Source organism: Salvelinus fontinalis, chromosome 1 (assembly GCF_029448725.1).
Source record: "Salvelinus fontinalis isolate EN_2023a chromosome 1, ASM2944872v1, whole genome shotgun sequence".
NCBI classification, from domain to species: Eukaryota; Metazoa; Chordata; class Actinopteri; order Salmoniformes; family Salmonidae; genus Salvelinus; species Salvelinus fontinalis.
The window spans coordinates 35269731-35413909 of record NC_074665.1 but is presented as its reverse complement, the minus strand read 5'-3'; the positions used below and the strand labels follow the sequence as shown (position 1 = coordinate 35413909).

The window sequence follows — 144179 nt, the reverse complement described above, 5'->3', positions numbered from 1 at the left end:
AGCACACTCAACAAGATCACCACCAACAGATGTCTCTATTCATAGAGTTGGATTTTGACATGATGGTCTTCCCAGTAGACTATATGCATCAGGCTTGTTTGAGTGTCACAAAGAAGTTGATTCTGACTTGGATGCATGGAAAGAGGGAAACAAGAATGTCTAGGGGTCATATTGCAAATGTCAATGCCTGCATGTTGGAGCTGAAACCGGCAGTGCCCAACATCTTTTCTCGTAAGCCTAGGAGTCCAGATGAAATCGAAAGATGGAAAGCCACTGAATTTCGCCAATTCAAGCTTGTACTTAAGGGCATCCTAAGACCAGATCTACACTACCGTTCAAAAGTTAAGGATCATTTAGAAATGTCCTTGTTTTTGAAAGAAAAGCAAATTTTTTGTCCTTTCAAATAACATCAAACTGATCAGATATACAGTGTAGACATTGTTAATGTTGTAAATTACTATTGTAGCTGGAAACGGCTGATCTTTTATGGAATATCTACATAGGCTTACAGATGCCCATTATGCCACCCACAAAACACCAGTCTCAACGTCAACAGTGAAGAGGCGACTCCGGATGCGGGCCTTCTAGGCAGAGCTGCAAAGAAAAAGCCATATCTCAGACTGGCCAATAAAAATAAAAGATTAAGATGGGCAAAAGAACACAGACACTGGACAGAGGAACTCTGCCTAGAAGGACAGCATCCCGGAGTTGCCTCTTCACTGTTGACGTTGATACTTGTGTTTTGTGAGTACTGTTTAATGAAGCTGCCAGTTGAGGACTTTTGAGGTGTCTGTTTCTCAAACTAGACACACTAATGTATTTGTCCTCTTGCTCAGTTATGCACCACTACTCTTTCTACTCTGGTTAGAGCCAGTTTGCGCTGTTCTGTGAAGGGAGTAGTACACAGCGTTGTACCAGATCTTCAGGTTCTTGGCAATTTCTCACATGGAATAGCCTTCATTTCTCAGAACAAGAATAGACTGACGAGTTTCAGAAGAAAGTTATTTATTTCTGGCCCTTTTGAGCCTGTAATTGAACCCACAATTGCTGATGCTTCAGATACTCAACTATTCTAAAGAATGCAAGTTTTATTGCTTCTTTTAATCAGAACAACAGTTTTCAGCTGTGCTAACATAATTGCAAAAGGGTTTTCTAATGATCAATTAGCCTTTTAAAATTATAAACTTGGATTAGCTAACACAACGTGCCTTTGGAACACAAGAGTGATGGTTGCTGATAATGGACCTCTGTACGCCTATATAGAAATTCCATAACAAATCAGCCGTTTCCAGCTACAATAGTCATTTACAACATTAACCATGTCTACACAATTTGTTTTATAAATTTGATGTTATTTTAATGGACTATATATTTTTTGCTTTTCTTTCAGAAACAAGGACATTTCAAAGTGACCCAACTTTTGAATGGTAGTGTATATAAATAATTGTTTGACCTTCTCAGTGGCTATGTGTATACTTGTCTGCCCAAACCTCATTGAGCAGCACTATAACTATGCAAAAGAATCGCTAGCCTATATTGTCAAGAAGTCCAGGAAGCTGTTCGGCCCAGAATTTGTTGTTTACAATGTGCATAGCATGCTCCACATTGCAGATGATGCAAAGCAATTTCGTGGACTGGACAACTGTTCTGGCTTTCCGTTTGAAAACTACAATCAGAAATGAAAGAAGATGGTCAGCTCTGGACACCATCCCTTGGCCCAGATTGTCAAACTTCTGTCTGAGACTGTCGCTGTGGTTAAAAGACCTGTGTTTGCCAAGGAACAACAAAGTGTGAAATGCAGGCGGACTGACAATGTGTTCCAGACAGGGAACAAATTCTGCGAGGAAGTGTCACAGGGCGGTGGGTTCCTCTGCAGGGTGTACCATGACCGTGAGTCATTATTTTCTGAGCCCTGTGACTCAAGATTGGAGTGTACCATGGTAGGACAGGGAATACCCCAATAAGAGTACCTCCACTGTCAAGCCTAAACAAACCAGCTGTAATAGTCAATGAGTGTGAGGACTAAATCAAATCAAACTTTATTTGTCACATGCACCTAATACAACAAGTGTAGACTTTACTGTGAAACGCTTACTTACAAACCCTTAACCAACAGGGCAGTTCAAGAAGACTATGCTATATTTCTGAGAATTCTTCACAAGATTTAACAAGTTGTGAGTGTAATACTGAAATAAAAATTGTATGATGTCTTCAGAGTAGTCTAATCAACAGAGTTCTCTGATGTGTCACTCAACCGCTCAATTAATAAAGGCAGATGCCAGTGTATGCAGTGGTGGAGTTCCACAATGAAACTCCAGTCACGGTGGCAGCAGTGGTAAAGTCATGGATTGTGACCACTAAGAAGGTATTAACTTCTTTAGAAGCTGTGAAATAGAACCATAACATTAAACTAATTCATACTTGGTATGTACTGTACTGTTAATGCCCGTGGATGACAATCAAGTATATTTTCCTTTCAGGGATTCCTGTGCTACTGGCCATCAACAGACTGCAGCAAAAGCTGATGAGCGGTGGCCTAAATATAGCATCCGTGTCATCCCTCCCACAACAACTGGTAAAAGTGTACCACCAATGTAGTTTGTCCATAATCAACCAAAAGTCACTGTCACTGTTACATTTCTGTTCTCCCAAATGTAATCATACTTGTCCAAATTTCTCAGATGACTACTACAAAGCACGCCGCTTTGCAAAAAAAAGCAGGAAAAAAAACTCTAATGTGGAAAGCACTAGCGAAATGGAGGCACAACCACACACCATCTCAGCTTGTTACCAGACTGGTTGTTCTGATGACAGCAGCAGTAAGTTGATTATACACTGAGTATATTAACATATGTGTAGATCCGATGCTTATGACATGTTTTCTGTATAGATGAGTTCTTTATGGAATCCTGCTTTCCAGAGAAAAATGTACATTTACCTTTACCACCCAGGTATCAGGACACAAATAAAGGTGTCTTATATGGGAAAAATTATTTATGATTTCACAACTAACAGAATTTTGGCCCAATGCAATGCCAAATAAATCATGCTTCTTATGATTTGTAATTACCCAAAGATATCCCGCAAAAGGAAAGGCCTCAAGTGTCCAGCGCACCACAAACTGTGTCATGCAGTGAGTATTGAGAGGAACCAACATTTTGGACAGTTGCATACACTATATGGAAAAAGTATGTGGACAGGTGTTTCTGCCACACCCATTGCTAAAAGGTGTATACAATCCAGCTAAGCCTTTAGTTCCAGTGAAGGGTCATCTTAATGCTATAGGATACAAAGACATTTTAGACAATTGGATGCTTACAACTTTGTGGAAACAGTTTTGGGGAAGGCAATTTCCTGTTCCAGCATGACTGTGCACCACAGACGAGTGGCGGCTGTTATAGCCTGAAAGGGGGGGAAACTCCATATTAACGCCCATGGTTTTGGAATGGGATGTCCAACAAGCTCATATAAGTGTGATGTCAGGTGTCCACATACTCATGGCCATATAGTGTATATAGAATATCATCAAATTAAGCTGACACATTCATTTCAAATCTGAGGTGAAGTACAGATCTAAAATGTGTGTCACTGTCCATTTATCTTTGGTTTGACAGTACTTGCATATTGAATTCACATACCTGAGTTATCTAATCTTCTACAACTTCCTAGATATAGGCCTACCAGCCAAAAAACAACAACTGGCGGAGTAGCGCTACCTGCAGCATCCAGTAAGAATTTTGCATATCTGTTACAGTACATAGTCAACCTCCCTTAGAAGTGCCCAACTGTATCCACACATTTTCCCCTCAACCAAGACCGTTGTATTTTTCTGAAATGTCACAATGCACTGTTAAGAAGGAATGAATTGCTTTTCTCTAAATCTCCTATTGTCATGAGAATTTTTATCCCAATGGTTGAACTCAACTATCTCTATAGCTTTGACCAATTCCCAGAAGTTTGTAAGACCCTGGTTAATGAAGAATTAGACAAAGCCCCCAGTCTGCAATAGGTTAGTTCTTTATTCAGAGAACGTTCTGAAGTCAAGAATGTAAACAGTCATTTTATAACCCCCACCCCCACATACACACACACACACACACACACACACACACACACACACACACACAGTTATCACTTTTCTACCAGCCTTGGCAGTTTCTCGCTGTTCCTCTCCACCCTAGATTAGAGGCCTTGGAAGGGCCCTCTCTCCTGTTGTCAGCTTTTTCAGAGCCATAACCAGGTCATGTGTAGTCTACCAGCCTCTGTTTTCTCAACCATACATTTCTCCCTCTTAACTTGTCCCACACATACATTATTGGATTATAGTCTTAATTCTAATACATTTCACACCGTTAAATACGTTTCAGGGTGGAATTCTTTAGTCATTACTTTAAACATATAAATTCCCTTATCACCTATCCATCCTCAAAGGTCTCCAACAAAAGGAATCTGCATCCACAAGTGCTGTTCAGTCTCAGGAGATAATTGCGATGATGTTAGTACTGTACATGTTCATCTGTGATTAAACAGTGCTTTGGTCAAAATAGCAACTCCCCTTTAATCCTTTCTGCTAAAACAGCTTGTCTAGGACCCAATTATTATTTTTATACCCCTTTTTCATGGTATCCAATTGCTAGTTACATTTTTGTCTCATCGTTGCAATACCGTACGGACTCGGGAGAGGCGAAGGTCGAGAGCCACGTGTCCTCCAAAACACAACTCAACCAGGCCGCACTGCTTCTTGACACAATGCCCGCTTAACCCGGAAGCCAGCCGCACCAATGTGTTGGAGGAAACACCGTACATCTGGCTACCGTGTCAGCGTGCACTGCGCCCGGCCCGCCACAGGAGTCGCAAGTGCGCAATGGGACAAGGACATCCCTGCCGGCCAAACCCTCCCCTAACTCGGACGACGCTGGGCCAATTGTGCGCCGCCACATGGGTCTCCCGGTCATGGCTGGCTGTGACAGAGCCTGGACTCTAACCCAGAATCTCTAGTGGCACAGCTAGCACTGCAGTGCCTTAGACCACTGCGCCACTCGGGAGGCCTCTCTAGGACCCAATTATGTGTCTCTGTTCTAATCAATGACGTTGTCTTGTTAAACCTTCCAGACAAAGGTACTGATGAAGCTAGACATTATAATTGAGAAGCAGCAAGAGCAACTGAAGCTCCTTAATGCTACAAGGCCATCGACCACAGCTGAGGACCTCGACATTCTGCCATCGCCGTTAGACTCTGTAGCTGACCTGAAGCTACTGTGTAAGCGGATCTCAACAGAGGAGAATTTTTACAAACAAATGGTAAGTTCTCAATGCAAGTACTTCTTCAACACAAAAAGATAAACAACGGCCGATAAAGTATTATAGGGCTATTACTGTAGGTCACATCTTTTTCATTGTTTCTGTCAGACATAACCAGTAGTCAAATTCTCAATTCCTCTACTAGACATCCTATCTCAGTATGTATGGGTCCAACACAGTGGGAAAGACTGATGAGGATGATAGGGCATATTGGGACCAACAGACTGTCGTCCCAGTTCAGTATGAAAGTGAGAAAAAAGTTGGCATTCGAAGACCTGCCTCTTAAGTCATGATACCCTAGTACCGGATACCGGATACCCTAGTAGAACCTTTATTATTTACAGCTCAGAAGACAACCATCATCTATTTACCCAGACTCCATTGGCCTCCTTGTCCTAGATCTACAGTATAATACCATATTGTGCTGCTTTACTACTAATTAAACTGAATTATGATGTGTTTCAATCTCATTCAGAGGTCTGCAGCAGATGCCACAAAGAGACCATTCACTGAGTGTGAGACCGAAATCGGTGAATCCCTGAAGCATGCGCCATTTAAGGAGGGGGGCAACAAATACAGATCAAAGGTAGGACAGGTGGAGTTCCACATCTGATATTTTGTGTTCATTAACAGTACCACAAGTGTTTTACTTACATGAAAATGTTGTTCTTCATTGTAGTTTCTCTGAATAATTAATTTGTATGATCCGTCGCCAGAGAAGAAGAGAGTCGCAGATAAACAGAAAGAGCTCTGTGTTCCCAAATGGTGTGAGAGAGCACAAGCTGACTGTACCCCCCAAATAAATGTTTCTAGTCCAATGAGGAGTTTTAACACTGTTCCTTTGTTTCAGACCACAGCACCTGAAATAATGGAGAGAGACGGAAGCCCAAGAGACGGAAGCCCAAGAGACGAAAGCCCAAGAGACGAAAGCCCAAGAGACGAAAGCCCAAGAGACGGAAGCCCAAGAGACGGAAGCCCAAGAGACGGAAGCCCAAGAGACGGAAGCCCAAGAGACGGAAGCCCAAGAGAAGGAAGCCCAAGAGACAGAAGGAGCACAAGCACGGAGGCGACCCTCATGCTTTTTGACTAAAGAGGACATTTTGTAACTACAGTGATTTTATTAAGTGTGTCCAGTGGTAAAAAAAAAGGGAAATACTATGGAAATAGTAATGTATTAGTTGCTAATCCAATTATAGTTAATCAAGAGTTAGTAATTAACAGTTTTATATTGTATTTCCTTGTTAAATGTTATCGATAATAGTCCCCTTTTCAGTGTAAATTGTTAGCAATCCAATGATAGTTAATCAAGAGTTATAAAACTGTTAATTACTATTGTATTTCCTTGTTAAAAAAATTGATATTGTAATGACCTGACTAGATCATAAAGGAACAATTGTCCAGACAGGGTTGAGTTTACGAATTGACGGTTTATTAACCCAACTTTATACAGGCTACTGTTTGGCCGTAGCCCACACCAAATAAATGAAAGATACCCCACAAGCCAACCGTGACCTTCTCTTGTGAAGCCCAGACGTGAGAGAACAATGGCTAAACCTGGTCTTAACTTCCAATGCTCCATCCCCCTGCCCAACCCCCCACCACGCCACTCCGCCAACCACCAGGATGCCCGGCATCAGAACATTCCAGGCATCCCCGTGATTGGCAGATAGCAGGTTGATTGGCATGTCGGACCCTGCGAACACTGGTAAGTACAACACAACCCACTAATAGCCTACCACATAACACACCGCTGTCTGTGTGGGTCGCTACAATATATAGTTGAAATTTCCTATCTTTATTAGTTGAATCCACCGTTGCATATAACACCTATTATCAACGTTTGTTAAACATTGGCGAACGTTGATCGAAGTTTTGAAGCCCAACCAACGTTGTAAAATACACCTATTACCAACGTCAGGGATGCAAACTGGGGAGGGCCCATAAAGGTTTTAACTAATTAAACAACAAACAATATGATCTACATGATCAGTTTCTGTGGGTAAAATCAAAAGTGGTTAATGTGACCCTAACACGGAACCCAAACCGGCTGCGATCGTGCATACATTTATTTTGTCCCCCTACACCAAACGCGATCACGACACGCAGGTTAAAATATCAAAAACTCTGCACCAATGACATTAATTTGGGGACAGGTCGAAAAGCATTACATGTATGGTAATTTACCTAGTTAGCTTGCACTTGCTAGCTAATTTGTCCTATTTACCTAGCTTGCTATTGCTAGCTAATTTGTCCTGGGATATAAACATTGAGTTGTTATTTTACCTGAAATGCACAAGGTCCTCTACTCCGACAATTAATCCATACATAAAATGGCCAACCGAATCGTATCTAGTCATCTCTCCTCCTTCCAGGCTTTTTCATCTTTGAACTTATATGGTGATCGCATCTACATTTTCATAGTATTACCACGACAACCGGCAAAACAGTTCATCTTTCAATCACCCACGCGGGTATAACCAATAAGGAGATGGCACGTGGATACCTGCTTCTATAAACCAATGAGGAGATGGGAGAGGCAGGATTTTCAACGCGATCTGCGTCAGAAATAGAAAGGAGTTTTATTTTAGCCCTTGGCATCGCAGACGCTTGTTGGCGCAATAATAGAATAACATGGATTTCGAAATTTATTTTGCAACACTTGCGCACGCGACATATCCGGTGGCGGTTATATCGTTAAGGACCTTGAGCGTGGCTGAGGTGCACCCATGACTAGCTCTGAAACCAGATTACATTTATGTAACACTTGTCAATATTTATTTTCAATAAGCTTGAGTGAGTGATACTATTGTACCTGATAGCGAGGTTACTTCTGTTCTATGTCTATTAATATATCTTATAATTGACAATAGCACACATGGATTACTTAAACCTTAATTGACTATTCCTTTGTTTCCTCACAACGGAACAGTCTTCAGATCCAAAAAACTATAGGCCACATCTACAACACACACCCATATTTTTTTAAAGAATGGTACTAATGACACCTACTGTAGGCCAATCCAACCATACAGAAGTCTGTGACTTACTGCCACCGACAAGTGGATGACGGATCAAACACCACGTATACTCCCTCTCTGGCCTCTAGGTCATCAGGCGGCTGATTATCCAGCACACCTGTCACCATTGTCTCGCGCGCCAGTGCCTCATGACACTCACCTGGACTCCATCACCTCCTTGATTATCTTCCCTATATCTGTCACTCCCCTTGGTTCTTTCCACAGGTGTTATTGACTCTGTTTTCATGTTGGGGCATTGTTTGTGGTTATTGTTTGATCAGCATCAGGGATTTTTTTAAATTTTAAATTAGTGTGTGTGTTATTTTTATTTGTCCGAGTAAATGAAGTCGGGTCCGGGAACCACTACAGGCTCTCATGCGTCAACCAGATCGGCAGGCTCCCTTGGCTCGTCGGGCTTTCATGCCTCGCCAGGCTCCCCTGCCTCAGTTGGTCTGTTAGGTTCCTGTGCCCCAGCTGACTCGACAGGTTTCCGCACCTCAGCTGGTGTGACCGATCCGCTCCTGATCCCCGGGTTTGTCCCCTTTGACTTTGTCCTGCAGCTGGAGCCGTGCTTCAGGGAGGGGGTACTGTCCCGTATACTCCCTCTCCGGCCTCTAGGTCATCAGGCTGCTGATTATCCCACACACCTGTCACCATTGTCTCGCGCCTCATGACACTCACCTGGACTCCATCACCTCCTTGATTTTCTTCCCTATATCGGTCCCTCCCCTTGGTTCTTTCCGCAGGTGTTATTGATTCTGTTTTCATGTCAGTGCGTTGTTTGTTACGTGCTTATTGTTACATTTATTAAATCACTCTCTCAGAACTTGCTTCCCGACTCTCAGCGCACATCGCTACAATATGCCCATTTGGCTAACCCTATGAATAATATTTTTTTTAAATGTATGCAAAGTTCAGCTAAAGTAAAAAATTACTTGGATAGCTGTAGGATACACAGGTTTAACGGTAATGGCTTCAGTCGTAAGAACTTTTGTGGATTTTTCTACACAACGTTTTTGATGTCGGTACTATTGGATTGTTAAAGCATTAAATCCAAAAAGTCACCCAGAGGAATTTGATTAGTAGCTCTAGACAATTAGGGTTTGACAAAATCAAAGCTGATAAATATATAAACTTAAGCCTTGGCCTGCATGTCATGATTCATCTAATTCAAAAGTTTATAACCTTGTTGACAGGTAAGGTTATCTTCACCATGCTCCTGTGGTGTCTCCTCAAGCAAGCGATGAAATTGTGCATTTATTCGATCTCTCATTTTGCTTATACATCTTTGGACTTGATCAGGCATCATTAGTTGTCAGTTAAAATGTGGATAATTGCGTGAAACTATGGACCACTCTTAGGAAAATTGCACTTCCGGTACTAAGGTTGTCTAATACTGAGTTTTAAAAATGATAGAGATATACAAAAACATGAAAAGAGATATTAAAGACTAACGTAAGTGGTTTTCAGTAAGTCTTTCATGGGTTAGGACGACACATTGCTGTGTTTGGATGTAACTTAGTAAGAGCAACTAGTCTTGAGGTAAAAACTAAATAAACGTTTAGTATTCACTGTGTAAGGCAACCTCTAACAACACATGTTATATTACATAATACAGCTTCACATTTTCACAACAGTTAATGTAACTAATCAAAATAGTTATTAATTTGTCCACTAGATGTCAGTCTGACTTGACTGTAGAATACACGGACAGTGAAATAATAAAAAGCTTCAGTTACGTAGATAATATAGACAGCATTAGACAGCTATTCATGAAAGTGATTTTCAATGACCGTCATACAATGTTAGCTTAATGAATGGGTGTACTTTATACTAGATCGTAACAGTAAAGTAAGCAGTGAAGTCCTAACTAATTTTCTGTGCTGAGCATAGACTGAATTAAAACATAAAAAAAGTTATGGAATATGAAAACAACGTTGACATTTTCAATATGCATTTTGTATGCATTAGCAAGAGGCAAAGTAAATCTTACATGCGCAACAGTTATTGAACATTTGAGGACCCAAGGAAAGATATGATTTGAATGTCCATTTCTAGGCCTGCTCTGGAGCCTCTGGAGGAAATTAATTTGCTCAACAAGTAGTTGCATGTGAGCATTGTCCAAAACAAACTGGTTTTGAGGTAAAGTCTCTCTCTCTGGCCAGGCTACAACAGACTCTTCTGCTGTAGAACAGTCTCTTGCCCCGGAAGCACCGCCATCTCCTGTCCCGGAAGCACCGCCGTCTCCTGTCCCGGAAGCTCCTGTTGGTGTTAATGAACAATCTACCAACAATGTACAACTTCTCACCAAATTGTTCATTAACAATCTACCAACCTTCAACTTCTGAGGGTCTGGCAGCAAACAGGTCATGCATTGCAGTGTTTGGTAGTCTTTGCTGTGCAAGGCAACCCCTAACAAAAATTTGCAGAGGGGACTGCTTAAACCATGATGGTTCCACTGGTTGCAGAATTCTGTTAAGTCTCTATTGATTCTCGGTAGGCACACGTAATGCAGAGCCCAGAGGTGCATTTCATTGTCCACATCCACAATGCCCTCGCACTCAAAGAAATTGAACAGGCCATGGTACACATTGGTCATACCAAACCACAGGTCACCCCATAGTCTCTCAATCCGCTGATTGTGCATGCTTCTGCCTCTCCCAGAGCCTCTGAAAATGTTCATGAACAAGCAGACAGTGTTGTTTTCTCCTCCATGGTCCATCCTAACTCTGGAGGGAATGCCATATGTAGAGACAGCATTCATGAAGCAATCCATTACAATAATGCTGTGATTGTTGCTGGAAGCATGGAGAAACACAATGAGGCGGATGTACCCATCAATGCCACCATGTATAACTATCCTCCACCTAAATCAGAATATACAGCACTGGTTGATAAAAAAGCTGAAGACACATTAAATATACAAACATCACCATCCTCCTTTATGCTGCAAAAGGTTCCTGCGGTACATAACAAAGCAGCAGACCAAATATTAAATTAACATCCAAAATGTGGAACAATGTTAATGAACTATCTACCGCGGATCACAACTATAAGTACTTCTGTTAGCCCTCTAAAGGCTACAACAACGGTTTGTGCAAGACTTTCCTGCAGCGGAAGATGTGTGATTACAATATCTACTTCAATTGGAGAAATAACCATGTTTATCTTGATGAGTCAAGAGGACAGACTCTCCTGTTGTTCACACTTAGGCACAAATACTTTTCTCCAACTGTTTTTACCTCCGTATGTCCTCAATATGAGCATGTTTGTTAATTTCATGATGCAGATATATCAATCACAGAAGTAGCAGAACCGCAAAACAATTATTATCCACAAGTGACATATGGTATCAAGGAACATGGCTTGCTAAACTGAACTGTTAGTTGTTGATGAACAAGTTGAGATGTTACAATGTACAACTTCTCACCAGTGATATAGATAATTGTGCCTTTCTCAAATATACATCTAGCTAATCAGTTTGTGGTTTCCATCAAGGTGCCATAACGAGTTTGGTCCAGCAACACGGTATGACCTTCTATGCAGCTTCTGCGACATGGCTCTGAGGGCAGCCGCCCTTGGGTTAACACGAAGCATGCAGTCCCTCACTGCATCTTTGCACCCGGATTCCCATTGTCCTAAATTGTCCTCGAACAGCCTCCGGTCCAAGTTTGTCGTTCCCAGCCACCAAGTCCTTTAATCTTTTCTGACATGTCAGAATATAACGGTGCATGTGACAGATTGAAGTGTCTGGATAAAAAAGAGTAACAATGGCCAGGGATGAGGTAATGTATATCATCATGGTATTTTAAAGTCCTGTCTTGATTGTAGTCATTCTAAATTGTTTGATTGGTAAGAAACTGGAAACCATGCATCTAAAGTCTTTGTAGTTTATTTTATTTAACTACTATTTATTTAATAATTATTAAACCAGGTAGGCTAGTTGAGAACAAGTTATCATTTGCAACTGCGACCTGGCCAAGATAAAGCAAAGGAGTTCAACACACAACAACACAGAGTTACACATGGAATAAACAAAAATACAATCGATAACACAGTAGACAAATATATATACAGCATGTGCAAATGAGGTAGGATAAGAGAGGTAAGGCAATAAATAGGCCATGGTGGTGAAGTAATTACAATAAAGCAATTAAACAGTGGAATGGTAAGATGTGCAGAAGATGAATGTGCAAGTAGAGATACTGGGGTGCAAAGGAGCAAGATAAATAAATACAGTATGGGGATGAGGTAGTTGGATGGGCTATTTACAGAGGGGCTGGATGGGCTATTTTGTAAATGACATCGCCGAGGATCGGTAGGATGGTCAGTTTTACGAGGGTATGTTTGGCAGCATGAGTGAAGGATGCTTTGTTGCGAAATAGGAAGCCGATTCTAGATTTAATTTTGGATTGGAGATGTTTAAGCTGAGTCTGGAAGGAGAGTTTACAGTCTAACCAGACACCTAGGTATTTGAAGTCGTCCACACATTCTAAGTCAGAACCGTCCAGAGTAGTGATGCTGGACGGGTGGGCAGGTGCGGGCAGCGATCGGTTGAAGAGCATGCATTTAGTTTTACTTGCATTTAAGAGCAGTTGGAGGCCACGGAAGGAGAGGTGTATGGCATTGAAGCTCGTCTGGAGGTTAGTTACCTCTGGTCCAAAGAAGGGCCAGAGGTATACAGAATGGTGTCGTCTGCGTAGAGGTGGATCAAAGAATCACCAGCAGCGAGAGCGACATCATTGATGTATACAGAGAAGAGAGTCAGCCTGAGAATTGAGCCCTGTGGCACCCCCATAGACTGCCAGCGGTTTGGACAACAGGCCCTCCGATTTGACATAATGAACTCTATTGGAGAGGTAGTTGGTGAACCAGGCGAGGCAATCATTTGAGAAACCAAGGCTGTTGAGTCTGCCAATAAGAATGTTGTGATTGACAGAGTCAAAAGCCTTAGCCAGGTCGATGGATAAGGCTGCACAGTAATGTCTCATCGATGGCGGTTTTGATATCGTTTAGGACCTTGAGCGTGGCTGAGGTGCACCCATGACCAGCTCTGAAACCAGATTGCATAGCGTAGAAGGTACGGTGAGATTCGAAATGATCGGTAATCTGTTTGTTAACTTGGCTTTCAAAGACCTTAGAAAGGCAGGGTAGAATAGATATAGGTCTGTAGCAGTTTGGGTCGAGAGCATCTCCCCCTTTGAAGAGGGGGATGACCGCGGCAGCTTTCCGGCTGTTGACCGGTGTAGGGGTAGCCAGGTGGAAAGCATGGCCAGCCGTAGAAAAATGCTTATTGAAATTTTCAGGTGCAAATTTCTGCTTGAAAAAGCTAGCCTTAGCTTTCCTAACTGCCTGTGCATATTTGTTCCTAACTTCCCTGAAAAGTTGCATATCACGGGGGCTGTTCGATGCTAATGCAGAACGCCACAGGATGTTTTTGTGCTGGTCAAGGGCAGTCAGGTCTGGAGAGAACCAAGGGCTATATCTGTTCCTGGTTCAATTTTTTTTTGAATGGGGCATGCTTAATTAAGATGGCGAGGAAGGCACTTTTAAAGAATAATCAGGCATCCTCTACTGACGGGATGAGGTCAATATCCTTCCAGGATACCCGGGCCAGGTTGATTAGAAAGGCCTGCTCGCTGAAGTGTTTTAGGGAGCCTTTGACAGTGATGAGGGGTGGTTGTTTGGCCATCATGACCATCGTTATGTTTGGAGGAAAAAGGGGGAGGCTTGCAAGCCAAAGAACACCATCCCAACCGTGAAGCATGGGGGTGGCAGCATCATGTTGTGGGGGTGCTTTGCTGCAGGAGGGACTGGTGCACTTCGCAGAATAGATGGCACGATGAGGCAGGAAAATTATGTGGATATATTGAAGCAACATCTCAAGACATCAGTCAGGAAATTAAAGCTTCGTCTCAAATGGGTCTTCCAAATGGACATTGACCCCAAGCATACTTCCAAAGTTGTGGCAAAATGGCTTACGGACAACAAAGTCAAGGTATTGGAGTGGCCATCAAATCCCTGACCTCAATTCTATAGAACATTTGTGGGCAGAACTGAAAAGCATGTGCGATTTAAGGAGGCCTACAAACCTGACTCCGTTACACTAGCTCTGTCAGGAGGAATGGGACCAAATTCACCCAACTTATTATGGGAAGCTTGTGGAAGGCTACCCAAAATGTTTGACCCAAGTTAAACAAACAATTTAAAGGCAACGTTACCAAATACTAATTGAGGGTATGTGAATGTTTGACCCAGTGGGAATGTGATGAAAGGAATTAAAGCTGAAATAAATAATTTTCTGCTATTATTCTGACATTTCACATTCTTAAAATAAAGTGGTGATCCAAACTGACCTAAGACAGGGAATTCTTACTAGGATTAAATGTCAGGAATTGTGAAAATTGAGTTTAATTGCATTTAGCTAAGTTGTATGTAACTTTCGACTTCAACTGTACACAGTAAATGTATTTTTGTAACAATGTGTTACATCTAAACAGAATTCACATTTGCATGTCCATTTTTACATATAAAGTCACAGAATTTTCCACAAAATAATATCCATGCAATAAAAAAATAAAAAAACCTGCAACAATGAAAAAACCTGTGGTAGTTCTGTAAAAAGAACAAATTGTACCTCCTCACAGTACGTAACACTACAAGTTCCCATCTCCTTGGTGGACATCCTTTCGCTCTTGTTGGTCTGGCCAGAGATTTTCGACAACATCACATCTGATGTTTTCCCTTGCGATGCACCGTGGCACAACCATCCCCTGCAATAATTGCATGTGATGTCCTCACAAGCAGCATTCATGGCATCTAACAGAGACCTCTGTTCTTGTACCTGATAGTCTTTTATTATTATTTATTTTTTTAAATTGTGCCCCCTTTTCTCCCCAATTTCGTGGTATCCAAGTGTTAGTAATTACTATCTTGTCTCATCGCTACAACTCCCGTACGGGCTCGGGAGAGACATTTTACATTTACATTTACATTTTAGTCATTTAGCAGACGAGACGAAGGTCGAAAGCCATGCATCCTCCGAAACACAACCCAACTAAGCCGCACTGCTTCTTAACACAGCGCGCCTCCAACCCGGAAGCCAGCCGCACCAATGTGTCAGAGGAAACACCGTGCATCTGGCTACCTTGGTTAACGCGCACTGCGCCCGGCCCGCCACAGGAGTCACTGGTGCGCGATGAGACAAGGATATCCCTACCGGCCAAACCCTCCCTAACCCGGACGATGCTAGGCCAATTGTGCTTCGCCCCACGGACCTCCCGGTCGCGGCCGGCTGCGACAGAGCCTGGGCACAAACCCAGAGTCTCTGGTGGCACAGCTAGCGCTGCGATGCAGTGCCCTAGACCACTGCGCCACCCGGGAGGCCTGTACCTGATAGTCATATACTTTCCACCTCCATGCTGAAAAACACTTTTCTTTTGGATTCAGGAATGGGAAGTGTGGTGGATGAACTCCATTGTTATCTTTTCACGTGCAGCAAACTATTCCCTAACAATGTTGGTTCGGTGGAAGCTGACATTATCCCACACACAATTTACATAATTTGGCAAATCTGGTCTAACTTAACCTCTTTCGTATTCTGGTATTAGTTCTCTGTAAAGTGCATTTAGGAAGGCCAAGAGAAGTTGGGTGTTATAGGGCCCAATGTGTGGAAAATGTGTGCTCACCATTCTCAGAAATGGCACCACACATTGTAGTACTGCCCACACGTTGGCCTGGTGTGCCCATTTTAGTACGGTATCCAATGAGATTGCAGCCACGTCTCCTGCCTTTGGCCATAATGAACCCAGCCTCGTCCACAAAAACAAGAATGTGGGTCATTTCATGTCCTTCCAGCTCCATTATTCTCTATATAGTAACACAGCAACAAAATATAGAGTTAGTTTTACATAGCCTATTCTGGAATCAGACAGTTAGCAAAGTAGAAATGCTTTCTGTTGTTATGGGTATCTACAACTTCAAGAAGTATATACAGGCATCATTGAGGTACAGTAAAACTTCCTGTACAATATACCATGTGCACACCAATGGTTTACCTGGACATACTGGTACCGCAGCTCCTTCAATCGGTCACTATTCCTCTCAAATGGCACCTTGTAGAGTTGTTTCATAGTCATTTGATTTTTTTTCCAAACTCTCTCTTGTGGAAAGGCTGACAATTGATATTTGCATTTATGTTTGCACTTTGGATCTTTCTTAGCCTGATGGAATTGTTGGGAATGATCATGTTGCAAATTTTGAATACTGCTGCTCTGCCACCAGCATGAGGTCGTTGTGCAGTCCTATATATGACATGTAGAGTTCACAATTAGATAATGTTGCAGATAGTATATTGTATTCAAATTGTGCAGTATTACTGTATATTCCTCACGTGGTTTTCAGACTTGTATGTACCTTTACAATAGTTGCTGTATTGTTGTGAATTAAATGCTGTAACAAAAGTAAAGAACGAGTACATATTTGTCTGTTTTCACTACAGAATGTTTGCACAATTGATGACACTGTGGACCTGTTTACATTAGGCTGTACTCGCCGACCAGCCTCTTCCATTGTAAGACCATGGCTTATGATATGGTCCACAATTGTGGCTCTGATTTCATCAGCGACTCTTATTCTTTGCCTCTTCCTCTTCCTCTATTATGTCTTCCCCTAACACCACTACCACGCATTCTTTTTTCTTTTTTTTTCTGGGGGGGTGGATCAGCTTAATATTGCGGAAAGAATGTTGCTTCCAATGTAATTGTCTGCATCATTTCCAATCCCCCATATTTTTTTGGGTAAATATATATATCCATTCACGTATGCATACATATACACACATATACATACACATACCTACATAGACATACATACTTTTTTAAAAGAGTATACCTTTATTATTATTCCCCGCAAACCCTACCACCGATCCCCCAATTGGAGTAAACTGATAAACATTTCTGTTTTTACCTTCAATTTATACATCTTATACACATTTTACAGACACAGTCTACTTTATAATAGTTCTCTCTTGTTTGTTCTTAGTCCTTCCTCTATTTCTGTTGTCCATCCAGTTTGATTTCCACTTGTAACTGTGCTATTTCACAATAGCTCCGCACCTATACACATTTCACAGATCCCGTATGCCCTACATTGTTTATCTTGTTATTAGTCCCACCCTTCAGCTCCACTCAACCTTTCCCATCTATCTTCCAACATCATCCATTTCGGATTTTTATTTGCCATATATTTTTCAACTGTGCTGTGATGCTTCACAAAAGATTTGAATCTTCCTATTCTCATAGCTTCCACGGATTGTAAATTAAAAATAAACATTTTTGCTAAAATAATTATTATATTATTGATTGATTGACTATGGCTTTTCAAATCCCCCAGTATTGCTATCTGTAGCGTTAGTTCTACGCAAATGTTGCAATTCTTCAACCATTCCTGGACCTGTGACCAAAAACGAGCTACATGCGGACAATACCAAAATAAATGGTCTAATGACTCTGCCTCCTCACAGCAGAATCTACAGAGCTGGGAAGATTGTATCCCCCATATATATAACATTCTATTAGTTGCAAGAATTTTGTACAATAATTTAAATTGAAAAATTCGAAGTTTTGAATCCGGCGTTGTTTTGCGTATCAATTCATAAACCATGTGCCATGGAATGGGTACATCGAAAATCTCTTCCCAACTATTTTGCAATTTATATGGCGCAGCTGTACGTTTTTTGGTCCTTAAATGAAATTGGTATATGTTTTTATTTATCACACTTTTCTTTAACCATTTATGTTCTTTAATATAAGGCCGACATACAAGTTCCTTACTTTTATCCCCTTCCACCTGCCTCTTCCATTTTTGTGGTAAAGCTGCAATTAATTGGTTGTAATTTTGGGTAGAGCAGACATTTCCATATGTCTGTGTTAGCTGCATGTGTGACATTACTCCACCAGTCCTATTTATGATATCATTCACAAAAATTATACCTTTTTTAAACATTTCTTCGATAAATACAGTTTTTTTTAATCAATTACTACATTTGAATTTAACCACTAGATTTGTTGAACTATTTGTTCCGTCCTTTCAGGTGGATTAAACTGAAATCGCAACCAACTTTCTAAGGCTTGTTTAAAAAATAAAGATATTTTGGAGATTATTTCCTTTTCAAGCAACCGAAAGTGAGCAGGTGTAATCTGAATAAAGGGAAAAAGGCCCTTCTTGAACATAGGATGAGACATTCGTACCAATCTACTAGAGAACCAGTTTGGATTTAAGTATAACTTTTGTATGACTGATGCCTTTAGTGAGAGGTCTAATGCTTTAATATTTAATCATTTCTGCCCTCCGAATTCATATTCGTTATATAAATAGGCCCTTTTAATTTTATCTGGCTTGCCGTTCCAAATAAAATTGAATATTTTTTGTTCATATAATTTAAAAAGCAAGTCACTAGGTGTAGGCAAAACCATAAGCAAATAGGTAAACTGTGATATGATTAAAGAGTTAATCAGGGTGATTTTCCCACAAATAGACAGGTATTTTCCTTTCCATGGTAGCAAGATCTTATCTATTTTTGCTAACTTTCTATAAAAATTTATTGGAGTGAGATCATTTCTTTCTTTTGGGATTTGTATACCGAGTATGTCCACATCACCGTCAGACCATTTAATTGGTAAACTACATGGCAATGTAAAATGTGTATTTTTTAGTGATCCAATACGTAATATGGTACATTTATCATAATTTGGTTTTAATCCAGAGAGAATAGCAAATGTATCTAGATCCTCTAAGAGGCCGTGGAGAGATTCTAGTTGCGGTTTTAAAAGAAAACATGAATCATCAGCGTACAATGACACCTTAGTTTTTAGGCCCTGGATTTCTAATCCCTTAATATTAATGTTTGATCTAATTTTAACAGCTAACATTTCGATGGCAATAATAAATAGATATGCCGATAGTGGACAACCTTGTTTTACTCCTCTAGATAGTTTAAAACTTTCTGAGATGTAGCCATTATTTACTATTTTACACCTAGGGTTACTATACATAATTTTTACCCATTTTATAAGAGATTCCCCAAAATTGAAATATTCTAGGCATTTATATATAAACTCCAGTCGTACTTTATCAAAAGCCTTTTCAAAATCAGCTATGAAAACCAGGCCTGGTGTCCCCGATATTTCATAGTGTTCTATTGTTTCCAGTACTTGCCTTATATTATCTCCAATGTATCGTCCATGTAAAAAACCTGTCTGATTAGGATGAATAATATCTGACAAAACTTTTTATATTCTATGCGCCAAGCATTTTGCTAGGATTTTTGCATCACAACACTGAAGTGTAAGAGGTCTCCAATTTTTTAAATGGACTGGATCTTTATATATACCACTTGGGTCCTGTTTCAGTAATAATGATATCACACCTTCTTGTTGCGTGTCTGATAATCTATCATTTATATAGGAGTGGTTAAAACAAGCTAATAATGGTCCTTTGAGTATATCAAAAAAATGTTTGTATACTTCCACTGGTATGCCATCCAGTCCTAGGGTTTTCCCATCCTTAAAGGCCCCAATTGCATCAAGTAGTTCCTCCTCTGTAATTAGGCCTTCACATGAGTCTTTCTGTACAGATGTTAATTTTACATTATTATTAGGGAAAAAATCCATACAATTAGTTTCAGTTAGTGGAGATGGAGGAGCCTGAAACGAAAATATATTCTTAAAGTACTTTACTTCCTCTTTCAAAATATCATTTGGTGAATCATGCGTGACTCCATCATTTGTAACAAGTTTTAATACGTTTTTTTTGGTAGCATTTCTATATTGAAGATTGAAAAAGAATTTGGTGCATTTTTCCCCATATTCCATCCAGTTCGCTTTATTTTTGTAATATATTACACTGGATCTTTCTTGAATAAGTTCCTCCATTTCTTTTTGTTTTTCCTCTAACTTATTCTGTGCCTCTATGGTACCGTATTTATTGTTATCTAACTGTACTGTTAGTCCTTCAATTTCCTTTGTTAATATGGACTCTTTTGATCGAAATTGCTTTTGTTTTATAGATGAGTACTGAATTGCATGGCCTCTAAAGGCACACTTAAAAGTGTCCCATACACTATGGGGATCTGCTGTACCTATGTTATGTCTAAAAAAGTCAGTTATAAATTCTTCTGTCCTAGTTCTAAACAATTTGTCATCTAGTAGGCTTTGATTCAATTTCCAATATCCTCGCCCACGTGGAAATTCTGTAAGAGTAATATATATGCCAATTATGTGATGGTCCGACCGCATTCTGTCCCCTATCAAACACTTTTTAACTTTTGGTGCCAGAGAGAATGATATAAGAAAGTAGTCAAGGCGACTAGCTTGATTAAGCCTTCGCCATGTATATCTCACTAGGTCAGGGTATTTAAGTCTCCATATATCCACTAATTCCAATATATCCATGACATTCCTGATTTCCTTAAGTGCCTGAGGGTGATAGTTTGTAGTGTGATTTCCTTTCCGGTCCATGGAGGTATTTAAGACCGTATTAAAATCTCCCACTATAATAATAGAGTCTAGTGTTGTCACGCCCTGGCCTTAGTATTCTTTGTTTTCTTTATTATTTTAGTTAGGTCAGGGTGTGACATGGGGAATGTTTGTGTTTTGTTGGTTTTGGGTGTTTTTATGGTAAAGGGGTTGTTGGGTATGGTATATGGGTTTGTGTGGAGTACATGTGTCTAGTGTTGTCTATGTATGTTTAGTTGTCTAGGAGAGTCTATGGTTACCTGAATGAGTTCCCAATTAGAGACAGCTGATTTCGGTTGTCTCTGATTGGGAGCCTTATTTAGGGTAGCCATAGGCTCTCATTGGTTGTGAGTAGTTGTCTATGTGATACGTTTGTAGCCAGTGTGTGCACATCGTTGTTTAGCTTCACGATCGTTTTGTTTAGTGTTTAAGTGTTTTTTGTTTCGTTTGCCTTCTTCACCAATAAAAGGAGATGGCTTATTTTCCTAAAGCTGCGTTTTGGTCCGTCAATCCACCACACGATCGTGACAGAACTACTCACCATTATAGGACCAAGCGGCATGGAAAGCGGCAACAGGACCTACCTACACAGGATTCGTGGACATGGGAGGAGATACTGGATGGTAAGGGGCCGTGGGCTCAACCGGGAGAATATCGCCTTCCTCGTGAAGAGCTGGAGGCAGCTAAAGCCGAGAGGAGGCGATATGAGGAGGCAGCACGGAGACAAGGCTGGAAGCCCGTGAGTACAACCCAAAAATTTCTTGGGGGGGGCCTTAAAGGGAGTGTGGCGAAGTCAGGTAGGAAACCTGCGCCTACTCCCTGTACTTACCGTGGAGAGCGAGAGTACGGGCAGACACCGTGTTACGCAGTAGAGCACACGGTGTCTCCTGTACGCGTGCATAGCCCGGTTCGGTACATTTCAGCTCCACGTATCGGCCGGGCTAGACTGAGCGTTGAGCCGTATGTCATGAAGCCGGCCCAACGCATCTGGTCACCAGTGCGTCTCCTCGGGCCGGCGTACATGGCACCAGCCTTACGCATGGTGTCCCCGGTTCGCCTACATAGGCCGGTGCGGGTTATTCCACCTCCCCGCACTGGTCAGGCGACGGGGAGCATACAACCAGGTAAGGTTGGGCAGGCTCGGCGTTCAAGGGAGCCAGTACGCCTGCGCGGTCCGGTATTTCCGGCGCCACCTCCCCGCCCCAACCCAGTACCACCAGTGCCTCCTCCACGCACTAGCTATATGGTGCGTGTCTCCAGCCCTTTACCACCAGTGCCTAAACCACGCACCAAGCCTCCTGTGTGTCCCCAGAGTCCTGTGCGTCCTGTTGCTGCTCCCCGCACTAGCCCTGAGATGCGTGTCCCCAGCCCGGTGCTACCAGTCCCGGCACCACGCACCAGGCCTACAGTGCGCCTCAGCCGGCAGGAGTCTGCCGTCTGCACAGCGATGACTGAACTGCCCGTCTGCCAAGCGCCATCTGAGCCATCCGTCTCCCCAGCGCCATCTGAGCCATCCGTCTCCCCAGCGCCATCTGAGCCATCCGTCTGCAATGAGCCTGCAAAGCCGCCCGTCTGCCATGAGCCTGCAAAGCCGCCCGTCTGCCATGAGCCCACTGAGCCGTCCGCCAGACAGGAGCCGCTAGAGCCGCCAGCCAGACAGGAGCCGCTAGAGCCGCCAGCCAGACAGGAGCCGCTAGAGCCGTCCGTCAGACAGGATTTGCCAGAGCCGCCAACCAGACAGGATTTGCCAGAGCCGCCAACCAGACAGGATCTGCCAGAGCCGCCAACCAGACAGGATCTGCCAGAGCCGCCAATCAGACAGGAGCAGCCAGATCAGTCAGCCAGCCATGAGCAGCCAGATCAGTCAGCCAGCCATGAGCAGCCAGATCAGTCAGCTAGCCATGAGCAGCCAGATCCGTCAGCTAGCCATGAGCAGCCAGATCCGTCAGCTAGCCATGAGCAGCCAGATCCGTCAGCTAGCCATGAGCAGCCAGATCCGTCAGCTAGCCATGAGCAGCCAGATCCGTCAGCCAGCCATGAGCAGCCAGATCCGTCAGCCAGCCATGAGCAGCCAGATCCGTCAGCCAGCCATGAGCAGCCAGATCCGTCAGCCAGCCATGAGCAGCCAGATCCGTCAGCTAGCCATGAGCAGCCAGATCCGTCAGCCAGCCATGGGCCGTCCCTCAGTCCGGAGCTGCAGTCCCTCAGTCCGGAGCTGCAGTCCCTCAGTCCGGAGCTGCAGTCCCTCAGTCCGGAGCTGCCATTCCTCAGTCCGGAGCTGCCATTCCTCAGTCCGGAGCTGCCATTCCTCAGTCCGGAGCTGCCATTCCTCAGTCCGGAGCTGCCATTCCTCAGTCCGGAGCTGCCATTCCTCAGTCCGGAGCTGCCATTCCTCAGTCCGGAGCTGCCATTCCTCAGTCCGGAGCTGCCATTCCTCAGTCCGGAGCTGCCATTCCTCAGTCCGGAGCTGCCATTCCTCAGTCCGGAGCTGCCATTCCTCAGTCCGGAGCTGCCATTCCTCAGTCCGGAGCTGCCCCTTACCCTGGTGCTGCCCCTTACCCTGGTGCTGCCCCTTACCCTGGTGCTGCCCCTTACCCTGGTACTGCCCCTTACCCTGGTACTGCCCCTTACCCTGGTACTGCCCCTGACCCTGGTACTGCCCCTGACCCTGGTACTGCCCCTGACCCTGGTACTGCCCCTGACCCTGGTACTGCCCCTTAGTCCGGAGCTGCCCCTTAGTCCGGAACTGCCCCTTAATGCAATGGGGTTAATGTGGAGGGGGGTCATTTGGAGGAAGCCTAGGAGGTGGTTAGGGACTGTGGTGACGTGGGGACCACAACCAGAGCCGGAGCCGCCACCGTGGATGGAAGCCCACCCAGACCCTCCCCTAGACTGTGTAATGGTGCGCCCGGAGTTCGCACCTTAAGGGGGGGGTTATGTCACGCCCTGGCCTTAGTATTCTTTGTTTTCTTTATTATTTTAGTTAGGTCAGGGTGTGACATGGGGAATGTTTGTGTTTTGTTGGTTTTGGGTGTTTTTATGGTAAAGGGGTTGTTGGGTATGGTATATGGGTTTGTGTGGAGTACATGTGTCTAGTGTTGTCTATGTATGTTTAGTTGTCTAGGAGAGTCTATGGTTACCTGAATGAGTTCCCAATTAGAGACAGCTGATTTCGGTTGTCTCTGATTGGGAGCCTTATTTAGGGTAGCCATAGGCTCTCATTGGTTGTGAGTAGTTGTCTATGTGATACGTTTGTAGCCAGTGTGTGCACATCGTTGTTTAGCTTCACGATCGTTTTCTTGTTTTGTTTAGTGTTTAAGTGTTTTTTGTTTCGTTTGCCTTCTTCACCAATAAAAGGAGATGGCTTATTTTCCTAAAGCTGCGTTTTGGTCCGTCAATCCACCACACGATCGTGACAAGTGTTGCTTGTAGAGTTGATACATTCTTATATATATTGTCAAAGAAGCTTGGATCATCATTATTCGGACCGTATAGGTTAATAAGCCATATATGTTTATTGTCCAATAACATATTTAAAATAATCCATCTACCTTGAGGATCTGTTTGGACGAGTTGCACATTTGGATCAAATTTATTATTAATTAAAACCATCACCCCTTTTGAATTTCTTTGCCCATGGGAGAAATATATTTCGCCCCCCCAGTTCTTTTTCCACAAAACTTCATCTAAAACTGTCGAATGGGTTTCCTGTAAACAGTAGATATTATAATCCTTTTAGCCAGGTAAATACTGATCGTCTTTTCTTATTATCTGCTAAGCCATTACAATTGTAACTGGCTATACTTTTTTCACCACTTACCATAATGAGACACACCTTTCAATTATTTTTATCAAAATATATGCTTGTAAACATCCTATTAAAAAGTAACATAATGATTGAGTGTCTATATAGTTGTACCATGACAATTGCATCTCCACTAAGCAAACCTCCAATTGGTCCCCACTATTCCACTCGCCAAAAGCCCCCATCTTGAGTTGGGTTGTCATCCCAATGCCCGGCAGACCACCCCCGACCCCCCGCATCGCACAGCCCCGGACCGACTGGGATCCATCCTTCGAAAAGTGCACACAGCACCATCCACCGAACCGAAGCAGATCCATTGCCAAATGCATTTCCATCGCCCTCACCTCGATTTTTATTACATATTGCTGTGAATCATCCTCTATAGTCCCTAACATCTTTTACTTCTTCCTTCGCAACAGTTGTGGGATACACACATACACCCACACATATTCAGCCCTTAACACCACACAACCATAAGCTCACCCTCTCAACAATTGCACCATCCCACGGCCCAACTCAAGATGGGTCATGATTTACAAATGTACTTGCAGTTGCAGCTGCATGAGAAGGCCTGCAAGACCGCGCAAAAAATGAGCATAAATGTAGAGATTTATTTACCATTGTCACATCCTAGATGATGGAGGTCAAATGTACACCTTCTTCCTGAAACACCCACAATACGGTCATCCATTTTGACCATGTTCCCAAGCATCTCCATGCAGTCCGATTGGTTTCGTGCCACCAGGGCCACAATAATATAGCCCCTCTCTGAATGTCCGAGTGTGACCCCCTCCCCATGGGTTACTGCAGCTAGTGTTGCCAGCACTGCCACTGCCTGGGTGGGGGCACCCCACCGGAATCCCCACCGGCTAGGTACAAGGTCGTCAAGGTTCTCATTAGCAGCTTTGAGAATTTCCTTGTTTATTATGCTCTCCCTTTAGGGGTCTTTGGCTTTGCAGGACCAACCCTGCCAAGCAGGCTCAGAATCTTGAGGGGGCACTGCTGCTCTTGGTCCCTGACCTCATTTGGCTGCATACAGACCGCTTACAGCATGCATATAAAACAGTTAGGGACTTCTCCTTAGTATCTGGGCCATTCATGTGGGTGTCTAGGGTATAGGGCCATGGACCGTACCATTAAAATAGGATAATAAATAATTAGATATAATTTATTTTAAAAATGTAGTTCCCCATGATAGGACAATAAATAAATAAGACGTATAATTCATTATAAAAGTATATCCATCATCTGAACAACATTGAAAGCCCTCTCATACCCGGCCCACAGCAATACACTGGCTCTGGGATATGCAACTATTTCATTACTCACTCACTCAACTTTCCAAACATAACAAATAAAAATAAACACACACCACACCATCCACACATACTGTGCCTTCTGTTTACTTAGTTTTTATCTTCACTATGTAGAAATAGTGCTTGTGTTCAATTAGTTATATGTGAAGATTTATAGAAAAGCTATATTTTGTATTGTATTGTTACAATCAGTAACTGGGCTTGAATTGTGTTTATTTTCCTCATCTATGAGAACTTTGTAATTTTTAAAATAACCATGGAGTAATCTTTGTGTCTCTGAACAACTGGTTATCAATATATAGTTTATCAACGACGAGAGCTACTCTTTTCGCTTTTAATCTATTTTCTTTGAAAATTGGATATAGAACTTTGCGCCGTTCTGCAATTTCTTTCGGAAACTGATCATTCATGACAATTTTGGTCCCAGCAAGTCTTTTACCCAGGCTTTTAACCATTATTTTATCTTTAAATGAAGCAAATTTGGCAACGATTGGGCGTTCGTACCTCTGCCCTCTCTGTCCGAGGCGGTGTACACGTTCAAGTTGGATCTTATCGATAACTTCGCGTGGAATCTGAAGCGTTGCAAAAAGGAACTCTCTAACTACAGATTCAGGAACCTCTCCTTCTTTCTCTTGGATACCTGTAAGTACCAAATTCTCTCTCATGGATCTAGTTTGTATGTCCAGTAAGCATTCCTTCAGAACGTTGTTCTCCTTTTTAAATTCATTCATTTCGGTTTCAATCTTATTGACTGTCCCTTTTAGCGCGTGTGTTTCCTTCTCCAAAGCCGCAGCTTTTTCATCACTCATCTCTAGGCTTGCCTTCAACTCTTTTATATCTTTACTAACTAATTCAAGTATACCCAGTTTGTCATTTATTGATTTTAACAGATCGGTTTCGACCTTTACCATTGCTGGTGGTGAGAATATTAGATCATCAGTGTCGGTTGAGGAGTCACGTTTTCGTTTTTGAATCGGTTCCCCTGTCTTACTCTCCGTCATGTTTGGGTGTTGCTTGTTTTCGTAATATTTGTCGATAAATGTCTCTAGTCTTAGGATTTGTTTTGTGTTATTATCCTGTTTGAAGGTTATCATCCACCAGATTATTTAGTGCTAATATTTTAGTCTAATTTAGCAGATATTTCGAATATTATGTTTTATCTTGAGGTGCTCTACATAACTTCGTTCAGTCCGCCATTACCTTTACGTTACCTTTACGTCCGCCGTTTACGTCCTACCTGCGCCTACGTCCTCCTGCTACCACGCATTCTTACACGTCTTCTTATTTCTCTTCCACGAGCATGTAGCTGCTGTTCAGGGTTGTGATGTTCCGCCATGTTCAAAAATGGTAGTGATTGTGCTGTGGGCAAGCTCCATATATATGCTTCCAAACTTGATTGGCTGATTGGTAAGATTGTGATTCCTATTTCATTACTATGTCACCTGGCAGGTAAATTGCCAATTTAGCATCACAAACATTCCATGTCATAGATATTTATGGAATATACATGCATGTCTGACAGATTTTGATCATTGAATGGATCATTTTGTGATGGCTCACATGATGAAAGAATGTTTAGAAGTTGTGAAGAGTATGATCATTTCACTGAGAATCAACTCATCAGTTTTGATCAGCAAGCCATGTGCATGTAGTTGTTGTGCAAATTGTAGACAATTGTACTTACTCTTTTGCACATGTGCCAAAACACGTGCAATTTGCTTAAATGAATAAGAAATTCAATTCTGGTGTGAACAAGAAACAAATTGTTCAGAAATGTGAACTTATTGTTTATGAAAAAAAATTATATTATAATTTGAGAATTGAGCCAAAGCGATTTGAGAAAAACTGTAATACTTCTTACATTTTTCAACATGATTGCAGGGTTTGCATTTGATTACATGCACTGTACCTTACTCTGCAAATGACCACACTATGGTTTGACTCAAAGCATTACCTGGTACATTGAGTCCTGGTACATGGGACGAGACATAGAACAAATCGACAAGAGGTTGCTTGCCATAAAACCCCCAGTAAATGTCACAAGACCTCCACGCTCAATACGTTCACACAAATTCTGGAAAGCCTCAGACACTTCCTCTTGTTTTACAGTCTTCCTTGCTTAAAATGAATTATACAGTCGCAGTATCTAGAGCACTTACTGCTCCTTGTACAAGGAATCTGCTGTTTCCTGATAGAGTTCCCCTTATGACATTGATGAAGCTGAAATACTCCTCAAGATATTTGTTGGTTGTTTTGAAACATTGTATGGGAAGTGTCATGTTTCTTTCAACATCTACATACTTCTACACACCACATCATCAGTAAGACATTGGGATCCTTTATGGTGTCAGTGCCTTCATATTTGAGAGCCACAATGGGAGCTTCCTGAAACTCTTCCATGGCACAGATTGTTGAGATGTCCTGCCTTTACCAACATGCACCAAGGCTTGTCACAGTTGTTTATGCCAGTAGTTCCAACCAGCAAAGTAAAAGCTTTGTAGAAAGAATGCTGAGCGACTATAAGCTAACAACAAAGTGTGCAATGAAAAATTATGTGAGAATGCCAACACCAAGGGAGGCTTCTCTCCTTTGAGAATCAGGCTTAGTGAATGACCAGCCTTGCCGATTTCATCTAGGAGCAATAGTGCATGGCAATCGCATTCATGCGAAATCTAGCACCACACTATCAAAACAGGTCAAACATACAGTTGTCACAAACGAAGGGTCAGTGGTTCTGATAAGGAGTTTTGCAGACGTTGGTCAAAGCTGTGACGTGGGGTATGTATTCAATGACCCCGTTAATACAACCAACTACACCGCAAAAGACCGAGACACATGGGCTACTGCTTCAGGAATAAAAAGAGAGTGGTTTCTCCAACAATGTGCAGTTAATAAAATGCTCAGACATCCGCAAAACCTGTGTCTACATAAAAGACAATCCAGGTCTTGAGAGCAATTTGTTATGTATTCAGCCCAACAGATGGGAGGTAGATAAGGGTTGGGAATTTGAGGGTTATGCTACATTAAAGCTAGGTTAATAGTTTGTTCTGACTGTGCAGTACCCAATAAGTTGGTGCTGGGAGGGGGGTGGGTGCTGTAGGTGGGGGGAGGAAAGGTGAAGGGGGTGGATAATGGCAGTTTTAAATGGCAGTTGTGTAAGCACAGCACAGCGAAGGGCCTCACGCTGCTGTCCACTCATCCTTTCTATAAACAGCTTTGTTACTGAGGGCATGGCCTGACACTTCAAGACTTTCAAATACAAAATGGTTGAGACTCTTCACAAAACTTGGTATAATAATGACATAGTATTTGCCTCTGGGATCGATGACCTCACCAGGATGGATCATATGGCATTTTGGCCTGCTGAAGCAATTTCCGTGAAACTCCAGCATCTATAGACCAGGATCTTATTAATACGTTCCAAAAACTAAGATCATATTAAATGTCATGGTCGCTGTGAGCCAATGAATTTGAGTGAATGCGTGGCCTGACACCTCAAGTCTTTCAAATACAAAATGGTTGAGAATTTTCACAAAACATGGTAAAACAATTATATAGGAACCCAAATGCAAAAATTCCTATGATGGTAATATAGAAGGCATATATTCTGCCGTTCATGTGTCGTCATCCATGGTTTTCAAACACTATATGCTCTATGAGGCATGCGTTGTTCATAAGGTTAGTGTCCTTTTCTGGTAATACATACTGAGTTCAAATCAGTTTTTTTTATCTGATTTGAGATTATCACAAAATTTTAATTACAATTACATAGAGGTCACAACTGAGCCCAAATGCTAAATATTAATAAGATGTCAATATAGGAAGTATATTCTGCAATTCATACATGCATGCTCTTCCATGGTTTTTGAGCCTCAGACTTGCCTGAGGCACTCATCTAGCAATACATACAGATCCATGGTGGGCCAGGTTTGAATCCTGCCACTGCTGCTTTCAGAAAGGGATCCCTTGACAGTGAGGGATTGTTGATGTTGTGCCTAAACCAAGTTTGATTTCAAATAATAAATGGCTTAAAATAAGGGTGTTATAAGAAAGCAAAAAGGGTAAAAGGAACCTAGGTCATCACTGCTTGTAGCTTTATTTATAGTTTTTTTGTTGGTTAATTTATTTGTTCATAAAAACAGTCACTCACTTCACGGTGGTGGGTTTGGGACAGGGAGTTGAAATACGCAGTGACCCAGACCCTCCACTGTCGGAGACAACACACTCCTATTCATATGTTTTGTATATGTAATTAATTTTGAGTATTTGAAAAATATATACTGTATATAATAATGTTGTTCTATAAATTGTAACGTTGTTAAAATTAATAAACAGAAATTGCTTTTCATCTCCCGAGTGGCGCAGAGGTTGAAGGCACTACATCCCAGTGCTAGAGGTGTCACTACAGACTCTGGTTCAATCCCAGGCTGTATCACAACCGGTTGTGATCGGGAGTCCCATAGGGTGGCGCACAGCGTTGTCTGGGTTAGGGGAGGGTTTGGCCGGGGTCGGCCGTCATTGTAAAATAATAATGTGTTCTTAACTTACTTGCCTAGTTAAATAAAGGATACATTTTTTATGTCATCAACCCAAGGTGTACAGTCCCTCAAAAATGTCCAGTGTGTGTGTGTGGACACAATACATGAGTCAAACATGCTTTTGAAAATAAAAAAGGATACACTGTACACCTGGCAACCGTGTCAGCATGCATTGACATTATACAGGATTATCAAAAATACTGCATGAATATGCCATGCCCTGCATGAATTCATCTAGTCCTTTAGAAGTAATCCTTGTCCTGCAGGATTGTACAGAAATAAATCCTACAGGATCTGCCTCTGCCTATTAACTTAATTTGACCTTTTCATGCACAATTTGCTTTGTCCTGCAGGAATAAATGAATCCTGCAGGATCTGCCTCTGCAGTGTTTACTGCAGGAATTTGTCTTGACCTGCAGAAATGTACCTTGTCCTGCAGGAATATAATTTAAAAAACTGCAGGACAATATAAAGTCTGGCAGAAGCATAGGAAAGCTTGACAGTTATCAACTTTGACCTGCATCTCACCTGTACAATTCCTTCACAGAGGCTCAAATTCCTGCAGAATTCCTGTGGGACATTTTTGTAGGGGTCAAATTGCATGGTCTCCCGAGTGGTGCAGTGGTCTAAGTAGCTGTGTCACTAGAGATCCTGGTTAGAGTCCAGGCTCTGTCGCAGCCGACTGCGACCGGGAGACCCATGGGGCGGCGCCCAATTGGTCCAGCATCGTCTGGGTTATAGGAGGGTTTTGCCGGCAGGGATGTTCTTGTCCCATCGTGCTCTAACGACTCCTGTGGCGGGCTGGGTGCAATCCATGCTGACCCGGTCACCAGGTGTACAGTGTTTCCTCCAACACATTGGTGCGGCTGGCTTCCGGGTTAAGCGGACATTGTGCCAAGAAGCAGTGCGGCTCGGCTGGGTTGTGTTTTGGAGGATGCACGACTCTCGACCATTGCCTCCCCTCAGTCCGTACGGGAGTTGCAGCGATGGAACAAGACTGTAACTACCAATTGGTAGTTTTTATACAAATTTTTATACAAAATTACATTTGTACATTGGCTTCCTTACCCTGCAAGCAGTCGATGGACAAGGTTAAGACAGCAATCCATGCTTTAGTTTTGTGTAGCATTTACATTTTAGTCATTTAGCAGATGCTCTTATCCAGGAGCAATTAGGGTTAAGTAACACAAAACCAATGCAAGTGGATTTCCCTGATATATTATCACCTTCCATGTCCAAATCATCCGAAAATGTTAAAAATGTATTGTATAGCGCAATAAAGTTTCACTTACATAGTTTTTTATGCTATACTGTAAATGCTAAAAAGCTGGAGACAGCGACCAGGTAAACAAAACCCAAGCATGGATTGCTGTCTTATCTTGTTCATAGACTGCTTACAGGGTCAGGAAACCAATATGTAATTTATGTGAACTATCCCTTTAAGTCCACATCCCAGGCCGTTCATTGTGGAAATACACTGATATGCAAAACCCCCAAATTAATGAAAAAGATAACCACCAAATAAGATCTGGAAAGTATATGGTGTTCATCTTTTCTTGTTGTTGTTGAGGCATAGAGCTGGCTCTACACAATCAATAGCATAGGATGTGTATTCATCTTCTGAAAAGCATGAGCTGGCGCACACCCCAAAAAGTTAGTAGAGGTGCTTACTAATGGGGAGAAAACTGTAGGCTACAAGCAATAAAGAGAGTCGCAAACTCTATATATAATCTCCTAGTAATTTCTTGGGTAAACCACCAATGTTTTGGCATCATCTTGTATTCATCTTGACAATTTATCTTAGATTTTTTTTCTGTAACGTCCTTTAACACAGTTTATATCAACCTTTGTCAGATGCTTTCAGACATCAAAAGTAGTGTAATGTCAAGAAGAGCCCACTTCACATGCCAACAATTAGAACATCATACTATATTAGAACATTAGAACATCATGCTATATGCCTCAATCTGGAAATTATTTGGTGCTCACTTTTGAATTCTGAAAACATCAGACGAGCTTTAGATTTTTAAATGTAATTTTTTTTGTTTTTTTTCAGTGGTGGGACGCAAAAGGGTCGTGGAGGTTTTTTGTTGTTGTGTGTGTAGACACAATACATGAGTCAAACATGCTTTTTTTTGTCTAAAATATTACTCATTTATGTGAATACCCAGAAATGTTAACTCTTTGAATATGTACCACTTTATACAATATTTAATTGGTTTTATTTAAATGTTTTAGTTATTTCTATAAATTAAATGCATCTAAAGTACATTTTATAAATAAGATTTAAAGCCAAAACAAGTTAAAGAACCAGAAACCAAATGTGATAGTAAATTATACAAATATTTTAGAGGCTATATAGCTGAATTCATCACAGACATGGTTTCACGAGAATCACCCTGCTGTGCCCCAACATCTCAGTAACCACCACCTACTGCTGCTCGTTGTTGCCATGGATACAGTGCCCTCTCTCTGTGGGTATGGAGGGATGGGGTGGAGAAGAGGAGAGGAAAGAAGTGACTCTGGCTGCTGCCTCTGCGTCATATTTATACCAGCAGAGAGCTAGCCGGCTCCCTTCCTCATCATCTGCGCGCTCCACTACATCTCCTCTCTCTTTTTGTCTCTTTTTCTGACAGTGTATTTCACTCTGCAGTTGACCTGGTGGATATTTTAGTGAACAGGCTCTGGTGTTTCCACAGCCACGGACAGAGGACGGGAGGAGATAAAAGGGGGGAAAAGGTAAGCATGGATGGCGTGTGTGTGTGTCGTGAGGTGCCGAGTAGACAGACAAAGAGGAGAGGTAAGCATTATTTTGTGACCTCACCTAAGATGGACTGGGACTGGGGGATTAGGCTAGCTATGCCATTGTCATTATTGTGTGTTTGTGTGTGTGTAAAAATGTTATGTTCATAATGAGTGTTTGTTTACCTCCAGAGAACAACATGTTCACAAGAGGTGAAGTGTGACCGTTCTCATTCAGGTGTGTGTGTGTGTTTGTGCAAGTACCTGACTCCTCCTGTGACATTGCTGTTGCTGCGTGCCTTCTGACAGGGAAAGATAGAGCTACACCATCTTTGTTTTCGGAAAAACTGCTTTAGAGAGTGAGCGCCAGTGCGAGAGACACTGCCTGTTTGTGCAGTCAGCGAAGTGTATATCTCTAGCCTCAACGCCTTTCTGGCGTAGAAACAAAAGCCATTTCCCCAAAGCTGGAGTGGAGACAGACATACTCAAACAGAAAAACAAACACACACACCCCTCTCTCTCTCTCTCTGTGAAATGACTCATATCTGCCTTTGTTCTCAGTTCACCATTTTAAAAGCAGAGTTCTACTTACTGTCAGCTGAGATAATTCTGTTTTGTCCTGACTGGAGAGAGAGAGGCCTTAGGGAGGGTGTTAATAGTTCCTCAGAAATGTGTCTAACAGTATGTATGACATTCAGCTCTGATGGCTCTGACATAGCACGTAATAGCATTTAGGGAATGTTGTTTCCCACTTGTTATTTTTGTTAATTGGTTGTTATGTTTCCTCAACGTATTGATCCTGACAGACGGATAACAAAGAGCTGGAGCTTGTTAAGAGAAGCCCCGCTCCGTCCGTCCGTCCGTCCGTCCGTCCGTCCGTCTGTCTGTCTGTCTGTCTGTCTTGGTTTTGATTTATTAGGATCCCATTAGCCGACGCCAATGGTGACAACTAGTCTTACTGGGGTCTGATATAACGAAAAATGAATTACAGACAAAAGATTTTACAGTTTACATACATGCAAAAACATTAAGATGTAATGTGTGTGCATCTATCAGTTACACATACATGTCAGTACATACACACAACAAGTAGGTCACATAAGGGAGACGCATTGTACCGTGAGGTATTGCTTTATTTGTTTTTTGAAACCAGGTTTGCTGTTCACTTGCGCTATATAAGATGGGAGTTCCATGCACTCATGGCTCTGTATAATACTGTACGTTTCCTTGAATTTGTTCTGGTGGCATGTCTGGTGGGGTAAGTGTGTGTCAGTGCTGAGTGTAAGTTCATTATGCAAATATAGTATACAAACATAGTGATGTGGTGGACTGTAATATTATTGAGTTAGAGAGAAGACGCTTGATGGAGAGAGGTGGAGAGGGAAAAAGAGGGGAGGGGAAAGAGAGAAGAGAGCTAGGGTGTGAGACAGCTAAGAAGGCTCATACTGGAGGGTGACGTGTGTGTGTGTGTGTGTGTGTTTCATGGGTCTCCAGTGTCCCAGCGCCCCAGGTGGGCTTTGCATTTTTAATCGATGCTGTCTGTAGTGATTAACACTGCTGTTCTAGACACAGATACAAAACAGAGGGAGGACAAGGGTGAGAGAGAGGCGGAGAGTTTTGAGGTTATTCCTATTTTCACCATTTACAAAGTTGAACAAATGAGCTTTACAAAAGGATGCTCAAATCAATGAGCTGCACATTTAGCAGTGGAGGCTGCCCAGAGGAGGAAGGGGAGAACCATCCTCCTCAGTGAAATTCATAAAGATAAAAATAGTGAAACATTGAAAAGTTTTCCTTTTTAGATAAAACTATACTAAATATATTCACATCAACAAATAATTGATTAAAACACACTGTTTTGTAATGAAGGTCTACAGTAAACTCAGCAGCACTATGTAGGGTAGCACTATGGTGTAGCCGGAGGACAGCTAGGTAAGCTTTTGGTTTTATGATTTTATTGCCACCAGGGCCCGCTGGTGTAACTGCTATCAAATCAAATCCAATTTTATTGGTCCCATTCACATGGTTAGCAGATGTTATTGCGAGTGTAGCGAAATGCTTGTGCTTCTAGTTCTGACAGTGCAGCAATATCTCATAAGTAATCTAACAATTCCACAACAACTACCTAATACAGACAAATCTAAATAAAGGAATGGAATAATATATACAAATTTGGATGAGCAATGACAGAGCGGCATAGGCAAGATGCAATAGATGGTAAAAAATACAGTATACAGTTGAAGTCGGAAGTTTACATACACCTTAGCCAAATATATTTAAACTCAGTTTTTCCACAATTCCTGACATTTAATCCGTGTAAAAATTCCCTGTCTTAGGTCAGTTTAGGATCACCACTTTACTTTAAGAATGTGAAATGTCAGAATAATAGTAAAGAGTGATTTATTTAAGCTTTTACTTATTTCATCACATTCCCAGTGGGTCAGAAGTTTACATACACTCAATTAGTATTTGGTAGCATTGCCATTAAATTGATTAACCTGGGTCAAACATTTCGGGTAGCCTTCCACAAGCTTCCCACAATAAGTTTGGTGAATTTGGGCCCATTCCTCCTGACAGAGCTGGTGTAACTGAATCAGGATTGTAGGCCTCCTTGCTCGCACACACTTTTTCAGTTCTGCCCACACATTTTCTATAGGATTGAGGTCAGGGCTTTGTGATGGTCACTCCAATACCTTGACTTTGTTGTCCTTAAGCTATTTTACCACAACTTTGGAAGTATGCTTGGGGTCATTGTCCATTTGGAAGACCCATTTGCAACCAAGCTTTAACTTCCTGACTGATGTCTTGAGATGTTTCTTCAATATATCCACAATTTTCCAACCTCATGATGCCATCTATTTTGTGAAGTGCACCAGTCCCTCCTGCAGCAAAGCACCCCCACAACATGATGCTGCCACCCCCGTGCTTCACGGTTGGGATGGTGTTCTTTGGCTTGCAAGCCTCCCCCTTTTTCCTCCAAACATAACGATGGTCGTTATGGACGAACAGTTTTATTTTTGTTTCATCAGACCAGAGAAACATTTCTTTAAAAAGTACGATCTTTGTCCCCATGTGCAGTTGCAAACCGTAGTCTGGCTTTTTTTTGGGTGGTTTTGGAGCAGTAGCTTCTTCCTTGCTGAGCGGCCTTTCAGGTTATGTTGATATAGGACTCGTTTTACTGTGGATATAGATACTTTTGTACCTGTTTCCTCCAGCATCTTCATAAGGTCATTTTGCTGTTGTTCTGGGATTGCAACTTTTTGCAAAGTATGTTCATCTTTAGGAGACAGAACGCGTCTCCTTCCTGAGCGGTATGATGTCTGCGTGGTCCCATGGGGTTTATACTTGCGTACTATTGTTTGTACAGATGAACGTGGTACCTTCAGGCATTTGGAAATTGCTCCCAAGGATGAACCAGACTTGCGGAGGTCTACAATTTTACAGTGAATTATAAGTGAAATAATCTGTCTGTAAACTATTGTTGGAAAAATGACTTGTGTCATGCACAAAGTAGGTGTCCTAACCGACTTGCAAAAACTATAGTTTGTTAACAAGACATTTGTGTAGTGGTTGAAAAACGAGTTCTAATGACTCCAACCTAAGTGTATGTAAACTTCCGACTTCAACTGTATATATATGACATGAGTAATGCAAGATATGTAAACATTAGTAAAGTTGCATTATTAAAGTGACTAGTGATCCATTTATTAAAGTGGCCAACGATTTCAAGTTTGTAGGTAGGCAGCAGCCTCTCTGTGTTAGTGATGGCTGTTTAACAGTCTAAACTGCTAAAATGCTTTCTGACTGTACACTGTACTGCATGATTGTAGCGGGTTTACTAATACGTTAGTTCTAGTAGCTATGTTGACTATGACACTGGCTAATATGGTGACAATGATGTAGGCTGTGTGTTGCGGTTAGCGGTCACATTGGCGGTTCTAGACCATTTCAACTGGGGGGGGGGGGGGGGAAAGCAATTCCGTAAACACGGGTACCCTCATAGATATCATCCTAACAAACTTGCCCTCCAAATACACCTCTGCTGTTTTCAACCAAGATCTCAGCGATCACTGCCTCATTGCCTGCATCCGTAATGGGTCAGCGGTCAAACGACCTCCACTCATCACTGTCAAACGCTCCCTGAAACACTTCAGCGAGCAGGCCTTCCTAATCGACCTGGCCGGGGTATCCTGGAAGGATATTGATCTCATCCCGTCAGTAGAGGATGCCTGGTCATTTTTTTAAAATGCCTTCCTCACCATCTTGAAAAAGCATGCCCCATTCAAGAAATTTAGAACCAGGAACAGATATAGCCCTTGGTTCTCTCCTGACCTGACTGCCCTTAACCAACAGAAAAACATCCTATGGCGTTCTGCATTAGCATCGAACAGCCCCCGTGATATGCAACTTTTCAGGGAAGCCAGAAACCAATATACACAGGCAGTTAGAACAGCCAAGGCTAGCTTTTTCAAGCAGAAATTTGCTTCCTGCAACACAAATTCAAAAAAGTTCTGGGACACCGTAAAGTCCATGGAGAATAAGAACACCTCCTCCCAGCTTCCAACCGCTCTGAAGATAGGAAACACTGTCACCACCGACAAATCCACTATAATTGAGAATTTCAATAAGCATTTTTCTACGGCTGGCCATGCTTTCCACCTGGCTACCCCTACCCCGGACAACAGCACTGCCCTCCCCTCTGCTACTCGCCCAAGCCTTCCCCATTTCTCTTTCTCCCAAATACAGTCAGCTGATGTTCTTAATGAGCTGCAAAATCTGGACCCTTACAAATCAGCCGGGCTAGATAATCTGGACCCTTTCTTTCTAAAACTATCTGCTGAAATTGTTGCCACCCCTATTACTAGCCTCTTCAACCTCTCTTTCGTGTCGTCTGAGATCCCCAAAGATTGGAAAGCAGCTGCGGTTATCCCCCTCTTCAAAGGGGGGGACACCCTTGACCCTAACTGCTACAGACCTATATCTATCCTTCCCTGCCTTTCTAAGGTCTTCGAAAGCCAAGTCAACAAACAGATTACCGACCATTTCGAATCACACCACACCTTCTCCGCTATGCAATCTGGTTTCAGAGCTGGTCATGGGTGCACCTCAGCCACGCTCAAGGTCATAAACGATATCGTAACCGCCATCGATAGGAAACAATACTGTGCAGCCGTATTCATTGACCTGGCCAAGGCTTTTGACTCTGTCAATCACCACATCCTCATTGGCAGACTCGACAGCCTTGGTTTCTCTAATGATTGCCTCGCCTGGTTCACCAACTACTTCTCTGATAGAGTTCAGTGTGTCAAATCGGAGGGTCTGTTGTCCGGGCCTCTGGCAGTCTCTATGGGGGTGCCACAGGGTTCAATTCTTGGACCGACTCTCTTCTCTGTTTACATCAATGATGTCGCTCTTGCTGCTGGTGATTCTCTGATCCACCTCTACGCAGACGACACTATTCTGTATACTTCTGGCCCTTCTTTTGACACTGTGTTAACAACCCTCCAGGCGAGCTTCAATGCCATACAACTCTCCTTCCGTGGCCTCCAACTGCTCTTAAACACAAGTAAAACCAAATGCATGCTCTTCAACCGATCGCTGCCTGCTCCTGCCCGCCTGTCCAATATCACTACTTTGGACGGCTCTGACTTAGAATATGTGGACAACTACAAATACCTAGGTGTCTGGTTAGACTGTAAACTCTCCTTCCAGACCCACATCAAACATCTCCAATCCAAAGTCAAATCTAGAATTGGCTTCCTATTCCGCAACAAAGCATCCTTTACTCATGCTGCCAAACATACCCTTGTAAAACTGACCATCCTACCAATCCTCGACTTCGGTGATGTCATTTACAAAATAGCCTCCAAAACCCTACTCAATAAATTGGATGCAGTCTATCACAGTGCCATCCGTTTTGTCACTAAAGCCCCATATACTACCCACCACTGCGACCTGTACACTCTCGTTGGCTGGCCCTCGCTTCATACTCGTCGCCAAACCCACTGGTTCCAGGTCATCTACAAGACCCTGCTAGGTAAAGTCCCCCCTTATCTCAGCTCGCTGGTCACCATAGCAGCACCTACCTGTAGCACGCGCTCCAGCAGGTATATCTCTCTAGTCACCCCCAAAACCAATTCTTCCTTTGGACGCCTCTCCTTCCAGTTCTCTGCTGCCAATGACTGGAACGAACTACAAAAATCTCTGAAACTGGAAACACTTATCTCCCTCACTAGCTTTAAGCACCAGCTGTCAGAGCAGCTCATAGATTACTGCACCTGTACATAACCCATCTACAATTTAGCCCAAACAACTACCTCTTTACCTACTGTATTTATTAATTTATTTATTTTGCTCCTTTGCACCCCATTATTTCTGTCTCTACTTTGCACTTTCTTCCAATGCAAACCAACCATTCCAGTGTTTTTTTTAGTTTTTATTTTACTTGCTGTGTTGTACTCACTTCGCCTCCATGGCCTTTTTATATTTTTATTTATTTATACATATATCTGTTTGCCTTCACCTCCCTTATCTCACCTCACTTGCTCACATTGTATATAGACTTATTTTTTTTCACTGTATTATTGACTATATGTTTGTTTTTACTCCATGTGTAACTATGTGTTGTTGTATGTGTCGAACTGCTTTGCTTTATCTTGGCCAGGTCGCAATTGTAAATGAGAACGTGTTCTCAATTTGCCTACCTGGTTAAATAAAGGTTAAATTTAAAAAAATAAAAATAAATAAATAAATAAAAAAAGCTGGGGCCAGTTGTACTGTTAGAGGGGCCAGTTACAATAGACGTTATTGTTGTTATATCGTAAAAATTTCATACTCCACATTTAGGGTGCCACAAGAGGGTCCAAAATTGTTGTCACAGGGTCACCCCCCCCCCCCCCCCCCCCCCCAGAACCGCTAGTGAGCGGTCATAATTTGAAGGTTTGTCCTGGAAATGTTTTTTTACCAGGTCACAGACAGCTAATGTGTTGTGCACTGAAGTCCACATGCGAAGGGAAAAGGTGAGAGGAGGAGAGTGAGTAGATAGTTGCGAGAAGGAATTATATATACAACAAGTGAAGTGATCATGATGTTTTATGTGGCTACTATAAAAGTGAACTGTGTTTGCATGTGATCTGGGGTGTATTCATTCTGCCAATTCTGTTGAAAAAACATTTCTTAAACGGAAGCAAACGGAACGAAACGGGGATAAACATACCTGCATTTGTCCAATAGAACCTCTCATTTGCAGCTGTTGGACTAATGATTACAGCTAGATGAGCTAGATGCAGGCAAGCGTGTGCAAGGCTGTATTGAATGTGTCACTGTCTGTCACCTTGATTGCAAAAAAGTCTCTCGACCTGTGCACCTATGTTGTAAACTTTCATTCATAGGCTAGGTTGTAGCAACCTCATGATGGGCACAGGGAAATTAGAGTGTCAATGTAGTAGCCTAAACCTATCGATGTTACGTTGAGCTGAGTGAATGGAATATGAATGACGGTCATCCAATATACTTTATTAGAAATAATGCCATGCTCAAAAAATTATCATCCACTCTCCTCTTAAACGGCACCAACCGGCACTGACATTTAGATGACCAATTACATACCAGAGCAGGCAATGGCCGTTCAATGTTTGCAAAGCATAGCCTCTGCACATCATATGTTTTGAAAAACAGAAGATTGCCCTCTCTGTTGCACCGTGCAAGCATATCTGTTGCCCTGTATAAGCAAAATTACTGTTGTCTTTGCCACAATAAGCGATTTCAAGAGAGCTATGGTTCGTGTGTCCCCCCCCTCTCATATTTATCTCTGCCCACAAGGATTGCAATTTGCATATTAATAAACCAACCAGAGCCCTATATTTCCTACTTCCTGATTGTTAAATAGAGCTAGAAAGAGAGCTCCGATCCTGTTGTACTTCTCATTATATGTCCTGTTTTTCTAACCCTTTTTTCTCACTTTCCTCTGTTTCTTGCTCTCTCTGCATGTGTATCCTTGCATACGGAGGGAGGACTGGAGGCGGCTGTTTCCAGCAGAGCAGAGACCTACAACATGTGAGAAGATGTCTGTTGGAGGCTGCGCTTGCCCTGGTAAGTCTCACCATTTCTCGCTCACTGTCTCTCTGCTCTCTCACTCTCTATTGCTCTCTCTCTTCTGTCTCTCTCTCCTGTGTCTTTTCTGCTGTAAAGGTAAAGTCCAGCAACTGGTTTACAGTGTGTTCCTCACTCAATATTCAGTGTACTTTATTTCTCAGCAAGACTGCACAACGGCTACTAGCGCTCACTAGCTATTACTAGCGCAACTCCTACATACACGGATACGTCTTTCCCCCATGTTGAATGACACAACGTTTTCTTGCTCGGACAAGTTTGGGTCAGTGGAATGCTCCTGTGCCCTCAGAACAACATTGTTTCTTATGGAGGTGTGTCTGGTTTGTGTGAGTGTGTGTTTGTGCGCATACGTGCACATTTGATTGTCACTCTCTCTCTGGCAGCTTCGTCTATTTGTTGCTTACTAAGCGGTTACTAACTGTAACGTAGTCTGAGCTTGATCGATATCTTCATCAATACCCTTTGTCTCTTCTTTACCTTTCTCTGATCGTCACAAGAAGACACACTGTGTGTGTGTGTGTGTGTGTGTGTGTGTGTGTGTGTGTGTGTGTGTGTGTGTGTGTGTGTGTGTGTGTGTGTGTGTGTGTGTGTGTGTGTGTGTGTGAGAGAGAGAAAAGTGTGTACATATGGGCGTGTGTGTGTGTGAGAGAGAAAAGTGTGTACATATGGGCTTTATTTGTTGAGTGAAATGGTCAGTCTGACATTTTTTACAGTTCACCTCAATCTCTTATCTGTATCAGTATCTTATCATGGTCAGTTTCCTGTGCAAATTCAAGTCTGTCCAAGTCGGAATCACTCTATTCAGAGCAAGCACGATTCCTACCAGGGTTGGAGAGTCAACGTCAGTCCCTTCAGGAAATTAATTAAAGTTTAAAAAATCTTCTTCATTCAATGTTCATTAATTGCCTAATGGAATTTGCCCTAACACTCCTGCCTGTCAAGTCAACACAGCCATTGGCGGGGACAATTTGCTATCTTACAGCAGGGTCATGATCAATAGTGACCAAATGGAAGAAAGTCGACTGAAACAGAGACTATCTGAACTTAACATTTACAAATGCTCATCCCAAAAACAAATGCCATTTTCCGATTGCCATTACAAAACATTTTCCATTGTGTGCCCTATTAATGAGCATGACCCAGATCTATGTAGATGAAAGCCTGTTGGCCAGTGAAGCACACAGCAGAGTCCATCATCAGCTCTGCCTAACCTTTTACAGGAAACACTGAGAGTGCAGGGTTTGAGTGGCATGGCTTGTTAATGAGACTATAGTGAGCCCTCTTTTGAACGAGGTCTGTCTGTGTTTGAACCTGGACCGTCTGAGTTTCAATATGAATTCCCCATGGGCCATTTCATTTTACATTACAGTCATTCAGATGCTCTTATCCAGAGCGACTTCCAACGTCAATTAGGGTTAAGTGCCTTGCTCAAGGGCACATTGACAGATTTTCCCCTTTTCGTCTCGGGGATTTGAACCAGCGACCTTTCAGTTACTGGTTACAACACTCTTAACCGCTAGGCTACCTGCCACATTCAAGGATGTAAATTCCATCAGTATTGCAGCCGAATAAAACTAAATTATGTAAAGCATTCTGATTTGACACAGATGGTTTGATGAAGCAGAATGAAGAATGAAGCAGAAGAAGTTAGGAGGTATTCAGGAGGATCACAAGAGGGCACCAAATCATGTTTCCTACTTGTCATGATTTCTAAAATGTTTGTGTATAGTGCCCCCTATAGATAATTTGTCTATTGTACAGGAAACACAATGGCACAGTGGAGGGCATAGGGATTACTGGCTTTAACAGGCTGTTCTGGCATACAAGCACATTGTACCGCTGTTTCCAAGAACTCTCACGGACACACAGCACACACGCAGGCACACACACACATACACACATACACACCCACACCCACACACACATTGTTGTCTCTATTGAGCCTGATAGCAGTAGCCCTACCGTAGCGCAGCTATGTATGCGTGTGCGTGCATATGACTACAGTATTCTGCTTTCCAGCATAGTGCTGCTGAGACTAGATCTGTCCTCCTGTTGGCTTTTATCCACCAGTAACATATCGCACTGTCAGTTATTTTGGGCTCCCGAGTGGTGCAGCACTGCATCTCAGTGCAAGAGGCATCACTACAGTCCCTGGTTCGAATCCAGGCTGTGTCATATCTGGCCGTGATTGGGTGCACAATTGGCCCAACGTCGCCCGGGTTTGGCCGGGATAGGCCGTCATATGAATTTGTTCTTAACTGACTTGCCTAGTTAAATAAAGGTTCAAATAAAAAATGTAATCTTATTCGGCTCCACGGACAAAAGAAAGGACAAGCTGTTTTTCAGCTGGTTTAGTAGAGGGGGATGCTGTTTCACAAATCTCCTCTATTGCCCTCTTGCTCCCTCACACTCTCCTTCTCCATCTCTCCCTTTCTTTCATTCTTTCTTTCTTTCTCTCAATCTCTCTATCTCTCTCAATCTCTCCCTCTATAGAAGGCAACAGTTAGTTAGGTGTGACTGATCACATGCCTCTCACAGGGGACAACAATTCAGCCTGGAATTAGGCTAGTAGTTGAATTGTCATTCCTGTTTCCATTATACAAAATGCTACTCTCCTCTGCCCTTTACATCCCCCTTCCTTTATTCCCACCATCCATCCCTCCTAACTTTATTTTTTCCTAGGGAATGTTTGCCATATAGTGTCTCCCATGGCTTTGTTCTGTGTGTGAGGCCACTGCCAGTAGATCCGTGTATATCACCTCTGCCTCTGACAACATAATGGTGATGAGGTGCACTCCAGGTCAGGAGCTCGTAGTGTAGTGATGAAGTGAGCCACGCTCATTCATAAGCAGTGGTATAAAGTACTTAAGTAGTACTTTAAAATATTATTACTTAAGTCGTTTTTTGGGGTATCTGTACTTTCCTTTAGTATTTATATTTTTGACTACTTTTACTTTTACTTCACTACATTCCTAAAGAAAATTATGTACTTTTTACTCCATACATTTTGCCTGACACCCAAAAGTACTAGTTACAATTGGAATGCTTTGCAGTAGAGGAAACATTTCCAATTCACGCACTTATCAAGAGAACGTCCCTGGTCATCCCTACTGCCTCACATCTGGTGGACTCACAATACATAAATTCTTCCTTTGTAAATTATGTCTGAGTGTTGGAGTGTGCCCCTGGCTGACAAAAAAAGTTATAAAAAAGGAAATTGTGCCATCTGATTTGCTAAATATAAGGAATTTAATGTATAGCATATACTTTTACTTTGTACTTTTACTCAAGTATAAAAATGTAGTACTTTTTCCACCACTGTACTTAAAGTACATTTAAAATCAGATATTTTCAGACTTTTACTCAAGTAGTATTTTACTGGGTTACTTTCACTTTTACTTGAGTCATTTTATATTAAGGTATCTTTACTTTTACTCAAGTATGATATTTGAGTACTTTTTCTAACTCAAAGATGGCGCCGGAGGGGATGGCTGCCGTCTTATCGGCTCTTAATCAACCATGCTATTTTGTTTGTTTTTTCCCGTTGTTTGTAACTTGTTTTGTACATAATGTTGCTGCTACCGTCTCTTATGACTGAAAAGAGCTTCTGGACATCAGAACTGGGATTACTCACCTCAGATTAGACAAAGAGGTTTTTTCAATGAGTCGGACGGGAGGGATATACTACAGACACCCGACCAGTCCCAGATCTCCGTCATTCGCTGGAGCAGGAAACAGATTTTGCAGGGATCAGCGTGCCTTGTAAAGAACAGGTGACAAGTGGCTAATCTGCCTTTACCTTCCGCCCTGCTAGCTAACGTTCAATCGCTGGAAAATAAAAGTGACGAACTGAAAGCACATATATCCTACCAATGGGAGATTAAAAACTGTAATACAGTTTTTAATACAATACCGTACAAAGCTCTCCCTCGCCCTCCATTTTGTCACGCTCTGGCCTTATTTATTTTTGTTTTCTTTATTATTTTTAGTTAGGTCAGGGTGTGACATGGGGGATGTTTGTGTGTTTTTGTCTAGTCTAGGGTGTTTGTATTGTCTAGGGGTTTTTGCAGAGTTCATGGGGTTGTGTTCAGTGTAGGTGTTTATGTAAGTCTATGGTTGCCTGGATTGGTTCTCAATTAGAGACAGCTGTCTATCGTTGTCTCTGATTGGGAGCCATATTTTAGGCAGCCATAGGCATTAGGTAGGTTGTGGGTAATTGTCTATGTTTTGACGTTAGTTGCTTGTGTCTGCACTTTCGTTTGATAGCTTCACGGTCCTTTGTTGTTTTGTCTAGTTTGTATTAGTGTTCGTGTTCGTTTCTTCTTCTATTAAAAAGAAGATGTATTTATATCACGCTGCGCCTTGGTCCTCTCTTTCACCTAACGACGATCGTGACACATTTGGCAAATTTGACCATAATTCTATCCTCCTGATTCCTGCTTACAAGCAACAATTAAATAAGGAAGCACCAGTGATTCAGTCAAAAAAAATTGGTCAGATGAAGCAGATGCTAAACTACAGGACTGTTTTGCTAGCACAGACTGGAATATGTTCCAGGATTCTTCCGATGGCATTGAGGAGTTAACTACATCAGTCACTGTCTTTATCAATAAGTGCATCGAGGACGTCATCCCCATAGTGACTGTACGTACATACCCCAACCAGAAACCATGGATTATAGGCAACATTCGCACTTAGCTAAAGGGTAGAGCTGCCACTTTCAAGGAGCGGGACTCTAATCCGGAGGCTCATAAGAAATCCAGCTATGCCCTCTGACGAACCATCAAACAGGCAAAGCGTCAATACAGGACTAAAATAGAATCGTACTACACCGGTTCTGACACTCGTCGGATGTGGCAGGGCTTGCTAACTATTAAGGACTACAAAGGGAAGCACAGCCGAGAGCTGCTCAGTGACACGAGCCTACCAGATGAGCTAAATTACCTCTATGCTCGCTTCGAGGCAAGTAACACTGAAACATGCATGAGAGCACCAGCTGTTCTAGACGACTGTGTGATCACGCTTTAAGCAGCCGATGTGAGTAAGACCTTTTAACAGGTCAACTTTCACAAGGGCACAGAGCCAGATGGATTGCCAGGACGTGTACACTGATCATGCGCTGACAAACTGGCAAGTGTCTTCACTGACATTTTCAACCTTTCCATGTCTGAGTCTGTAATACCAACATGTTTCAAGCAGACCACCATAGTCCCTGTGCCCAAGAACACTTAGTTACCTGCCTTACCTGCCTAAATGACTACCGACCCATAGCACTCACATCTGTAGCCATGACGTGCTTTGAAAGGCTGGTCATGGCTCACATCAACTGCATTACCCCAGAAACCCTAGACCCAACCCAATTTGCATACTGCCGCAACAGATCCACAGGTGATGTAATCTCTATTGCACTCCACACTGTCCTTTCACACCTGGACAAAAGGAACACCCTCAAAGCTCATCACTAAGCTAAGGACCCTGGGACTTCCTGACGGACCGCCCCCAGGTGGTAAGGGTAGGTAACAACACATCCGCCACACTGATCCTCAACACGGGGTTCCCTCAGGGGTGCGTTCTCAGTCCCTTCCTGAACTCCCTGTTCACTCATGACTGAACGGCCAGGCATGACTCCAACACAATCATTAAGTTTGCTGATGACACAACGGTGGTAGGCCTGATCACCGACGACGATGAGACAGCCTATAGGGAGGAGGTCAGAGACCTGACCTTGTGGTGCAAGGACATCAACCTCTCCATCAACGTGATCAAGACAAAGGAGATGATTGTGGACTATAGGAAAAGGAGGTCCGAGCACACCGCAATTCTCATCGACGGGGCTGTAGTGGAGCAGGTTGAGAGCTTCAAGTTCCTTGGTGTCCACATCACCAACAAACTAACCTGGTCCAAGCACACCAAGACAGTCGTGAAGAGGGCACAACAAAACCTATTCCCCCTCAGGAGACTGAAAAGATTTGGCATGGGTCCTCAGATCCTCAAATGATTTTACAGCTGCACCATCGAGAGCATCCTGATGGGTTGCACCGCTGCCTGGTATGGCAACTGTTCGGTCTCCGACCACAAGGCACTTACAGAGGGTAGTGCATATGGCCCAGTACATCACCGGGGCCAAGCTTCCTGCCATCCTGGACCTCTATACCAGGCAGTGTCAGAAGAAGGCCCTAAAAATTGTCAAAGCCTCCAGCCACCCTAGTCATAGGCTGTTCTCTCTGCTACCGCACGGCAAGCGGTACCGGAGCACCAAGTCTAGGTCCAAGAGGCTTCTAAACAGCTTCTACCCCCAAGCCATAAGACTCCTGAACAGCATATCAGCAACCCCCCCCCCCCCCCCCCCCCCACGTACACATACAGTGACTCTGTTTCGGTACCCCCTGCATATAGCCCCGCTTTTGTTATTTACTGCTGCTCTTTAATTATTTGTTTTTCTTATCTCATTTTTTTTTTGGGGGGGGGGGGGGGGGGGGTATTTTCATAAAACTGCATAGTTTGTTAAGGGCTTGTAAGTAAGAATTTCACTGTAAGGTCTACACGGCGCATGTGACAAATAAAATTTGATTTTATTCGGTTTGAACTCCAGCACTATCTGAGGTGTTATCAGCTCATCACTCAGCTGTAGTGTCAGGCCTCTAGTGTTTTGTCCTAAAGGTATCACCAATGTTGACCAATTACCCAATTTATTAGATGCATATTCATGAGCTGAACTTCTTTGATCAGTCAGTGTGTGAAAAGGTGCTACACTCAAACTTTTTCTCTGCATTCATTTGTAAGCTAGTACTGAATGAATGAGAGGCAGTGAATGTGATTGTTTTTAAAAGGCTAGCTAGATACTGACTGTATTATTTATTTTAATACACCTACAATTCATAACAAATGTATAGAGCTTTACTACATAGCTATTAGTTTGTGAATAGGAAGGGAGGGTGTTGTAAAGGCGGATTACGTTTCGATTAAACACGATTGAGGGAGCCCATTCTGCAGAGGGAATGTTTACGCAAGCAGGGAGGAGAGACGTAAGAGCAGAGACGGGGGCCATTGTTCGCGTCTGGTTAGGAACAAAGGGTTTGGCTCCGTCTCTAGCTGGCTACATCCCCACTTTTCAACATCTGGGTTGCTTAAAAAAACGCGACTTTGTAAGTGCAAAAATAACGAGGCCGAGGACGTACTCATTCGCTTTAACTTTTGTTTTGCTTTTCGTTTTGTTTCGGAGAGGAAAACGGAAATAACGACTACGCTGAACGGTGTTCCAAATTGGGACGGCTAGCATCCAAGCTAGCCTGCTAACACCGAGCAGTGCTGTTACTGTTGGAAAGAACACCGCGTTTCGGTGAATCATTCTGTGCAGGTATGGTGGATTAAAGTTAGCAATTAACCATACCAGTTACTAACGTGCCTTGTTACAATCTAAGTACGCACATTTCAAGTGTGGTCCGTGCAGCTAACTAACGTTATAGCTAGCTTGCTTAGCATTGGCGAATCCCAGTTAGCTATTCACTGCCACACTAGCTAGTTTAGCATTGGCTAACGCCAGTTAGCTATTCACTGCCACACTGGTCAAGACAATCTTGCTGCTGTTGTAGCTAGCTTGTCATCAGCATCAGTCAAACCTTTTGTTCAGCTGATCTCATTCTTTAGTATTAATCAAGACAATGATTGAGGAATTCACCATGTAGTTGGCTGCTATAGGTTCTCAGCTCTGTGAATTCCATTGTCTTTTATGCTAACGATATAATTATGCTGCCATTCTGTTTATTTTTTAACCCTCAAATCAATGGACGATTTTAAGGGATTAAATAATCGTTCTAACCATGGTGGTTTTATATTCTGTAGTGTGACACCGTATTCCATAGCAAAACATGGATGGTGTATTGCCAATGAGGTTTTACTCAAAAGGCTCAGACTTTTCTGTTTCGATCTCTACGCGGGCCGTCACCTGTGTCTGACTGGGCCATGCATGGCTCCGGCAGACCTTCCCAGACTTGGGGCCAAGCCCAGGTTCTGGGTAACGTTACTTTTTAGCCTACATTTACATAACAATAGCTACATGTTAACTTTAACACCTTACAGAACAAAAAGTATGTGGTGTCACATTCCTGATGGAAACATAATTACACTTGAGCGTTCGTTTAAAAAACACTGGCAACCCACTAGTGTGGGGTTAAATCTCAGTGGAAAAGCACCAAGGGAGTGTTAATCCACCATCTCCAATCATATCTGTAGGGCTAGGGAAATTGTCATGTAGGCCCAACGTAACAGATATAGGATCTGCTCATCCTCCCCAAATCCCATTGAAGGGAACATTCAAAGCAGACCTTAGATCAGTAGTGGCAACTTCACCCCACTCAAATGGCATACACACACATGTATACAGGCTACCATCTGGAGAAGAGGGGAGATGTCTGTCACCCCTTCTATATATGGGCCATCAGACGGAGAGTGTTTTGAGTTTTACACACTTCATACGTATATACTCAAATCAAATTTTATTTGTCACATGCGCCGAATACAACCTTACAGTGTACAACCTTTACTTACTGTTTTCTAGTCGAAGCTCATCCCATATAACCACTGCTGTACACCTTTTCTATTCATGTACTGTCCATAATGTATATACACACACCATCATTTACATATATATTCCGGGCTCTGACATTGCTCTTTCTAATATTTTGATATTTCCTAGTTCCTTTCTTACTTTTTGGGGGATTTGCATGTATTGTTTGGAGTGATGCACCGATATGACATTTTTGGCCGATATCTGATATTTTCCTTGCCAAATAAAACAATACAGATAATCTTAAGAATTCTAGTACAGTTAAATAGTTTACACACACATGGATGCAGCGGTCTAAGGCACTGCATCTCAGCGCAAGAGGCTCCACTACAGTCCCTGGTTCAAATCCAGGCTCTATTGTTTACTAGGGATTGTTTACTAGGATTAAATGTCAGGAATTGTGAAAAACTGAGTTTAAATGTATTTGGCTAAGGTGTATGTAAACTTACGAATTCAACTGTATTTAGCTTGGTGTCATCTAAAATAACCCTAATTTATAAGATTAGCCACAATAGTGGACTTTGCGGTTAGCCTTCAAAATAAAAGTATGGCATAATTCTACTATTTGTATTCATTTGCATTGCTGTCAATGACATACTTTTAATTTGAAGGCAACCGTAAATTCCACTATAGTGCCTAATCCTTATTGTGGCTAGCTTCCCAACACATAACCCGGTCCGGTCGAGCCTCACTAGCCAGATGAAGCTAGCTGGCTGCTTATAACATTAGCTTTGGGCAACAGGGTTGAGTAGCTGGCTAACTATTTATTTTCATGACCTGAAGTTCAATTTTAATAGGTGAACAACAAGCAACCTAGCTAATACATCTGCCATGCTGATCCTCAACACTGGAGCTCCCCAGGGGTGCGTGCTCAGTCCCCCCCTGTACTCCCTGTTCACCCACGACTCCAACACCATCAAGTTTGCAGACGACACAACAGTGGTAGGCCTGATCAACGACAAGAAGGCCTATAGGGAGGAGGTCAGAGACCTGGCCAGGTGGTGCCAGAATAACAACCTATCCCTCAACGTAACCAAGACTAAGGAGATGATTGTGGGCTACAGGAAAAGGAGGACCGAGCATGCCCCCATTCTCATCGGCGGGGCTGTAGTGGAGCAGGTTGAGAGCTTCAAGTTCCTTGGTGTCCACATCAACAACAAACTAGAATGGTCCAAACACACCAAGACAGTTGTGAAGAGGGTACGACAAAGCCTATTCCCCCCTCAGGAAACTAAAAAGATTTGGCATGGGTCCTGAGGTCCTCAAAAGGTTCTACAGCTGCAACATCGAGAGCATCCTGACTGGTTGCATCACTGCCCGGTACGGCAATTGCTCGGCCTCTGTCTGCAGGGCACTACAAAGGGTAGTGAGTACGGCCCAGTACATCACTGGGACTAAGCTGCCTGCCATCCAGGACCTCTACACCAGGCGGTGTCAGAGGAAGGCCCTAAAAGACCCCAGCCACCCTAGTCATAGACTGTTCTCTCTACTACCGCATGACCAGTGGTACCGGAGTGCCAAGTCTAGGACAAAAAGGCTTCTCAACAGTTTTTACCCCCAAGCCATAAGATTCCTGAACAGGTAATCAAATGGATACCTGGAAAAATGGCTATTTCCATTGTGTGCTCCCCCCAACCCACGCCCCAACCAGTCTTTTTACACTGCTACTACTCTGTTTATCATATGCATAGTCACTATAACTATACACTCATGTACGTACTACCTCAATTGGGCCGACCAACCTGTGCTCCCGCACATTGGCTAACCTGGCGATCTGCATTTTCCCACCACACGCCAACCCCTCTTTTATGCTACTGCTATTATATATGCATAGTCACTTTAACCATATCTACATGTACATACTACCTCAATCAGCCTGACTAACCGTTGTCTGTATGTAGCCTCGCTACTTTTATTGCCTCGATACTGTATATAGCCAGTCTTTTTACTGTTGTTTTTATTTATTTACCTACCTATTGTTCACCTAATACCTTTTTGCACTATTGGTTAGAGCCTGTAAGTAAGCATTTCACTGTAAGGTACCTGTTGTATTCGGCGCACGTGACAAATAAAATTTGATTTGATTTGAAATCATTGCTAAGAATAATGAAAATGACTGCAGTTTCTACTGGTCATTGTTTTCAGGCTGGTTGTGTTGGTGCTAACTACGTACCAAGCTAAAGCTAGCTACCCCAGAAGTTGCAACAAATTATGCTTTATTATCAACGCGGTATTGTAAACACATCGTTCATCACCGGTGTTTGCTTGTTGCAGACTTTTTTGAGTAACTTTGACAGTGCTGCTGTATCTTTTTTGACACGCAAAATACCAAAATGGTGTTCCATAGTATGTATGTCGTGAAGCTAATAGCATTGACGCTATTACTGTGTAACTCCAGTAGGGTAACATCTGAAAAATTGATCTCTTGGTAGTGTGTACCGATGCTCGACCAGTCGGCAAAAGCCAACATCACTCACGCCAGAGAACAGTTGGTTGTCAAGGGCAATGAATTTCATTATCTTGGCTTTAATGGATTTCACGTTGTCTCGCTGAAATGTTCTTACTCTTTCAAATGACTGCTCAACTGGTTGACAGCTCGATCCACACATCAGACGTTGTGGGCTAGGCTAAGAATGCTGTGCAACATTTTACATGGCGTCATTACGTCCTGTACCTACGGTATATAGGTATGTGCGGTAGTTTTTTTTATTATCGGCGTTAAATTAGACATCGGGCCGATACCGATGTTGCCATTTTTAGCTTATATCGGCCAAATGTTCACCAATATATTGTGCATCCCTAATTGTTAGGTATTACTGCACTATTGAGCTAGGATCATAAGCATTTAGCTACACCCGCAATAACATCTGCAAAATAGGTGTACGCGACCAATAACACTTTATTTTATTTGACGCTATGCTGCTTAGGGCTGTCCCCAGAAAGAAAGAAAAAATCTTGGTAGTAAGAAGAGTTGTCTGTTTTTTCGACCAGTCAATTGGCCAATTTTTAACTGCATTTTTCCATTTATAGACACCTTGTTTTGAATACAATCAACTACACTGAACAAAAATATAAACGCAACAGGTTAAGTGTTGGTTTCATGAGCTGAAGTAAAAGATGGCATTTTCTATGCGCACAAATCTACTTCCTCTCATTCTTTGCACAAATTTGTTTACATCCCTGTTAGTGAGCATTTTTCCTTTGCCAAGATAATCCATCCACCTGACGGGTGTAGAATATCAAGAAGCTGATTAAACAGCACGATCATTACACAGGTGCACCTTGTGCTGGGGACATGAATCGTGTATGTGTACCATTGAGGGTGAATGGACAAGACAATATATTTAAGTGCCTTGGAATGGAGTATGTTAGTAGGTGCCAGGCGTACCGGTTTGTGTCAAGAACTGCAATGCTTCTGGGTTTTTCACACTCAACAGTTTCCCGTGTGTATTGAGAATTGTCCACCACCCAAAGGACATCCAGACAACTTTACACAACTCTGGGTAGCATTGCAGTCAACATGTGCCAGCGTTCCTGTGGAACGCTTTCGACACTTTGAAGTCCATGCCCCGACGAATTGAGGCTCTTCTGTGGTCAAAAAGGGGGGTGCAACTCAATATTAGGAAGATACTCCTAATGTTTGGTATACTCAGCGTATGTGGATGATTTATAAAGCCAGGCTCGTTGTTTTATAGACCTTATTAAGTTGGGGTTTCCTCTCAATTTTCTTAGACAATTAAGGCAATGGCTGTTTCCTCGTCTCCCTACTCCGCTGCTGCCTCCGCAGCATGGTTCCCAACACCAGTATGCTGTTTACCTACGCTATTATGCACATATAAACTTATAGATAAAAGTGCCAATTCAACTGCGCAATGCAGATTACATTTCAGAACCGCAGACAGACTGTTATCCATTGTGGGAGAAAGCGCATTAGTGTTGCACCATTATTCTTTATAATAATTTACAATTTCAGTAGCACGTGCACCATGAAAAAAATAATATATATATATATTTGTGACTGCTCGACTGAAGAAATCTTGGTTGACCAACAGCCTATCGACCAAACAATCAACCAGTCGTCTAAATAGTCAGCTCTAATGCTGCTGCCCCAGACCTCTGGAAGTTGGGGAACCGATGTCATCCATTGCCACCTGTCATATAGACAAGGACCCCCCTCGTCCAATTATTATAACTAGGACTGATCCCAAAGTAGGGTATGTGGATCAGACTTCACATCCATTATATTCTGTTGGACTGGCATGCTGCATTGCTATAGGGTAAAACCATTTGAATTCAATCTCTTTTTGAGAACACCCCATTTTTATTTGAAAGAACTTCTATACATATTTGCCCATTGTAGAAGTGCTCAGAAAGTGAAGGTCAAAACAATTTAAGAAAGGTGGTCAAAATGTACCTATTTTGCATACCATACCATGAGATATCCATCTCTTATTCACTGGAAAAAATAAACGGTGTATCTAATTAAAAAGCTTACAAACAGGGTTGTCAAACTGTTTTATAATACCTTGATGTAAAATTTTTACTTTAATTTACGTTTATCTAAAAACGCGTCATTTTTTTTCCTTCTCTCTCCATATTTGCGTATGTTTTAGCTTAGACACTATTTTACATCATTTGAGGTTTTTGTGTTGTGCCTGCCATTGGTTGAGACACAACATGTTCCTGAATACAGGGTGGGTGTTATGTTTTGGCTGATATATGTGTTAAAATGGGAATACAAATTACATTTTGACTTTAAAATGGTACCACAAAGGTGGTTGGAGGTTGGCATATCAGAGAATGTTGACTTGAATGGGAATATGTTTTAAATTATACTGTCAATCCTCCATAGGAAACCTATTGAAATTAGAGGTCGAACGATTATGATTTTAACGCCGATACCGATTTATTGGAGCACCAAAAATGCCGATACCAATTTAATCGGCCAATTTTTATTTATTTGTAATAATGACAATTACAACAATACTGAATGAACACTTATTTTAACTTAATATAATACATCAATAAAATCTATTTAGTCTCAAATAAATAATGAAACATGTTCATTTTGGTTTAAATAATGCAAAAACACTGTTGGAGAAGAAAGTAAAAGTGCAATATGTGCCATGTAAAAAAGCTCATGTTTAAGTTCCTTGCTCAGAACATGAGAACATATGAAAGCTGGTCGTTCCTTTTAACATGAGTCTATAATATTCCCAGGAAAGAAGTTTTAGGTTGTAGTTATTATTAGGACTATTTCTCTCTCTACCATTTGTATTTCATATACCTTTGACTATTGGATAGGTACTTTAGTATTACCAGCTTAATCTCCGGAGTTGATGGGCTTGAAGTCATAAACAGTGCAATGCTTGAAGCATTGCGAAGAGCTGCTGGCAAATGCAGTAAAGTGCTGTTTGAATGAATGCTTACGAGCCTGCTGCTGCCTACCACCGCTCATTCAGACTGCTCTATCAAATCATAGACTTAATTATAATATAACACACAGAAATACGAGCCGTAGGTCATTAATATGGTCAAATCCGGGAACTATCATTTCGAAAACAAAACCTTTATTCTTTCAGTGAAATACGGAACCGTTCCGTATTTTATCTAACGGTTGGCATCCATAAGTCTAAATATTGCTGTTACATTGCACAACCTTCAATGTTATGTCATAATTCCGTAGAATTCAGGCAAATAAGTTCGCAACGAACCAGGCGGCCCAAACTGAAAAATAAGCAAACACGTTTGGTGTTCGCCAAAAGGCATGTGGGAGACTCCCCAAACATATGGAAGAAGGTACTCTGGTCACATGAGACGTATATGTCAGGGTCCACAGACAGTCATGGACTACAAAAAGAAAACCAGCCACGTCACGGACACCGCCTTGCTTCCAAACAAACTAAACATGTTCTTTGCCCGCTTTGAGGATTATACAGTGCCACTGACGCGGCCCGCTACCAAGGACTGTGGGCTCTCCTCCGTGTCCGACGTGAGTAAGACATTTTTAAAGGTTGCCGGCCTAGATGGCATTTTAAGCTGCGTCCTCAGAGCATGTGCAGACCAGCTGGCTGGTGTGTTTACGGACATATTCAATCTCTTCCTATCCCAGTCTGTTGTCCCCACATACTTCAAGATGGCCACCATTGTTCCTGTACCCAAGAAAGCTATCGCCCCGTAGCACTCACTTCTGTCATCATGAAGTGCCTTGAGAGGCTAGTCAAGGATCATATCACCTCCACCTTACTTGTCCCCCTAGACCCACTTCAATTTGCTTACCGCCCCAATAGGTCCACAGAAGATGCAATTTCAGCACACTGCCCTATCCCATCTGGACAAGAGGAATGCTGTTAATTGACTATAGCTCAGCATTCAACACCATAGTACCCTCCAAGCTCATCAGCTAGAGGCCCTGTGTCTCAACCCCACCCTGTGTAATTGGGACAGCAGTGGAAAAGGTGGAAAGTTACTATTCTTTTTTCTCCCATTCCTCGGCTTACCAATCACGGACAAACTTAAATGGTCCACCCACACAGACAGGAAGGCCAAAGAGATCAAGGACAACAACCACCTGAGCCACTGAGCCCCGCTACCATTCAGAATGGCGAAGTCAGTACAGGTGCATCAAAGCGGGAACTGAGAGACTGAAAAACAGCTTTTAGCTCAAGGCCATCAGACTGTTAAATAGCCATCGCTAGTATAGAGAGGCTGCTGCCTACATACACACTTGAATTCATTGGCCACTTTAATAAATGGATCACTAGTCACTTTAATAATGCCACTTGAGTAATGCAAGATCAGGGAAACATTATTAATCTCATGTATATACTGTATTTTACACCATCTATTGCATCCTGCCTATGCCACTCTGTCATTGCTAATTCATATATTTATATGTACACTACCGTTCAAAAGTTTGGGGTCACTTAGAAAAGTCCTTGTTTTGAAAGAAAAGCAAATGTTTGTCTTTTTTTTTTATTACATCAAATTGATCAGAAATACAATAGTCTAAAGAAGGCCAGTTTTATTGCTTCTTTAATCAGTACAACAATTTTCAGCTGTGCTAACATAATTGCAAAAGGGTTTTCTAATGATCAATCAGCCTTTTAAAATGATCAACTTGGATTAGCTAACACAATGTGCCATTGGAACACAGGAGTGATGATGGTTGATAATGGGCCTCTGTACGCCTATGTAGATATTACATAATCAGCTGTTTCCAGCAACAATAGTCATTTACAACATTAACAATGTTTACGCTGTATTTCTGATCAATTTGATGTTATTTTAATGGGCAAAAATGTGCTTTTATTTAAAGACAAGGACATTTCTAAGTGACCCCAAACTTTTGAACAGTAGTGTATATATTGTTATTCCTTTACTTAGATTTGTGTGTATTAGGTAGTTGTTGTGTAATTGTTAGATTACATGTTAGATATTGCTGCACTGTCAGAACTAGAAGTGCAAGCATTTCGCCACACTCGCAATAACATCTGCTAACCATGTGTATGTGACCGATTTTAAGGTTTGATTTGAAGAATGAAGCTATATACAGGGAGTACCAGTACCATTTCAATGTGCAGGGGTGCGAGGTGTTTGAGGTAGATATGTACATAAAGGCAGGGTAAAGTGACTAGGCATCAGAATTAAGGTTGGATATTCCTCCCTCCTGGGTGAGGATCAAAGAGAGCCCCCCCCCCCCCCCCCCCCCCTCTCCCACCAGAGAGGAAGGGGAGAGTGGGCTGGTCCTGTTACTTTAACGACCGGTCATAAAGTCTATCTGAACTGCAATATGAAGAAGTCAAAAATCCTTTGTGTGTAGAGAGACTGCCCCAAAGCTTTAACATCAAAAGGTTGGACATTAAAACAATATTTCTAATGTGGGGATCTGAACAATAATCATGTTAAATCAGTTTTGTGTTATCATTTAAGGACGGTATAACCAAATAACGGTAACTCTACAAATGTATACGTCCCTGTTATCAGATTTACATCTAACTGTTGTGGAACTTATAGGATTAAATATGAAACTGTGTGACGATTAAATGTGATTTTTAGAGAATTGTTTTTCATGTAAAGTTTTATCCAGTTAGTAACCACACACATGTGAGCACAGACAGTGTGGAAACGTGATGGAACCGCCCTCCAAGGTGAGTGCTTAAAAGGACTCGCTGAAGAATTAACATGAGACCAGTACATTGTCGGGTTGCTAGTGGTGTGTTAAATGGTTTAAAGCTACCAGACAGCGTGGAGCAGTGGCTACACGGCTCAGTAATGGTTTGAAACTAAAGACCAGTTTACGTGCTGCGTGAGCGGAATACGTTACGAAATGGTTTAACTTCTTACAGATGAAATCCCGTTAACAGTGAAAGTACAGGGTGCCAAATTCAAACAAATCTCATAATTAAAATTCCTCAAACATACAAGTACTATACACCATTTTTAAAGATAAACTTGTTGTTAATCCCACCACAGTGTCCGATATCAAAAAGGCTTTACGATGAAAGCATACCATGCGATTTATGTGAGGTCAGCACCTAGTCACAGAACAACACAGCCATTTTTCCAGCCAAAGAGTCACAAAAAGCAGAAATAGAGAAAATGAATCACTAACCTTTGATATTCATCAGATGACACTCATAGGACTTCATGTTACACAATACATGTATGTTTTGTTCATATTTATATCCAAAAATCTGTTTACATTGGCGCTTTATGTTCAGTAATGTTTTGCTTCCAAAACATCTGGTGATTTTGCAGAAAGCCACATAAATTTACAGAAATGTTGATGAAAATGTGTTATACATGGAATTAAAGATATACTTCTCCTTAATGCAACCGCTGTGTCAGATTTAAAAAAAGCTTTACGGAAAAAGCACACCATGCAATAATCTGAGTACAGCGCTCAGACACCAAAACAAGCCATACAGATACCCGCCATGTTGTGGCGTCAACAGAAGTCAGAAATAGCATAAATATTTGCTTACCTTTGCTCTTCATCGGAATGCACTCCCAGGAATCCCAGTTCCACAATAAATGTTTGTTTTGTTCGATAATGTCGATCATTTATGTCCAAATACCTCCTTTTTGTTTGCGCGTTTTAGTTCACAAATCAAAATTCATTAAGGCGCAGGCATTTCGTCCAGACAAAGTCAAAAGTTATATTACAGTTCGTAGAAACATGTCAAACGATGTATAGAACCAATTTTTAGGATGTTTATATCATTAATCTTCAATAATGTTTCAATCTGACAATTCCTTTGTCTTTAGAAATGAAAAGGAACGCAGCTCGCTCTCGCGGGCGCATGACTTAGCTCATGGCATTCTGCCAGACCTCTTAGTCAAACAGCTCTTATTCGTCCCTCTTCGTAGTAGAAGCCTGAAACAAGGTTCTAAAGACAGCAGTCACAAAAAGCAGCAATAGAGATAAAATGAATCACTAACCTTTGATCTTCATCAGATGACACTCATAGGACTTCATGTTACACAATACATGTGTGTTTTGTTTGATAAAGTTCATATTTATATTAATAAATCTGAGTTTACGTTGGCGCGTTACATTGACTAGTTCCAAAACATCAAGTGATTTTGCATAGCCACATCGTTTCAACAGAAATACTCATCATAAATGTAGATAATACAAGTTATACACATGGAATTATAGATATACCTCTCCTTAATGCAACCGCTGTCAGATTTCAAAAAAACGTTATGGAAAAAGCAAACCATGCAATAATCTGAGACGGAGCTCAGAACAGTAGCCAAATTAGCCGCCATGTTGGAGTCAACAGAAACCAGAAAATACATGATAAATGTTTCCTTACCTTTGATAAACTTAATCAGAATGCAGTCATAGGAATCCCAGGTCCACAATAAATGCTTGATTTGTTCGATAATGTCCGTTGTTTATGTCCAATTAGCTAGTTTGGTTAGCAATTCCAAAGTCACAAAGCGCGTCCACTATAACGTGACAATGTCCAAAAGTTCCGTAACAGTCAGTAGAAACATGTCAAACAATTTATTGAATCAATCTTAAGAATGTTGTTAACATACATCTTGAATAACGTTCCAACCGGAGAATTACATTGACTTCAGTTGAGCGATGGAACGGAGCTGCCTCGCGCGTTCACGTGAGTGTTCAATGCGTGGGCACCTCATGGAAGGGATTACTCATTCCTGTCTCCTTCGGCCCCCATTCACATTAGTCATCAGACAAAGTTCTATTGACTGTTGACATCTAGTGGAAGCCGTAGGAAGTGAAAACCCATCCATATCTCTCTGTATTTTCAATGAGAGCTTGGTTGAAAATCTGGCACCCCCAGAAAATATCCAAACAGGAAGTGGAACTTCTCAGGTTTTTGCCTGCCATATGAGTTCTGTTATACTCACAGACATAATTCAAACAGTTTTAGAAATGTCAGAGTGTTTTCTATCCAATACTAATAATACTATGCATATATTAGGAACTATGACTGAGGAGCAGGCCGTTTACTCTGGGCACCTCTGTGCACCTTTCATCCAAGCTACTCAATACTGCCCCTTCAGCCACAAGAAGTTAACAGAACAGCGCAAACTGGCTCTAACCAGAATAGAAAGAGGGGGAGGCCCTGGTGCACAACTGAGCAAGAGGACAATTACAGTATCTAGTTTGAGAAACAGACACCTCACAAGTCATCTTCATTAAATAGTACCCGCAAAACACCAGTCTCAACGTCAACAGTGAAGAGGCGACTCCGGGATGCTGGCCTTCTAGACAGAGTTCCTCTGTCCAGGGTCTGTGATCTTTTCTTTTTATTGGCCAGTCTGAGATATGGCCTTTTCTTTGCAACTCTGCCAAGAAGGCCAGCATCTGATGTTGAGACTGGTGTTTTGCGGGTGCTATTTATTGAAGCTGCCAGTTGAGGCCTTGTGCGGTGTCTGTTTTTCTTACTAGACACTAGTCCTCTTGCTCAATTGCAAAATGATTTTCATTACTTGTCCTCTTGCCCAATTGCAAAATGGTTTTCTAATGATCAATTAGCCTTTTAAAATTATAAACTTGGATTAGGTAACACAACGTGCCATTGGAACACAAAAATAATGGTTGCTGATAATGGGCCGATGTAGATATTCCATAAAAGAATCAGCCATTTTCAGCTATAATAGTCATTTACAACATTAACAATGTCTACAATGTATTCTGATCCATTTGATGTTGTTTTAATGGACAAAAAATGTGCTTTTCTTTCAAGAACAAGGACATTTCTAAGTGACCCCGAACTCATGAACGGTGTGTGTGTGTGTATAGATAGGGTCAATGCAATGTAACTGTTTAGCAGTCTTATCTTATGGCTCAATCGTGGGGCGTGTTGGTGCGAGGCTACAATTCATTGGTTGATTTTGTTGTTGTTGCTGCGGGCTGTGTACAGATCACCACGTCGCTCAATCTCCTTTTTCCTCTCTGTCTCTCTCCAGGCTGTTCATCTAAGTCGTTCAAGCTGTACTCCCCCAAGGAGCCCGGCCCTAACGGCAGTGCCTTCCCCCCCTTCCACCCCGGCACCATGCTGGACAGAGATGTGGGGTAGGACACACACCTTCCACTTAGCTCATACTGTTAGTACTGTAGGTTGGTGCTATTAATACCTATATAATTATTATAATACATTTTGACTCTCGCCTGTCTGTCTCTGCAGGCCAACACCAATGTACCCCCCTTCATACCTAGAGCCTGGCATGGGGTGAGTACACCGACTGAGCATCCATAACAGATTCAACCCTCACCCGTCAGGCCTCCAAAAAGTGTTGGGGCAAAACTTTCAACCGGAAAATAAAGTTGTGTACTGACCCTGCTCTGTCCTGTTGCAGGAGACCTACACCATACGGCAACCAGACAGACTACAGGATATTTGAGCTCAACAAGCGGCTACAAAACTGGACAGAGGTGAAAGCCCAACACACACACACACAAACTCAATTATTCCGATTGTCAGTCTTACTGTGCTCTTGTAAGACTCTGACAACTTGTGATGGCAGATTTATTAATTTATTGTGTGTTGTAGGACTGTGACAATCTCTGGTGGGATGCCTTCACCACAGAGTTCTTTGAAGATGATGCCATGCTGACCATCACCTTTTGTCTGGAGGACGGGCCCAAACGATACAGTAAGACACACTTAGACTTTCAGGGAGGCTTTAAAATGGGGTCGTATAGATTTCACCCTGTTACACATTATGGTTACAATCTTTATTTTGCACAAGAGTATTAGGGCCAAGTGAAGAGGGAAATAATCTATGAATGGTGATTGGTGAGGGGATTTTGTGTGTAAAATCATATTTGGGGGAAAAAAGACTAAATATTATATTCTAAAATACACTGCTCAAAAAAATAAAGGGAACACTTAAACAACACAATGTAACTCCAAGTCAATCACACTTCTGTGAAATCAAACTGTCCACTTAGGAAGCAACACTGATTGACAATACATTTCACATGCTGTTGTGCAAATAGAATAGACAAAATGTGGAAATTATAGGCAATTAGCAAGACACCCCCCAAAACAGGAGTGATTCTGCAGGTGGTGACCACAGACCACTTCTTAGTTCCTATGCTTCCTGGCTGATGTTTTGGTCACTTTTGAATGCTGGCGGTGTTCTCACTCTAGTGGTAGCATGAGACGGAGTCTACAACCCACACAAGTGGCTCAGGTAGTGCAGTTCATCCAGGATGGCACATCAATGCGAACTGTGGCAAAAAGGTTTGCTGTGTCTGTCAGCGTAGTGTCCAGAGCATGCAGGTGCTACCAGGAGACAGGCCAGTACATCAGGAGACGTGGAGGAGGCCGTAGGAGGGCAACAACCCAGCAGCAGGACCGCTACCTCCGCCTTTGTGCAAGGAGGTGCACTGCCAGAGCCCTGCAAAATGACCTCCAGCAGGACACGAGTTCAATTAAATGTTTCAAGGACAAAATCACATGTATTTAAGGTTGTTTTTTTTGTAGTGGGGACAGTAACATTAGTAATAAAAAAAGACACCTTAAGGATAATTGTGATGCTTTTATGTTTAGCTTACATAATATAACTAAAATGTATTAAATATATTTCTATAGGTTCCAAATTATATATTTTTCCCAATGGTGGTTTTAGTTCTAAGATGGAGGCACGGTTGCTTCAACACAGCACCCCCTGTCAGTCATGTTGTGTGTGTATATATAAATCATTGGTTTCACCAGGTCATCTAACTCAGGCATTTCAACGGTAGTGCACAGCAACAGGGAGGCATGCAATTAACCAAATCCCCCACTTTAATCTTGAAATATAACTGCCACTTTATTCTCACAATTGAGTTTATTCTCAATGTTTAATTTATTCTCGAACTGAAATGTCGAGTTCTAAATATTTTGACTTTATTATCAACATTGATATTTTATCTATGCAAAAATACTTGTTAGTACAAAACATTTTTTTTCACTCTTCGCTTATTCCTAATACTCGTCCGTAGTATTTTATACAAAGGAATGTCATTAAATTATTCCTCTCCCTAGCTATCGGCCGGACATTGATCCCACGGTACTTCCGGAGTATCTTTGAAGGGGGCGCCACTGAGCTGTTCTACACATTGAAACACCCTAAGGAGTCATTCCACAGTAACTTTGTGTCTCTAGACTGTGACCAGTGCACCATGGTTACACAGAACGGCAAGCCCATGTTCACACAGGTACGTAAATACACTTTCTCGTCCATTTGAACATACAGATACTGTTGTACACATTTCATTCTCCATTTGCAAATACATATTTCATTCTCTACTTGCAAGCACACATTTAACTCTCAATTGCAAATACACATTGCTTTCTGCATTTCCAAATCCTCAAATGTCCCATTTAAAGTTCCACAACTCAACAAATCCAAACACTCATTTCAGTCCCCCCCACACACACACACAAACGATGCTTTATTTTTTCCTTTCTTGTCCTTTGTTTGACCTCTAACTTCTCTCCCCTCTAGGTGTGTGTGGAGGGTCGTTTATACCTGGAGTTCATGTTTGACGACATGATGAGGATCAAGACTTGGCACTTTAGCATCAGACAACACAGAGAGGTCCTGCCTCGTAGCATACTAGCTATGCACGTGAGTCACACTTTAAAAACTTTATTTGAATCCACAAATCACATTACAGTCCAAAAGGATTAATTTACATTTCAATGATCATTCACAATTAAAAGGTCACAGAAACAGTTATTGATTGATTGCCGGTGTTACTGACCACCATTCAGTCATTGCTTCTCTGCTCTCGTCCCCCTCTTCCAAGGTGCAGGACCCTCAGATGCTGGACCAGCTGGCCAAAAACATCACAAGATGTGGTCTGTCCAACTCCACACTCAACTACCTTAGGGTAAGTCACGCCCAGTTAGTGCTTGAAGTAGAATGAAAAAGGTGGTTGTACTCACTTTAATTTGGCCATACCGGGTGCCTACCGAGCTGGCGTTCTACTAGAGGTGCTGAAGTATTGGTAGTCTGACTGTCAATGTCTTTCTCTTTCCTCTAGCTGTGTGTGATCTTGGAGCCGATGCAGGAGTTGATGTCCAGACACAAGACCTACAGTCTGAGTCCCAGAGACTGTCTCAAGACCTGTCTCTTCCAAAAGTGGCAACGCATGGTGGCCCCACCAGGTAAACACACACAGTCATCACACTCTCTGTATACAGAAAACACACTTATATGGTGAACCAAACTTGGGTGATGAGTAACCTGATCAAGACCTGAAGCCTAGGCTCTAACTCAGCAGCCTTACACTGTCATGTGGTGTGTCGATGAAAAGGATTTGAACTCTGTCAGAGACACACACACACACACACACACTGCAGATCTCAGAAACACCTCTCCCCCTCTCATAATATACAGCTGAGCCGGCCAGACAAGCGCCCAACAAGCGGAGGAAAAGGAAGATGTCTGGCGGTAGCAACATGAGCGCTGGAGGAGGGAACAACAACAACAGCAAGAAGAAGAGTCCTGCTAACAACTTCCCCCTCTCCACACAGGTACCTGTAAGCATCCCATCTACATGACCTTGTGGGGAGCGGGGAACGATAGGGGTTTGGACCTGGGAACGATAGGGGTTTGGACCTGGGAACGATAGGGGTTTGGAGCGGGGAACGATAGGGGTTTGGAGGTGGGGTGGGGGGAGAGTGACAGGTAACATGGGGGAGTGTGGGGTCAGGAAAGATGGGGATGGGGGCTGGTATGATAAGGATATGAGTTCAAGGCAGGGTTGTTTGGGATAGGGGAATGCAGGATAGGGGTTGAGAGGAGGAAGGGTGGAGGTGGGGCATTTGGTCTTAAAATCAGAGTGGGGAAAGTAGGCTACGGGTATTGGGGGATAGTGCGAGTGTATATTATGCTTATGATACCAAAGACTCACTGTCTGACGTGAGCCAGTGCTGGGCAGTACCTGGTCCTCTGGGGCCGCACTCTCATTCAGTAGGTAGACATTACCCCTTACCGCTGGCCCAGGATCAGATACAATATTATCCCTCTAACTATTAAAGTTAGGAGTGGAGATATGCCAATCTGATCCTATATTGTGGTTAGGGATAGCGTCTACCTGGAGCGGGTGAGACATGCCAATCTGCTTTATCGTCCTACAACCTTAAAAGCCGCATCTACCTGAGCCTATCAAAACATAGAATTCACAGGCAGCTGAGCAGCTATTGATTGAGTGAGCCAATGAGACCTGAGGTGGAATGAAAACCCCCATGATGCAGCACTCAATAATTAGGGCTGACCAACAGGGAAGGGCGATATTACCCAAATCCCTGGAACAGAGACTGGCATTGGGCCTGTTGTAGATGTTGTTGAATATTTGGGCTGGGTGCCTGAAACCCAGAGTTATGTCTGATTGTGAGTGGGGTGAGCATGGATGGGCAGTCACTGAATATTACAGACTCTGAAACATGAATTATCCTTATTTTCAGAGGTCCCAAAAAGCTTTACTTTAAAATGTCCATATCATTTTAGGCCTTCAAGGACCTAAAGGATATGTAAAATATTAATCATAAAAACACTTTATATCCCATAAGTCTCATCTAGCCCAAAACTCACCATTACGAGTAACAACGGTAGTCCCAGCCCCATCCATCCCATTTTCTAAGTCCTTTGGGATCGTCCATGCTCGGTTCTCCCCCATGGTTGTGGGGATAATGTTCCGGCCCTTGCTGTCCCTCTCTAGGACGTGATGATGGTGGGCGAGCCCACTCTGATGGGAGGGGAGTTTGGAGACGAGGATGAGCGTCTGATCACACGGCTGGAGAATGGCCAGTTCGACACGGCCAATGGAGGGGGGGGCCTGGAGGACGAGGACAGTTTCGGCAGCTCCCCTGCCCTGGGGGGCGCGAACTCACCCTGGAACAACAACAAGACCCCCAACAGCCAGGACAGCAAGAACAACGACTCCCAGTCCTCACAGTAGAGCCACAACCATAAACCCTAACTCAGCACCCAGATACGCTACTCATTTACCTGCAGAATGAATCGCTACTCACGCTCTCTCGCACATGCTCAGTGGTGTTCAACCCCGGCCCTCTTCTCCTGGCTCCCCTCGCTTATCAGCGCTAGGCCTGACTCTGCTCTTTTAGTGTGTGTGCTTACCGGTCAGAGTGTTAGAGTCAGAGCTGGATTCTGCCTTTTGTGATCACAGTGCTAGCCGTCACGGCCATATTGGCGGGTTCTTGTTCCAACCTCGGGTCTCTGGGTGTGTTGCCTTGACAACGTACCTCTGTTTCTGTTGTGCTCACCTCACAGGGAAGGAATACCTAGCTTTATTTATTATCTCTTAGATTTAGCAGAATAAAAAGTATTGTGTGCACTACAGCATAAATCCAACGTTCAGTTTTTAAAAACGAAATTATTTGTTTTGTAGGACCTGGTTGGAACAAAAACCTGTACACTGCCGGAGCTTGAGGACCGGAGTTGAGAACCACTACGCTAAACCTTAAACACACAACACACACACAACCAACACATACACACATGCAAATCTCATACACACACAAGGGTACCGGAGAGCGGTCCTACTTCCCCACCTGGACCAGAGCGCCTGGCCATACAGAAGTGGGTTTTAATGTTCTATGTTTTTAATTTGATTTCAATTTTTTATTTTTATATCAATTTCTAAAAATGAAACAGACAAGCAAAAACAAAGTAAAAAACACCCCTGAATATTCTTTGCACTTTTTTCCACTGACTTCAATCTATTTTTCTTATGAATTGATGGTGTTTTGTTCTTTTTTATTATGGCTTATATGAAGAAATTGTAAAGATTCAGAAACCTGTGACTGGAGAGGAGAATCAACGGTATATAACTGTATAATTATTACTGTTAGATCATTTGTATTATTGTGATTGATTGCTACTTCTATGTAATATTGTGTTGTCTATGTCTGAATCAGTATGTAGCCTGTCGGTGTCAGATATGGTTATAACGAAGCCCAGTGTTTCTGATCTGAAGGGAAAGGCCACCTCTTTAGTGTTCAAGGCTGTGCCTTTAATGGCACCTATTCCCCATGTAGTGAACTATTTTTGACAAGGACCTATAGGGCTATGGGCAAAAGTTAGTGCACTTAGAGGATAGGCCTGCATCCCAAGTGGCACCCTATCCTCTGTCTACTTATCTGCTCAGTACCTTGTGTCCACACCTCAGACAATGTTTGTTTCTCTCCGATTTGCTACTTGAAACATTTGAAGACAATTTTGACAAGGCATTGTAAGATTTAAGATAAACATTTAGTTGTTTTCCCAAACATTTTATCACAATTTTTGAAAGCTACAGACCAAGAAGTTACTTTGCAAGATCTTTATAAATATCGATCCCCAACATACTATTGGTTTGTATTAGAATCATTTTGTGGGCTTTTCCCCCCTCATGTTTTATGTGTCTTTGTGCTTGTATATTTAAAGGTAGTTTCTGTATAATTGTAATTCTATGTATTCTGCCTTAGGGTGTTGATCTAAGGCATCTCTCTAAAGTAAAGATACAAAAATACAATCCCTTTTGAACGGTTTGGAAAATACATTCAATGAGCTTGGCTATGAATTTGGGTTCAACATACAATTTATTGATTTTTCTATGTCAATGGAGTCTGTCTGGCTTAAATTCACAAGCTCATGTACAATATCCATGTCTTTGCCTCCAATGTTAGATGTTGGTGGGCTGCTCTGGCTGTCATCTAAACTATACTTTACCATGTCAATAACTCACACCAATGTCACTTTATCAACATTCAGATGTATGAGAAGAGTAAAAAAAGGGCAATAATTTCAAATGGTGTAGCATATGTTTCTCATAGTTATCTTCACATGATTTTCAGTCAAGTCAATACAGTGATGAATGAATCCTCTGGTTTCTCTGTGCATAGTTGGTGTAGATACTAAGTTTCACCACCAGGGGTCTCTCCTGAGCTCCATGACAAGTTGAGCAGCCCACCAAGTCCACAGGATCAACCCTCTCAAGCTCTCTAAATCCACTCAGACATCACGAGACTTAACTGTATAATGGACTATCCAATCATGTTCTCTAACATCCCTGTCTTTTGGTCCAGCACTTCTGCAGAGTGGCTGAATAGAAAACTGAGGGCACGCCTCAAATCACACCATTTCCCCTAAATAGGGCATCCCCACCTGTGGTGTACTAAACTCAGCAAAAAAAAGAAACATCCTCACTGTTAACTGCGTTTATTTTCAGCAAACTTAACATGTAAATATTTGTATGAACATAACAAGATTCAACAACTGAGACAAACTGAACAAGTTCCACAGACATGTGACTAACAGAAATGGAATAATGTGTCCCTGAACAAAGGGGGGGTCAAAAGTAACAGTCAGTATATGGTGTGGCCAGCAGCTGCATTAAGTACTGCAGTGTATCTCCTCATGGACTGCACCAGATTTGCCAGTTCTTGCTGTGAGATATTACCCCACTCTTCCACCAAGGCACCTGCAAGTTCCTGGACATTTCTGGGGAGAATGGCCCTTGTCACCCTCCGATCCAATAGGTCCCAGACGTGCTCAATGGGATTCACATCTGGGTTCTTCACTGGCCATGGCAGAACACTGACATTCCTGTCTTGCAGGAAATCACGCACAGAACGAGCAGCATGGCTGGTGGCATTGTTATGCTGGAGGGTCATGTCAGGATGAGCCTGCAGTAAGGGAGGAGGATGTCTTCCCTTTAATGCACAGCGTTGAGATTGCCTGCAATGACAACAAGCTCAGTCCGATGATGCTGTGACACACCGCCCCAGACCATGACGGACCCTCCACCTCCAAATTGATCCCGCTTCAGAGTACAGGCCTCGGTGTAACGCTCATTCCTTCGACGATAAACGCAAATCCGACCATCACCCCTGGTGAGACAAAACCGCGACTCGTCAGTGAAGAGCACTTTTTGCCAGTCCTGTCTGGTCCAGCGACGGTGGGTTTGTGCCCATAGGTGACGTTGTTGCCGGTGATGTCTGGTGAGGACCTGCCTTACAACAGGCCTACAAGCCCTCAGTCCAGCCTCTCTCAGCCTATTGAGAACAGTCTGAGCACTGATGGAGGGATTGTGCGTTCCTGGTGTAACTCAGGCAGTTGCCATCCTGTACCTGTCCCGCAGGTGTGACGTTCGGATGTACCGATCCTGTGCAGGTGTTGTTACACGTGGTCTGCCACTGCGAGGACGATCAGCTGTCTGTCCTGTCTCCCTGTAGCGCTGTCTTAGGCGTCTCACAGTACGGACATTGCAATTTATTGCCCTGTCCACTTCTGCAGTCCTCATGCCTCCTTGCAGCATGCCTAAGACATGTTCACACAGATGAGCAGGGACCCTGGGCATCTTTCTTTTGGTGTTTTTCAGAGTCAGTAGAAAGGCCTCTTTAGTGTCCTAAGTGTTCATAACTGTGACCTTAATTGCCTACCGTCTGTAAGCTGTTAGTGTCTTATTGACCGTTCCACAGGTGCATGTTCACTGTTTATGGCTCATTAAACAAGCATAGGAAACAGTATTTAAACCCTTTACAATGAAAATCTGTGAAGTTATTTGGATTTTTATGAATTATCTTAAAGACAGGGTCCTGAAAAAGGGACGTTTCTTTTTTTGCTGAGTTTATAAAAGGAGTAGGGTGTGATTTGAGTGTGAGTGGTGTGAAGTACCCATACTTGTTCCCGTTAGCGGCTCATGTCATGGGGGTTTGTTGATATGCAGTATATTATATTTTGCCTAGTTTCTGCCATTGATTTGTGTTAGGGTATCAATAAAGATTAATTTTCACTTAAGCACAGTTGACTGAGGCTCTTCACTTGTTCTGTCTGTTATTAGGGGCAAATACTAACTTCCGCTTAAGTCACACATTGATGTTAGGATTTGCCCCAGACTTACCTGCTGGCTATGGGTGGCAGAATACGTGTTTTTGATAGTAGGCCTCTGAAGCTAGATGGACAGACTTTGGGTAAATTGCCCTCCATGTTAGCACGGAAATCTCCAAGACTAGAATGACATTTCCGTTCTAAAATATCACGTCTGTACCGGAAGACCGTTGATCCATTTTGGTGTTGTAGCAGATGTGATGTGGGAGATGACTAGGCTTGATAATGACTGACATTTCCATGGATGAGAGGTGGGTGTAAGAGTACTGGCTGAAGCTCTCCTATGCCAAGTGTATGATTCCCATTATGCTGAAACAGACTGCATAGCATTAGCAAGCCTTTGGGCTATACATTTTAGTGCAGATGAAAAAAGATTAGGAATATAAAGCAGACGTTATCGTTTACATTTTGGGTTCTAGCTGAAATGTCAAAACGTCTCATTCATACTCTTGTACTCTTATCTTTATCCATTTTATACTGAATGTACAAAACATTAGAAGCACCTTCCTGATATTGAGTTGCACCCCATTTTTCCCCCAGAACAGCCTCAGTTCGTCAGGGCATGGACTCGACAAGGTGTCGAATGTTTTCCACAGAGATGTTGACTCCAATGCTTCCCACAGTTGTGCCAAGTTGGCTGGAAATCCTTTGGGTGGTAGACCATTCTTGATACACACGGGAAACTTGAGCATGAATAACCCAGCAGCGTTGCTGTTCTTGAAACACTCAAACCCAACAGCATTGCAGTTCTTGACAAAACCGGTGAACCTGACACTACCATACCATACCCCGTTCAAAGGCACTTAACACTTTTTCTTGCCCATTCACCCTCTGAATGGCACATACACAATCTGTCTCAAGGCTTTAAAATCCTTATTTAACATGTCTTCTCCCCTTCATCTACACTGATTGGTTTTAACAAGTGACATCAATAAAGGATCATAGCTTTCACTTGGTCAGTCTGTTATGGAAAGCGCAGGTGTTCCTAATGTTTTGTACATAGTGTACATCACCTGTGTTTATGCTTTTCCTCTGGTATAATGCAGACCAGACAGTGACAGTGCTGCTGAAAGATTAGTGGAATCTGTGTGGGTAGCTGGACATGTAGGATGACTGACAGTGAAGGTGAACAGGTGGTCACGTGTCAGGTGACAGAAGAATGGATGAGACTGAGGCAGGAATTACTTTAACCATAAAGTGGTATATTTACTGAGTAGTCTGTGCTGCATAACAAAGGAAACAAAATAACATGTATCCAATCAAATGCATAATCACAAAGATCAAATCATAACAATCATTCATTTTTAACATAATTAGGGAATTCAACAATCCAGTTCATTAAGAAGTCAATAGTAATCACCCGTGAGTCATTTAGGCTCTTAACTATTTATCATAAATCATGAAATAAATACAAACAGTGAATGGTCATTCAATCTATAATCTCTTTTAGTTTGATATCAAAGTCGATCAGTTAGCAAACAATGACGTTTCTCATTTCACCCTTTCAATTGTCTTCATGTGTACATGTAATTAATTGAATTACATATTAACCCTATCGATTGCATAATTGGCCTATGAGGATCCGTGTGGACGCGATCATTTACAATTCACATTACACAATATGTTTGAAGCGCGCGCTCCAAGCCGCGCTCCGCGGTAATAGCTATAAACAATAACTGATGGCCCACTCCCGATCGCAACAGATAGTTCAGATGAAAGGTAACAGAGTCGGTGGATTCATGGACGCACAGAACTTCTCGAGCAGACAGAGTTAAGGAAGAGAAAGCAGCGAGATCAGGCGATGCCGTTTTCCTCCTTTTATGTGGATGAGATCTGTCGGTCATTGCCACCTGACCTAATTAAAGCGCCCCTGGCCCAGCTGAGTAAGTGGCCATGAATTAAAGGATTATTCCACCAACTCCATGGGCCTTTTCTACAGCTGCCATCTTTCTTAGGAACAAGCCAATCCAGAGATCAGCCACGTCATACCACATTGCATGCAATGAAACTCCTAGACACTGATCTGTCAATTTTGGGTTTAAACCCCTAATGGTTAATGTTGGGATTGGGGAAAGATGCACAGATCCTGGATCTGTTCCTATGGGCAACTTTCACTTGTTCTGAATCCCAAACTTTTAAGATCCACATGAGTGCTTAAGGGGGAGGGTGGGGGAATTTAGCACAGGTGAAAGTTGCCATTGGGCAAGGGGGATTGTTTCTGGACAGGGCCTGTGTGTTTTTTAGGCGGTAGGGTCAAAGTTCAGCAGCACTTGCTAGGAGATTGTGTAAATGGGCTATCAGGGTCAGCTCAGGTAGAGCGATAGACTGATTAACATATGCCATGGGTGGTGAACTTCAAGACGCAGGATACTGTTGGAGCTAGATACACAAGCATTTCGCTACACCCGCAATAACATTGCTAAACACGCATGTGACCAATAAGATTTGATTTAGAGATGGAGGAGAGTCGGAGGTCATTGCTCACATCAAGAGGATAGGTCAGTGTTTATCTTTGCCAGGAAGTGGTAAGCTACTCTGCTATTAAGCCTTATTTAAAATACAGCTTAAATTAAAACTAGACTTTGAGAACCAAAAATAGATCAGTGCCAGCTAACCATCTATCTGAGGGAACATCCCAGGGATGTGTAGGAGAAACAGTCTGAGATAAACATTTCAGCTCTCTGGTAAGCTCCATTCTGTTTTTTACAGTAAAAGGCCTTTTATACGCCTGAGTTTAAACAGGGACATTTGAATTATGGAAAATCTGTTTTTCTCTTGTGCTATGCAAATGTACAGTACCACCTCTCTCTCTGGCCCGATGACAAAAGATAACATGTTCACTTTGGATTACAGTCAATCTTGCATGCAAAATAGGCCTGTGTGATAGAATATGTCACACGTAATGTAGACCGGAATGAATTTAATTTGTTTTGTCTGCCTTTGCATGAAGGGAAATGTAATGTTAAATGGCAAAAAAGTATCTAGCATTTCTACTTATGACGGAAGTGTCCAACCGAATGTCTGTATTTGATGCAGCCTCCATCTTGATGGTAAGCGTGTCCTGTCATCTGGATCACATATCCTCAGGTAAGGATGCTCTATAAATGACACTAAACCTGCAGAACTCCTGTTCCAACAAAACTATCATGTTCTGTTTTAAAACATTATTTTATTGCCCTGACCTACTGGTTGTATGGTGGTTATAAGCTCTTATATTCCAGTAGGGGCCTGTTATTTTGACGCTGATGGCTTTTATGTGATCAAGACATATTTTATTTATTTTTGACATTCCAAGCCAACCTAAAATGGGACACGCACATCAACATTACCACCAAAGGTAACCGAAGGCTCTTCATGATGAACCACCGTTGAATGAATGCGTAAAAATAACTTTCTTGAAAAAGCATTAATTCATTAGATAACTATTTAAAGTAGCCATTCAAGCATAAGCATGTATAACATTTATAATGGCATTAATAGTTTTTTTAGGGTGTGTCTCATTCACCAGCTCTCAACCCAATTGAACATTTATGGGAGTTTCTGGATTGGCACCTGAGAAAGCATTTCCACCACCATCATTTTTTTTTTTTTTTTTTAATTTCTTGTGGAAGAATTATTATCCCTTTATTATCCCTCCAAAAGAGTTCTAGAGACTTGTAGAATTTATGCCAAGGCGCATAGAAGCTGCTCTGAGGGCTTGTGGTGACCCAACTCCCTAATACACTTTGTTGGTGTTTCTTTTGTTTTAGCAGTTTCCTGTTTGGTCTAATTAATGTGGCCAACCTTCTTAAAATATTAGAAAATACTTGATCTATTTCTATGTCCGGTAAATGACAGTGATGGCTAAGTAACGTTCACATTTTCAAACTTAGTCTATTTGAGCTTTGTTGGGCTATAGTTAACATTTCCTGGCGATGTTCCATTGTCCACTTGGGTTTGTGGTCAATGTATACTGTAGTAGCCTTTCACTGCTAAAAAGCAAACACCCACTCCTCAAAGTATGTGTTTTGCTCTCTCCCTCCCGACTGTCTCTCTCATCCAGTTAAGACCCTCCCATTCTCCCTCCCAAATCCTTTCTTCCATCCCTCTATTGTCAGTATTTCGCAGAGAGGCAGTCAAATTAATAGCAGCAATAGTAGACCCTATCAGGTTTCTCAAGGAAGGGACTAACACACTCCCTCACACATCTGTGCTGTGTAGAGCGGAGACACACCTGCAAACACATCCACTAGTGGAACCAAGGTAGAGACCGGAGACACACACACACACACCTGTGCTTTGCAGATTGGTGACACACCTGTCCAGGAAGAGGACACACTCAAACTCACCTGGAGTATATACTTCACTCTCCTGCTTCACCTCTTTCCTGTCTCGACTTAAGGAACAACAGGTAAAGTACTGTTTTCTGTCCCCCCCTTTTCCTCTCACCTCTCCGATATCTTTCTCCTCTATGGTCTCCAACACTCTACCTTCTTTCCTCTTCTCTCACACTCTTCTCCTGACTCTCTCTCCCAGTCTCTCTCTCACTTTCCTGTTATGTCTCATCTACTCCTCCACACACTTCCAGAGCCTCAAACAGGTACAGGAGAAGTAGGCTAACACCTCTGCAGTTAGCATCCAGAGGCAATAGTAGTAGTTAAAAGTGTCGAGTTAGCTGTACAAGATATACATGTCTGCTGTTGTAATTGATTAGGCCACTATAGAGCCTATTTCCTGTAGAGGAGCTTTTAGGGTGGTTGAATACAGTTGAAGCAGCAGTAGTGAGAGTAGTGAGAGAGTGTTGGAGTTGGAGGACTGGTTGACTGTGTTCTGTCTGTTCCAATAGGACTGTGTACAAAGAAGCCTGCTCACTCTCTGCTCTACTCGCAATAGAACTCTGTTTACACTGTGGGAAGTGAGTGAGTGCTTTTTAGTCTGTACTTAATGTATTTTTCTTTCTTTCTCCGTTGTCCTAGTATTTGCCTTTCAGAGGAACATGAGTAAATAAATATAACATACTGAAACTTATTGGACAATCAAATTGCATGTGACATTGCAATACTTTGAGTTTATGCAATCCTAGTAAAAGCTCTTTACTTTATATAGAGAATACCGGTATTTTTATTTCATTTTATTTAACCTTTATTAAACTATTCTGTCACACAGTCTTAGTAAGCAGATCAGTGCCTGGTTTCCCCCTCCCATATTTCACCTCTGTCTGTCTGGTTAAAACTAAACAAACAGTAGTGATGCAGGTTGCTGTTTATGATGAACTGTTATGCAGTAGTGAGTGTCGATAGTCTGTTTTTCTATAAACACTCACTGTGTGGTGTTGCGTTATGGAAAGTTTTTCTTCTTTTTGGTGATCTGTCTCGTGTCTTTTTTTATTGATATAGGAACAGCAAATGTGAAATGACTAGATTCAAGTAATTGATTATGATAGCTATGTTGGTGGTTGATTGATCAAAGCTCAAGTGTGTAAAGATAACCTTCAGTGGTATAGCCTAAGACAGAACTATGCTCTCTAGAAGGATGCTGTGCCAATGTTTATAGATAAACAGGGAAGTATGATGTCAATGTTTGTCGCGCAACATGGACATACTTTACACATGAACAAAGGTAGGACACGTTTATCAGAAGTTGATCACCAGCACCCCCTTACCCGTGGGCACAAAAGCAAAGAAAGTAAAAAATATGAAAATAGCACTGAGTGTACAAAACATGAAGAAGTTCTTCCCTTTTGCCCCCAGAACAGCCTCCATTCGTCTTGGCATGGACTTTACTCCAATGGTTCACACAGTTGTGCTAAGTTAGCTGGATGTCCTTTGGGTGGTGGACCATTGTTGAGACACATGGGAAAGTGTTGAGAATTTTTTTTTTAAACAGCTTTGCAGTTCTTGACAAAACCGGTGCACCTGGCACCTACTACCCTACCCCGTTCAAAGGCACTTCAATCTTTTGTCTTGCCCATTCATCCTCTGAATGGCACACATACACAATCCATGTCTCATATGTCTCGAGGCTTAAAAATCCTTCTTTAACTTTCACCTGGTCAGTCTGTCATGGAAAGAGCAGGTGTTCATAATATTTATACATTCAGTGTATATATATAAAATCCGTGGAGGCTGGGAGACTCACGGTATAGGCGCGGAACCCACGGAGACCACAAAGTGTGCTTCAAAAATCATCAAAGACTAATTATTTTAACCTAAAGCATTTAATAAAAACATTTATAGTACAATATTATGGGGAATGAGAGGGCTACTTACAGTGTTGGAAAGGGATCACAGCAGTGAGGGTATGAGGCATGAGTTGAGGTGTTCAGAGGCTTGACCAGTGCAGGACAGGATTTTACTGCAAAGATAACACAAGACACTACACAGTTAGACAAAAGAGCTAAGAATGAGTTAGTCAAAGCAAGGAGTAAACTTGTTGATGTGTAATAATGTGATTGACTCTACATATAGTAATGAGAGAAAATTGATAGGGGTACTCACAGTGCTTTGAAGGGAAACATTCAATGTGCCAGTGGATGAGCGGGCACATCAGACGTCGTGCTTCAGTTCATGTCAGGAGAAAGTTGACAATGGTAGTGGAGTGGAGTAGTCACCTCTTAATCAGGGAACATGAGGGGACTTAGCTGTAAATACAAATAGCAGATACATTCCTTTGCAGCTGCGCCATCGTTGGTTTGGACAACGAGTTTCTCTATGAAGTTAAACTCAGACATCTCAAAATTCATAAAGTCAAGCAGACTGCGCATCTTGCCCACTTGACACAATGCAACCCAAGAAACGTTCCTGAATAAAGCCCTGATCATCCACATACCTGACAATAACTGACAACTGCAAGCAGACTGGTGGCACCATAGGTCCCAGAGCGGTGGGGCAATTTTTACCCCTTGGGGCCTGGGGTTTCTCCTTATATGGCCAGGTCGCAATTGTAAATGAGAACGTGTTCTCAACTTGCCTACCTGGTTAAAGAAAGGTGAAATAAAGGTGAAATATGTTAACCAAACTAGGAAAACGATGGACCCTATAAGGTATGACAGTGATTAATCGGTTGGAAAAAAGGTTTTCTATGGGCTATGATGGGACTAGTTTTTCATAATCATGGTTTAAAAAAACTCCTGGCCCTGGGAGGGATGAAAACTCTCTCAAACTACAGCTACCGGATATTTGTTCATATAAATTATATTTAGACTAGATTAAGAGGGGGATTTCCTCGAACCAGATACATAGACAACAACTGATAGACAATAGAACTCACAGGGCTGAGCTTGCTTTATGCATGTTTGCATCATGCAGATCTATGCAACTGTAGGCCTTGTAAAAATAAATGACTCACATCTGCCATCACTATTATGTTGATTGGTTAATTCCAGGTAATAATATTGGATTAAAAACGTATAGGCAGCCTAGCCAGCCCAATTTTGAATATAATTATAATCTAAATCACATTTTCTCCTGACACATGGACAATAAATACATTACGTTACCAATTAGTTTACCTTGACCAGATGGACAGTAGATGGAAAAATAGTATTGTTTTCATCCCATACAGCATGTCAGATTTTTAATGTTTAGGTGTAGCCTAGGCTGCTGCAACATTTATGTCATGAGTTTTTGCTTGTGTCTGTCCGGAGTGATTATGCGTTATCATCTTTGCTAAATAAAGGAGGAAAGTGCAAAGCCTACTTGAGAGCATGCAAAAAAATGTGCTGCGTCAACCTCTCTAATCTAACTTTTAATGGATCATGCGATGGAAGCTATCAAATCATTTGCAATTGTTTGACATTCCAGAAAAGATGTAAAGCATCGTAATGTGCAATTACAGGTGGCTTGATGATGGGCTCCCTGTTAACCAGATATACATTTGATACCAGTTGGTATTGATTGCCCTCACCATTTTCATCCTTCATGAAACTGATCTCAGGTAGAGGTCGACCCTCGCTTTTAATTTGCACCTTAATTTGCACGTACCCCAGAGAGTGAAAGAGGTTCTTCAACAATGGAACCCCCATAATGTCCTGTGGCACAATCTCAATACAAAACACTACGTTCATTCTCTGATCCTACATCTATGATTGGATGGACATGTCAGTTCATATTGCAAAAGCTTTGATTGGTTGGAGGACGTCCTCCGGAAGTGGTCATAATTACCATGTATGTCTATAGAAGGGTGTGAGGCCTACCAGCCTCCTAGATTTTGTATTGAAGTCAATGTAGTCAGAGGAGGACGGAAGCTAGCTGTCCTCCGGCTACACCATGGTGCTAGCCCAGACAGTGCTGTTGAAGTTACTGTAGACCTTCATTGCAAACAGTATATTTTAACCAATTAATTGGTGATATATGAATATATTTAGCATAGTTTTATCTAAAAATAACTTTTTTAATGTCATATTCTTAAGAAATTTCACTGAGGAGGATGGTCCTCCCCTTCCTACTCTGAGGATCCTCCGCTGATCCTCCGCTGATACCGTTCAAAAGTTTGGGGTCACTTAGAAATGTCCTTGTTTTTGAAAGAAAACCACATTTTTTGTCCACTAAAATAACAGCAAATTGATCAGAACTACAGTGTAGACATTGTTAATGTTGTAAAAGACTTGTAGCTGGAAACGGCAGATTTTTTTATAATGGAATATCTACATAGGCGTACAGAGGCCCATTATCAGCAACCATCACTCCTGTGTTCCAATGGCACTTCGTGTTAGCTACTCCAAGTTTATAATTTTAAAGGCCTAATTGATCATTAGAAAACGCTTTTGCAAGTATGTTAGCACAGCTAAAAACTGTTGTTCTGATTAAAGAAGCAATAAAACTGACCCTATTTAGACTAGTTGACTGTCTGGGGCATCAGCATTTGTGGGTTCGATTACAGTTTCAAAATGGCCAGAAACAAAAGACTTTCTTCTGAAACTTGTCAGTCTATTCTTGCTCTGAGAAATGAAGGCCATTCCATGTGAGAAATTGCCAAGAACCTGAAGATCTGGTACAACGCTGTGTACTACTCCCTTCACAGAACAGTGCAAACTGGCTCTAACCAGAATAGAGGAGTGGGAGGCCCCGGTGCACAACTGAGCAAGAGGACAAGTACATTTGAGTATCTAGTTTGAGAAACAGACGCCTCACATGTCCTCAACTGGCAGCTTCATTAAATAGTACCCGCAAAACACCAGTCTCAACGTCAACAGTGAAGTGACGACTCTGGGATGCTGGCCTTCTAGGCAGAGTTGCAACGAAAAAGCCACATCTCAGACTGGCCAATAAAAAGAAAAGATTAAGATGGGCAAAAGAACACAGACACTGGACAGAGTAACTCTGCCTAGGAGGCCAGCATCCCGGAGTCGCCTCTTCACGGTTGACGTTACACCATGAATTGTCACTGTCGATAATTCTAATGTTAATAGTTCTAATAGTAGCTGTATCCACTGGCAAATTGGGAGAGAGAGTGAGGTGATTGCCATCTAAGAGCCAACATATTTTTCTTGCTGCAGTGCTGCCTGGCAGCAGTAATAGTCTCTGATTAATTGAGAGATTCAAGGAACTATCATTGTTAACATAGTAGATGGAAGGCATTGAATATTTACCTTTCTGCACTTCGAAATTAATTTTGTAACTTTGTCCCAAAAGCATTTAACTGCAGGGCACTCCCACATCATATGACGGAATGTGCCTACCTGATTTATTGTACACAGTAAACATTTGGGAGTTGGGGACAATTTCATCATAAAACGTTTCCTTTGTGTTATACAGTTTGAACAAACTTAATGTAATAATTGATAGTTTGGATTACAGGATAACAAGGTCATATTTTTCCATATTTTGTTCCAATTAAAGGGTTATTCAGATTCACTTAGAACTGTGGACCATACTTTTTTAATGGCTAGCTCAGAATATAAGCTTTCCATAAGTTGTTTAGATATTACAGAGATCAGTCCTGTTGGGAGCCCAGATAATTTATTTATAAATCCCATCATTGGATGGTTTGGTAGTTGGGCTTCCCAAGGGACTCCATAAGCCAGCATTGCTGACCTAAGTTGTAAATATAGAAAAAAGGAGTTAACTGGTAATGTGTATGTCTTTCAAATCTTGGAATGTTCTCAAACCATTACTTCCATGATATTGGCATGGGTACGGATCTCACATTTGGACCATTGGGGGAATGCAAAAAGACACCCTCCAGATTGCAAGACATTATTGTGAAATATTGGAGTATGGGTATGCCATTTCGATTCCCAGGGATTGTGTGAGCAGTAATAGGACCAAAGTGTAGTTTACAATTTTAAGGGACATATCAGTGAAGACCACCACTTCCAGGGCTATAGGAAACACCATATTTATCTCTATGGAAAATGGCGCCGGAGGGGATGGCTGCCGTTTCATGGGCTCTTAACCATGCTTTTTTTTCACATTCTTTGTAACTTATTTTGTACATAATGTTGCTGCTACCGTCTCTTATGATCGGAAATAGCTTCTGGACAGAACAGCGATTACTCACCTTGAACTGGATGAAGAATTTTTCTTTAATGAGTTGGATGAGAGGCCCTCATCCCCGTCATTAGCAGGAGAAAGAGACAGGGGGTATCACGGAAGGAGATCGGGGTGCCTTGCGAGTATCCGGCGACGAGAGGCTAATCTGCCTTTGCCATCGGTACTATTGGCCAACGCACAATCGCTGGATAATAAAGTGGACAAACTACAAGCACGTATATCCTAACAACGGGACATTAAAAACAGTAATATCTTATGTTTCACAGAGTCATGGCTGAACGACTGTCACGACCGTCTATGGGTGAGAGAGAGGACCAAGGCTCAGTGTGTGCAAAATACATTCTCTTTTATTGAGAGAAGGGAAAACACGAAACGAACACTGAATACAAACTAAACAAAACAACAAACGACCGTGAAGCTAAATGACGTAAGTGCATAGACAAGCAACAAACGTTCAACATAGACAATTACCCACAAAACCCCAATGTCTATGACTGCCTTAAATATGGCTCTCAATCAGAGACAATGAACCACAGCTGCCTTTAATTGAGAACCAATCTAGGCAGCCATAGACATACAAACACCTAGACAAACATCTAGAGGCTGCGCTCTTAATGGCCGGGGACTTTAATGCAGGGAAACTTTAATCTCTTTTACCTCATTTCTACCATTATGTTAAATGTGAAAATAGAGGGAAAATAACTCTAGACCACCTTTACTCCACACACAGAGACGCGTACAAAGCTCTCCCTCGCCCTCCATTTGGCAAATCTGACCATAATTCTATCCTCCTGATTCCTGCTTACAAGCAAAAATTAAATCAGGAAGCACCAGTGACTCGGTCAATAAAAAAGTGGTCAGATGAAGCAGATGCTAAGCTACAGGACTGATTTGCTAGCACAGACTGGAATATGTTCTGGGATTCTTCCGATGGCACTGAGGAGTACATCACATCAGTCACTGGCTTCATCAATAAGTGCATCGATGATGTCGTCCCTACAGTGACTATACGTACACACCCCAACCAGAAGACATCGATTACAGACAACATTTGCACTGAACTAAAGGGTAGAGCTGCCACTTTCAAGGAGCGGGACTCTAACCCGGAAGTTTATAAGAAATCCTGTTATGCCCTCCGATGAATCATCACACTGGCAAAGCGTCAATACAGGACTGAGTTCGAATAGTACTACACCGGCTCCGACGCTCGTCAGAAGTGGCAGGGCTTGCAAACTATTACAGACTATAAAGGGAAGCACAGTTGAGACCTGCCTAGTGACATGAATCTACCAGACAAGCTATATTACTTCTATGCTCGCTTTGAGGCATGTTAACACTGAAACATGCATGAGAGCAGCTGTTCCGGACGACTGTCTCTCCGCAGCCGATGTGAGTAAGACCTTTAAACAGGTCAACCTTCACAAGGCCGCAGGGCCAGACGGATTACCAGGACGTGTGCTCCGAGAATGCGCTGACCAACTGGCAAGTGTCTTCACTGACATTTTCAACCTCTCCCTGTCTGAGTCTGTAATACCAACATGTTTCAAGCAGTTTGAATTTTACAGTTTGAATTTTACCTAGCTAAACAATCTACAGTTCCCTTGACATGACATAAGCCTATTTGAAGTCCTGTCTTGTGACTGTCGAATTTGTATAGCACCTCACAATCGTCACACATAACATAGCCGGCACTGTTATCATCCTCCTACCACTTCACCAAATATATTCCATACATGACTTTTCTGGCCCTCCGTTCTCTTTATTTTCAACTCTCCTTTCACAGTTTTTGTCTTATTGAATTAAACGTCGACAATGTCCATACTATGTCAAAAAAATGTGCAAGAAATGCAGTCTACAATCTTCACACTAATTCATAGTGGCCTGTAGGCAAAGTCCTCCCCTGGAGATAGATTCAATAGCCTGCTCGAAACAAAGGGGGCCATCAATAAAAAAATATATATAATAAAATAAAAGCAATTGTATGGTAGCCCACATGGGACTGGCCATCTTTCATTACCAGTAGCAAAAATAGTAGGGGAATAAACTTCCAATTTATATTGTCATATTTTGCCCATGTAGAGATTCAATGCGTTGTAACCCCACAAGGAAGCCACAGTCAAATCAAATCAAAGTTTATTTGTCACGTGCGCCGAATACAGGTGTAGACCTTACAGTGAAATGCTTACTTACAAGCTCTTAAGCTCTTAACCAACAGTGCAGTTTAAGTTAAAAAAAATAGGTGGCTGGACACAATGCATAGTCCGGGTAGCCATTTGATTAGCTGTTCAGGAGTCTTATGGCTTGGGGATAAAAGCTGTTGAGAAGCCTTTTGGACCTAGACTTGGCGCTCCGGTACCGCTTGCCATGCGGTAGCAGAGTGAACAGTCTATTTTTAGGGCCTTCCTCTGACACCGCCTGGTGTAGAGGTCCTGGATGGCAGGCAGCTTAGCCCCAGTGATGTACTGGGCCGTACGTACTTCTCTCTGTAGTTAGTGCCTTGCGGTTGGAGGCCGAGCAGTTGCCATACCAAGCAGTAATGCAACCAGTCAGGATGCTCTTGATGTTGCAGCTGTTGAACCTTTTGAGGATCTGAGGACCCATACGAAATATTTGTAGTTTCCTGAATAGGCTTTGTCGTGCCCTCTTCACGACTGTCTTGGTGTGTTTGTGGACCATTCTAGTTTGTTGGTGATGTGGACACCAAGGAAGTTGAAGCTCTTAACCTGCTCCCCTACAGCCCCGTCGATGAGAATGGGGGCGTGCTCGGTCCTTTTCCTGTAATCCACAATCATCTCCTTTGTCTTGATTATGTTGAGGGATAGTTTGTTATTCTGGCACCACCCGGCCAGGTCTCTGACCTCCTCCCTATAGGCTGTCCCGTCGTTGTCAGTGATCAGGCCTACCACTGTTGTGTCGTCTGCAAACTTAATGATGGTGTTGGAGTCGTGCCTGGCCATGCAGTCGTGGGTGAACAGGGAGTACAGGAGTGACACCGTGTGACACCTCAATCAATATATTGTTCATTGTTCTTTAATCGGCGTAGTGTCATCACTGTGTTAATGTCCTCGTGTTTCATAGGCAATATAAATAATAACAAAGTCCAATACTCAGCAATAATTGTAATAATGATCCTGGTATCCACTTAAAGGGTCCTCATTGTCTAATGCTGAGAGCTAGGCTGTGTGAGTGTATGGATAGCATACCTGAATATTGAGCCAGTCATAATGTGGTTCCATCTGTCGACTCGTCCGCTTGTGTGTTAGGTTTGATGTAGTTTTGAGGTGATTCTAGAAGTGTTTAGCTTTCTTTGGCAGTGTGTTGTGTTCTGGAAGGTCAAGATGAGTTTTACCGGTTGGATGAAACCACATCTCAGATTTAGCTTGCATAGCTGGGCTCTCAGCTCATTGTAGGTCACCCTCCGTTTTAGCAGTTTGGCACTCAAGTCTGGGTAGATGCTGATCCTCTTCTCCGCGTAGGTCAGAGATCCCGATTCTGCGAACAATTTGCCGCTTGACTTCAAAACTGTGGATTCGTTCGTACAATCATACAGCGAGAACCATTCCGGAGAGGACCGCGTGGTGCACAATGTTAATTAGCGGCATGGAACCCAACCTGCTTCCACGCAAGTTTCAAGTCCTTTAACCCGCACATTGAATTTACGGGAATGAATTTCAAGTGATTCCGTTTTATCTTTTTGTAGATTGATTGCCCCTTCTAGTTTAGCTCGCGCTGTTTCCAGGTCATGGAGCCTCACGGGCCGCCTTCTCCAGACTTTACACTTTAGTTGAATAGGCATCCACTTTAGAAGAGAGCAATGTGAGTGATTCATTTACCGGTTTTAATTGCAAATCGAGGGCAGAGATAATCTCCTTACGAACAATCTATCGGATAGTAGCGGCCAGCTCTTTCTGTTGTCTGGTGAAAGCCGCCATGTTCCCACAGGTGAATTGTGGATGGGCAGATTATGCTATCTGCTGGAGCCAAAAAGACCTGCACATTTTTTAATGTTAAAGTCCTACACCTAAATATGGGGTTAACGATTTACATTTTTAGAAAACAATAATTTTGCAACAGAAAGAAACGATAAGGCATATCAATGCATGTCACCGGAACCGGAAACCTGCTTCACTTGTGGTCACATTTATGATTTCCCTCAATGCTAGTTTTCTTACAATTACAATATGAAAGCATTTACTTTCCAGTGCCTGCACCCTTTCACAACAATCTCTTTACTTGTGTGTTTCCACTCCCACCCCAATGTCTCTGCTTTGTGTTTGCAGGCCCATCAATACAGAGATAGTGCCCCTCTACATTCTCCAGCCTTACCCTAGCCCACCTTCCAGTCCTATCTCTAGTTGCAGTGATGGGAGCATGTAGGAGTGTTTGGAGGTTGGGGGGCTGCGCCAGGGTGGTGTTGGCCTGGATCGGGGCTCTGTTGCTGGGGTCCAGCTTGGCCCTGCCTCTCCCTGCCACCTGTCCTAAGGGAGTCACTCCCTTGAACCTGATCCAAACACAATACCAGTCAATCCCAGGAGCAGACACAGGCTTCATGTCCGGGGTCGTCCAGTCCTTCCTCCACACCGTCCAGCCCAACCCCTTCCCCAAAGGTCAGTCTCGGTGCATACATCTGGTCAAAAGTAGTGTACTATATAAAGGGAATAGGGTGCCATAGTAAAAGAAACTGTAGCATAATTGGACAACGCTGCTTTTCTACAGCAGTGTTTTGATCATATTGAGCTCATTTTGACCTAGCCAGGTGTGTGTAGCCACTATGTAAATCTCATATAAATACCTGGGCTTTCACCCATTTGCAGAGGGATTTCTGCATAGAGCATATTTAAGTATACCAGCCTCAGAATTGCAGCCCAAATAAATGCTTCATAGAGTTCAAGTAACAGACACATCTCAACATCAACTGTTCAGAGGACACTGCATGAATCAGGCTTCATGGTTGAACTGCTGCGAAGAAACTACTACTAAAGGATGCCAATAAGAAGAAGAGACTTGTGTGGGCCAAGAAACACGAGCAATGGACATTAGACCGGTAGAAATCTGTCCTTTTGGTCTGATGAGTCCAAATTTGAAAATGTTGATTCCAACTGCCGTGTCTTTGTGAGACGCAGAGTAGGTGAACGGATGATCTACGCATGTGTAGTTCCCACCGTGAAGCATGGAGGAGGAGGTGTGATGGTGTGGGGGTGCTTTGCTGGTGACACTGTCTGTGATATATTTAGAATTTAAAGCACACTTAACCAGCATGGCAACCACAGCATTCTGCAGCGATACGCCATCCCATCTGGTTTGCGCTTAGTGGGACGATAATTTGTTTTTCAACAGGACAATGACCCAACACACCTCCAGGCTGTGTAAGGGCTATTTGACCAAGAAAGAGAGTGATGGAGTGCTGCTTCAGATGACTTGGCCTCCACAATCACCAGACCTCAACCCAATTGAGATGGTTTGGGATGAGTTGGACCGCAGAGTGAAGGAAAAGCAGTCAACAAGTGCTCAGCATAGGTGGGAACTCCTTCAAGACTGTTGGAAAAGCATTCCAGGTGAAGCTGGTTGAGAGAATGCCAAGAGTGTGCAAAGCTGCCATCAAGGCAAAGGGTGGCTACTTTTAAGAATCTAAAATCTAAAATATATTTTGGTTTGTTTAACACTTTTTTGGTTACTATATGATTCCATATGTGTTATTTCATAGTTTTGTGATGTCTTCACTATTATTCTACAATGTAGAAAAATAGTAAAACTAAAGAGCTGTGTCCAAACTTTTGACTGGTACTGTATATCTGGGTCCATGATAAAGTGACTAATGGGGCAATTGAAATCGGCGAGGGGGCAACATTTTGGGGGTTCATTGGAATTATATTGAATTCTGCTTATATCACGTTATACTACAATAAACCTAAAGTTCAAATGCCCAGGCTCCAAGATCATTGAGTGCTTTTGAAGTGACAGTCAGGTTGTCACGAAATCTGTACCCTATCTCCGCTGCGCTATATCAGAACAATGGACAGTGCCTAGTGCCGTACACACTAAAGTAAGGCTGTTTTGGTAAAGAATACAGGCTACAAGATAGATAGGTTGTTTGTAATAGCTGTCTTACCAAAATAATGCAAACGAAACGCTGAAAGTAGTAGCCTAGTTATTCATGCATGCAAACAAAAATACTGAATAGCAGTTTGACTAAAAATTCCGAAACAACTGCGAATGTGAACGAACGAATGAATGCGAACTGAACAAAACAGTGGTACCAAGTAGTAGTAGGCCTAGTAAAACAAAATGTCAGATCGATAAAGGCATGACACAATCTATATTTAGGCTAGTTACATTAACAGTAAACAAACACAGTAAAAAAAATGCGAATGGAGATCCAAATAACCAAAACAGCCCACTACAGCGGAATGCAGCCATGTTGTCTTCCCAAATAAACAGGGCTATAATTTCCCGCTTCAAACATGGAACACAATGCAGCTCGCTCATGAGTTCAGCAACACGTTGTGACACGGCAAAATACACTTCTGTAAATCAAATTCGACACACGTAATCATTTAAGCAATGGCCAGACTACCATAAACAAGTTTCCAATATGTACAGTTCCATTTACAACCACGAAAACCCTAATAGATTGTCTCGTTATTTGATTAAACATACGATCTGTAGCTATACCCTGGGTCATCATTTGGGATATTGCGTTGGAATTATATTGAATTCTGCTTATATCACGCTATACCACAATAAACTTAAAAGTTAAAATGCTTTTGACCAATAAGTAACAGGTTGGCGCAAAAATCTCCGCTCCGCTCTATCGGCACCATGGACAGCACTCTACACACTAAAGAACGATTTGTATTAAAACTAACCTTGTCTATTCAGAGAGTATATTCCATCATGGACAGAAAAAGTATACTGCCCCCCTTTCCTCTTGACTCTATTGCGTCCAATACCTCCTCAGTGGTTGCTGGTTTGAAACAAGACATTCAATAATGTCAACAGTCGCCGAAACACATACATGCGATTTCTTAACAAGTGTTGACATCTCAGTACTCGCAATGCAGTGCATTTCAAACGCTCTTTGTTTGATGCGTGCCCAGAGAATCCTTTGGTACTATCAATAGCATGCTTCCAGTAAGAATACCCGACTTGGGTGAAGGCCTTGTTTGCGTTAGCATTGGACCCAACACAGAACTTTCGACGTGGGAAACAAAATGTTGCATCTGCAGTAACCGAGTATTCCAGCCACTCTCTTCCGATGAACCAGTTGCTATTAAACGAACGTTTTAAGATAGATAACCTTAGGCTATGGTAGGATTCTAGGCTAACCTGGGCTTGCTCCTCTGCTCCAAGATCGTCAGGAACAGTCGGCTGTGGAGGGGGCTGTGGAGCCATTATCCTGGCTGCATTTGTGGAAGAGAGGGAAGGCTCTGCACTCGGAGCTAGCTGGAGCTCGGCAACATCATCGCTGCTGGGCTTGGCAGCGGCCTCGGTGGTTTGATACTGCTGCTCATTGCTCTCCATTGGCTTTGTTTGGGTACTTTGGCGCAACCAATTTATGATATCCATTGTGGCAGTGGCAGATTAGCTGGTTCGAGCTAGCTAAATAGGCGAAGGCTAGTAACACTAACGCTTTTTACAGCTGGATAAGAAGCTAAATAAATGATGTAGTGGTGTGGGGTGTGAGACAGAGTTGAGTGAAGCTGCTTCAATGGTAAACTTGACCCCGCCCTTATAAATCAAATATTACAGGCGGAATGGTATCACTTTATTCACTTAGCCTACCACAGATGAAGCCTTTTTTCCAGCTTTTATTGAAACCCAAAGGGATCATACATAACCTGCCCCAGTGGCTTTCCATAGTCCCCCTACACACCTCAGCGCACTATGTCCATTGTGCAGGGAGATACAGATTTTTCACCAACCTGTCAGTCAATCATTTGGAACTTTTTTGCTATTTTTAATATAGGGACATAAAACAAAAACTGAGTGGGCTAAGCTCCCTAGTGGAGGCGGGTACACCCTCCCTTTCTCTCTATGGCTGAATGCCTGGGTATCAGGATTCAGAAGTGGATTACTATTCTGTTCCCTAAGTAACGTACATGACAGTGTACCAGTTGGGGCTTTAACACGTCTTATGGCACGCCAGCTGGGTATCTGCTTTCAGGAGATTAATAAAGAAATGGAGAGAGACTATGAGAAAGCGGAATTTCCTCTTTCCCACCTAGACGATAGAGCTCCTCTGAAGTTTCTCTTCACAATGCCAGCTGGTGTTGTGTGAACAATAACCGGCCATAAGTGCAGGGTTAGACAAGACAGTGGAGTAGGAACAGTGTGGTAGTCTCAGTTCTCACATCCCTGGTATGGTTACTAATGGTTTCCCGATCCTGAACGTAGGTTACATCTAAAGAACATACAGTAGGTTTGATTTCTGCAAGTAAATTAAATAATGATAGAGAGTAATTGTTGTATTGTGAAGGTGTGAGATCTCACTGTTAGAGAGAGTGAGGAAAAGAGAGAGAGAGGGCGATGAAGAAACTGAGGGCGAGAGAAAGTGAGAGGGAATGAGAGAGATACCTAGTCAGTTGTACAACTGAATGCATTCAACTGAAATGTGTCTCCGCATTTAACCCAACCCCTCTGAATCAGTGAGGTGTGGGGGGCTTCCTTCATCAACATCCACGTCTTCGGCGTGGGTTAACTGCCTTGCTCAGGGGCAGAACGACAGATTTTTACCTTGTCAGCTCTGGGATTCGATCCAGCAACCTTTCGGTTACTGGCCCAATGCTCTAACCACTAGGCGACCTGCGAGAGAGAGAGATCAGAGGGTTGACGTAAAATGTGACACCTGATCTCCATACAGCCTTTGACAGTGTGAGGTCAGATCCTCTCACATGAACAAGCCAGATGATGTTTATGTGTTGAATATATTTTTGTGGTGATATCCAATCATTATTGGTTGAATGTTTAATTAAAAAAATTTATTTAACCTTTTATTTCATCAGGGAGTCATACTGAGACCAAGGTCTATTTTACAGATGAACCCTGAATTACATAAATGAAAGAAAAAACACACATTAAAATATAAATACAGAATGCAAGCAGAAAGAAAAACATGGTCATAAAAAACAAAACACATCCAGATCCTCCTCCTTTCTTTCTCTCCCTCTCCATTCTTCTCTCCTAGATCTGCTGGTTAAATTAGTGGAGAAAGGGGGCAATATATACGATGACAAGAAGACCATCAACAAGGTAAGAAAAGATGGATGTGTGCATGTGTGTGTGTGTGTGTCATAACTTGGTCGCTAAATCCAGAGAAACTACGGACCATGTAAAACAAAAACTGTTCGTCTCTAAATCCGTCTAGAAGGACCAAGTAAAAACGGTTGGCTGATATGCCCTCACCCGTCTGAGCGGTGGGCTGTGAATGCCCTCACCCGCTATATACTTATAACTGATTAGTTTGGTTCTGCCCTCTATAGTGCTGTCCGGTTAGAACATGATGTTGAGGCCCATCATTGTACTCTTGATAGTCACCACCACACAGACACAGCTGTTTCCATTTGAGGATGTTTATATGATTTTAGTAACCCGAGGGACTTGGAATCTTATTGTTGTGGTTCTATAAGACAAAGATATGCACACATGTAAACAGTATTAGTTAATGTTTGTAACTGTGCAATATACACATATGTACATAAATAAATGGCAAATGGCATTACCCTTACATGTCTATAAAGGGCTATAAACACAACATCAATATAAACATAAACTTAAACATTCACCTCTTGGAGAGAGAGAGAAACTAATTACTTGGATTAGTCCAGAGTCCATATTTATGGCACCCTCTCTCTTCAGCCTTGTATGAGAATCTGCCAGGCTGACACCTGATCTGGCCTGGCACCACAAGGTTGTGAATTCATCTGTGCACGAGGAAGCTCCAAGAACTGTCTGGGATGACTCGAGAAGCTTGCCCATGGCAGCTCAATAAAACACTTTAATAAAGGCCACTATGGAAAATGCTGTGTTAGCATGTGCATGCAAAAGACTATGCTTACCAATGCAACAATTAAACCACTTCTGCAAAAGTACTTGTGCAACCAATGCAATAATAACACTTATGGCAGTATAGCATAATACTACATACAATAAACAATACGTAAAGCAGCATTGGCAACTCTAACATTAAATAATACTAACAGCCATACAGTAGATCATATGGCTGAAACGTATCAAAGTAACATGAAGTAATTAGTGGCAATGACCTATTGTTATACAGCATGTAAAAACCACAATAGAACACCCCTGCACCTTACATTTCGATGCACTGCGCTTGCAGTGTCCAGATGTGCATTTCCAAGTGCTCTGATTGGTTGGGAATGGCAGGGCTATAATGGGTGAGGGATATCTTAGGTAGCCTGAGCAAGTGCTCTGATTGGTTGGGAATGGCAGGGCTATAATGGGTGAGGGATATCTTAGGTAGCCTGAGCAAGTGCTCTGATTGGTTGGGAATGGCAGGGCTATAATGAGTGAGGGATATCTTAGGTAGCCTGAGCAGCCAAACTAACGGGACTTAAGAGAAACTGATGGGACCTTGAGGGGAAGTTAGGTAGATAGGAGAGGAGCAGGACAACCTTTTTTCACTGTGTGTGTGTGTGTGTGTGTGTGTGTGTGTGTGTGTGTGTGTGTGTGTGTGTGTGTGTGTGTGTGTGTGTGTGTGTGTGTGTGTGTGTGTGTGTGTGTGTGTGTCTGTCAAGTTAAGCTCTGTGTACTAGCCACAGACACTCCCTCCTAAGTTACCCTTTAGGCAGTAACCTGGGAGAGCTTTATGTAAGGCACCCTACTAATTGTGTGTGTGTGTATCTCTGTGTGTTAACCTGTGTATGTGTGTATGTATGAATCTCCTCAGGTCCTTCTCTATGAAGTTGGTTTCCTAGTGTGTGCTGCTATAGGGATCGTGTACATTATCCTTATGCCCCTGGTGGGGTTCTGCCTGGCCTGCTGTCGCTGCTGTGGACACTGTGGAGGACACATGTACCAGGAACAGACTAAAGCTGTCCACTGTCACAGGAGAGGATTATACTGGGCTACACTACTCACAACACTAGTCATACTGTAAGTGTGTGCCACCCTGAAAAAAACAGCATAGACCAGCATAGGTGGTGGTTTTGTTGGTGACCAGCCTTTGCTGTGTTTTTGAAGTTCCTTCGTTGTGCTTTCATGGTTCATTCGCTGTGTTTTCGTGTTGACCAGCCGTCGCAGTGTTTTGCTGGTGGCCAAAATATCACATAGGGCCCCCAAAATGCTAGGGTCGGCTCTGACTGCATGTGTGGGTGGGTATACATATGGGTAAGCAGACCCACAAGCCACTACAGCCGTTCATGATGAGTTCATATTTTCCACATCAAAGTTGCCCATCCCTGAGCTAGACCATGGTGGACCACCATACACCAGCTTGGTCACCAGTATACCAGCATCACTATCATAAACTAATATCACCATCATAGCTACATTATTGAGGAACATTTTACTTACTATGACTGTAATATGTGGTTGTTCCACCTAGCTTTCTTAAGATGAATAGCCCTTACACCTCCAGGCTGTGTAAGGGCTGTTTGACCAAGAAGGAGAGTGATGGAGTGCTGCATTAGATGACCTGGCCTCCACAATCACCCGACCTCAACCCAATTGAGATGGTTTGGGATGAGTTGGACCGCAGAGTGAAGGAAAAGCAGCCAACAAGTGCACAGCATATGTGGGAACTCCTATAAGACTGTTGGAAAAGCATTCCATGTGAAGCTGGTTGAGAGAATGCAAAGTGTGTGCAAAGCTGTCATCAAGGCAAACGGTGGCTACTTTGAAGAATCAAAAATATTTTTTGATTTGTTTAACACTTTTTTGGTTACTGCATGATTCCATGTGTGTTATTTCATAGTTTTGATGTATTCACTATTATTCTACAGTGTAGAAAATAGTAAAAATCAAGAAAACCCCTTTTTTGACTGGTACTGTATAAGGCAGGGTATTTTTAGGGTATTTTCATACGTATCTGTTTTACCATTTAGAAACTTCTTATGGCTGCAATCCTGTTAACGGGATCGATATGACAACAGCCAGTGAAAGTGCAGGGCGCCAAATTCAAACAACAGAAATCTCATAATTAAAATTCCTCAAACATACAAGTATCTTATACAATTGTAAACGAAATATTGTTGTTAATCCCACCACAGTGTCCGATTTCAAAAAGGCTTTACAGCGAAAGAACCACAAACGATTATGTTAGGTCACCGCCAAATCACAGAAAAACACAGCCATTTTTCCAGCCAAAGATAGGAGTCACAAAAAGCAGAAATAGAGTTTAAATTAATCACTAACCTTTGATGATCTTCATCAGATGACACTTATAGGACTTCATGTTAAACAATACATGTATGTTTTGTTCGGTAAAGTTCATATTTATATCAAAAAATCTCAGTATACATTGGTGCGTAATGTTCAGTAGTTCCAAAAACATCCGGTGATTTTGCAGAGAGCCACATCAATTTCCAGAAATACTCATAATAAACGTTAATCAAAGATCAAGTGTTATACATGGAATTTTAGATCCACTTCTCCTTAATGCAACCACTGTGTCAGATTTCAAAAAAGCTTTACGGAAAAAGCAGACCATGCAATAATCTGAGGTCGGCGCTCAGAGCCCAAACAAGACAAAAATATATTTGCCATATTGTGCAGTCAACAGAAGTCAGAAATAACATTATAAATATTCACTTACCTTTGATGATCTTCTTCAGAATGCACTCCCAGGAATCCCAGTTCCACAATAAATGTTTGATTTGTTCGGTAATGTCATTTATGTCCAAATAGCTACTTTTGTTAACGCGTTTGGTAAACAAATCCAAAGTCACGAAGCGCGTTCACTAAAAGCAGACGAAATGTCAAAAAGTTCTGTTACAGTCAGTATAAACATGTCAAACAATGTATTGAATCAATCTTTAGGATGTTTTTAACATAAATCTTCAATACTGTTCCAACCGGAGAATTCCTTTGTCTTCGGAAATGCGATAGAACAGAGCTCGCTCTCACATGAACGTGCGTGGTCAGCGCATGTTCAGGTCATGGTAGACCTTACTCAATCCCCTCTCATTCGGCCCCACTTCACAGTAGAAGCATCAGACAAGGTTCTAAAGACTCTTGACATCTTGTGGAAGCCTTAGGAAGTGCAAAATGACCCATATCCAACTGTGTATTCGATAGGGGCTGAGTTGAAAATCGACCAACCTCAGATTTCCCACTTCCTGGTTGGATTTTTTCTCAGGTTTCTGCCTGCCATATGAGTTATGTTATACTCACAGACATCATTCAAACAGTTTTAGAAACTTCAGAGTGTTTTCTATCCAAATATACTAATAATATGCATATATTAGCAACTGGGACTGAGGAGCAGGCAGTTTACTCTGGGCACATTTTCATCCAAGCTACTCAATACTGCCCCGCAGCCATAAGAAGTTAAAAATGAAAGCACTTTATGTATCTAGAACCCCCATTTGAAGAAATCCTAAGTATTTTGACAAATTCAATTATTGTGTATTAACGTAGGGAAAAGTTTAGTATTTGGTCCCATATTCGTTGCACACAATGACTAAACCAAGTTTATGACTACAAACTTATTGGATGCATTTGTGGTTTGTTTTGGTTGAGTTTTCGATGTCTTGTGTGCCATTTTGGAGTCACTTTTATCGTAAGTAAGAATAGAAAGTTCATGTGTTCTACATTCTTGTGGATGCTACCCTGATTATGGATAATCATGGATGGATCGTGAATATTGAAGAGTATAAGGTTACAGAGGAACAAAGCTCACACCCTCCAAAAATCCAAACCTCCCATGTTATTGGTAATGGTGAGAGGTTTGCATGTTTTGTTGTAGCCTCTGTAGCTTTCTTACTCATTCATGGTTTTTCTTAATTATGGCCTTATCATGATTCATTTACAACCATCTTATCCACTCACTTAGAAAGAAAATGACTCCAGTCATCATTCACCATTCAGATACTATTGGGCAAAACATAACCCAAAACAAACTGCAAATGCATTCAATGAGTTTGTAGTGTCAGACGTTTGATGTAGTTGTTGCGTGCAAGGAATATGGGACCAAATACTAACCTTTTTGACTACTTTAATACCCTATAAGTGAATTTGTCCAAACTTCTTCACATGGGAGGACTAGATACATGAAGTGCTTTCATTTCTAAACGGCAAAACTGTTATGTATGAAAATACTCACAAATAAAAGGTACATTCTGTATTGTTGCTTAATATTAAACATTTGATCTGAAATCCAAAATGCTGGAGTATAGAGCCAAATAATAATGTTTAGCTTCACTGTCCAAATACATGTAGAGGGGAGTGTATTTGGATATGAAGTGAAACAAACTACATTTTCTGTGTGTTGTGTTTGTGTGTGTGCATTCATGTATGTGTGTATGTGTGTGCTTATGTGTGTGTGTGTAGTGCAGGGAACATCTGCATGTTCTTCACTAACCAGTTACTGAAAGTGAGTGTCGAGGACAGCTCTGTAGAACTCAACAATAACCTGGACAACCTCCAAACCTACCTCACCGCTGTCCCACAGGTAAGTGTGTGTGTGTGTGTGAGAGAGAACGTTCCTATTATTTTCAGAAGGGAAAACCAAAATAATAAATGAAGTAGAAGTAAGACCAGTTTAGTTTTTTGGTTTATAAAACAATAGATATAGCTAAAAGTAGCAACTGGATATTTTTTAATGGGTACACACATTTATTAAAAACATTCCATATTCTCTTCTGTTAAGTATCCTGTAATAAATTACTTGGATGGCATGTCACTTAACTTCTGTTGACACACAACCACCTATAGATCAGTTACTGACCTAACGCTTCTATTCAGAGTTAGTACATAAACCACCCCACCTACCATAAATCTCTCCATAGAGTACAGCTACACACACACACACACACACACACACACACACACACACACACACACACACACACACACACACACACACACACACACACACACACAGACACACACACACACACACACACACACACACACACACACACACAGAGAGAGAGAGACACACACAAACAAAGACACACAGACACACACACAGAGAGAGGCAGGTAGCCTAGTGGTTAGAGCATTGGGCCAGTAACTGGAAGGTTGCTAGATCGAATCCCCGAGCTGACAAGGTAAACATCTGTCATTCTGCCCCTGAACAAGGTAGTTGACCCACTGTTCCTAGGCCGTCATTGTAAATAAGAATTTGTTCTTAACTGACTTGCCTAGTTAAATAAAAGTAAAAAAAAAAATGTTTGTCTCCCCTCCAGCCTGCACTGTGAACACTTGTATCTGATACAACAGAGGGAGATGGGACATGAGGGTGGGAGAAGGCAGGGAGGATGGAGAGAGAAAGGGAAAGGGGGATACCTAGTCAGTTGTACAACTGAATACATTCAACTTAAATGTGTCTTCTGCATTTAACCCAACCCCTCTGAATCAGAGAGCGGAAGAGAGGATGTAGAGAGGGGGGGGGGGAGAGGGATAAGCTAATGGTCGGGCAGGGTTGTGTGGTAAATCGGAAGTGGCTTTGATGTTTTGGTGCATAGTTTGTCTTTCTATTAAATACGTTTGAGGGATTGCAAGTATATGTCTTCTCTTCTTATTGTCGTCTCTCCTGTGTCTAAGTGTGTTTGTCTCTTGTGTCTCATCAGCAAATTGACAGTGTGCTGATAGAGAGCAATAAGACAGTAGATGAGGTTACCAGAAGCCTCAATGGTAAGTACTGTACCTGAGCTTTGAGAACAGGTTTCACGAACAGGCAAAAGAAACAGCTCCAAATGATTTTACATTTGGAAATCTGTTCTGAAGTATCCTCAAGCATCATAGAGAGACATGATTGTATACAGTCGTGGCCAAAAGATTTGAGAATGACACAAATATTAATTTTACAAAGTTTGCTGCTTCAGTGTCTTTAGATATTTGTCAGATGTTACTATGGAATACTGAAGTATAATTACAAGCATTTCATAAGTTTCAAAGGTTTTTATTGACAATTACATGAATTTGATGCAAAGAGTCAATATTTGCAGTGTTGACCCTTCTTTTTCAAGACCTCTGCAATCCGCCCTGGCATGCTGTCAATTAACTTCTGGGCCACATCTTAACTGATGCCAGCCCATTCTTGCACAAACAATGCTTGGAGTTTGTCAGAATTTGTGGGTTTTTGTTTGTCCCTCTTGAGGATTGACCACAAATTCTCAATGGGATTAAGGTCTGGGGAGTTTCCTGGCCATGGACCCAAAATATTGATGTTTTGTTCCCCGAGCCACTTAGTTATCACTTTTGCCTTATGGCAAGGTGCTCCATCATGCTGGAAAAGGCATTGTTCATCACCAAACTGTTCCTGGATGGTTGGGAGAAGTTGCTCTTGGAGGATGTGTTGGTACCATTCTTTATTCATGGCTGTGTTCTTAGGCAAAACTGTGAGTGAGCCCACTCCCTTGGCTGAGAAACAACCCCACACATGAATGGTCTCAGGATGCTTTACTGTTGGCATGACACACGAATGATGGTAACGCTCACCTTGTCTTCTCCGGACAAGCTTTTTTCCGGATGCCCCAAACAATCGGAAAGGGGATTCATCAGAGAAAATGACTTTACCCCAGTCTTCAACAGTCCAATCCCTGTACCTTTTGCAGAATATCAGTCTCTCCCTGAAGTTTTTCCTAGAGAGAAGTGGCTTCTTTGCTGCCCTTCTGGACATCGGGCCATCCTCCAAATGTCTTCGCCTCACTGTGCGTGCAGATTCACTCACACCTGCCTGCTGCCATTCCTGAGCAAGCTCTGTACTGGTGGTGCCCCGAACTTTAGGAGACGGTCCTGGCGCTTGCTGGACTTTCTTGGGCGCCATGAAGCCTTCTTCACAACAATTGAACCGCTCTCTTTGAAGTTCTTGATGATCCGATAAATGGTTGATTTAGGTGCAATCTTACTGGCAGCAATATCCTTGCCTGTGAAGCCCTTTTTGTGCAAAGAAATGACGACGACACGTGTTTCCTTGCAGGTAACAATGGTTTACAGAGGAAGAACAATGATTCCAAGCACTACCCTCCTTTTGAAGCTTCCAGTCTGTTATTCGAACTCAATCAGCATGACAGAATGATATTCAGCCTTGTCCTCGTCAACACTCACACCTGTGTTAACGAGAGAATCACTGACATGATGTCAGCTGGTCCTTTTGTGGCAGGGCTGAAATGCAGTGGAAATGTTTTTTGGGGATTCAGTTAATTTGCATGGCAAAGAGGGACTTTGCAATTAATTGTAATTCATCTGATCACTCTTCATAACATTCTGGAGTATATGCAAATTGGCATCATACAAACTGAGGCAGTAGACTTTGTGAAAATGTATATCTGTGTCATTCTCAAAACATTTGGCCATGACTGTACACATGCAAGCAAGGTTTGAAATGATTATGTTTAGTCAAATATTATATGTTTGGGCTTTTGCTGTCAATTTGCAGTCTACAAATGATTTGTAATTATGTTCCGGCCCCCCGACCGCTCAAAAAAAATTGTCCCACAACTGAATCTAGTTAATGATCCAAGTTCTAGATATTCACGCAATGCGTGCAAAAGTTCTGCAAAGTAGAAATGCACTGAAACAATTATGTTGATCATTGTTTTGACCCAGAAGAAACTGCCATCCACCATTTGAGAAACACTGGTCAACAATTACATACATCTCTACCTTCTCTCTCTCTCGTCTCTCCCCCAGACATAGGTCCTCTGCTGGGCAGAGAGATCCAGAGAAGTCTAGAGGGCCCCCTGATCCCTGCCCTGAAGTCTGTCAGAGATATAGCCAAAGGTACAACTCCATCCTGTGTGTGTGTGTGTGTGTGTTTGTTTGTGTGGTTGTGTGTATTCCTCTTCTGATATGCTAAACTGTGTGTGTCTTTGTGTGCGCATGGGCTGTTTGTGTATTCCTCTTCTGAAATAGTTTAATTTTAATTCTCTACATGAATGGTTTAATAAAGAGCTTTCAAAAGTCAAAAATCTTCTGACATTTTAATCTGTGTGTATGTTGCATCTGTATCCTAGTGGTGAACCGTACCAGTGTCCTGCTGGTGGGGTTGAACTCTACTCTAACCCAGCTCCAGTCTGATGTGACTGTGGTCCAGGCTAATGTTTCCTCTGTCAGAGACCGCATCAACAGCACACTGGGAGACCCTGACTGTAATGGGTGTTCTCCCTATCAGTCAGAGCTAGAGAAACTAACATTTGACACCACTATCACTGTGAGTGCAATCGTGTTGTGTCGCCTCTCGTCTCTTTTCTCTTTGCTCTCCTCTCCTCCCTTTTTTCTTCCCTCCTTCTCATCTTTCCACCATTAAATGCAAATTCCATGGTAGCTCTGATAACCCAGTTATCCCCTTGTACACACTGGTGTGTATTTTCATCTTACTGGTTTGTTCTTGATAAGGAACAATTCAGGCCTTTTGCTAAATACAATCGAGCTGAAACACCTGGCTTTCTCGTGTGTTCATGGTACAGTGTGTGTCTGGTCGTGTGGTTGTGGACAGTGTGTGTGGTCGTGTGATTTTGTGTGGTTGTGGTTGTGTGTGCTGGTCTTGCAGCAGAAGTTAATGGGGTGGATATGACACAGGCAAATTAGTTATGTGGAAATGTCTTATGACATCAGGTTTCAGGGTGTTCCTCCTCCTCCCACTCTACTGTTGCTGACGCATGCTGAGTCTGTTTGTGGGTTAATTCTCTCCCCTCCTCTCCCCCCTTTCTCAAACAAGCTACCACAAATAGAGGCTTGGGTTTCAGGAAAATGACAGTTCATAATATATATATATACGCACACACACGCACACACACAGTATGAGGAACACAAGATAAGTTCCTTATCGAGAACAAACCAGTAGGATGGAGAACAAACAGTTAAAAAACCATGGATAAGATACCATGGTGTATGTTACTCTGATATGATTGTGGAAAACAAAGCAGTATTTCATTCACCCCTATCACTGTTCTACTTCTATAACAAGCATAAGGAAAGCAATACGTGCCAAAGTAAAAACGTGAATTTGTCATCCGAGTGGATAGTTCTGGTTTTGCTGCCCCCTGCTGCCAAATAATAAGAATGACACTTACTGCAGAGAAGTCATGAGCTGTTTGTAACCTAAAGTGTGTGTTTGTGTATGTTCCATAGATCCCCAGTCTGAATGAGCTGCAGTCGGCTGTTGATGACGTCACCAGGGCTAATCTCAACTCAAAAGTGAAAGAGGTAATTCTGTCTGGACTAAATAGGCACACTAAACCCCCCCCCCCCCCCCCCCCCCCCATTGAGAGAGAGAGGAGTCGAAATGGATTAGTGAAGTGTAACTGACATTCCACAGCATGTTCCTGTTTGTGAGGGAGGAATTGAGATCCACTCTTGTTCCAACATTTTTCATCCATTGACTTCTATGCGTCATTTCTGCCGGGTACTCCTTGGAGTCTGAAGTAGTTACAGAGGACGTTTCTGACCATGTGTGTTTCAGGGAGAATACTTATTTGCCAGTATTCCCCAGAGAGTGACCAACGACACCAGGTACATGGTACAGAGTGAGTATTTACCTTCAAGGTCACTACTAACTGTTATAGGATTAGGACTAGTTCAGTTAAACTACTGGCTGTTATAGATCATTCTTATTCACAGTGACACTAACAAGAGTCTGACGTCTACTAGCCGTATAGCCACATCTTATGCTTTAACCTAAATACCTTTAAAACTGACCTTGGATCAGTGTCTAGAGATATATTCATTCCTCTCCCTCTCCTTCAGATGTGAAGCAGCAGCTTGAAGTCATCAAGAGACAGATATCTTTGGTGAAGGGATACATCCCTGTCTCTGCCCTCAGCAAAATCTCAGACACACTGGGAAATGCTCAGAGATACATCAACATGTACTCACCACAGGCAGAGTGGGTAGAGATGATCAGGTAATGAGTACACACACATAGGCACGCGCACACAGTGACAGCGCTGAACAGATAAGGTAATTAGCCCTCTGTGTTTTTGTCTCTAGGTGGGGTGTGGGTATTATCCTGAGCTGTGTAGTTCTCCTGGTCGTAGTGTGTAACCTTCTGGGTCTGTTTTTGGGTCTGGTGGGACTGAGCCCTCAAGACGACCCGACAGAACGATCCGGCACCGCCAACTGCGCAGGAACCTTCCTAATGGCGTAAGTACTGTCACTGTGTCTGTCTCTGTGTGTGGGTGGGTGGGTATGAGGTTGGGCATAAGGAACATTTGGTAAAATAATTATCTCAACGTATTTGTCTGTGTGTGTAGGGGTGCAGGGCTAAGTTTCCTGTTCTCCTGGCTCTTTATGCTGGTGGTGTTTATACTGTTTATACTGGGAGGAAATGTTTACACACTGGTTTGCCAGCCCTGGCGCAGTGGACAGCTACTACAAGTAAGAACACACACTCTCATACATGCACAATTAATTAATTGACTCACTGATTGATTGATTGATTGATTGATTGTTTGATTGTGTCTCCCCCCTCCACAGTTTGTTGACACTCCGGGCCTGATACCTGGATTCGATTTAAGAGCGATACTGGGCCTGAAGAGCAACCTGACTCTCATTGAAGTATACAAGTGTGTAGCAACATTATAAAGGGTTATGTAAATTAAAGATCTTCTTTCTGGTTTTCTAAAGTATTATTATAAGTCACTCTGGAAAAGACTCCGAATCACAGCCGGTTGTGATACAGCCTGGATTTGAACCAGGGTGTCTGTAGTGACGCCTCAAGCACCGAGGTGCAGTGTTTTAGACCGCGGCGCCAGTCGGGCTAATAACAAGCCCGCACCCTAATCCGATAATATAGAAAATGCGCTGTAGGCTACAGTCAGAGACGGCAGACTTTTTTTATACAGGGTTCAGGATTTTTTTTGCCTGATTTAAATATGTTTCTGCTTATAATTTCCGACATTTTGGTAGGCTATTTGTTAGTCAACTTGTCCATCAGTGGAGGCTGCTGAGGGGAGGACGGCTCATAATAATGGCTGGAATGGAATCATTGGAATGGTATCAAACACATTCACTCCATTCCGGCCATTATTATTAGCTGTCCTCCCCTCAGCAGCCTCGACTGTTGTGTATAATTATATAAATGCAGCTTTACTTCTATCATTATATGTTGCCCTAGAAGACTAAATAAACACTTGCTCACCAGAATAATGTAATAAATCGATAGAATTAATGCTTCAATATAGTTGACATAGGTAAAGTTTTTTCTATGATCTCTGCTTCTTTCGCGGAGCAAAATTTCCAAAAGACCGGCTGTGAAAATGACCCAATATGTTTCTGACAAGATTTAATTTCGGGCTTGGATGCATATTTTATGTGGTTGATAAAGATGGCACCTCTACAGATGGTAGGTATCTAACTGCGCATTTGCATTCTCTCCGGCTGCTGAAAGAAAGAAATCATATTTCCCCACTCCTGTGCCCGAGTCAAAATTCTGCCTACATTTGGTGTATAATTTTACTGCAAGAAATGCTTAATTCTGCAGGAGTTCATATTAAGGCTACATAGGTTACAGTTGGTGTCCAGAATTCAGTTTCCATTTAACCCATCTGAACAGTAGGCTACAGTTCCTATTTGAAGTCCCCGTCTTAAACTCCAGCACTTTCCTTTTTTTGCCTCCATGATCGACTTGAACATGAACTTTTTCTGCCCGTTTCCAAAAGCATTTGGCGGTTGGCGTGTTGGCTATTTGGCGCACGTACGGTTAGGTCCTAAAGCTTAGGCATTATGCACTAATGCCAGATAGCCTAAAATATTGAAAGAAAAACGTCAATGTAGCCTATAGATATAAATTGCACAAGATGAATGATACATGTATGGATATTTAAGGTATTATTTTATTTTCATTTAACCCACCCGCCCTTCATTCACACAATATTTCATGACCCTAAACCCACCACACCATGGATGTAACCGCTGGGACTGCGGGTTATTAGTCAACCTCCACATCACTAGTAAGGATGTTTTGTTTTGCGTGTGTTTGTAGTGAATGTGAACAGAACAGGCCTCTATGGACAACCCTCCACCTGTATGAGCTCATAGACCTCAATGATCTACTCAACGTGTCCAAAGTAAGACTGTCACGCTAAGGTTTCTACTCTTATCACATGTGGTTTTGACTTTTTCTGTCACCATACACTGTCTACTGATGATTACTGGGATTCACTTTATATGGGTGGTTAATTCCCAAATCATGTCTTATGTTTCCACTTCCAAAGTGGTGTAAAGTCCATATTTCAAACCATCTGCTATACTAGCACAATGTCTCCGCTACTCCTTTTAATTATGTGTCCACCTCTCTCCTCCCAGTACAGAGAAGAGATTCAGCAACACTTTGACAGTAATGAGATCAAACTGCCTACCATCACCCTGCTCACACCTGAGCTACGCAAACAGCTACAAGGCTTCTCCAACATGGTCCATGATGCTGACTTAAGCTCTGTCACACAGCAGGTACAAAGTGTGTGTGTGTGTGTGTGTGCGTGTACACGTAGATGTGCTTGTGCATTTATGTGTGACCTTTGGTCTCTAATAGTTTGTAACGTGTTCAATTGGAGTGTATATTAGGACAACATGCAGCGTCACGTCAGTATGGTTACAAAGTCTTATCATAACTATTTCTATACCGGTTTCAGATCGACGTTATTTCCAGCATTAATCTGACAGAAATAGCAGGCATGTTAGACCAACTTGCTACTGTTCAAGTGAGTAATAAAACATGTAACATGGTTACAAACATATTCCCTCCCTCTGAGCACGCTCAGCCTCTTCCATCAATGAGACGATGTGAACATCAGTGTGTGCACTAGTCATATAGATGTTTGTATAAAGACAGTACTGTGATGCATGTCTCTCAACAGATTAATACAGGTATTCAAAATCAGCTGACACAGGAGGCTGGAGGCCTGAGAGGGATCCAGTCAGGCATTGTCACTGCCATCATCCCACAACTGGTACGTCTAACTGGCCTGCTGCCTGGTGCTATCTGTTTCTGCTCTGGACAACTTCAGCAAATGTGCAAATGTCACATATGTGTGTTTGTATTAAATATGCAGCTATCTGAATGTCTGGATTATCTATGGCTATTTTATAAATCCTTAAGAGGTCATTATCCAGAGCAGAGTCCTATATATTGTAAATAGATATATTACCTGTCTGACTTTTGTGTTTCAGACTCAGTTGAACTCCAACATATATGCCCTCAGTGTCATAGCATCAGAGATCAATGTAAGTAATACTGCAGAATGTTCAGAAAGCATGAGCTGCAAGGGTTCTTTCATGAAACAATGAAAATATGTAGCAATGCAATGCATGCTCATCCCTCTCCCTCCCTACCTCCTTCTTCTTTAGGGCACAGTAGGAGATGTGTTGAATAAAGTGGGAACAGCTCAAGACTTCCTCAACACCAACACTACACAGCTAGTCAAGGCCGTGAGTAACCACACACATGCACGTTCAAACGGATGCACAAACACAAGCATATCTAGTCACGAAAAAAAATCCTTTACAACCAGAAAATGCCACATTTCTCTCATTTGGGTTTCTTTCCTAGAAAGATAGACCATTTCATCTGGTTCATGACCTCAGGTGTTCTGTACAGTAAAGAAGGAGAGATGGTAGCACCACAGCCATTACTCACATCTTAGCCCACAGTCACACGGCACACTTCACATAGTTATAGGGAATTCCACCTGATTTTCTGCTGCAAAGCTCCACTGATTCTCATGACTTCTGAGTCAATAAATGTATGGAATTTACACTTGTTTTTCTTTCTTTTTCTCAGGCAAGTAGGGAGTTCCTAGACTGTCAGATGGGGTACTTCACGACGTATGCTGACTGGGCTAACCTCACGGTGGGTTCACTTAACATTCTACTACTACTGTATCACTGCATTGCTGTATCTTGTGTATGCGGTTTAATTTTAGGTTCCTATGTTTGTTTGTGTGTGTAGTTTAGCCTCAGCCTTATGTGTAAGAATGTGTGGTTGTGGTTGATGTAAAAAGGGCTTTATAGAATACATTTGATGAAATTTGATTGTGTGAGCGTGTGTGTGCGTGCGTGCGTGTGTGTGTGTATGTAGATCACTCAACAGATTGGTCTCTGTGGCCCAGTGGCACAAGCTGTGGACTCAGCGAAGGTTGTAGTCTGCTCAAATATGACGGAGTCTCTGGTAAGAAAAGGATTTCACGCATGCACCCACGCACAGAAAATGATACACTGCGTTAATCTAATATTGTTTATTAACCTACATCTGTGTTTGTGTCCAGAATGCGTTCTGGTTCAGTCTGGGCTGGTGTATGATCTTCCTGGTCCCCAGCATTATCTTCTCCATCAAACTGGCCAAGTTCTACAGGAGGATGAAGCACAGCGATGTCTACGAGTGAGTAGCAAACATATTTACACACATACATCAGATGATTGTACTTAGGTACTGGGCGGGAAATACTCATTCAGAAATAAGACCAGGGCCTGGCTATACAGTGCCAGTCAAAAGTTTGGACACACCCACTCAAGGATTGGACACACCTATTCAATCATTTTTCTTTAGTTTGACTATTTTCTGCATTGTAGAATAATAGTGAAGACATCAATACTATGAAATAACTCATACGGAATCATGTAGTAAGCAAAAAAATCAAAATATCTAAATAATCAAAATATATAATCAAAATATATTTTATATTTGAGATTCTTCAAAGTAGCCACCCTTTGCCTTGATAACAACTTTGCACACTCTTGGCATTCTCTCAACCAGCTTCACCTGGAATGCTTTTCCAACAGTCTTGAAGGAGTTCCCACATATGCTGTGCACTTGTTGGCTGCTTTTCCTTCATTCTGCAGTCAAACTCTTCCCAAACCATCTCAATTGGGTTAAGGTCGGGTTATTGTGGAGGCCAGGTCATCTGATGCAGCACTCATCACTCTCCTTCTTGGTCAAATTTGCCTTTACACAGCCTAGATTTGTGTTGAGTCATTGTCCTGTTGAAAAACAAATGATAGTCCCACTAAGCGCAAACCAGATGGGATGGCGTATCGCTGCGGTAGCCATGCTGGTTAAGTGTGCTTTGAATTCTAAATAAATCACTGACAGTGTCACCAGGAAAGCACCATCACACCACCTCCTCCATGCTTCATGGTGGGAACCACACATGTGGAGATCATCCGTTCAGCTACTCTGCGTCTCACAAATACACTGGGTTGGAACAAAAAATCTAAAATTTGGAATCATCAGACCAAAGGACAGATTTCCACTGGTCTAATGTCCATTGCTTGTGTTTCCTGGCCCAAGCAAGTCTCTTCTTCTTATTGGTGACCTTTAGTAGTGGTTTCTTTGCAGCAATTTGTCCATGATGGCCTGATTCACGCAGTCTTCTCTGAACAGTTGATGTTGAGATGTGTCTGTTACTTGAACTTTGTGAAGCATTTATTTGAACTGCAATTTCTGAGGCTGGTAACTCTAATGAACTTATCCTCTGCAGCAGAGGCAGTCCTCATGACCTGTGGCGGTCCTCATGTGAGCCAGTTTCATCATAGTGCATGATGGTTTTTGCGACTGCACTGAAGAAACTTTCAAAGTTCTTGAAATATTCCCGGATTGACTGACCTTCATGTCCTAAAGTAATGATGGACTGTCATTTCTCTTTGCTTATTTTAGCTGTTCTTGCCATAATATGGACTTGGTCTTTTACCAAATAGGGCTATCTTCTGTATACCACCCCTACCTTGTCACAACACAACTGATTGGCTCAAACGCATTAAGAAGGAAAGAAATTCCACAAATTAACTTTTAACAAGGCACTCCTGTTAATTGAAATGCATTCCAGGTGACTACCTCATGAAGCTGGTTGAGAGAATGCCAAGAGTGTGCAAAGCTGCCATAAAGGCAAAAGGTGGCTACTTTGAAGAATCTCAAATATTAAAATATATTTTGATTTAACACTTCTTTTCCTTACTGCATGATTCCATAGGTGTTATTTCATAGTTTTGATGTCTTCACTATTATTCTACAATGTAAAAAGCATTACAAATAAAGTAAAACCCTTGAATGAGTAGGTGTGTCCAAACTTTTGACTGGTACTATATATACCAGACTTCGTGTGCTGATCTAGCATCAGGTCCCCTGCCCGCCCATAATAAAATTATTATCTCATTATTCGTTATGATCTAAAAGGCAAAACGGATCTTATGTCAGCACTCCTACTCTATGACTTTTTGTGAACACGTGCCCAGGACACTATGACTCTGATTGAAACGTTGTTGTAATGAAGCTGGTATGGGAACAATATACAATCTCTCTTTCTGTCTTGTCTCATCTCTCTCCCCACAGAAACCACATAGCCATGAACATCCCCCCCCGAGCCAAACCCTACTGAGCTGGTGGAAAGAGAGGACTGGCAAGGGCTGTTACTGCTCTCAGGGAATAGAACCAGGGCTCTGCCACCCCACCCTGACAGAGGGACATGAATGGGTCTAACGCTACATGTACCACCTGAATAGTGATATATCAAATAGGGTAGGTACAAGTTGCCGGCTTCAACATAACATCTATAATCATGTCATTGTGTTGTTTGTCTACAATGTCATTGACTTTTTGTTATTTTTGATGTATTTCTTCTCTTCTAATGAATGATATATTTGATTATTGATTACAATTTTGATTGATTTGATTATGCAATGATACAATTTTGTACCAGACAATGAGTAGGATATGTGTTACGAAGCACTTTAGTAGGTCTGTTTATATATGAAAAACATTTCTGACATGCATTGTGCAAACTACTGTGATTAAAGATTTGCTACAAATAGAGACTACTGTTTGTGTTAGCTAATTCTTTCTCAAATATATTACTGATATAGTACTTGTAGTATAATATGTTTCTGATAGGATAGCACTAGCAGCAGTGGCCAATAGAAACGTGTTCTGCATGTGATTGATTGCTGTTTACAGGATGCAGTCTAAAAATGGTACAAATCAATCAATGCGTTTAGGTTTACAGCACAGATCCACCTGATTCAGTGAAGACAACCTCTCAGCATCACGATGGGGGAGGTAGGGGAGCAGAGGGAAGTGTGGGTATCGGGTTGAATTTGACCTCAATGACCGATATGAAGTGTTCTGCAGTTTTCTAGCCTCTGGGATCAGCCTCATTCCCACTCTCTCCCTCTGCAGCAGGATTATCTGAGACAGAGATAGTGAGTCCCCATTGTCTTCAGCTAGGTGGTGTCACTCCAGAGGATCCTCGTTCAACAGTACAGATGAAAATCCAGCGTAAGACAATAAGCGGGGCCCCTCCACCACCCTCCCCCCCCCCCCAACTCCACGGTTAATGATAATTCAACCTACATGATGATATCCTTGTCACACACCCCTGGGGAACCTGCCTGTCTGCTGTGAAACAAAAGAGACGCACGCACACAGTTCCGTGGCATTGTTTAGTAGACAGGCTAAGGAAGGACATTTTTCACACACACCGCATATATGCACATTAATCCTTTGACTGGTGCACACACTAAGCTGTGTGCAGCTCTAAAGAGATTTAGGCCTAGATTCAATCAGATCAAGTGTTAACCGGCGATTGCAGACATGCGCATAGCGGATGTTTTGCCGGTGTGAACACATTCCAGTGTTCAAACTTTTAAAGAAGGCTGCATGGGATATATCTTAATGCTACCGGCATGCAGCTAATGGCAATGTCCGTTTTTTAGGTTTAATGCTGGGAGCCACTTGTGGATTTGACAGCTCCACCTCAGACACTATCCACTAAGTTGGCTAAAGCAGATCTGATTGAATTGAGCCCTTGGTCATAGCTGCGCTATGGCCACATTGAGCTTAAATCCCAAAGCTATGGGAGCAGTGGGTCATCATGTGTCCTGAATGTAACTAGTAAATGTAGTGTTTCCTCGACAATAATGGGTTTAAACATAGCAAGACAGCACAAACAGACTTGGATAACATATGGGACCAGGCTAGTTTAAACAAAAGGCAAAAATCACAATGTTTTGGTATCTAAGAGTAAGTTGGCAATGCCAAGGGCCTAACAAACCAGAACAACGTGTGGGAGCCATGCCTTATGGTGAGGATGAGAAACTATTCACAGAACAGAAACACAGGTAAAAACACAAGGGCATTTCTCAGTGACATACATATTGGGCACATTCTGCTCAGACCTGCATAGAATATCAGCTCTTTACCACATCACTGATGTAATGATCTCGTAAACTGTACAGTCTTGCACATAATATGGTTATCTGGAATGCACCCAATTACACTCAACGAGTTAGCCTGGGTACCTGACTGTTTCTGATGTTAGCAATACTACATTGTTGCCTTAGCAGGACAACGACCAGTTAGCTAAATTAGAAATAGACTGGGTAAATACAACAAAATACTATCAAACAGTATATTCCAAAATAGCAAACAAACACCACCAAACAGAGACCATGTAGAAGTTTTAACTTGGGTTTAATAACACATGCATTTTGCATTCAATCATATATCCAAACATTTGATATCTGTGTGGCTGAAAGTGAAACACTGCAGAAGGCTAAAGTACTGTACATGGAATAGTCATCACAGCTGACCGGAAAAGACACAATTTGATAACAGGCAATAAAAAAGGGGAACTCCACCTGTCAAAGTGGAGCAAAGGCAAATTAACAAAGACTTCCTGTTCTGAGCACATTCACCTGTCCGGATTGAATAGGAGGATGCTTGGCAATGGTGTTTTATGTGATTTTCTTGTTATGCTAAGGCTTTATACATCCATCCATTCCCACATACTGCAGGGGTATCAAACTCAAGTCGATGGGTTGCAATCCTACTGGTTTCACATATTGATCACCGACTGGCCAGAGAGAGTATACAGTCTGTGATTAAAAGTAATAAAAAAAACTGCCATTGCGGCCCTCTAAGGACAGTAGCTGTGCACCCGACATACTAGGATAGTCTCGTCAGTTATCATATGCACAGTGAAACATCAAACTAACAGAATGTCATCACAAGTCACAGCATCCCAATTAGCAACCCTTTTCACTGGAGTGCACTCCTCCGCAGATTTAAAAGCATAGGGCTGGTGTTAGTATGGGTGATTACACCGATCCCATCCTCGGTTTGATGACATTCTGTTCTGTTTGTTCTACGTGGGGGATTTCCTTGAATCACTTCAAGGAAACGGGTGGAGAATTCCAGCACAGAGTAAGTCATCTTTGGCTCTCAGAGCAGGCGACCAGTTTTAACTGGCCGAGTCACATGATCAGGCTAAACAAATTACCCCATGTCACTCACTCACACACACACACAACATCCCATGCTCCTGACGGCTGTATCTATAACAGCGGTGGTGACTGCATTAGAGCAGATATGTGACACTAGGTTGTGAATGAGGAGCAGCAGCTCCCTGAAGGAACTCAGTCATTCCAGTAGCATTCTGACTGTGTGCCTTAGCAGGCCGTATTTTGTGAGCGTAGTGTTCAGTCGGTTTTAACCAGGTTAGGCTTCACCAACTTCACAGAATATATCTGGATAGGACTACAGAAATTAATAATTTCATAAACAAGTTATATTCTTTAGAGGTGGTTCCACAGCTGTTAGCCTGAGTCCAAGATTTGTCTGTACTGTCATTGGCAAGACAGCACAAGCATATCTGGGACTCAGACTACTGCACTGTGTAAAACATTTAAAGAATCAGTTTGATTCTAAATCTAAATGCTAAAGAACACTTTCTATAAAATAAAAATATAAGGCACTTTAAAACAATCATCTTTATCCATAGAGCTTAATTTACGAGGTTTGATCTCCAGACCTTAAAATTTTTACTCAGACATGACAAGTAAACAATAGTAGAATGTTCTGTAATACTGACAATTGGGAAGCTACACATACAGCGTGTAGAGAATGAACTCCTCTGTGTGTGTAAATCATGGAGCAGAAAACAGAGAGGAGAAAGAGAGCAGAGGTGAAATGGAGACGGGGAATGTTAACAGGAGAAAGCGAGAATGCCAACAGTAGATAGAGAGAAAATGTTAGGAGAAACAGACAGAGGGTCTAACATCCATAACGACATTACAGTCATTTGGCCCATGCAGGGAGACGTGACCTGGTGCAGAGTGCCGTGTGTGTGTGTGAGAGAGAGATGTGCTTTGGTTTTGGCCTACCCCATCCCTACTAAGGACATAACAGCGTTACCCCAAATTAAATTACAGGAACTCGAAGACAGTGAGTCACCTCTCCTCTACAGGGCAGTTTGGTAGGAATGTACTGGGTGGAACTGGAGAAAGAGAGACTGGAGTGGACAGGGGAGAGACTGAAGAGAGGGTTGAGAAGATTATGAAAAGAGAAAGAGAGAATGCAACAAGGGTTTAAAGAAGTAGAAAGATATAAATATTAATCTACCCCTGAAAGAAAATGTACCCTTTTTACTGAACATTTTCCTCCAAAGCAGCTATATATCTCTTCAATATCGTGTTTCACCATAGAACTTTTCCACTGCTGCTGGAAAAGGTGTCATTACATCAATGTTATTTTCAAACAGACACGTTCAGTAAAATAGTTCATGTTTGAGCGTGACGGTTGACTGACTTTATGAGGAACATACACTAAACCCAGAAGTCATGTCCCAGAGACGAAACCTTTACCCCCTAGAGCCAAGGGTTCAAAATATTCTAAACAAATAAACATTCAACACAGAGGTTCGTGGGTCAGGGTCCGATAACTGTATCACTATGGGCTGACAAAGGGCTTTCGATTCTTAGTAGGTTTAAAGTACAGTAAACCACCTGGGATATTATTACACACAGAGTTGGCGAAAGCAAAAAAAGATCCAGGTTGTGTACAGTAGGCACGAATTAGAAAATAACATTTTGAAGCACAAGAGGCACTGCCTGAACATGACCAATGAGAATGTTCACTGTAGCTTTTTAAACATTTTCCGTTGGAAAACATGTTCTGTTTTGTGCCTGCTGAACAAGACCCACAACAATGAATGAATATTGAGCAAGTTGATGATAATATAAAAAAAAGAGGACAGTTAATGGATTTCTACCATATTACATACAAGAATGGTAGCTCTGCGACATGTACACTTAATAATCTGTTCATAATATCAATATATACTGTATATTAGTCTATTAAATGTTCTTTCCATTAAGGCTGAGTTTATCGAATGCAAGGCAACTCTTAGCTAGCATTCTACTCTGTGTGCATTCCTGATCACACAATAACACTTAAATAACACCACATATATACACATTTTAACATACAAAATGAAAATCAAAAGAGAGGTATGTACAATGGTAAGATTTAGTAGTCATTTAATAACCTGGAATAACTTTAAGGCAATATTTTGTTCGGAAAGTAAACTGTCAGCTATGGTTATTCATCTGCTTATGATTGACAACAGAAAAGAGCCTCAAATGAAGCCTGCCTAAAGGAGGACATTTTGTTTTGTTGACTGATTTTGTTGTTCAGGCACAGTCCTGGTCCAGCGTAGAGGAAGCACTTAAGATATGCTGTTCAATAGCAGATTAGACCAATCTCAATCTAACAACCCACTACTACCTATACCAATCAACTGAAATCTCAATAATGGTATCAATAGTTTTTTGTTGTTGTTTTTATTCTGTTAAAATGTTTTCGTAGCCAACACTGCACATCAAGTAGAGTAACATGAAGATATCGCCGCAGCCAAAGAGCACTTTTCCCTACAGAGCAGAAATAGACTGTGCATGTTTTGAATATGGTAGAATTGACAGGTTGTGGGAGTGTCAGACGAGGGTTATGGGGTGAGAGTCCAGTGTGTGTGTGCGCGTCTCAGTTGGGGTTCGGAGTGGAGGTTACCCTGCCCCCGGGGACAGTCCTGTGTTTAGATGGGTCGTGTTGATCCAAGATGGCCGCCATGTTGCCGATGACATCATTGTGCTGCTGATCTAAGCCTATGCTAGGCTCGGTGGTGGACCTAGGCAGTCCTTTAGCCCGACGAGGGGGCGTTGGAGGGGGGAACGAGGGCGACTGGAGGATGTCAGCATATCGCTGGTTGGGCCTGGTCTCTCTCTGTAGAACCTTACTGAGCAACGGCTTCAACAACCCAAAGGTCAACTGGCTGGACTGGGGGTCAGCAAAGGGAGAGGAGGGAGGGATATTTGAGGAGGGGGAGAAGGATGTGGATAAGGAAGATGATGAGGGTATATTTTTCAGTACAATGTTAAGTATGGCCGTGACCGTGAGATCTTCAGGACACAGAGCCCAGAGGAGGTCTAGGTATGGATCCAGGTCTCGATGCTGGGCCACCTCACACAGTAAGGTAGTAAAGATCTCTTTGTTCAGTAAGGGACTCTGCCTGCAGAACCTCTGGGCCACTTGGGTTACCCTCTCCCACTGCCGTCTCCCCATCAAGATCCTCAGAGCCTGGAGGACAGCGTTTGGCCTACCACTCACCAAAAGGAGATCCACCTCCAAGTCCTGGTTTTGTTCATAATCTTGGTATTGTTTCAGGTCTGATCCGGGGCCAGGTAGAGGCAGAGCTGAAAGGGCGCGTTTATACAGGGGTAGGCTCTCTCCGTTCTCCGCAAATCCCCTACCTCCAGAGTAGCTCCAGGTGGAGCCACCAAGGCCTAGACCCATCCCCAAGCCTGCAGAGGTCTGCTGCTGCTGGGCTAGCTCCAGGAACCTGGGCAGCCAGCTGGGCTGGAAGCAGAAGACGGAGTGGCACAGGAGCTCGAAGACAGGCAGGGCCGAGTTAGCGGCAGGGGGGCTGGAGTTGGAGCTAAGGCTGGGGCTAAGTTTAAAACTAGAGCCAGTGCTGGGGCAAGGTTTGGGTGACTTGTGCTTAGACTGGCTGTTGCCATTGGTGTAGGGCAGATTGGCAGTGACAGTGGGGGCCTGTACAGGGCTGAGGACAGTCTTCCAGACCTCCGGGGACACTTTAGAGGAGATAGAGCCCTCTCCGTTGCTGCGTAGCTGCAGAGCGCTCTGCGTGGCCCTCCAGGCCTGACCGGGAAACAGGCTGAATATGGAGTTGAGGTAGAGTAGAGAGTCTCGGTCGAGCTCTGACGACAAGAGGAGTCTCCCCACCTCCTGCTGCACTAGACTCTCACACACATCCTCCACCTCCCTCTCCTTCACCAATCCCCCCTTCACCTCCTCTAGGGAGACCAGCCCCTTCAGTTCAGCCTCCAGGGACTCGAGCAGCTTCTCCTGTCCTCTCCTGCCTCCTCCCTGGGGTAACTCCACTACCCTCTCCCCCCTGCTCTGGAGGTAGTCTCCGACGATGTTTGCCAGAGTGATAGGAGCCTGGAACATCCCTCCTCTCTTTAACTTCTCCACAGTGAGCCGAGTGCTGCTGAGACTTCTCTGTTGGTAATACTTACAGGCTTCCTCGAACACAGCCTCTACCAGTAGAGACGCAGGGCTGATGCTCTCCCCTGTGCCCAGGGACGGGGTCTTCTGCTTTGGGTCGGAGTCGTGGCCCCGGGGGTCGCCCTCCCGGAGCATCACTACAAATAGGCCGGTCTCTAACAGCAGGTGTGGTGCCTGCCTCTCGGTCCTGTTCACGTAGAGTAGCCCCTCTCTCTTCAGGGCTATTTTCTCCAGCTCCACACCACACTTAGTGTCAATCAGGTAGAGGGTCCGTCCGATGGTCAGAGCCAGGGTGTCCTGGTACACGTTCAGGCTGTTATGGGCACTGCTGCTGGCCAGGCAGTTGTCAGCTAGTTTGTAGATCTGTCGTAACACCCCATCCTTCTGTAGTAGACTGACCCAACCTGTGCTGAGCAGCAGTAACAGGCCTCCACTGCCAGTAGGGGAGTAGCCATAGATATCAGGGGGGCTAAGGGCTGATAGGTATCCTGTGCAGTCTGTTATCAACCTTCTAAAGTCAGATTCTTTAGTAGAAGGTGAGTCTTTTCGGAGGAGATTACCTTTACTGGTGCTGCTCACTCTGAATGTGTCATACTGGGGGGACCACATGAGAAAGAATTTGGAGAGGGACATGGTGGATTTGTCTTTCAAATCAGGTAGTAGGTAAACATTCTCACCTGAGCTGATGACGTTGTAGCGGGGGTTGTTGTGCAGAGCAATTTTCATGCCCCCTAAACTGACAGCCATTTCCTCCACCTCATAGGTTCGTTTGCAGATGCAGTACCTGAAGTTGTGGGTCTCATTGACAGGTGATGAGCTCTCCGACGGTGGCCTTTCCTCACACCAGAATATGTAGTTTTGACTGGCCGAGACAGAGATGACTTTAGCCCGGGGGCTGTTGCAAAGGTCCGCGGTGTGCAGGGGATGCCACCCCCCTTTGAGTTCCAGAAATTTCCAAAACTCTGCTTTTCCATTCTCGAATATGACAGCTAACAGCGCAACACCGCCGTCTCTGTTTTTGTCGTCAAAATATACAATATCCACAATGGGCACAGCCCGAGTCAGCCCCAGATCTAGGTGCTTTTGGCTCTGGATCTGCTGCGGTCTCTGATATTTGTCAAAAGTCATGAGACCAACCTTGGGTTTGCGGAGAATGACGTGAATGTGGCGTCCATCTGGGCTCACGCGCACATCTGATAGATTGTTTTTGCAACTGTTATTCGAATACGTCTGTTTTAGATACTCGTTTAAATCTGTACCTCTAGTAAAGTCCACGAAAGCTGTCACTTGTTCCAACATTCGTTGCATCATGTCTACAGAGCAGAGAAGGTATTCGATGCGGCGCTAACGCTAGCACAAATCTCAACTCAGACTGCCGATGTTGCTAGCTGGAACCCGTCAGCGGTTAAATCAACCGATTGTCGTGGGCTTTAGTAATCCCACTTCCGTCGATGAAAACCTCTCTAACTATGTAGCTAACTGTCGACATTTCAAAACAGTTTAAATCTTATGCGTAAAAGTAGTTAACTAGCTAACAAGCTAGTCATCTGGATGCTTAGCTACCTCCTGACATCACGAGTTTATTAATTTCCGGATACAAAGATTTTTTTCCTGAAAGGGGAGGAGTGGAGAGGGGAAAGACGTAACATCAAAGACTGCATCACAGAACGGTGCACTGTGCAGGTTTTCCATCTTCAGGTTGACTTCGCATGTGAAATTGTTTAACAGCAGTACAACTAAATAAACGCAAATGGGTGGCATACAACACTTCTAAAATGACTCCTAAAATGTGTATTTGAAAAACGTTCATCAAAATTGTGATTATTAAGTGACTGAATGACAAAATCGTTGAAGTTGACTATCTTCTGTTCTTAAAAAGTATTTTATGAAGCTTTGAACTGTCAATCAAGGCACAACCGCAAGCTATCTTTCAAAGGCGGCATTCGTCTGCCCATGCGTTGCTAACGCATGCCAGATGTTACAGTGCATTTCCACCAAACATGTTGGGGTGATAAAACAACGGAGCCCCATTCATTTTCAATTGAGGGAAGTCAGTGAAATGGGCGGAGGGACAGTTGGGCGATGTGAGCATGTGTGAGGGAGGGTGAACAGGGTAGGTTTTGGTAATACTCCAATACATTGTGGCACTGTGGACCAATCGAAGGTCACTATAGCTTCCACTCCCTACTGTAATGGCTGTTCATACCTAGCCTGCTTGCTAGCACCCACATGAGGACGAAGCTAATGCGGCTATCCAAATGATCGTGTTACATGGAAATTGGGCATCACCGCCCATTTACACTATACAAGCGGCACTCGCATAACCGCGCTAGCCTCGTCTTCATGTGGGTGCTAACAAGGTAGCAAGCTAGGTAGTGCTATGCATCAACAGCCATTGTCAGCCAATCCAGTAGGAGTTGGAGGTTATGGTGAGCTTCGATTGATCACTTGCATGCAGAGTATGTGAGCGGAACGGAGCAGGACCAGAGCGAAGAGGAGCTGCCCAATTTATCTGGAGTGTGGAGTGAGTTTCCACTCCAGTTTCTCTCCACTACCACTCCAGTAGCGCTCACTTCATGAGCTCAGGGCATGCCCTGCCCAGTATGCATTTGTATGCAACTTGTGTGCTGCTATAGCCCCTTGCTGTAGCTACTGTCATGGAGTTCGCAAAATATTTTTTATAAAGAATCTGATAAAACACACAGGTGCAAAATCAAGGTGACTTACAAGATGAGGAGGATCAAGCGCAAAAGAGAGAGTGCGGTGATATAGTGTCCAAAATTAAAGAATCGTTGTGGAATCTGAAAAGACACATATCCTAAAAGCATGATGTTGTAAGTGAACATACAGAATGTAAGAAGGTGGGTTGCTAGCTAAGTATGTCATTGCAGAAAAGTATTTTTAAACCAAAAATCTGATCTCTTAAAAGTTTCATTAATTTTCATTCTATTATCTATGCAATAGGCTATAATTTTGTTTTGGCCCAATAGGCCTGACATATTACCTCTTTCAAGGAGCTTTCCGTTTTGATAGGGTTATTTTGCCTAAAAACATTTAGACCTACCTTCAAAATGTTTTAAAACAACTCCGCATCCCATCAAGCATGGCAAGAATGTCCCGAAGGGTGTATAGCATCCTCAGTTGCTCTGCAAGCATGGAGAGGGTCTATTCTCCGCTGCTGGCATTCTTTCCAGGCACCATCGCATGAGCCTGAAGCCACAGACTCTGGCCAAACTGGTGTTTCTAAAAGTGAATTCAAAGACACTGTAGAATGAGCCTAATAAGGCATTTTTAGTTACATTTGTATTTAATTCTAAGTAAGTCACAGCCTATATGCGCAATGTATAGGCTATAATGATTTAATACAACAAAATGTTGTTAGGATCTCTACAGGATCAGTGTCCCACTCTCGGGACGGTTGAGCTAACATGTGCTAATATGATTAGCATGACGTTGTAAGTAACAAGAACATTTCCCAAGACATAGACGTCTTATATGGACAGAAAGCTTAAATTCTTGTTAATCTAACTGCACTCTCCAATTTACAGTAGTGATTAGTGAAAACATACAATGCTATTGTTTGAGGAGAGTGCACTTGTACTTGAAAATGTATATATTGACCAATTAGGCACATTTGGGCAGACTTGATACAACATTTTGAACAGAAATGCAATGGTTCATTGGATCAGTCTAAAACTTTGCACATACACTGCTGCCATCTATTGACCAAAATCTAAATTGTGCCTAGAGTCCTAAGTCAGATAATGGCCTTTCTCTTGCATTTCAAAGATGATGGGAAAAAAAAAGTTTTCTTTGTATTATCTTTTACCAGATCTAATGTGTTAAATTCTCCTACATTAATTTCATGTTTCCACAAACTTCAAAGTGTTTCCTTTCAAATGGTATCAATAATATACATATCCTTTCTTCAGGTCCTGAGCTACAGGCAGTTAGTTTTGGGTATGTCATTTTAGGCGAAATTGAAAGAAAAGGGTCCGATCCTTAAGATGTAATGCTGAGCACTTACTGTTCCTGACAGACTTTCAAATCCTTCACATTGTATTTCTTTGTAGGCTATAGCCTTGAAATAATAGGCTAATAATATAGCCTAAATAACTCATTTTCGTTCCTTCTTAGGCTACCTGTCTGGCTCCTGACCTATTTAGAGTGTTTATGTGCTGTTTAATATTACATGTAGCCTATTGGCCTATTGGAAATTATGAGCTCTTCTTACAGTAATCTTTTCATGTTGTTTATTAAAATACTTTTCATTTAAATAATATGGTTTGATTTCAATACTTAAAAACCAAATGGTAGGTCCACGTAGTCCCAAAAATAGATGGTTGTTGGTTAAATGGTGATTTTAACGAACGGACCGAATTTGAATAGTCCGTTTTTTTCCTGTGAGCAAGGAACGGTTTTTAGCGGAGCGTTGAATGTGGAGCACATGAGCAGTGCAGGAGCAGTGCGAAAGCATCGCTCCATGATAGATGATTGGGATTTTCGACCACTCAACTCTGCTCACATACTCTGCTCATGTAGCGATATCGCAGAGGATTTGCATAAAGTTCCGCTTTCCCCAACTTTAGTCCCGCCCTGTTCAGCTCCCTCGCAAATGCTCGCATCTCTCAACGGTCCCCCATCCACTCTTCTCTCTCTTTTCATTGAAAGAATTGCTTCAGATGTTTCTCTGCGCTGCTGTTTACTATAGTGCAATTTGACTTTTTACAACACCTGGATATTTATTTTAAGTATCAGCTTACCAAATATTATGTTATAGCAATCTATCAGTTGAAGAGACAGTCGATGACGTTGCACGCAACCATTGCTTGATGCATGCAAAGTCTGAGCAGGGGAACACAACCAAAAAGAGCTGTGGGTCAGTGAGATTCTGTTTATTTTGTAATGACAGTAAACAATATTCCATTCTCATGCTGTGTTCATAACATATTTGTCCGTATTATCAGGCAGGTGTGGTATTTAGCTATAAGCATTATCACCTGACGTAGTCCACCTGGTGCAGCATAGTGGCTATAACTAAATAGACTGAGGGTTGCCCATCTGACATTATTACATTGGGCTAATCATTAGCTAGATCACAAACTCTAAAGTCTAAACACCAGGCTATCTTGTTGCTAGTTACAGCAACATATAGCTTAATAAAATGGGTCCGGAGAGGATGGCTGCCGTTTCATGGGCTCTTAACCAACCGTGCTATTGTTTTAGTTTTTTCGCATTCTTTGTAACTTATTTTGTACATAATGTTGCTGCTACCGTCTCTTATGTCCGGAAAGAGCCTCTGGACATCAGAACAGCGATGACTCACCTTGAACTGGATGAAGAATTTCTCTTTAATGAGTCGGGCGAGAGGGATTTACTCCAGACACCCGAACAGGCCCTCATTCCCGTCATTCGCAGGAGAAAAAGACGGAAGAGGTATCACGGAAAGAGTTTGGGGTGCCTTGTGAGGATCCGCCGAAGAGTGGCTAATCTGCCTTTGCCATCCATACTACTGGCCAACGTACAATCGCTGGATAATAAATTGGACGAACTAAAAGCACTTATATCCTACTAACGAGACATTAAAAACTGTAATATCTTATGTTTCACCGAGTTGTGGCTGAACAACGACATGAATAACATACAGCTGGTGGATTATACACTGTATCGGCAGGATAGAACAGCAGCCTCTGGTAAGACAAAGGGTGGCGGTCTATGTATATTTGTAAACAACAGTTGGTGCACGATATCTAAGGAAGTCTCGAGGTTTTGCTCGCCTGAGGTAGAGTATGTCATGATATGCTGTAGACCACACTATCTACCGAGAGAGTTTTCACCTATATTTTTCGTAGCTGTCTACATCCCACCACAGACCGATGCTGGCACTAAGACTGCACTCAATGAGCTGTATACTGCCAAAGGCAAACAGGAAAACGCTCATCCAGAGGCGGTGATCCTAGTGGCCGGGGACTTTAATGCAGGGAAACTTAAATCCGGTTTACCTAATTTCTATCAGCATGTTAAATGTGCAACCAGGGGGAAAATAACTCTAAACCACATTTACTCCACACACAGAGACGCGTACAAAGCTCTCTCTCGCCCTCCATTTGGAAAATCTGACCATAATTCTATCCTAGTGATTCCTGCTTACAATCAATATTAAAGCAAGAAGGAACAGTGACTCGGTCAATAAAAAGTGGTCAGATGAAGCAGATGCTAAGCTACAGGACTGTTTTGCTAGCACAGACTAGAATATGTTCTGGGATTCTTCCGATGGCATTGAGGAATACACCACATCAGTTGCTGGCTTCATCAATAAGTGCATTGACGACGTTGTCCCCACAGGGTGTACATACCCCAACCAGAAGACATGGATTACAGGCAACATCCTCACTGAGCTAAAGGGTAGAGCTACCGCTTTCAAGGAGTGGGACTCTAACCCGGAAGCTTATAAGAAATCCCGCTATGCCCTCCGACGAAACATCAAACAGGAAAAGCATCAATACAGGACTAAGATCGAATCGTACTACACCGGCTCCGACGCTCGTCGGATGTGGCAGGGCTTGCAAACCATTACAGATTACAAAGGGAAGCACAGCCGAGAGCAGCCCAGTGACACGAGCCTACCGGATGAGCTAAATTACTTCTATTCTCGCTTCGAGGCAAGTAACACTAAAACATGCATGAGAGCACCAGCTGATCCCAAAGGACTGTGTGATCACACTCTACGCAGCCAATGTGAGTAAGACTTTTAAACAGGTCAACATTCCCAAGCCCCAGGGCCAGACGGATTACCAGAATGTGTGCTCCGAGCATGCACTGACCAACTGGCAAGTGTCTTCAGTGACATTTTCAATCTCTCCCTGTCTGAGTCTGTAATACCAACATGTTTCAAGCAGACCAACATAGTCCCTGTGCCCAAGAAAACTAAGGTAACCTGCCTCAATGACTACCGACCTGTAGCACTCACGTCTGTAGCCATGACGTGCTTTGAAAGGCTGGCCATGGCTCACATCTAAGCCGTTATCCCAGAAACCCTAGTCAATTTGCATACCGCACCAACAGATCCACAGATGATGCAATCTCTATTGCACTCCACACTGCCCTTTCACACCTGGACAAAAGGAACACCCATGTGAGAATGCTATTCATTGATTACAGCTCAGCGTTCAACACCATAGTGCCCTCAAAGCTCAACACTAAGCTAAGGACCGTGGAACTTAACACCTCCCTCAGCAACTGGATCTTGGACTTCCTGACGGGCCGCCCCCCAGGTGGTAAGGGTAGGTAACAACACATCCGCCATGCTGATCCTCAACACAGGGGCCCCTCAGGGGTACGTGCTCATTCCCCTCCAGTACTCCCTGTTCACTCATGACTGCACGGCCAGGCACGACTCCAACACCATCATTAAGTTTGCCGATGACAGTGGTAGGCCTGATCACCAACAACGACAAGACAGCATATAGGGAGGAGGTCAGAGACCTGGCTGTGTTGTACCAGGACAACAACCTATCCCTCAATGTGATCAAGACTGAGGAGATGATTGTGGACTACAGGAAAAGGAGGTGTCACGTTCCTGACCTGTTTTGTATGTTTTTATTGGTCAGGGCGTGAGTTTTGGGTGGACAGTCTATGTTTTCTATGTCTATGTTGAAGTGTTTTGTGTCAGCACTTATGTTTGATAGCTTCACGGTCGTCTGTTTTGTTTTTTCCTTCTTTAAATAAAAAGAAGATGTACTTTCCACGCGCTGCGCCTTGGTCCTCTCTCAGTCCCGTTGACGATCGTGACAGAATTCCCCACCAATATGGGATCAAGCAGCGTGAAAAGCGGCAACAGGAGCAGCGCAAGGAGGCATGGAAATGGGAGCGTAATCTGGACTACACTACGTGGGAGGAGATCGACAGGTGGGCGATCGACCCAGGGCGAGTGCCGGAGCCAGCCTGGGATTCTCTGGCGCAGTGCGAGGAGGGATACCGGCGAATGGAGGCAGCACGACGACGCGGTAGGAAGCCTGTGAGTCAGCCCAAAAACAATCTTGGGGGGGGGGCTTAGAGGTAGTGGGCCGAGGGAAGGTAGGAGACCTGCGCCCACTTCCCAGGCTAACCGTGGAGAGCGGGAGTACAGGCGAACACCGTGTTACGCAGTAGAGCGCACGGTGTCTCCTGTACGTGTTCATAGCCCGGTGCGGGTTATTCTACCTCCCCGCACTGGTAGGGCTGGATTGGGCATTGAGCCAGGTGTCATGAAGCCGGCTCAACGCGTCTAGTCTCCAGTGCGTCTCCTCGGGCCGGCATACATGGCACCAGCCTTACGCATGGTGTCCCCGGTTCGCCTACATAGTCCGGTGCGGGTTATTCCACCTCCCCGCACTGGTCGGGCGACGGGGAGCATTCAACCAGGTAAGGTTGGGCAGGCTCGGTGCTCAAGGGAACCAGTACGCCTGTACGGTCCGGTATTTCCGGCGCCACCTCCCCGCCCCAGTCCAGTTCCACCAGTGCCTACACCACGCACCAGGCTTCCAGTGTGTCTCCAGAGCTCCTCCTCCACGCACTCGTCCTATGGTGCGTGTCTCCAGCCCGGTACCACCAATTCCGGCACCACGCACCAAGCCTCCTGTGCGTCTCCAGAGTCCTGTGCATCCTGTTGCTGCTCCCCGCATTAGCCCTGAGATGCGTGTCCCCAGCCCGGTACCACCAGTTCCGGCACCACGCACTAGGCCTAATGTGCGTCCCCAGGGTCCAGTATGCCCTGTTCCTTCTCCCCGCACTAGCCTGAAGGTGCGTGTCCTTAGCCCGGTGCCTCCAGTTCCGGCACCACGCACCAGGCCTACAGTGCGCCTATTCCGGCCAGAGCCATCCGTCTCCCCAGCGCCATCTGAGCCATCCGTCTCCCCAGCGCCATCTGAGCCATCCGTCTCCCCAGCGCCATCTGAGCCATCCGTCTCCCCAGCGCCATCTGAGCCATCCGTCTGCCCAGTGCCGTCTGAGCCATCCGTCTGTCCCGAGCCATTAGAGCCGCCCGTCTGTCCCGAGCCGTCAGAGCCGTTAGTCAGTCAGGAGCCGCTAGAGCCATTCGTCAGTCAGGATCTGCCAGAGCCGCCAACCAGACAGGATCTGCCAGAGCCGCCAACCAGACAGGATCTGCCAGAGCAGCCGTCCAGCCAGGACCAGCCAGAGCCGTCCAGCCAGGACCAGCCAGAGCCGTCCAGCCAGGACCTGCCAGAGCCGTCCAGCCAGGACCTGCCAGAGTCCCTCAGCCAGGACCTGCCAGAGTCCCTCAGCCAGGACCTGCCAGAGTCCCTCAGCCAGGACCTGCCAGAGTCCCTCAGCCAGGACCTGCCAGAGTCCCTCAGCCAGGACCTGCCAGAGTCCCTCAGCCCGGAGCTGCCGTCCCTCAGCCCGGAGCTGTTGCCCCTTATCCCGGTGCTGCCCCTTATCCCGATGCTGCTCCTTCATTTAGGTGGGTTTAGTTGGAGGGTGGTCATTGGGAGGGGGATACGGAAGCGGGGAGTGACTATGGTGGGGTGGGGACCTCGCCCTGAGCCTGAGCCACCACCGTGGTCAGATGCCCACCCAGACCCTCCCCTAGACTTTGTGCTGGTGCGCCCGGAGTTCGCACCTTAAGGGGGGGGGTTATGTCACGTTCCTGACCTGTTTTGTATGTGTTTATTGGTCAGGGCGTGAGCTTTGGGTGGGCAGTCTATGTTTTCTATGTCTATGTTGAAGTGTTTTGTGTCAGCACTTATGTTTGATAGCTTCACGGTCGTCTGTTTTGTTTTTTCCTTCTTTAAAGAAAAAGAAGATGTACTTTCCACGCGCTGCGCCTTGGTCCTCTCTCAGTCCCGTTGACGATCGTGACAGGAGGTCCGAGCACGCCCCCATTCTCATCGACGGGGCTGTCGTGGATCAGGTTGAGAGCTTCAAGTTCCTTGGTGTCCACATCACCAACAAACTAACATGGTCCAAGCACACCAAGACAGTTGTGAAGAGGGCACGACAAAACCTATTCCCCCTCAGGAGGCTCAAAAGATTTGTCATGTGTCCTCAGATCTTCAAAAGGTTCTACAGTTGCATTCTGATGGGTTGCATCACTGCCTGGTATGGCAACTGCTCTGCCTCTGACCGCAAGGCACCACAGAGGGTGGTGCGTACGGCCCAGTACATCACTGGGGCCAAGCTTCCTGCCATCCAGGACCTCTTTACCAGGCGGTGTCAGAGTAAGACCCTAAAAATTGTCAAAGACTCCAGCCACCCTAGTCATAGACTGTTCTCTCTGCTACTGCACGTCAAGCGGTACCGGAGTGCCAAGTCTAGGTCCAAGAGGCTTCTTAACAGCTTCTACCCCCAAGCCATAAGACTCCTGAACATCTAATCAAATGGCTACCCAGACTACTTGCCCCCGCCCCCCCACCCCTCTTTTACGCTGCTGCTACTCTCTGTTATTATCTATGCACAAGTCACTTTAAAAACTCTACCCACATGTATATACTACCTCAATTACCTCAACTAACCGGTGCCCCCGCACATTGACTCTGTACCGTTACCCCCGGTATATAGCCTCGCTATTGTTATTTTACAGCTGCTCTTTAATTATTTGTTACTTCTATTTTTATGTATTATCTCTTTAAACTGCATTGTTGGTTAAGGGCTTGTAAGTAAGCATTTCACTGTAAGGTCTACACCTTTTGTATTCAGAGCATATGTGTAACGGCAGCCTTCCCTCTCTTCACGAGAAGAGAGAGTGTAACAGGGATCGGACCAACACGCAGCGTAGCCAGTGCTCAACATGTTTAATTAAACGATAAACAGTGAACACTTACAAATACAAAATAACAAAATGTGGCTAACCGATACAGCCCTATCTGGTGCAGAGAAAACACAAAGACAGGAAACAACCACCCACAAACCCCAACACAAAACAAGCCACCTATATATGATTCTCAATCAGAGACAACACAAAACATCTGCCTCTGATTGAGAACCATATTAGGCCAAACATAGAAACAGACAAACTAGACACACAACATAGAATGCCCACCCAGCTCACGTCCGGACCAACACTAAAACAAGCAAAACACACAAGAACTATGGTCAGAACATGACAATATGACAAATAAAATTTGATTTGAATATCTTGCATTTCCCCCAAAAAATGTTTCACTGGCAAACCAAGGATCATGTACTGTGAATATTATTATATTTAACCTTTATTTAACTAGGCAAGTCATATAATGTAGGCCTACCTGTTACACCTGACCCTTTTTACATTTAGCCCTGGTCTTCCCAATGCGTTCAACGCCATTGGCTCTCCCTGACACGCATAAACCATGCTGCTGCTAAAAACACTGGTTCAAAAATGTTGCATTTCACTAATTCCTAAGGTTTGACAAATAGGCTGAGTGTAACCTAGTAATAGTATAAAGCTAAGTGATCCTCCTCTTTTAACAATGGCCATAAAAACTACTTTCAAAGGTATGTTTTCCTGCAACTGCAATAACAATTTTGGAGTCTACTGACTGGGCATGCATATTTCTCTCCCTTTGCGGCACGAGCAATTTGAATGCTCCTCCAGAGGAACATTATTTTCTTGCATAGAATACGACAGGCTGAACAATTGAACAGGTAAACTATTCTACTATGGGGTTGTCTGATGTAGCTGTTGCTTACTCGTGTTGTTGGCTGTGGAAAATTACATGTGGACAACATTTTTCATTAGATAATTCGAATAGGCTCACGAAAGGGACCAGGTCTCAGCTCGGCCTGGCTCTCATTTGGATCATAGGTGCCAGGTCACGGACCCGGCGGGACCCGGACCAATTTAACCCACTAGTAATTACCAGTTGGAGGGGCGTTTAAGTGTTTTTTCCCAGTCGTATGCGGTAAATATCAGCTTCCCACTAGGTTATGAATGCAGCATCATTCAATACAGTTTGCTTTGTAAATAAAACATTTTTGGGTGAGGATTGCTGATTCTACTGTTGCTGCCTGATACAGTTATTTCCAATCAAGTTGTTACACACATGGTTAGATACATTATTATATATATTTTTTTTAAATGTTCAAGATTTAACTTTTGTAGTCAGCTATATCATTAACATGTAAACTAAATTGTTTATATTACATAGCATGCCTACAGAAATGACCAGGTAGCTTACTAAAACATTACATTGTATAATTCAGCAGTAACAACATATGAATTGTTTGTTTGCTTTGCATTTGGGTAACTGAAACAAGGAGCACCACCAGGCATAGGCAGTGGCGATTTTAGTATGTAAAACTTGGTGGGTCAAAATTACCATCGCTACACCTGGCTATCAGCGGAGCCTTGTCTGGCAGCGAAACAGTTCATTCAGCCTTATTTACTGCCTTTTTAAAAACATAGCTGACACGGCTGACTTGCTTAAAAATCAAATTCTTTGCAATTTTCGCCTAAAATGACATACCCAAATCTAACTGCCTGTAGCTCAGGACCTGAAGCAAGGGTATGCATATTCTTGATACCATTTGAAAGGAAACACTTTGAAGGTTGTGGAAATATGAAATAAATGTAGGAAAATATTACACATTAGATCTGGTAAAAGAGAATACACACCAAAAAACATGCGTTTGTTTTATTTATTTTGTTCCATCATCTTTTAAATGCAAGAGAAAGGCCATAATGTAATATTGCAGATTAGGCGCAATTTAGATTTTGGCCACTAGATGGCAGCAGTGTATGTGCAAAGTTTCAGATTGATCCACTGAAGCGTTGCAATACTAGACAATATTTTGTATCAAGTCTGCCCAAATGGGCCGAATTGGTCAATTGATACATTTTCAAGTACATAACTATAGAGAACATACAAAAATGATATGGTATTACACATTTTTAGATTACACACTCCCAGGAATGTCATACATGATGCATCATTATCTTATACACTAACTTTCACACATCTAGATGGCCGGGCGGGGTGGGTGTGGAGCCAGAGACAGCAGGGGTTCGAACTGTAGAACCCAGTTCCTACATTTGAATAGGGTTGCACAATTTGGGGAATATTCAGAGATGGAAACTTTCCGTGGGAATTAACGGGAATTAACGGAAATATATGCAAATTAATATTAATACCATTTAAATGTAGATGTTTTTTTGCATTGGATATATTTACAATATCATATGGAGACAGAAACATAAAACCTTTTACCTTATCATAAGTAGACAATTGCAAATGATTAAATCGTTCCAATAGAAATAAAAAAAACAATTTAGTTACAAATTTAACTTGAATTAAATCAGTTGACTCTTCACATGGGATGATTTCACTGAACAACAAAAGAAAGGGAATATTGAATGATCCCCAATGATCCATTGCATCTCCCAAAAACGTTTTCAACATACATCTGTAAAATGATAGTCTAGAAACTAAAGCTTTGGTTGTCTTCCTCTCAGGCTTCCATGTCTTCTCCCTGGACCTCCTCAATGTCCACCTGTTGATCATCAGACTCTGAGGCCTCATCTTTACTGTCACTTTCCAACCTTGTTGAGGATGGCTCGTTGTCAGGCTCAAAGAGCCTCAACTTTGCCCAGATGGCCACAAATTTGTCAACCCTTGTATTGGTCAGCCTGTTGCGTGCTTTGGTGTGTGTGTTCCCAAACAAGGACCAGTTGTGCTCTGAGGCAGCTGATATTGGTGGGATTTGGAGGATGATGGAGGCAACTGGGGAAAGAGCCTCAGAACCACAAAGTCCCTTCCACCAGGTGGCTGAGGAGATGTGTTGGCACGGCTGCCATATTGCATCTCCATCCCAAAGGCCTTGCTTGGAAGTCTACTTCGCAAGACTGCCAAGAACATTGCCCTCATCCAGGCCAAGGTGGCGAGACACGGTAGTGATGACACCATAGGCCTTGTTGATCTCTGCACTAGACAGGATGCTCTTTCTAGCAGACTTGGGGTCCAACATGTACGCTGTGGCGTGTATGGGCTTCAGGCAGAAGTCTTCACGCTTTTTGATGTATTTTAGAATTGCAGTTTCCTCTGCTTGGAGCAGTGAAGTGGGCAGGGCAGTATGGATTTATTCTCTTACATCTGCAAGCAGAGTCTGAACATCAGACAGGATGGCATTGTCTCCCTCAATCTGTGAAATGGCTACTGCTCCATGTTTCAGGAGTTCCCGGCTGATTACCACTCTCTCCCAAAGTTAAGCAGTTAGATTAAACAACTTTTTGGTAAGATACCTGTTTTAAAATGAAACATGTATGGAAACAGGTGAATTAACACTCCTCAGTTAGCATGCTCAAGCAAGCTAAAACCCACATGGTAGCAAAAACTAACAAGCAGAAATTGTTAAGGAGTTAGAAATGATTTAATGAAATTTCAATGAAACATGGTGAAGCCACAAAATTGCCCTCGCTAGAAGCCTGTGTTTCAGACATAAGGAAGTGGATGGCTGAAAACGTTCTACTTTTAAAGTCGGACAAAACAGAGATGCTTGTTCTAGGTCCCAAAAAAAGAGATCTTCTGTTGAATCTGACAATTAATCTTGATGGTTGTAAAGTCGTCTCAAATAAAACTGTGAAGGACCTCAGCGTTACTTTGGACCCTGATCTCTCTTTTGACGAACATATCAAGACTGTTTCAAGGACAGCTTTTTTCCATCTACGTAACATTGCAAAAATCTGAAATTTTCTGTCCAAAAATGATGCAGAAAAATGTATCCATGCTTTTGTTACTTCTAGGTTAGACTACTGCAATGCTCTACTTTCCGGCTACCCGGATAAAGCACTAAATAATCGTCAGTTAGTGCTAAATACGGCTGCTAGAATCCTGACTAGAACCCAACATATTTATCATATTACTCCAGTGCTAGCCTCCCTACACTGGCTTCCTGTTTTAGGCAAGGGCTGATTTCAAGGTTTTACTGTTAACCTACAAAGCGTTACATGGGCTTGCTCCTACCTATCTTTCCGAGTTGGTCTTGCCGTACATACCTACACGTACGCTACGGTCACAAGATGCAGGCCTCCTAATTGTCCCTAGAATTTATAAGCAAACAGCTGGAGGCAGGGCTTTCTCCTATAGATCTCCATTTTTATGGAATGGTCTGCCTACCCATGTGAGAGACGCAGACTCGGTCTCAACCTTTAAGTCTTTACTGAAGACTTATCTCTTCAGTAGGTCATATGAGTGTAGTCTGGCCCAGGAGTGTGAAGGTGAATGGAAAGGCTCTGGAGCAACGAACCGCCCTTGCTGTCTCTGCCTGGCCGGTTCCCCTCTCTCCACTGGGATTCTCTGCCTCTAACCCTATTACAGGGGCTGAGTCACTGGCTTACTGGTGCTCTTTCATGCCGTCCCTAGGAGGGATGCGTCACTTGAGTGGGTTGAGTCACTGACGTGATCTTCCTGTCTGGGTTGGCGCGTGGCGGAGATCTTTGTGGGCTATACTCGGCCTTGTCTCAGGATGGTAAGTTGGTGTTTGAAGATATCCCTCTAGTGGTGTGGGGGCTGTCCTTTGGCAAAGTGGGTGGGGTTATATCCTTCCTGTTTGGCCCTGTCCGGGGGTATCATCGGATGGGGCCACAGTGTCTCCTGACCCCTCCTGTCTCAGCCTCCAGTATTTATGCTGGAGGCCGAGTATAGCCCACAAAGATCTCCGCCACGACACAAACCAGGGGGGGGCGCCAACCCAGACAGGAAGATCACGTCAGTGACTCAACCCACTCAAGTGACGCATCCCTCCTAGGGACGGCATGAAAGAGCACCAGTAAGCCAGTGACTCAGCCCCTGTACCCTACAGTACTCATCTCATAGGTATATACCGTACTCTATACCATGTACTGCATCTTGCCTATGCCGTTCTGTACCATCACTCATTCATATATCTTTATGTACATATTCTTTATCCCTTTACACTTGCGTGTATAAGGTAGTAGTTGTGGAATTGTTAGGTTAGATTACTTGTTGTTATTACTGCATTGTCGGAACTAGAAGCACAAGCATTTCGCTACACTCGCATTAACATCTGCTAACCATGTGTATGTGACTAATAAAATTTGATTTGATTTGATTTGATTTGATTACGCTGCAGTAGTTTATGTGTCGAGGGGCTAGGGTCAGTTTGTTATATCTGGAGTACTTCTCCTGTCTTATCCAGTGTCCTGTGTGAATTTAAGTATGCTCTCTCTAATTCTCTCCTTCTCTCTTTCTTTCTCTCTCTCGGAGGACCTGAGCCCTAGGACCATGCGTCAGGACTACCTGGCATGATGACTCCTTGCTGTCCCCAGTCCACCTGGCCTTGCTGCTGCTCCAGTTTCAACTGTTCTGCCTGCGGCTATGGAACCCTGACCTGTTCACCGGACGTGCTACCTGTCCCAGACCTGCTGTTTTCAACTCTCTAGAGACCGCAGGAGCGGTAGAGATACTCTTAATGATCGGCTATGAAAAGCCAACTGACATTTACTCCTGAGGTGCTGACTTGCTGCACCCTCGATAACTACTGTGATTATTATTATTTGACCATGCATTTATGACCTAGAAATACCAATTTGGAGCTTTTCTCAAACCACCACCCAGCTACTTTTAACCATCTATATAACACGTCCAGTCACAGTCACAGCTCAGAGGCGTGGCAATGGGATGAATTCACACACCTCAACCTCGCTTTAGACTGAACATTCTGTTTCTACAGGATCTCTGACCAGACCTGTGGTTGCTAACTACAGTAAGGTTTCAAAAACGTTGGGTTTTGTCATCCTTTTGTGTTTAATCACATTTATGAACATTTGAACATCTTGGCCATGTTCTGTTAAAATCTCCACCCGGCACAGCCAGAAGAGGACTGGCCACCCCTCATAGAATGGTTTCTTCCTAGGTTTTGGCCTTTCTATGGAGTTTTTCCTAGTCACCGTGCTTCTACACCTGCATTGCTTGCTGTTTGGGGTTTTAGGCTGGGTTTCTGTACAGCACTTTGAGATATCAGCTGATGTACGAAGGGCTATATAAATACATTTGATTTGATTTGATTTGGTGTCCTGTGTGAATTTAAGTATGCTCCCTCTAATTCTCTCTCTCTCTCCCTCTCCTCCAGGAGAACCTGAGCCCTGGGACCTTGCCTCAGGTCTACCTGGCCTGATGACTCCTTGCTGTCCCCAGTCCACCTGGTCGTGCTGCTGCTCCAGTTTCGTCTGTTCTGCCTGCGGCAATGGAACCCTGACCTGTTCACCAGACGTGCTATCTTGCTGTTTTCGACCTGCTGTTTTCGACTCTCTCTCTCTACCACACCTGCTGTTTCTAACTCTGAATGCTTGGCTATGAAAAGCCAACTGACATTTACTCCTGAGGTGCTGACCTGTTGCACCCTCCACAACCACTGTGATTATTATTATTATTTGACCCTGCAGGTCATCTATGAACGTTTGAACATCTTGGCCATGTACTGTTATAGTCTCAACCTGGCACAGCCAGAAGAGGACTGGCCACCCCTCGGAGCCTGGTTCCTCTCTAGGTTTCTTCCTAGGTTCCTGCCTTTCTTGGGAGTTGTTCCTAGCCACCGTGCTTCTACATCTGCATTGCTTGCTGTTTGGGGTTTTAGGCTGAGTTTCACTTTGTGACATCGGCTGATGTTAAAAGGGCTTTATAAATACATTTGAATGATTGATTGATTGATTGAACCCTTTATGAGTGACAGCACACTAAACCAATCACAGCGCAACTAGAGAAGATTACCAACCCCTACGCTCTGTATTTTCCACTGGCTGCCTCTCCACCACAGAAAGGACTGAGCTAGGCTGAAACCCCTGCATTTTAGAGCTGCCTTACTCAGTATGCAAACTGATATATGACACGTATTAATGTCAAAATAACATGCAAAACTGGCAATCAAAATGACTGGTCTGAATGACGGGTCACCACTGGGCATAGGCTATTGTGAACTATTCCATAAGTTTAAGATCAATGTAATAACCCACAGCACCACAACAATAGGCAGTAAGAAAGAGGGGGGAGAGAGGGGGGGAGGGAGAAAGAATATAGAGAGACAGAGAGAAAGATGGAGAGAGGTGGTAGAGGTAGAGATGATTTTTGACTTTGTCCCTGAAACCCAGGTTAAAATACAGAGCAACAAGACACAAATGTAATGTTTGCTGAGATAATGCTTTTTAATTATTTGCTCATAGCCTGACAGAGGCTGGTAGTATTCAGAAATACACAGTACAATTTAGGGCCAGCTATAGTAGATTTCACCACCATTCTTTATCTTATCATCAGACTCTTGTGAAATGCCTATATGATTGCCACAGAGTGACATACGGAAACGGGCTTCCGTAAACTTTGTATATCTATGGTCAACAGTCGACATTGTCCAACTCTCCTATCACCTCCATGATCTGTAACCATTGTAATGGTTCTTAAAGCGATAACTCAAAGTTTGATTGAGGCTTGCCGATTTCTCACACAGATAGGCTTACCGCAGCAGTAGTGTTGGTGAGATCATGTTGCGGATCTACACATCAAACATGTCTGTCTACTCTGGGTTTTGACTGTGCATTGGTGTATTCATGCACACAATGGAGCTATCAATAGCGCTAACAGACGTCTTCAGGACAGGGCAGGTCGATACAGTGCTATTCTAGTCCCAGCTCGGGATCTTTTCGTAGAAACAAAGGCCTGATAATAGTATGGATTTTTCTCTGTGGTTCATATATGAGGGAATGATGGAAGAAATTATTGATGCTCAGTAGTAATACTGATACCTTTTTAGATAACTTTATCTCAGTAGTCCTCATTTACCTCCCTTCATCTGATTCTGCACTGATGTAAGAGAGCTGGAAAGGTGACCCTATTGCTTTCACATCTACTGGGATTTCAAATCAGTGAAGACAAAAGGAAAGGTGACGGAAGAGGAGGTTACTGTAGAGAATCCCCAGGAGTATTGGGAGGTTTGTGAGTTGGTAGACTTAATATCTAGGAGGTGGCAGTATTGAGTAATATCCTTCCTCCCCTGTCTCCTCTTCGCAATAGCGATCCATATTGGCAAGAGAAGGAATGGCAGGCCATGGGGATGTTTTACTTCTCTTTAATGAGAAAGGAAAGGTGATAGATCTATACGAGGCTAAAGTTCTCAGGTAGGAATAAAGTTCAGAACTATGACCAATTTCTTCTTTCTACACTACATGACCAAAAGTATGTGGACACCTGCTTGTCGAACATCTCATTCCAAAATCATGGGCATTAATATGGAGTTGGTCCCCCCTTTGCTGCTATAACAACCTCTACTCTTCTGGGAAGGCTTTCCACTAGATGTTGGAACAATGCTACAGGGACTTGTTTCCATTCAGCCATAAGAACATTAGTGAGGTCGGGCACTGACGTTGGACAATTATGTCTGGCTTCCAATTCATCCCAAAGGTGTTCAATGGAGTTGAGCTCAGGGCTCTGTGCAGGGAGTCAAGTTCTTCCCCCTCGATATCAACAAACCATTTCTGTATGAACCTGGCTTTGTGCACAGGGCTATTGTCATGCTGAAACAGAAAAGGGCCTTCCCCAAACTGTTGCCACAAAGTTGCAATCATAGAATCGTCTAGAATGTACTTGTATGCTGTAGCGTTAAGATTTCCTTTCACTGGAACTAATGGGCCAAGCCCGAACCATGAAAAACAGCACCAGACCATTATTTCTCCTCCGCCAAACTTTACAGTTGGCACTATGCATTCAGGCAGGTAGCGTTGTCCTGGCATCCGCCAACCCAGATTCGTCCATCGGACTGCGAGATGGTGAAGCGCGATTCATCACTACAAAGAACGCATTTCCACTGCTCCAGAGTCCAATCTCGTCGAGCTTTACACCACTCCAGCCTACACTCGACATTGTGTATGGTTATCTTAGCCTTGCATGCAGCTGTTTGGCCATGGAAACCCATTTCATGAAGCTCCCGACTAACAGTTCTTGTGCTGATGTTGCTTCCAAAGGAAGTTTGTCACTGGTGAGGGTTGCAACCGAAGACAGCCTATTTTTACGCACTTCAGCACTCGGTGGTCCCATTCTGTGAGCTTGTGTGGCCTACAACTTTACGGCTGAGCCGTTGTTGCTCCTAGACTTTTCCACTTCACAATAATAGCACTTACAGTTGACCGGGGATGCTCTAGCAGGGCAGAAATTTGACGAACTGACTTGTTGGAAAGATGGCATTTTATGACGGTGCCATGTTGAAAGTCACTGAGCTCTTTAGTAAGGCCATTCTACTGCCAATGTTTGTCTATGGAGATTGCATGGCTGCATGCTCGATTTTATACACCTGTCAGCATGGGTGTGTCTGAAATAGCCAAATCCACTAATTTGAAGGGGTGTCCACATACTTCGGTATATATAGTGTTTATTTAGAAATGTTGAGGCTTTACAGATTCCACTCTAGAAATGTAAAGGTAATTTCCGATTGAACTGACATATGCAGCATTTACCATGAATGCAGTCTCCGCTAAAGCGGGAACATTGCCTTTAAATCGAAAATCATGCTGTAAATAAATGTATATGCTCCAGTGGTGGCACTTGAGAGAGACATTATCTTTTTAGAGACATTATCAAATACCACTGATAAATATAATGCTGAGGATTATTTATTTCTTGCTCAGGATTTTAACTTCTTATGGCTGCAAGGGGCAGTATTGAGTAGCCAGTTAAATCGTGCCCATTTTAAACGGCCTCGTACTCAATTCTTGCTCGTACAATATGCATATTATTATTACTATTGGATAGAAAACACTCTCTAGTTTCTAAAACCGTTTGAATTATTTCTCTGAGTGAAACAGAACTCCTTCTGCAGCACATTTCCTGACCAGGAAGTGGAATGTCAGAAATCGATGCTCTGTTCAACTTCATGCCTATACATGGGCAATGAACGTAAGAGTCTACGTACACTTCATACACCTTCCCCTGGTTGTCAAGAGGCGGTGAGAGAAGAAATTTCGTGTCTATCTTGGTCTGAGGTGGAATTAAAGCTCTTTGTATGACGTGACCGTCCATTTCCTGTTTCTGGAGCGCGCGAAAGAGGACATGGATTTGCCTTCTGTTTAGCTGTCGTTATGGACGACTAACATCTCTGGTTTAGATTTTATTTGATACATGTGACCATATCATCGTAAAGTATGTTTTTCAATATAGTTTAATCAGATTATTGAAATTTTTTCGGGAGTTTTGCCGTGTTCCGTTCTCTGACTTTGTTGACGTTGGAGAGATCCGTGCCACTTGACAAGTGCCCATGCTAAATCAAGAGGGAAATTTGCTGTTCCAGATCCAAACAACGACTGTTCTGGACAAAGGACACCTTGTCCAACATTCTGACGGAAGATCACCAAAAGTATGAAACATTTTATGATGCTATTTCTAATATCTGTCGTGCATGTGAACTGGTCGTCGGCGCCCAAGTGTTTCTGGCTATTGTGGCTACACTAATATAACGCTATATTGTGTTTTCGCTGTAAAACACTTGATAAATCATAAATATTGTCTGGAATCACAAGATGCCTGTCTTTCAATTGCTGTACACTATGTATTTTTCAGAAATGTTTTATGGTGAGTATTTAGTTATTTGGCGTTGGTGTCTGTAATTTTTCTGTCTGCTTTCGGTGCAATTTCTGACTGTAGCTGCAATGTAAACTATGATTTATACCTGAAATATGCACATTTTTCGAAAAAACATATGCTATACAATAAATATGTTATCAGACTGTCATCTGATGAGGTTGTTTCTTGGTTAGTGGCTATTTATATCTTTATTTGGCCGAATTTGTGATAGCTACTGATGGAGTCAAAAACTGATGGAGTAATAAAAGTGGAGTCTTTTGCTAACGTGGTTAGCTAATAGATTTACATATTTTGTCTTCCCTGTAAAACATTTTAAAAATAGGACATGTTGGCTGGATTCACGAGATGTGCACCTTTCATATGCTGTATTGGACTTGTTAATGTGTGAAAGTTAAATATAAAAAAAAAAAATCTTTTGAATTTCGCACCCTGCACTTGAAGTGGCTGTTGTCATAAATGTACCGACGTCGGGCTTGCACGCCAAACAGGTTAACTGCACAGTCAGTGATTTAAATAGAAACCACAAAGAACCTCATATAGCCTCAACGCCTTATTGTAACACATGAACTGTGTGATATTTGGCGGAGCCAACATGGAGGCACGAGACAGTACACATGGGCCCATTTGAGAGAGAACACCATCTCTCTGGCCAGGTTAGATAGGTTTTATTGTTTTGAGCATCAATCTCAGGTCTGTAAATCAAGTGTGATAACCCCAGTGGGATTTTCTGATCATTGTTTAATAACAGAGGTGGTGTTCATTAACGCTGCAAAACCCTAAAGCACATACTGGCATTTTAATATAACTTTATTGAGTGATGCTTACTTCAGGAAATGTTTTAGTTTTTTCTGGGAGAGGTGGAGGTCTTAAAAGGCGAGTTTTGTATCCCTTCAACAGTGGTGGGATACAGGGAAAATCCAGATTCAACAATTACGTAATCAGTACCCAATGAATGTCACCAGATCAATGAATGCCCTAGAGTCTGAAATAGTGGAACTCCTGACATTGGTTGAGACCACGGGAGATCGAGGCCATACTCAGGCCCTCAAGAGGAAAAAAAGCTGCATTGGCAGACCTGCTGGGTATCAGAGCACAGGAGGCATTGGTGAGAAAACATTTTCAGGAAATATGTGAAATGGTGGCCTCAACCAAGTTTTTCTTTGGTTTAGAGAAAACGAGTGGACAAAAATGAATTATTCATTGCCTCAAATCAGCTGTTGGACAAGAGATCACTAGCCTAGTGAAATTAGAAAGAGGTCAGTAGAGTTCTATGCTGAGTACAAAGAGGATAAAACAGTGACACAGCAGTTCCCTGATGGGCTTCCACAAAAACTCCGGTTGAGCTACAGCAACCATTGTCTTTGCAGGAGCTATACACTGCATGGAAAATGGAAAGGCACCAGGCATTGATAGGCTTCCCGTTGCCTTTTTAAAGCATTTTTGGGCCATGTTGGGAGAGGATTGGGTAGCAGTAGTTAATGATAGTTTGACCGGAGGGTTACTACCGATAAGCTGCAGGAGGGGTGTCCTCACCCTACTGCCATAAAAGGGTGACCCTAGTGAAGTGAAGAACTGGAGGCCAGTGGCTGTCACGTTCCTGACCGGTTTTCTGTTATTTTGTATGTGTTTGACGGTCAGGGCGTGAGTTTGGGTGGGTAGTCTATGTTATGTGTTCCTATGTTGGTTTAAGGGTGACCTGATATGGCTCTCAATTAGAGGCAGGTGGTTTTCATTTCCTCTGATTGAGAGCCATATTAAGGTAGGGGTTTTCACATTGTTTGTTGTGGGTGGTTGTCTCCTGTGTCTGTGTCTATGTACGTTGCGCCACACGGGACTGTTTCGGTTTTGTTTGTTCGTTCGGTTTTTGTGTAGTCTGTTTTTCTTGTTCGTGCGTTCTTCGTTACATGTAAGTTCCTACGTTCAGGTCAGTCTACGTCGTTTGTTGTTTTTGTATCTATTCAAGTGTTCTTCGTGTTTTCGGTTTTGTTTAATAAATATCATGTCATATAACCACGCTGCGTTTTGGTCGAATCCCTGCTCCCCCTCTTCGGATGAAGAGGATGAGGAAAGCCGTTACAGTGGCATTATTGTGCACTGATTATAAGATCCTGTCCAAGGCTTTGTCCAACAGGCTGAGGGAGGTGATGGGGAAAATCATACATACGGACCAGTCCTACTGTGTTCCCGGCAGGCATATAGGGGATAACATTTCCCTGATTCTGGATTTTTTGGACTTCTCTCGGGCTATTGGGTTAGATGCTGGTCTAATTTCAATTGATCAGGAAAATACATTTTTTAAATTTTATTTAACGAGGCAAGCCAGTTATGAACAAATTCTGATTTACAATGATGTCCTACTCCGAACAAACATTAACCTGTTAGGGGTGCAGCCCGACACCGGTACACTTATGACAACATCCAGCTCAAGTGCAGGGCGCGAAATTCAAAAGATTTTTTTTTTTAAATATTTAACTTTCACACATTAACAAGTCCAATACAGCATATGAAAGGTACAATCAATCAATCAAGTTTATTTTATTGTAGCCCTTCGTACATCAGCTAATATCTCGAAGTGCTGTACAGAAACCCAGCCTAAAACCCCAAACAGCTAGTAATGCAGGTGTAGAAGCACGGTGGCTAGGAAAAACTCCCTAGAAAGGCCAAAACCTAGGAAGAAACCTAGAGAGGAACCAGGCTATGAGGGGTGGCCAGTCCTCTTCTGGCTGTGCCGGGTGGAGATTATAACAGAACTATGCCAAGATGTTCAAAAATGTTCATAAATGACAAGCATGGTCAAATAATAATCAGGAATAAATCTCAGTTGGCTTTTCATAGCCGATCATTAAGAGTTGAAAACAGCAGGTCTGGGACAGGTAGGGGTTCCGTAACCGCAGGCAGAACAGTTGAAACTGGAATAGCAGCAAGGCCAGGCGGACTGGGGACAGCAAGGAGTCATCATGCCCGGTAGTCCTGACGTATGGTCCTAGGGCTCAGGTTCTCAGAGAGAGAGAAAGAAAGAGAGAACGAGAGAATTAGAGAGAGCATACTTAAATTCACACAGGACACTGGATAAGACAGGAGAAGTACTCCAGGTATAACCAACTGACCCTAGCCCCCCGACACAAACTACTGCAGCATAAATACTGGAAGCTGAGACAGGAGGCTGAGACAGAAGATACCCCCGGACAGGGCCAAATAGGAAGGATATAACCCCACCCACTTTGCCAAAGCACAGCCCCCGCACGACTTGTGAATCAAGCCAACATGTCCTATTTTTAAAATGTTTTACAGGGAAGACAAAATATGTAAATCTATTAGCTAACCACGTTAGCAAAAGACACCACTTTTCTTACTCCATCAGTTTCTTACTCCATCAGGTGCTATCACAAATTCGACCAAATAAAGATATAAATAGCCACTAACCAAGAAACAAATTCATCAGATGACAGTCTGATAACATATTTATTGTATAGCATATGTTTTGTTTGAAAAATTTGCATATTTCAGGTATAAATCATAGTTTACATTTCAGCTACAATCAGAAATTGCACCGAAAGCAGCCATAACATTTACAGACACCAACGTCAAATAGCTAATTACTCATCGTAAAACATTTCTGAAAAATACATAGTGTGCAGCAATTGAAAGACAGGCATCTTGTGATTCCAAACAATATTTCCGATTTATTAAATGTTTTACAGCGAAAACAAAATGTAGCGCTATATTTGCGTAGCCACAATAGCCAGATACACTTGGGCGCCCACGACCAATTCACATGCACGACAGATATATGAAATAACATCATAAATTGTTTCATACTTTTGCTGATCTTTCATCAGAATGTTGAACAAGGTGTCCTCTGTCCAGATGAGTCGTTGTTTGGATTCAGAATGGCAAATTTCCCTCTTCACTTAGCATTGGCACTAGCCGAATGGCACAAATCTCTCCGACGTAAACACAGTCAGAGGACGGAACACGGCAAAACTCCCGAAAATTTTTAAATAATCTGATTAAACTATATTGAAAAAACATACATTACGATGATATGTTCACATGTATCAAAACAAATTCGAGCCGGGGATAGTTGTCGTTTATTACGGCAGCAAAACAGAAGGCAATGGCACTTCCTTGTCGCGCGTTTCAGAGTACCGGAAGTGGACGGTCAAGTCAAAGAAATAGCTTTTATTCCACCCCAGACCAAGATGAACACAACATTTCTTCTCTCACATCCTCTTGACACCAAGAGGAAGGCGTATGGAGTGTAAGTAGACTCCTAAGTGTCATGACCATATATAGGCATCACGTTGAACAGAACACATATTTCTGACATTTCACTTCCTGGTCAGGGAAAGTGCTGCCAAATGAATTCTGTTTCACTCAGAGAAATAATTCCAACGGTTTTAGAAACTAGAGAGTGTTTTCTATCCAATATTAATAATAATATCCATATTGTACGAGCAAGAATTGAGTAGGAGGCCGTTTGAAATGGGCACAATTTTACTGGCTACTCAACACTTTCCCTTGCAGCCAGAAGAAGTTTTAAGAGCAAATTCTTATTTACAATGACGGCCTACTCCGGCCAAACCTGGACAACTCTGGGCCAATTGTGTGCCGCCCTATGGGACTCCCAATCACAGCCGGATGTGATACAGCCTGGATTCAAACCAGGTACTATAGTGATGCATCTTGCAGTGAGATGTAGTGCCTTAGACCATCGTGCAACTCTGGAGCCACTCGGGAGCCACTTGACATTTTGAACATCAATACTTATGGCACACTTTTGAGGCGTTTTTTTTCAGCTCTGTTTTTATTTTCATGGTCAGTGTGATATATGGTGACATTGAAAGTGTACAGAAAGTTATCGGTGCTCCTTTTAAAGTGTGTAGAGGAATTAGGCAGGGGTGTTTTTTGTCAGGAATGTTATATGCCATCGCTATAGAGCCACTACTAAATAGCATTAGAAGTCACATTGAAGGGGTGCACCTTTCAGAGGATATTCCTCCTATTCGTCTCTCAGCCTATTTTTAATTTTTTTAATTTCACCTTTATTTAACCAGGTAGGCTAGTTGAGAACAAGTTCTCATTTGCAACTGCGACCTGGCCAAGATAAAGCATAGCAGTGTGAACAGACAACAACACAGAGTTACACATGGTGTAAACAATAAACAAGTCAATAACATGGTAGAAAAAAAGAGAATCTATATACAATGTGTGCAAAAGGCATGAGGAGGTAGGCAATAAATCGAATAATTACAATTTAGCAGATTAACACTGGAGTGATAAATCATCAGATGATCATGTGCAAGTAGAGATACTGGTGTGCAAAAGAGCAGAAAAGTAAATAAATAAAAGCAGTATGGGGGTGAGGTAGGTAAATTGGGTGAGCTATATACCGATGGACTATGTACAGCTGCAGCGATCGGTTAGCTGCTCGGATAGCAGATGTTTAAAGTTGTTGAGGGAGATAAAAGTCTCCAACTTCAGAGATTTTTGCAATTTGTTCCAGTCGCAGGCAGCAGAGAACTGGAAGGAAAGGCGTCCAAATGACGTTTTGGCTTTAGGGATGATCAGTGAGATACACCTGCTGGAGCGCGTGCTACAGGTGGGTGTAGCCATCGTGACCAGTGAACTGAGATAAGGTGGCACTTTACCTAGCCTAGCCTTGTAGATGACCTGGAGCCAGTGGGTCTGACGACGAACATGTAGTGAGGGCCTGGATCAGGGAATCGCCCGCAGCAAGAGCAACATCATTGATATATACAGAGAAAAGAGTCGGCCCGAGAATTGAACCCTGTGGTACCCCCATAGAGACTGCCTGAGGACCGGACAACATGCCCTCCGACTTGACAGACTGAACTCTGTCTGCAAAGTAGTTGGTGAACCAGGCAAGGCAGTCATTAGAAAAACCGAGGCTACTGAGTCTGCCGATAAGAATATGGTGATTGACAGAGTCGAAAGCCTTGGCCAGGTCGATGAAGACGGCTGCACAGTACTGTCTTTTATCGATGGGGGTTATGATATCGTTTAGTACCTTGAGCGTGGCTGAGGTGCACCCGTGACCGGCTCGGAAACCGGATTGCACAGCGGAGAAGGTACGGTGGGATTCGAGATGGTCAGTGATCTGTTTGTTGACTTGGCTTTCGAAGACCTTAGATAGGCAGGGCAGGATGGATATAGGTCTGTAACAGTTTGGGTCCAGGGTGTCTCCCCCTTGGAAGAGGGGAATGACCGCGGCAGCTTTCCAATCCTTGGGGATCTCAGATGATACGAAGGAGAGGTTGAACAGGCTGGTAATAGGGGGTGCGACAATGGCGGCGGACAGTTTCAGAAATAGGGGGTCCAGATTGTCAAGCCCAGCTGATTTGTATGGGTCCAGGTTTTCCAGCTCTTTCAGAACATCTGCTATCTGGATTTGGGTAAAGGAGAAGCTGGGGAGGCTTGGGCGAGTAGCAGCGCGGGGGGGGGGGGGGGGGGGGGGGGCTGTTGGCCAAGGTTGGAGTCGCCAGGAGGAAGGCATGGCCAGCCGTTGAGAAATGCTTGTTGAAGTTTTCGATTATCACGGATTTATCGGTGGTGACCGTGTTACCTAGCCTCATTGCAGTGGGCAGCTGGGAGGAGGTGCTCTTGTTTTCCATGGACTTTACAGTATGCCAGAACTTTTTGGAGTTAGAGCTACAGGATGCAAAGTTCTGCTTGAAAAAGCTGGCCTTTGCTTTCCTGACTGACTGCGTGTATTGGTTCCTGACTTCCCTGAACAGTTGCATATCGCGGGGGCTCTTCGATGCTATTGCAGTTCGCCACAGGATGTTTTTGTGCTGGTCGAGGGCAGTCAGGTCTGGAGTGAACCAAGGGCTATATCTGTTCTTAGTTCTGCATTTTTTGAATGGAGCATGCCCGTCTAATATGGTGAGGAAGTAACTTTTAAAGAATGACCAGGCATCCTTAACTGACGGGATGAGGTCAATATCCTTCCAGGGTACCCGGTCCAGGTCGATTAGAAAGGCCTGCTCGCAGAAGTGTTTTAGGAAGCGTTTGACAGTGATGAGGGGTGGTCGTTTGACCGCGGACCCGTAGCGGATACAGGCAATGAGGCAGTGATCGCTGAGATCTTGATTGAAGACAGCAGAGGTGTATTTGGAGGGCAAGTTGGTCAGGATAATGTCTATTAGGGTGCCCATGTTTACGGATTTAGGGTTGTACCTGGTGGGTTCCTTGATGATTTGTGTGAGATTGAGGGCATCTAGCTTAGATTGTAGGACTGCCAGGGTGTTAAGCATATCCCAGTTTAGGTCACCTAACAGAACAAACTCTGAAGCTAGATGGGGAGCGATCAATTCACAGATGGTGTCCAGGGCACAGCTGGGAGCTGAGGGGGGTCGGTAGCAGGCGGCAACAGTGAGAGACTTATTTCTGGAGAGATTAATTTTTTAAATTAGAAGTTCGAACTGTTTGGGCATAGACCTGGAAAGTATGACAGAACTTTGCAGGCTATCTCTGCAGTAGATTGCAACTCCTCCCCCTTTGGCAGTTCTATCTTGACGGAAAGTGTTACAGTTGGGTATGGAAATCTCAGAATTTTTGGTGGCCTTCCTAAGCCAGGATTCAGACACGGCAAGGACATCAGGGTTGGCAGAGTGTGCTAAAGCGGTGAGTAAGACAAACTTAGGGAGGAGGCTTCTGATGTTGACATGCATGAGGCCAAGGCTTTTTCGATCACAGAAGTCAACGAATGAGGGTGCCTGGGGACATGCAGGGCCTGGGTTTACCTCCACACCACCCGAGGAACAGGGGAGTAGTAGGATGAGGGTGCGGCTAAAGGCTATCAAAACTGGTCGCCTAGAGCGTTGGGGACAAGGAATAAAAGGAGCAGATTTATGGGCGTGGTAGAATAGATTCTGGGCATAATGTGCAGACAGGGGTATGGTGGAGCACGGGTACAGCGGAGGCAAGCCCAGGCACTGTTTGATGATAAGAGAAGTTGTATCTCTGGACATGCTGGTCTCAAAGGGTGAGGTCACCGCATGTGTGGGAGGTGGGACAAAGGAGGTATCAGAGGTACGGAGAGTGGAACTACGGGGTCCATTGCAAACCAAAACAATGATAACTAGCCTGAACAACAGTATACAAGGCATATTGATATTTGAGAGAGACATACAGTAAGGCATAAAGTGATTGCAGGTCTTGATTGGGAGAGCTAGCTTAAACAACAGGTGAGAAAACAGCAGCTAGTCAGCTAACACAGCAACAGCAGGTAAAAATGGCGACGACTAGGCAGAGAGGATCGGATTAACTACACACAGAGCCTGAGTTAAAACACAGAGCCGACAGATAAAACACAAATAAACAGAATGGAGTACCGTGAATTAATGGACAGTCCGGCAGGCATC

At 42.9% G+C, this 144179-nt stretch overlaps 3 protein-coding genes and 1 long non-coding RNA gene across 9 annotated transcripts; 3 read left to right on the top strand and 1 right to left on the bottom strand.

The window, feature by feature from the left end:
• Window positions 1-32986: 32986 nt before the first annotated feature.
• Window positions 32987-70198, top strand: LOC129853707 (LIM domain-binding protein 1-like). Of its 6 annotated transcripts, none has more exons than XM_055920064.1 (12): window positions 32987-33231; window positions 41243-41325; window positions 61367-61472; window positions 61585-61629; window positions 61757-61832; window positions 61951-62053; window positions 63433-63605; window positions 63896-64018; window positions 64200-64283; window positions 64437-64560; window positions 64793-64929; window positions 66117-70198. In XM_055920064.1, exons 2-12 carry the CDS (start codon window positions 41298-41300, stop codon window positions 66354-66356), a joined length of 1239 nt encoding a protein of 412 aa, XP_055776039.1. In that variant the 5' UTR covers window positions 32987-33231; window positions 41243-41297; the 3' UTR covers window positions 66357-70198. The 6 variants fall into 6 exon arrangements, with proteins under 6 accessions (XP_055776039.1, XP_055776024.1, XP_055776032.1 ...); XM_055920049.1 differs by having other exon boundaries at window positions 64793-64935; XM_055920057.1 differs by having other exon boundaries at window positions 32988-33231; window positions 64206-64283; window positions 64793-64935.
• Window positions 70199-74448: 4250 nt separating this feature from the next.
• LOC129853699 (prominin-1-A-like) lies at window positions 74449-107691 on the top strand. The gene is made up of 24 exons (XM_055920036.1): window positions 74449-74678; window positions 85041-85367; window positions 89945-90009; window positions 91667-91872; window positions 95269-95389; window positions 96513-96576; window positions 98578-98667; window positions 98901-99097; window positions 100018-100092; window positions 100349-100412; window positions 100633-100789; window positions 100876-101028; window positions 101139-101262; window positions 101362-101450; window positions 102869-102953; window positions 103192-103335; window positions 103518-103586; window positions 103743-103835; window positions 104056-104109; window positions 104233-104313; window positions 104666-104734; window positions 104963-105052; window positions 105150-105262; window positions 107210-107691. Exons 2-24 carry the CDS (start codon window positions 85124-85126, stop codon window positions 107253-107255), a joined length of 2493 nt encoding a protein of 830 aa, XP_055776011.1. The 5' UTR covers window positions 74449-74678; window positions 85041-85123; the 3' UTR covers window positions 107256-107691.
• Window positions 107692-109326: 1635 nt separating this feature from the next.
• On the bottom strand, window positions 109327-115844 carry LOC129853694 (BLOC-2 complex member HPS6). The gene has a single exon (XM_055920023.1). The coding sequence runs from the start codon at window positions 115544-115546 to the stop codon at window positions 112691-112693; it is 2856 nt and encodes a 951-aa protein (XP_055775998.1). The 5' UTR covers window positions 115547-115844; the 3' UTR covers window positions 109327-112690.
• A 14127-nt stretch (window positions 115845-129971) lies between these two features.
• Window positions 129972-135940, top strand: LOC129853688 (uncharacterized). Its single transcript, XR_008759164.1, has 2 exons — window positions 129972-130682; window positions 131303-135940. It is a non-coding gene; the product is annotated as an uncharacterized LOC129853688 (long non-coding RNA).
• Window positions 135941-144179: the final 8239 nt, after the last annotated feature.

What these genes read in the sequence shown, in the direction of transcription:
- LOC129853707 (XM_055920049.1), top strand. Translation starts at nt 41,298, where the DNA reads ATGTCTGTTGGAGGCTGCGCTTGCCCTG. An exon ending in CCACACTCAACTACCTTAGG is followed by an intron (nt 64,284 to 64,436) that starts GTAAGTCACGCC and finishes TCTTTCCTCTAG; the next exon opens with CTGTGTGTGATCTTGGAGCC. An exon ending in ACGCATGGTGGCCCCACCAG is followed by an intron (nt 64,561 to 64,792) that starts GTAAACACACAC and finishes CATAATATACAG; the next exon opens with CTGAGCCGGCCAGACAAGCG.
- LOC129853699 (XM_055920036.1), top strand. Translation starts at nt 85,124, where the DNA reads ATGGGAGCATGTAGGAGTGTTTGGAGGTTGGGGGGCTGCGCCAGGGTG. An exon ending in CTCACAACACTAGTCATACT is followed by an intron (nt 91,873 to 95,268) that starts GTAAGTGTGTGC and finishes GTGTGTGTGTAG; the next exon opens with TGCAGGGAACATCTGCATGT. An exon ending in ATCTACTCAACGTGTCCAAA is followed by an intron (nt 102,954 to 103,191) that starts GTAAGACTGTCA and finishes CTCTCCTCCCAG; the next exon opens with TACAGAGAAGAGATTCAGCA.
- LOC129853694 (XM_055920023.1), bottom strand. Translation starts at nt 115,546, where the DNA reads ATGATGCAACGAATGTTGGAACAAGTGACAGCTTTCGTGGACTTTACT.